At 48.9% G+C, this 141292-nt stretch overlaps 5 protein-coding genes across 14 annotated transcripts; 1 reads left to right on the plus strand and 4 right to left on the minus strand.

The window, feature by feature from the left end:
* Positions 1-12028: 12028 nt before the first annotated feature.
* Positions 12029-48570, minus strand: Ralgds (ral guanine nucleotide dissociation stimulator). 8 transcript variants are annotated; one of them, XR_004944685.1, is made up of 19 exons: positions 32119-32455; positions 24483-24593; positions 22843-23036; positions 22297-22395; positions 21415-21608; positions 20720-21162; positions 19926-20141; positions 19635-19738; positions 19232-19316; positions 18018-18086; positions 17599-17685; positions 17133-17165; positions 16736-16857; positions 16502-16597; positions 16017-16218; positions 15635-15877; positions 14544-14658; positions 12633-12877; positions 12029-12292 (listed from the first exon to the last, which is right to left on the minus strand). XR_004944685.1 is itself a non-coding variant. In XM_036183458.1 (18 exons), the coding sequence occupies exons 1-18, from the start codon at positions 48155-48157 to the stop codon at positions 12702-12704; spliced, it is 2607 nt and encodes an 868-aa protein (XP_036039351.1). In that variant the 5' UTR covers positions 48158-48570; the 3' UTR covers positions 12029-12701. The 8 variants fall into 8 exon arrangements, 7 of the variants coding, with proteins under 7 accessions (XP_036039351.1, XP_036039354.1, XP_036039353.1 ...); XM_036183458.1 differs by lacking the exon at positions 32119-32455 and adding an exon at positions 48140-48570 and having other exon boundaries at positions 12029-12877; XM_036183461.1 differs by lacking the exon at positions 32119-32455 and adding an exon at positions 45226-45381 and having other exon boundaries at positions 12029-12877.
* A 9761-nt stretch (positions 48571-58331) lies between these two features.
* On the minus strand, positions 58332-73484 carry Gbgt1 (globoside alpha-1,3-N-acetylgalactosaminyltransferase 1 (FORS blood group)). The gene is given in 8 exon segments (XM_036184987.1): positions 58332-58874; positions 58876-59092; positions 62489-62623; positions 63328-63363; positions 63443-63493; positions 71263-71328; positions 71862-72052; positions 73221-73484. Coding segments are annotated over 7 exon segments (1044 nt in total). The 5' UTR covers positions 71933-72052; positions 73221-73484; the 3' UTR covers positions 58332-58406.
* Positions 73485-91977: 18493 nt separating this feature from the next.
* Positions 91978-94030, minus strand: Mrps2 (mitochondrial ribosomal protein S2). The gene is made up of 4 exons (XM_036184900.1): positions 93957-94030; positions 93740-93856; positions 93275-93404; positions 91978-92756 (listed from the first exon to the last, which is right to left on the minus strand). Exons 1-4 carry the CDS (start codon positions 93997-93999, stop codon positions 92171-92173), a joined length of 876 nt encoding a protein of 291 aa, XP_036040793.1. The 5' UTR covers positions 94000-94030; the 3' UTR covers positions 91978-92170.
* Positions 94031-95504: 1474 nt separating this feature from the next.
* Positions 95505-99841, plus strand: C4H9orf116 (chromosome 4 C9orf116 homolog). Its single transcript, XM_036182996.1, has 3 exons — positions 95505-95663; positions 96523-96601; positions 99483-99841. Exons 1-3 carry the CDS (start codon positions 95521-95523, stop codon positions 99669-99671), a joined length of 411 nt encoding a protein of 136 aa, XP_036038889.1. The 5' UTR covers positions 95505-95520; the 3' UTR covers positions 99672-99841.
* A 4237-nt stretch (positions 99842-104078) lies between these two features.
* On the minus strand, positions 104079-113371 carry Ppp1r26 (protein phosphatase 1 regulatory subunit 26). Of its 3 annotated transcripts, none has more exons than XM_036185339.1 (3): positions 113094-113371; positions 112014-112132; positions 104079-109170 (listed from the first exon to the last, which is right to left on the minus strand). In XM_036185339.1, the coding sequence occupies exon 3, from the start codon at positions 109110-109112 to the stop codon at positions 105585-105587; it is 3528 nt and encodes a 1175-aa protein (XP_036041232.1). In that variant the 5' UTR covers positions 109113-109170; positions 112014-112132; positions 113094-113371; the 3' UTR covers positions 104079-105584. The 3 variants fall into 3 exon arrangements, with proteins under 3 accessions (XP_036041232.1, XP_036041231.1, XP_036041233.1); XM_036185338.1 differs by lacking the exon at positions 113094-113371 and adding an exon at positions 112692-113028; XM_036185340.1 differs by lacking the exon at positions 113094-113371 and adding an exon at positions 112681-113028.
* Between the last annotated feature and the right edge of the window lie 27921 nt (positions 113372-141292).

Consider the following 141292-nt stretch of genomic DNA (forward strand, 5'->3'; position numbering starts at 1 on the left):
CACTGATTTGACTAAGCTGCTCCCAAAGATACAGAGCCCAAGAGTACCAATTTAACCAAGAACACCTAGTGAACCAAGACTAACAATTAGAACAAAAGAGGCATCTTCAGACACAGACACTGCCTGCACCGAACAGAGGAAGAGATAAGTAGATGCCAGTGCAAAAATACAGGCAACAACATAAAGACCTATATGACAATATCAGAACCTAGTGATTCTACACCTGCAAGACCTGACCATACCAAGGCAGAAGAAACAGAAGAAATCGACCCTAAAAATGACTTTAAGAAGATGATATTCTGGGCATCGGCAGCAGCGGTGTTGGCACACGCCTTTAATCCCAGCACTTGGAAGGCAGAGCCAGGTGGATCTCTGTGAGTTTGAGACCAGCCTGGGCTACCTGGGCTACCAAGTGAGTTCCAGGAAAGGCTCAAAGCTACACAGAGAAACCCTGTCTCGAAAAACAAACGAACAAACAAACAAAAAAGATGATAGAGGCCAGTAAAGAAGAAATAAAAAATTCCCTTAAAGAGGAAATTTAAAAAAAAAAAAAAAACTCCATTAAAGAGGAAATGAAAAACTCCCTTAAAGAGGAAATAAAAAATTCCCTTAAAGAAATGGATGAAACCTTCTGATGCCAATGGGGATTGAGAGCCCAATATGGCCAGCTTTGGCAAGCATTAACATAAGCCTAGGAACTTCAGCCATGCGGTTGGATTCTCCAGAAGGTGACTGCTTTTTCAAGAATGTTTGAGAACATGTCACCCTGACACCTTGGAGATTAAGGATAACCCTGAAGATCACTGACCTCCATTTATTAACAGTAGCATGCCAGCTAAGCATTTTCATTTTCACAATCCTATTTAAGCTGGAGTAGTGCCTACTTCTCAGGAGTGGCTCTGTGCAACATTTATTGGCCTCCTGAAATTCATTTAGCCCCCTTTGAAGATACCTTAAAATTTGTGAGCCTGAATGTAGCCATTATGAGACCATTAGTTCTGCTCCTTGTGAGCTGCCTGTTTTTCTTTATGGTTCTTAGTTGTTCTTTTGCAGAACTGCCAGCTTAAGTCATGCTGGGATCAAGAATATTGGGCCTCGGTGATTCGTGTTCCTGGAGTTGTGTCCACGCCAATGGATACCCACATGCTCCAGAAGACAATTTGACATTGCTGCTGCCGTTGTTGCTGTTATAGCAGTTGCGGTCACTGCTGCTACTGTTTCTGGGATTGCCATTTCATAATTGGTTACTACAGCTGGCACAGTGGTGACCCTGGCAACAAAAGTAACTACCACAGTTAGTTAATCTTTCATTCTATTGGGCATGACAAATTTAATAGTTATATACATTTCGATTGGCTTTGAAAATTATAAATTTTTAAACTCAAGTTCCATTTGCTTTAGGGATACCATCTTACAAGGACTCCAATTTGCAGTAAGGCTCATTAAGGAAAGCATAGCCTACTGGTTATGGGTGAGTTAGGACTTCTGTTGGTCTTTTCTGTGTCAAACACACAGATTGCAAGCCCAGCGCCACTTAGAGAGCTTTGGCAGCAGTTAACTCTGCAGCTCTCACACAATTGAGCCTATATGATAATGAGTATTCAGTGATGGGTAATGCCTGGGGGGCGCTCACCAACCTAAGACAGAGTGCCTGTATGGCCTGGGCAGGTGTCTCCATGATGGGTAAGGTGACCTGCTGACATCCCATGCAACCTAAGTCAGAAGCTCATTTTTTTAGTAAAAGGGGGGACCTGTAGGGCCCTGGCCCCCGTTTTGGGTAACTGTTGTCTTGCTTGCTGACCTTGACCTTGATATCCTCTCTATGCTAACTCCTTTCGAGATTCTACCCTCCTGCATGCTTAAGGGAAGTTCCTTGTCTATGTATCCTGCATATGGGGCGTTAACAGCTTAGATGCAAGATTGTAAAACATCTGTAGTGAACTTGTACCCTCTGGGGTTCTCCCATTGTGCTGTAAACCTGTATTTAAGATCTCCTCCCTCCTTCAATAAACGACATTTGGCATTCAAAAATAAATAAATAAAATGCATGTCAGACAAAGGAAAAAAAGAAAAGAAAAGCCAAAACATCAACAGGAAAAAAAGAAAAAAGAAAAGAAAAGATGGGGCTGAGGGATGCATGGTATTTTGGAACAAGGAACCAGCTGTGAGCCAGCAGCAGCTAGCAACTCGGTTCAGATTCTCCATTCTGTTTTGTGATATTTGTACACAAATTTTACTGATAATAAATAGTTAAGTAATCTTTTGACTTCTATTTTCATCTGGCGCCCAATGTGGGGCCTTGCTAGACCATGTGATGGCCACTCTGTGGTCCAGTGGAGGCTGCTGCCTTCCCAGGGATGGACACCCCTAGTTTGAGGCATTCCTGCTTTCCAGGGCTCAGACTTGGCCCACTGCTGCTCTCCCAGATCCAATCTGTTCCAAGTGCACACAGGAACTGGTACAAGTTTTGGTCCCATCACCTTGCGCATTGCACTGTGTGCTGCTACCCTCTCAAGCCCAGAGCAGGCAAGCACTAGAGCAGAATCTAGTGCAGTGGCAGTGTACAGCTGCTCTCTTAAACCAATTTTGCTAAGTGTGGTCAAGTGCTGGAGCAGAGTCTGGTATGGCTCAAGCATGCTGAGCTTGAGCTGCCTTGGTGCCTCACCTGCTCCACCTGCTGGTCAAGCATCATCACTACATCTACAACAATTCTCTGAGGATGGAACTGTGTTAAGTCATTGGGAACTTTAAAAAAGTAAACTAGGATTTAAAAAAAGGTAAAAGAATAAGGGGAAAGGACAATCTTAAAACCTTTCCCAGGTCAATGCTTGGAAATATCACAATGCAGGAATTAGGACCCTACTAACTGCTACTATGGACAAGATGCTAGAAAAACTAACTGAGGAGATAAACTTAGCTGGGATCAATACAATGTTGGTCATACTTATTATCAGTATGGTAAGTTATATTTTATCCTTAAAAATGGTTTGATAACTGTGCCAAATATGAGAAATTGACTGATAAGATAAAAGCCTTAGAAAAGGGTATTAATGATAATATTCAAAACTTAGAAAAAACCTACCAATCAAAGGATACAAGCCTTAGAGAAGGCTACTAATAATACTATGCAAGCCTTACAAATAGTTACTAAAGAGAATAATACAGTTTTGACTGACAAGATAAAAAATTTAAAAATATTTACTGAAGAGAGTAAAAAGGTGACTGGTAATATGCAAACCTTAGAAAAGCCTACTATTGGGGCTGGGGATTTAGCTCAGTGGTAGAGCGCTTGCCTAGCAAGTGCAAGACCCTGGGTTTGGTCCTCAGCTCCAGGGGGAAAAATGCCTACTATTCAAAATACAAGCCTTAGAAAATGTCACTACTGATGATCACAATCCTTAGAAAAATTTATTGAAACAGATAATAAAAGCATTCATACACAGACAGAAGAATTCAGAGGAGAACCAACCTCACCATTACATTATGAAATTAGAGAGGAAAAGCCCAAGGTTATTAAAAAGCCACCCTTAATTTATCCAATTACCATTCAAGAAAGACCACCAGACAATAGCAATCCCCAAGGCTATGCAGAAGTTAAATGGGATCCTGTAGAAATGTTAGAGTTAAGGAGATTTAAGGAAGCAATAGTTTCCTATGGTATGCATTCATCTAATGTGAGGCAGATGTTGAATACATGGCCCACTCAGAACAAAATTACTTCACAAGACTGGAAAGATTTAGTTACAGCAGTATTGGAATATGGTCCTTAGTTACAGTGGTACAGTTGGTGGAGAGAATCTGAGGTCTTCTAACAGCAAGGTAGGGTTAGAGGTTATCAGGTTTCCCAAGATCAAATCCTTGATGAGGGCTGTTATACTGATGTAGATAGTCAGGCTACACTTGATGAACATACCTTATCCCTTTGCCGTACAACAGCCTTAAATGCTTGGGGAAAGATTCAAGAATCAGGAAAGAGGACTGAGCCATTTACTAAAATTATAGCCCCAAAGAAGCCTTCACTGAATTTTTAGCAAGATTGACTTTAGCTATAAACAGAATGATGTCAGATCCAGAAGTTAGACTAATATTAATTGAATCTTTGGCTTTTGAAAATGCTAATTCACACTGGGTGTTGGTGGTGCACACCTATAATCCCAGCTCTCGGGAGGCAAAGGCAGGTGTATCTCTGTGAGTTCGAGGCCAGCCTGATCTACAAAGTGAGTTCCAGGACAGCCACTGCAGGTACACAGATAAACCCTGTCTTGAGAAACAAATAAACAAACAAAATGCCAATTCACAATGCAAAAGGATAATTGGGCATTTAAAGATAAGATCAGCACCCATAGAGGAATGGATTCAACACACAGTCAATACTGTCAATATTGAATCTCATAACCATGACAATACTTGGATAGGAGAGGTGATTTCCAAAAGCTTGAGGAAAAAGAATCAAAATGTCAAACGTCTTAATTGTGGTAAACAAAGTCATCTAAAAAGGAATCATAGGCAAGGCATTCCCATAAGCAATGGTTTTTGTTTGTTTGTTTGCTTGTTTTTGTTTTTCGAGACAGGGTTTCTCTGTGTAGCTTTGCGCCTTTCCTGGAACTCACTTGGTAGCCCAGGCTGGCCTCAAACTCACAGAGATCCACCTGTCTCTGCCTCCAGAGTGCTGGGATTAAAGGCATGTGCTGCCGCCACTGCTGCCACCACCACCCAGCTAGCAATGTTTTTTTTATAGAGATAACCCGAACAGAAGTCCCCAACCTTCTGGAGTATGCAGAAGATGCAGCAAAGGTTGACAGTGGACCAATGAATGCAGATCAACAAGGGACAGGCAAGGCAAGCCTCTACCATCAGGAAACACCATGTCAAATTTTGTTCAGTCATTCTCTGTCACCATGGGCGAACTCCTCCATAAAGCAATTGAAGGACCTAATGCCTATTGTAAAAAAGCAAAAAACAAAAAACATACTGCTCTGAAAAACAGGACAACTTTAGAAGATAAAACAAAATTTTCAGGAGAAACCATAAATCAAATACTTTGGCAAAGTTCAATAAATGATCAAAGACCAAGTTTAACAATACGATAAATGGAATCAAAGTTGAGGGTCTTGTAGATATAGGGGCAGATGTAGCTATAACTGTTGTAAAATCTTGGCATCAAAATTGGCCACTTCAGGAGGTAAACATTCAGCTAGGTGAAACAAAGTCCAAGATGGGTCGAATGCATATGACCTAAAGGACAGAGAGGAAAATTAAAACCATATGTGGCCCAAATAGCTATGAACTTATGGGGATGTGATTTATTACAACAGAGGAAAACACAGATCAATATTCCTCCAATCTCAGAAGCCATAAAATACAGAATGCTCCAGGGAGAAATGTTAAAAGGTATTCTCCGGCCAGGCGTTGGTGGTGCACGCCTTTAATCCCAGCACTCGGGAGGCAGAGGCAGGTGGATCTCTGTGAGTTTGAGGCCAGCCTGGGCTACCAAGTGAGTTCCAGGAAAGGCGCAAAGCTACACAGAGAAACCCTGTCTCAAAAAAACAAACAAAAACAAAACAAACAAAACAAAACAACAACAACAAAAAAAGGGATTCTCTAGAGTGAACACAGACTGTTCAAGTTGTACATAAACAGGAGCCAATGGTTGGTGACTCTGGAAGGTACCAATAGCCCTACCTTTAAAATGGCTAACTGATAAACCTGTTTGGGTGGAACAATGGCTTTTGATATCAAGAAAATAACAGGCATTAGAAACAGCTGGTACAGGAGCAGCTAAATGCTCAACATATTGAAGAATTCAATAGAATCTCCTTGTTGTATTTTTTCAAGAACAATTTGTAATCCCCAGTAAGGCAATATTTTCTTTACTTCCTCAAATATTTCTTCTTAAGTATTTGCATTCAGATCAGCTAGTAAGATATCATCCATATAATGATAAATTATGGATCAATGAAATTGTTTATAGATTATTTCTAATGGCTGTTGTACAAAATATTGGCACAGGGTGGAGCTATTTAACATCCCTTGTGGGAGAACTTTCCACTGATACTTTTTAATGGGCTGTGAATTAATGTAAGGGTTTCTCTGTGTAGCTTTGTGCCTTTCCTAAAACTCACTCTGTAGCCCAGGCTGGCCTCAAACTCACAGAAATCCACCTGGCTCTGCCTCCCAAGTGCTGGGATTAAAGGCATGTACCACCACCACCTGGCTAATTTTATTTATTTATATTTTATGTATGAGTGCTCTGCATGTATACCTACACACCAGAAGAGGGCATCAGATCTTATTATAGATAGTTATGAGCCACCATGTGGGTTCTGGGAATTGAACTCAGGTCCTCTGGAAGAGCAGTCAGTGCTCTTAACCCCTGAGCCATCTCTCCAGCCCAGCAATTGCAGACTCTTAATCATTTTAAAAATTACTGGGAGACATTAACTGGCTATGGCCCACAATTGGATTAACAACTCAAGAACTAAGTAATTTTTTTCAAACCTTACAAGGTGACAAGGACATAAATAGTCCAAGAAAATTATCAGCTGAAGCTGAGAGAGAATTGACTATGTTAAAGAAGAAATTACAGGATGCCCATGTGGATCAGTTGGATCCAGAGCTCGATTGTATCCTGGTCATTCTACCTTCTACTCATTCTCCTACTGAAATTCTTGTGCAGAGATAAGATAACATTCTGGAATGGATATTTTTGCCACACAAACAGAACAAAAAATTAAAGACCTATGTAGAAAAGCTTTCTGAATTGATTCTAAAGGGAAAATTGAGACTTCATCAATTAACAGGAATGGACCCAACAGAAATTGTAGGACCTTCTACTAATGCTGAAATTTGGACAGAAAAAGAACATTGGCAAAGAGCTTGCAGTAATTTGTTGGGGGAGATTAACAACAAATATCCCCAAAACAAGAGATTTCAATTCATAAAAAGAAAAAATTGGGTCCTTCCTCACATTGTATGGGGAACACCAATATCTGGAGCCCCTAATTCTATATTGAGGCAAATAAATCAGGAAAAGCAGGTTAAAAATCAGGAAATTTAAGTAAAGTGGCTCAAAGCCCTTATGATTCTGTTCAAAAGTCAGAACTATATGCTATTATTATGGTATTATTAGATTTTTCAGAATCTTTTAATATAGTGACTGGCACTCAATATGCAGAAGAGTTGTTTTACATATTGAAACCACTGAACTTATTCCGGATGATTCATAAATTAACTTCATTATTTATGCAATTACAGGAAATAGTCAGGAATATGAATCATCATGTATATATCACACATATCAGATCCAATACAGGTCTACCTGGCCTTCTAGCACGAGGTAATGATGAAAATGATCACTTATTAGTAGGAAATGTGCTGGAAGCCTCAGAACTTCATAAGAAACACCATGTTAATAGCAAGGGTTTGGAAAAGGACTTTCTTATCACTTGGTACCAAGCCAAGGAAATTATAAGGAAATATTCTACTTGTTCTTTGTATAATCAAACTCCACTACCTGCAAGGATTAACCCAAAGGTTACTCAAAGAAATGAAATTTGGCAAATGGATGTTTTCATTTTGCAGAGTTTGGAAAATTAAAATATGTACACCATACCATAAATACATGTTCAGGATTTCAATGGGCAACTGCTTTGGGTTCTGAAAAGGCTGATTCTGTAATTACACATCTATTAGAAGTCATGGTCATCACGGGAATACCTGTATAAATTAAGACTGACAGTGCTCCAGCATATGTCTCTAGTAAAATAAAGCAGTTTTTTTTTGCATATTACAACATAAATCATATTACGGGTATACCACACAACCCTAAAGGACAAGCAGTTATAGAAAAATCTAATTGCACTTTACAAGTAATGCTTAATAAACAGAAAGGGGTAATAATGACCCCTAGAGATAGATCTCACAATGCTTTATTAACTTAAAAAATTTTAAAAGCTATTGAACAACAGCTGCGGAGAGACATTGGGTAATGTCTCTCAAAACAAACAAACAAACAAACAAACAAAAACACTGAGCTAAATCAGCCCATATTCTTTAAAGATGTGCTGACTTCAGAATGGAAACCAGGATATGCGTCATGTTGGGGAAGGGGTTTAGCTTCTGTTTCCACAGGAGAAGAAAAGCTATGGATACCATCAAAATTGATCAAGATTAGATTTGAACAGGAGGGACCTCTTGGTGAGGAGAGGTGGCAGAAGTGACAGTGCATCAGCCGAGGTGGCGATTCAACACGGCCAAAGGGAAAACTCACCAAGTCGGTGTTGGGGCAGGGTCCTGTTTTTGTCTTTCGAGGAAAATAAAACATCCAGCTGAGGAATATAAAGACCTTTGGACAAATAAAGCATCTAAACAAGAAGGGAGAACCATCTGGAAAAAATTACCAGGAAAGGGAGTAATCTGGCCTAAAGGTACAATAGACTTTGAACAGTGTAGAATTTCATAAACTTTTTGAAATGTGTTTTTGCTGGTCTCTACAGTCATGTTAAATAGGTTGTCTTTATGTAGTCCTGATTCAATTAAAAATGAAAGCTGGCTTTGGAGTTGGAGTGTGGCTTTCTCCTTCTCTAAACCCAAGAATGTTTGTTAAAAGAAAATTCAAAATCTGTTTCGTATCAGAAGAGCCACTGGTACGGGACAGAAGAAACTCAAAATCTAGGGACTATTATTGCCACTAATCTCATTCCCCTTGAATTTACCTTGACTCTTTGAAAAAAAAAATGTTAAGTATAAGTACTATTTCAAAGTGTAAACTTTCTGTTTTGATACTGATGATATTATAAGTACTAACTAATTCTTAGGCTCCATGTAGCTTCCTGTACGTGATTTCAGGATTGAGTCTAAACAGGTATTTAGGAATTAAGCCTGGATATCTTGGATGTATTTAATAGATCATGATCCTTTAACCTACCTGAGATTTACAGCATATGACATTTAATACATTTAAATTTTCTACAGTGAACAATAAACTTTTCTAACAGCAATCTCTGAAGTCTCCAAAAAGATGATGGGGCCCCACAACAATGACTCTACCTGGATTGTAATAATGTCATTAAGCCAATAAGCACCATCCAAAGATCGGCTTTGGACTACAAACTGCTCAGGACAGTTCCAAGGTGCGTAGCTGAGATCAAATAATGCAGCTAGTTCTCAGGAGACTTGACCACTGTTTTGGTTTTTTCAGGGTCCTCTAGAGAGGCCTTCCCCCTTCCCCCACCCAGACAGCAGGAAGTAATTTAAGACCATGACATCCACTTTCCCAAGAGGTGGGATGGATGGTTTTTGGTCTTTCTCAGGGTTATGGATATTTGTCATCTTATAAAGGAGTTGGTTACAAGTTGTTATAGGGTATGGAGCTGAACAAAAGAGATTAGATTCATGGATCTTGTTCAGAAAAGAAAAATGGAGGATAGATATGATAGGATAAAAATGTAGATTACTAAATCTACTTTCAAACTAAAAGAGCAACTATCAGTCTTTAATAATCTCCATTGGTATGGATTTCTGTATATTGATGCAAATTTAAGGTTATCTTTGTCATATTGCATATATGTTTCTATTACTGTTTAAGATATTTTTTTATATTGTTACAATTTTTTGTTTGTTTGTTTGTTTGGTTTTTTTTGAGACAGGGCTTTTCTGTGTAGTTTTGGTGCCTGTTCTGGATCTCACTCTGTAGACAAGAAGACTGGCCTCGAGCTCACAGAGATCCACCTTGCTCTACCTCCTGAATGTTGGGATTAAAGGTGTGTGCCACCACTGCATGACATATTGTTACAATTTTGAGGTTATTGTCCTTATACTATACATCTGTTTCTACTTTTGCTTAAGGTATGTATTACATGCCTTAATAAACAGCTTGTTTACTTATGCAATGTGAAGTTTTAGTCCTTAAAAGCTATATATGATAATAAAGAAATACAGGTAAATAGTCACCCATGTCTATCAAACTTACAGTCACGTTAGTTAGGCTTTCTAGGTATACAGAGAGATGTTTCAAATAGATAAGTAATATTCAAACACTTCAAAGTCCTACAGACTATGACATTTAAAATGTTTTAATAACTTGGACTTTTCTTGACATGAGATGCATCTGCTCCTGGTAGCACCAATCTATTTCTAAAGAGGATGATGGGCATTGAAGACACTCGATATGGAGTTTGCTTTCCTTGTGGCACAAGCTGGTCTTTAGGGCAAGAAACTGCCCTTACCTCGACTTCTGACAGTACGCTGTTCAAACTGGACAATCAGGACACAAAGAAAGAGGACTGCCAAACTTTTTCAAGACAGGGTAAGACAATCCTTCAAATTTTCCTGCTTCTGAAAAAACGTCTGTCAGATATTCTATGCCTATAGGCCAAAGATGGATGCCCCAATGTTGCAGAGGAACCTTGGGTGACTTGCTTGCACCTTCTGTTTACTCAGGTAATATCAGACTCAGGTGGGGTTGAAGACTAGACAGTTACAGTTAACAGTTTCCCCAAATTTTGACAAAAGACATATTAGGTACAAAACTTTGAACTCTTCAGGAGAGGACAGCCATTGGAATAATCTCTATAAATTTGTTGATTACTTATAGACTGGACATACAGAATGTCTAGTAAGGGGGAAATGGAGAAAAACGAAAGTTAAAAGGTTACTGCTTATTATCAGCAAAATTTGTGTTGCTGCTCTGCTCTGTTCCTCATTCCAAAAGCCCACTCATCCCTCAGCCCTGCCTTTCGGTCACATCCATTCCCAACGAAAACCCCACTTCTTAGACCAAAATGCTCCTTTCAATTGGCTAGCAGACCAGTGAGGGAATTCCTGTAACAGAGTGTGCACGTGGAGGCCCAAAGGTGATGTCAGTAATCATGTTGGACTTTCTTCTGTAGTTCCAGAACCTTTCCCTGTGATAGACAAGCTATGCCTCCAGAACCCGATCCTGGCTGTTTTTAAAGACTGATTAATCTTTTTGTATTTGAATTTTTTCCTACACGTGTTTGTGTGCCACATGCATGGCTAGGGGCCAGAAGAGGGTATCAGATTCCCTACAAGTTACAGGTGGTGATGAGAAAAAAAAATCTGCATCCCCTACAAGACCAACAAACAAGTGTGCTAACAACGGAACTCTCTCCAGACCTATTCATTAAAAATCGTATGTATTTATTCATTCATTTTGTGTTTGTGTGCTCATGGTGTTTGTGAAGACCAGAGAACAATTTACAGGACTCGGTCCTTTCCCACCATGTGGCTCCTGGGGAGCAGGCTTGGGTTGTCAGGCTGAGTAACAAGTGCTTTTACCTCCTGAGCCATCTTGCTGGCTCACAATCTGCTATTTCTCTTTTTGTATTTTTTTTTTTTTAAGATTTTTTTGTTTGTTTGTTTGTGTATAAGTGTGTTGCTGCATGTGTGTAATACATGTTCTGGTGTCTGAAGAGGCCAGAAAAGTGTGTCAGATCTTCTGGAGCTGGAATTATAGGTGGTTGTGAGTTGCCTGATATGGATGCTGGGAACTAGAGCAGGCCCTCTCCAAGAACAGAACTGCCTCTGGGCACTGCCCTCCACACACTTCCCAGACACCTCTCCAGGCCCGTGTGCTCTTCTCTGGTGAGCACAGACCCCCCCAGTCCCCCATCTCCATAGAGACTGCACCCTGGAGTTTCTGTTTTCAGACATCAACAATCCAGAGGCTGTGCCATGCTTCCTGAGAACACCCCCAGGTGCCTGTTTAGCCGTTTGAGAGGTAGGGGAGGGTTTCCTTTATCATGCCTGGGAAGGGCAGCTGGCTCTTCTGTGCCTGTGTGAAACCAACTGAGAATCCTCCAGGAAAGAATCAGAGGGCCCTTCTAGCAGCAAGGAAATCAAAAGAACAGAAACTACAGTGACCAGGCCGTAGTAGAAACTGGATTTTAATATAATATTCAAGTCTAGCATTTTCTATTTACAACAAATAAATATTGCCCCACCCCAATCAGTAAACATTTTTACCTTTTATACAAATATTCAGTCGCCCCCCCCCCCCCCGCAAACCTCCTCACCCCCGCCTCCCACTCCGTGTAGTCTTACAACCCAGGATGTAGCGGTGTCGAATGGCACTTTCAGTGGTATGGGATTCGATACCAACCGGGTGGTCCGTGAGAGGGCTTCTCTCTCTGATCCAGGGGAGGGCTGGGGCTCATGGTGGGCGAGACTCCCTCACTTCACAGGCCCTGAAGGTGGAATCTTTGGTGCAGCCCGAGAAAGGCTAGAGTGTGGGAGGAAATGCCGGGACTTTTTGAAGGTCCCCGGCCAGTGCCTGTGGGCACAAGGAGAGAGCGCAGTGGTCAGCCCTGCTGGATGTGGGTGCCCTGGAGCATCTGGGGGCATGGGTGGCAGTGATCTGCATCTGGGGAGGTGTCAGCAAAGTGTGGAGGGTAGTGTCCAGGGCAGGCAAGGTACCATGCCCAGTTGGCAGCACTCCTTGGCAAAAGTCAGCTAGTCCTCTGGTTCCAGAGAGCAGAAGGCACCTAAGGCGGCGAGGGTCCCCGGAGGCCAGGTCAGCCTGTCAGCGGCAGGTGTCAATCCCGGCAGCAGGAAAATGTAGGGTGAAATTGGAGTCTGGGGGGTGGCTTGGGCTGGCAGGTGGGCAGAGGTACCTGTGTGGCCTGGGCCACTCTAGTCTGTAAGTGCTTAGTCCCCAGCCAGCCAGAGCCCGAGAGACGTCCTTAGAAGATGCCTTTAGCAATCTTGAGTCCTTTCTGCTTCATACGAGGGAGCGTGGAGCTGGCTCCATGCTTGACCTTGACCCCCTTAGTGAAGGTCCGCTTCTTTAGGATAAAGTCATAGTTGGCAGTAGAGTTCATGGCATAGAACACGTTGGCGTTTTCTGGAATCTTCAGCTCTGGTGGGAGAGGGGCAGGGTGACAATCAGTGGTGCTCATGGCGTTGGGATAGCCCCACCACTTGAGCGCCTCCTCCAGGCCAGGCCACACTGAGGTCCCAAGAGCCTCCAATCCAGCTCCAACAACAAGGGCCTCTCCTGGGGCTCCCATCAGGGGCAGATGATGCTGAGAGCAGGAGAACTTACCGAGTCTAGCCAAGAGTCTCCCCATCCCGCCCACATGGCTGTCTCTGCTGGTTGGGACTTCCATCCAGAGCAGACTTCCTGGAAGTCAGACTGCCTTCCTTGATGCTCCCTAATACTCACAGAGGCTCTGAGGACCAGCAGAGGGCAGAACCTTGCTCTGGGTCCGATTCCCACCACTTTCTTCTGGCCTCTATCTGTCCACCATTCCCAAGCTGGAGTTGCTGCTCCTACTGCCCTTGTGCCTGACTCTAGTTCCTGAGCCCCAGTAGGCCTGCTTTCTGAAAGGCTGGGGGTCCCCTCACTCTGTCCACATCACGAAAATGGTAGAAGTTAAGAGAAGGTTTGCAATACACATCTAGATGTCACGGGAGTCACTGCTGACCGGGGCACATGGTGGCATGTGGGTGTTTGGCTCACATCAGCAGCGTGCAGACAACACACATGGGTGACCTCTGTGGTGACTCTCTCTGTAGCATTCCCCTGCTGGTCAGAGCCTCCTTATGGGGAAAACGACAAAGGCACACAGTGCCTGGAATTCTCCAAGGTCCTAGAGAACGGGCTGGTTCTTTTTGTTTGTTTTGAGACAGAGTTTCTCTGTGTGACAGCTCTGGCTGTCTAGGAATTCGCTTTGTAGACCAGGGATCTGCCAGCCAAGTGCTGGGATTAAAGACGTACCACCACTGCCTGGTGGGCTGGTTCTTTTATTTATCTTTTTAATTATGTGCATGTATCTATGGAGGCCCAAAGAAGGCATCAGATCCCCTAGAACTAGAGGTTGTCAGCCAGCTGGTAAGTGTGAAGGGAACTGAACTCAGGTACTCTGCAAGAGCAGCACCACACGTTTTTTTTAAGATTTAATTTTATGAATGAGGATTTGCCTGCATATATATGTGTGCAACACATGTGAGCCTGGTACCCAAGGAGATTCTAAGGGGGCACTGGACCCCTTGGAACTAGGATTACAGGTGGTTATGAGTCACCATGTGGGTGCTAGGAAATGAACCAGGGTCCTCTGGAGGAGCAGCAAGTGCTGCTAACCACTGAGCCATCTTTCCAGCACACAGTACATACTCTAAAACACTGAGCCGACTCTCCAGCCCAGGCTTGTTCTTGATTCCATCCTTCTCCTGGTTTCTAGAACACAGACTCAGTATGTGTGCTTATTGTGTTCATGTGTAGATTTTAACACGTGAAAATTCTTCCTGAAGCACCTGCTTTCTTATTTTAGCCAGACAATGCCCCCTCTGGCAGCCCCCAACGAGCCTCTCTCAACTCCTGCATCTTGGATGGGGAGGCCCAGCAGGTGCTGGGGCAATGAGGAGACCCTAGGTGTCCAGGGCTGCCCAAGACAGGTTGCTGTGGCTCCACATTTACCCGCTATGGTGCTTTCTAGGGCCTCAGGCCTTGGACCTGGGGCAGAGGATGGTGTTGACCTACCCTCTGCCCTTGGCCTCGAGTCCGGCTGTCTTGTCTGACTTACTGTGATCTTCTGAGATGATCTGTACCAGCTCATAGTCCTCTGGCTCGTCCTCATCCAGGTTGTGTTTGTCCATGGCTTTTCGGATGACGGTCGGGGCCTTATCCTGGCTGGTCACCTGAAATGGGGGACAGGCTATCAAGACAAGGGTCATTAAATGCTCCCACAGGGCACAGTGGCCAGAGACCCATCAGGGCCCCTCTCACCTGCTTCCTTAAAGTGGCCTCCATAGTATGAGGATGGCCCAGCCCTGATTGCCTACAACAGCCTGCCACCAACTCCCACACTGCCTTGGGGAGCCATGTGCCCCTGAAGGCAAGATCACAAGCCTGGGGATCCAATAATTTTGACCTCAACCCTAAGGAGGAACCAGCCAAAGCCCACTGGCCGCCTACATCTTACCCTGCCCTGAGGCTGTGACGGTAGGTAGCCCAGGCTAGCTAGCTCAGGGGACTCAGTCACGGGGTCACCCAGGGGAATGTGCGTAAGAGCCACTGCAGCTCCTGGCAGAGGGGCTGAGTGAGGCTGGGGTGGTGTCTGGGGTCATCTGCAGCTGGAGCCCTGACAGGTGAGAAAGTCCTCCCTGTGTGCCCACCCACAATCTGTGAGCAATCCCATTGGCTCCACGTTCAAATAACATCCATATTTTAACACTACTGACTCTCCCCATAGCCACCAGCCTGCTTCAGCCTCCCTCTGCCCCAGTGTGGACTGCAACAGCAGCCTCCTAAGCAGCCTGCCTCCACGTTGGTCCTCAGCCCATCCCTATGGACACACCACGTCAGCTCTGCTCTCTGTTTCAGCCTCCAAAGAAAGTCAAGGGCCTGACAGCGCCGACTACCACCTCTCCCTCAACCCCTGTTGCACTACCTCAGACCTGATGACCTGCACAGGTCAGTTCCCTGGGGGTGTGGGCATACCGCTCCTCTCCTGCCTCTCAGGCCCTGAGTGCTGAACAAGGTCCCCGGCCATTTCTATGTTGTCAAACCTAGAAAGTCAGTGCTCAGAGGTCAAAGAGAGCAGCACACAGGTGTCTGTGCATGTCTGCCACCTGGCCCCATGGACCCCATGGGGCGGCCCTGCTGCCGGCTCACCAGGATGCTCTTGTACATGTTTCCGTTGTCCACATCCAGGCTGACCCGAATGATGCAGCAGTCTCCCACCTGCTGGTTATAGAGTGGCAGTGAGGGGCTGTAGCTGCAGACCCCTGAGACGGAGCGCTTGTGGGTGCGTGTGGTAGACACGGGTGTGGTAGAGGCTGATGAAGAGGAGGTGCTGCTGGAGGCTGAGCTGATGCCAGAGGTCTCTGGGGATGACTGGGAGGCTGACTCCCAGAACTGTGGATGACAGCAATGTCAACAGCGGCCTGGATCATGAAGGCCCTGAAGGCTGGAGGTCAGCTCTAGGGACTTCTGGGCCCCGTGCTGGACATCGTGTGAGACACAAGAATAAGGGGGTGGGAGCATGGGTGCTCACCTTCTTTTCCTGGCCATCAGGAGACTCTGGGACAAAGCTCATGTTGATTTCTTCCACGTCAGAGCTAGAAGAACCAGCTGAGTGCACACTGAGGGCGTCAGTGATGTCCCCGCTGCCGAGGTAGGGGCCGCACCGGAGCTGGTCACAGGACTTGGAGTGGGCACTGCTACTGGTACTGAGCTCCGTGCTGGGAGCCTGGCGGCTGGTGAAAAGGTTGGCTTACTTTAGGGGTCTCCCCAGGGACACTGCCCTTGAATGTGCAGAGTCTTGGTCTACCAGTGCTGTTTCCCCTGGCTATCTGTGGGATCACCCCATTTCAGAGAGGTGGAAACTGAGTCCCACGGAGCTGATTCGACTCACTCTGTGACTGACAGAGCTGGTCAGTGTCAGGGTAAGACTGCAGCGCCAGCTTAGCTGGCTCTCCTAGCCCACAGCCCTGAGGCTTCTCGGGTGCCTGTGCGCCCCGCCGGGGCCCAGGCACTTACTCGCTCCAGCGCTTGACGATGGCTGTGCTTTTCTTGCTCCTGAGGGTGTTGCTGGCTGACTCGGACGGCGGTTCCAGCTCACACGAAAGGTTGTAACTAAGGCAGAGGTGGATATGAGGCTACCAGGAGCTAAACCGGAGCTCCCGACCAGGGCTAGCCCAGAAGTTGGAGCCTGGGTACACAGCCACCACCAGACAACAGTGTGACATGATAACCCAGGGCCTACAGCCTCACCTCTCAGCCTCACTGAGCCGTTCCATGGCTCGGAACCAGGCTCCAAAGTGCTCCTCGGGAGCAATGCTGTAATTGTTGCAGGCGGACTGCAGCAGCTTGATCTGGGCGATCACTTCGAATTCCTGGGTCAAGGGAAGACAGGGTGGTGATGGACCTATTAGGGTGGTCAGGGGCTAGCCGCTGGGTCTTTCTCTTCTCCCCCACTTATACCCCTCAGGCTCATTTCTGTTTTCACAGTCCCAACAGTCACTCCTAGATGCCATCTCCCAGCCCCCTTTCTGTGGGACAGCCCTTGAAGGGCATACCAAATGTCACCATAAATCAACACAAGAATGGAACACACGTTTTGCCCAGTCCATGTCCCCCTCCCCACTCCTGGAGAGTGGCAGTTCCTCACCTTCCTTCTCTTTTCGAAGTTGATGAGTCTTCCCTAGAAGAGACAGCCAACATCCATAAGAAAGCAGCCCCTCCACCATTAAAGTCCTGCCTACCTTGTTCTGCACTACTACAGGCATCCACTAGGGGGCAGGGAGCACCCGCACCTGGCCCTAGGCACCATGGCAGGGAAATCTGAGGGCAGGTTTGTAGACATTCCTGTTCAACCTATTCTGAGTTAAAAGGCCCTGCTTGGCCCACACGCTGTCTGACCTTGGAGTGTGGAGCTTTACTCTCTTGCCCACAGCCACCATCTGGGGGTCATGCATGTCTAGTCTGGCCCACCCACTCCTTAGCTCTGTTGTCAGAAAGCTCTGGAGGGGTCACCAGGGAAGAACCAGACCTCAGAGGTCAGTAGGGTCCCTGTTCTCCAAGGCCTCAGGACACCACCCTCACTCAGCCCCAGCCTCAGCCCCAGGTTCACTCACATACAGATAGTCCTTCATGGCAGTGTCTAGCATCACCAGGTCAGTGAGGAATGTGCCCAGGTAGGGGACAGTGCCCTGGATGACACCCTGGAGTATCAGGTGGGAAATAAGTAAGGCTTGGCGCTCGCTCCTCTCCCCTACTCACCTGACCGCAGCCCCACCAGGCCCTTCCATTTGGAGCAGTGGAAGAACCGGTGCCCCCTCTCTCCCAGGTCCCCCCACCCCGTACTCCCGCTCCCATCCCAGGCTGGCAATGGGCAGATCATCAACACATGGCCCCTGCTCATACCCTCCCCCGAAGAGCTGCCCGGCCCTGACTCTGACAAGCTTGTTCCTGTCCCCCAAGATGTAGCTGGTCATCTTGCATGGAAGATAAGGGCCAAGGGAACCCTGAATCTCCTAACTTCCAGGTCACTCACCATCTCCTTCTGCCGCCTCTGGGCTCTCCTAGGGTTCATTTCCAGTGTGGCAAACTTGGAGGTCCCCTCCTGCCAGGGTGAAGGCAGAGTGCATGAGATTTTCTCCCTCCTAATCCCAACCTGTGCTCTGACCGTGGGCCTGGAGGTCTCTGCACGGGCTGGCCAGCATGCCTGCTGCCATATTTGATGCTTCTACATCAGTCTCCTGTTCTAACTGGAGGAAGAGGGAGGGCTTCCTGCACCCAAGTCCTCACCTTCAAAGTTCAGAGGACCCTGTACCTGCCTCCTGGGGACAGAAGGGCCCAATGCTCGGCCCCCAGTGTCATCCTGACAGCCTCCTGTAACCTCAGTACCCTCCATTTGCCAGACAAGAAAACAGGCCTAGAGACTGGCAGCAATCTATGCAGAAGCCCCCAGAGTGCAGCCCGCTGACTGGGTCCTGTCCTCTGGCCCAGTGGAGTGTTTCAGGATCTCTAACTGAGCTCAATCATAATGGGAGAGGGACAAGGTATCTTAAGATCCTTGTTCCAGACCCACGTGGGGCCCAAGACCAAAGCTTCCCCAGGGCCCTCAGCAGAGGACACAGAGCCCAAGGGCTGTCAGCCTGATCAATACGACAGGGGCAGGGCCCACTGATAATGCCGCTTTTGGGCGGGGGGGGCGGGTAGAGAAGCTTCTGGGATGAGACAGAAAGGTATGTCTATCAGTCCCTGCTATGTCTAAGCTGCCTGGGCATCCTGTGGCTTCAAGGGACAGGGCAGCCTGCCAGCATGTTCCTCATGCTGGTCAGCAGCTTCTGCTTCAGGGCAGAGGAGAAAGTCACCTATGTAGGCATATCTGCACCCTGGGACTAGATGTTTGAAATGGAGGGTGGACCCCATCCGTAGGACAGGCCTGGCATCACAGAGACAGAGTGGGCTGGCCCAGGAAAGGAGGTAGTCATACCCCGTCCATTATCTGCCCATCAATCAGTCTGCCAGTGGCTAAATCCCAGCAGGAAGCTGGAGACCTGCTAATCCGGCTGGCTCATCCTCCTGTAGCAGCCTGGCTGGCTGTCCCCACTACATCAGATTACCAGGGGCCTCCTGTTCCTCCAAATGCCTGCCACCTGCCCGAGGGCCAAAGACATCCCTCCCCACTTTGTCCAGCTTTGACAGGACCAGAAGTTTGCCGTACCCTTGTCCCCACTGTCCCTATCACTGTGGCGTCCTCACCTTGATGAGTAGCTCTCTGCTCAGTGAGTAGTTGTTCTCATCAGAGAAAATCTCCGACAGCTTCTGGAACACTCGAAAACTGTCCCTGGAGGAGGCGCAGAGAGAAGGCAACGGTTGGGCAGTGTGCACCGGGGCGGGCACGATGGAGAACCCACTTCCTTCTAGAACAAAGATCCTAAGTGGCCAGAGAACGTTCTAAACATGGTTCCGCTGGGGACTATGGATGGGAGTGGCCAGCCAGTTATATGGCTGTGCACAAACATCAAACTCTCACCTGGCTTTAATCAGGGGTGCACACGGCACTGTGCCTACCGGTGGACCTGCCCCTTAGACTGTGCTGCTGGGGCTCACTGGAAGTACACTATCCTGGGGTAGAGTAGGGGCAGGGGACAGGGAGGCCTACCTGGAGACCTCTTCCCATGTCTTCTTTAGGCGGTGGATGGCATTGCTCTGTAGAGCAGAGAGGATGGCGTACAGGGAGGAAAAATTCTTGAGCACTCTGCACTCCTGGGGACAAGAAGTCTGTGAGTGGAGCCCCAGGCTGAGCCCCTCCTTAAGAATGCCAGGGTCCCGTGCTCACACAACAGCTCAGATGTACAGTGCCAGGAAGGAGTGTGTGCCTGGCAGCGGGGCCGTGTGGCCCTGAGGTTTGTGAGGAAAAAGAAGAGGTCCCCAGGCCCCTCCCACAGCCTACCCTGGCCACCTCGATCCAGTGTTCCACCACCCGGGCCCTGTCCGGGGCCTTCATGCTCTGGTCCCCAAGGCAGGTAGTAATGACACAGTTGGCCACGTTGTTGAACTGGGCGACGGTGGCACGGATGGTAGGTGCGAGGTGCTCCTTGCCCTTCTTGTCCCGCTGGGACCAGATGCAGCCCAGGCAGTGGTAGGGCACCACTTTCTTGAAGAGTTCCTAGGGAGGAGGAGAAGTGTCAGTGGACCCTTCACAGCCCACAGGCCCAAGCTGGAGCTCAGAGAGTAAGGATGTGGCTGAGCCCTGTGGGACTCTTACCTCCACCTGACCTCTGAGAGCACAGTGCATGGCAAGCCAGGAAAAATGGTGGTTGACAGGGAAAATACACATATCAGTGGCTCCTGCCTGCTCATCTCAGAAAGCATCTGCTGCCCCCTTCCTTGCGAGCACACCGGCTACGTAGTCCTGTCCTGTGTCTGGCAGTCTCCAGTACACAGTAAGCACTTCCTAAGTGCTGAGGCTAGATAGGCCTCCAGGGCAGAATGGAGGGAGGTTACCCAGGGGCCTAAGGGTACCTTGGTGAGCACAACTCCATCCAAGCACACATGGGCAAGCACACGTGTACACTCCGTCATCACCATCCAGGGGAAATCAATGCCTCGGGGTTAAGCAGTGTGCCCTAGTCACATGCTTGTTAACAGTGGAGCTGGGGGACACAGGCTCTGAGCCACAAAACAGGTCTAGACAGTGGAAAACAAAAGAAAGTCAGCCTTGGCCCACCCCCCTGGGCCACTCACAGCGTCCATCAGTGTAAACTGCTCAGCCACCAGGTCTGGAGGGAAGAGCAGGAGGTGAGGCTTCACATCCAGTCCATTCTCTGTGGCTCCAGGCAGTGGCCAGGAATGCTCTAGTGCAGGAGCTGGCTCGGGCGCGGGCTCAGGCTCGGGCGCGGGCTCAAGCTCTAGAGTCCGCAAGAGAGCCGGTTCCAGCTCTGGAGCCGGCGCTAGGGACGGCTCAGGCTCTCGAGGTGGCACTGCAGCTGGTTCCAGCTTGGGAGCTGGTGCCGCCACTGGGCTGGATGCCCGTGCTGGTGGTTCTGGGACTGGATCCGGCTCAGAGGCTGGTGCTGGCTCTGGCTCCCGCGCTGATGCCGCCACCGGGCTGGATGTCAGAAGCAGCGCTGGAGCTGGCTCTAGCTGTGAAACTGGTTTCAGAGACAGCACTGGAGCTGGAGACAGGGCTGCAGGAGGAAAGATGTCCAACATGGCTGCCCTGCCCAGCGCATTTCCAAAGACAGAGTACCACTGCCTGCCAGAGAAGCAAGCCTCTGTCCCCACAACAAGATGCTGACCGTCAGACCACAGTGCACTGCCTGCTGGGTTCCAGGCTCATTCTTGCTGCTGGCCCAGTGCCAGCCCAGGAGCCTCTTTGCAGTGGGAACTAGTACTGACCCCTCCTACCAGGTTCTGTGTAGCTTCCCCGGGCTCCTCACCCTCAGGCTCAGCCTCATTGGGCTCCAGGTCCTCCAGCTGGGCCAGAAGAAGGTGAGCACGGCGCTCGAGGTCTGAGCCAGGCATGTTGAGCTGCACATAAGCCACCAGCTGCTTGAGGCAGGGGAAGTCCGGAGGCTGACAGAAATCCTCCGAGTATTGGTCCAGCCAGGTGCCCAGGATGGAGGAGATGGCACTGGGGACAGGCCACAGAGTCAGAGGCATGGCTTCTCCTCCTACCCTCCCACAGCACCCCTGTGGTGTGCTTCCACCCAGAAGTCTCCTTTGGCTGTCCTGACTGGCAGGCCAGGTAACTAGACAGAGGCTACAGAGAATGCCTATAGCAGAGCGCAAAGGCTCATGGATGGAACGGCAGTTCTCCGGGCTCTTTAGGGGAACACCCCCTCCTGTCCAACCACTGGAATGCAAATGCAAGAAGGGCTTGTCCCCCTGCCTGGCATTCAAGGACCCTCAGTCAGTGGCTGGGACTACCTCAGTCTCTATTCTTTGTGAGTGAGCTGGGTGTGGGTTGTGTTTTCCTCAGGCACATGGTTTGTTCTTTGAACCCCTTGGGGACCAGCTAAATGACATTACCAAGGAGTGGGGCTGAGTGTCTATCGAGATAGGCTGTGCTAGGGAAGAGGTCTCATAGTGGCTGGATCTGAGTGACACCCCATATGCACGACACACACACACACACACACACCCCTATACCTCCTCTCTCTACTCCTTGAATGCTTAGTATCACCCTGAACTCTGTCTTCCTCTGGCTGCAGGAGGACCCTTAGACCTCAGCCCGCCAGCAGGAACCAGAAGTGTGGGACCTATGGTTTGCTCAGCCCTTGTTCCCCAAACCTCCCCTTCTTGACCCAAAGCCCACTTACTTTTTGAGTTGGTCCTGCGGTCCACCGTCCTCACTGGAGTACGGGAGGATGCAGCCATATCTAGAGGAGGCCGTGAGGGCGTCACATCTACCGTACCTGCTTATGATGTCTAGTGTTACTGGCCGACTCCCTGATGGGAATGGAGCCCAGGGAGGCAGGGACTCTGCTCTTGTCACAGGGAAGTGCCTGGCAACACGGCTGCACACAGCAGGTGTTTATACACTCAGACACCTCAGCAGACCTGGGCCTCTCAGTCAATTACTACAGGGCCTGTGTATATCTAGGTCAAGGCCCCCCTCCTTTCTAAGTGGGCTGTTTAACCCGAGACTCAAGTGACATGGCTTCTCCATGGAAGAAGGGACAGTCATATAAGACCCCACAGGCCTTGACAGCCCAGACAGGTGGCACTGCCAGGGCCCAGCTAATTTGGTCCTGACCACAGCCTCTAAGGATGCATATCATCAAAATGGGGCTCACAGAGATACATGGCATTCCTAAGACCCAGCCAAGGGGAAGGGTGTCCCTGGGTCTGGAGCTAGTGCTCACCTTTTGAAGAGCAGGTCTAGCACCTGCTGAGTGGTGGTGAAGGCTCTGTAGGTGCACAGGAAGATGGTGACATAGGAAAGGTCACTGCCCTGGAAGGCAGGCACCAGGTGCTCCACCAGCTTCTCCAGAGTGCCGGCCTTCACTGTGCGTACTTTGCAGGTTTCATAGAGGTTCAGGGCCGACTCATTCTCACACTGTGTGAACAAGGCAAAGGCACAGTCAGTGGAAGGGATGTAGTCTCAGGAAAGCTGAAGTTCAGACCATCTCCTACACACACTCGGCACAATGTGGCCAAAACTGGGAAAAGGAGGGTCTCTGGTAAAGGGGCTCTAATTTTCTTCTTCTTTCCTTTCCTTTCCTTTCCTTTCCTTTCCCCTTTCCTTTCCTTTCCTTTCCCCTTCCTTCCTTCCTTCCTTCCTTCCTTCCTTCCTTCCTTCCTTTTTTATTCCCCCCATACAGGGTTTCTTTGTATATCTTTGGCTCTCCTGGAACTATGTAGACCAGGCTAGCCTCGAACTCACACCTGCTCCTGCCTCCTGAGTGCTGGGATTAAAGGCATGAGCCACCACCACCACCCAGCAAGGGCCTCAAATTTTGCTTTAAAATTTGAGGTGTGGAACCCTTCAGGGTGGTTTCTGAGGTGAGTGACAAGAGTATCTAACACTGAGGGTTCCAAACCGAACAGCCAATGCTAGAAGTGGAAAGACAGGCTTACTCCAGAGTCAGGGAGTTGGCCAATCAGAACCTAGAACATTCGCTGGACAGCTCAATGACCACAGACAAGAATCATGTTGGGATCCAACAGTAACAAAGCTCAACAGCTGTGGCAAAAGGTTTCTCTTCTGAAATATTACAAGGCTGGATCAGGCCCAGCTTCTTAGCTCAAGGCGCCCAGGAGATATGCTCTGAGGAAGCAAGTTACAGAGAAGTGTATACATGCTTGCTAATTTTGTCAACTTGACACAGGCTAGAATCATCTTAGGAGGGAACCCCAATTGAGACAATGTTTCCCTAAGACTGCTGTAGACAAGCCTGTAGAGCATTTTCTTAACTAGTGATTGATGTGGGAAGGCCCAGCCCACTGTGGGTGGTGCCATCCCTGGGCTGGTGGTCTTGGGTTCTATAAGAAAGCACAGCGAGTAAGCCAGTAACCGGCACCCCTCTGTGGCCTCTGCATCAACTCCTGATGTGATGTTCCTACCCTGTTTGAGTTGCTGTCCTGACTTCCTTGAGTAACAGACTATGGATGTAGAAGTGTGAGCCAAATAAACCCTTTCCTCCCCAGCTTGCTTCTGGTCATGGTGTTTCTTCATAGCAATAGTAACCCTAACTAAGACTGTAGGCCTGAACTTCTATTCTCTGGGGATAAAGGGCAGCCCTACTATGTGAGAGGATTTGTAAGACTAGGAGGAAGGTGTAGGAGGACTGATATCTGGAGACAGGTCTTTAAACCCAGCAAAATATTCGAGTATGCATGGCCTTATGGGAAATGAAAAACAAAGTCAATGGTGTCTCCTCTCACTTGTAGGTAGGCAAGTCAACACGGCCTTTGTGCATGGGCTGGACTTTAAGCTGGGGGAAGGAGGGAGGAAGGAAAGAGTCTGGCAGGGTCACCCTCCAGGTCTCCTCTCTATACTCACCCCCAGCCAGCGCTGGCCCTTGGTGGCTCCCTGGTGTAGCTGAACCTTGCGCAGGGAGATGGAGTAGATGACCCCGTTGATCAGCTCCTCCCCAATCTCCTGCGTAGAGCTCTGGAAAGACAGGGCGCAGCAGCCGGGCCAGGATATCAGGGGTCTGATGCAGGGGGATGGCAGAGACAAGTGGCTCCCAGACCTCCGGTAAATGGAGAGCCTAGGACTCCCCTTACCCCCAGGCTCCTCATGACCGAAAGGCCAGCACCTCAGGAACCTGCTCCTGCCTAGTACTGGACCACCCCACACCATTCTCCCTAGAGCCATTTTGCAGAAGGGTAAGTGGAGGTTGAGGCAGGAGTAACTGACGCAAGTCAAACTGTCATATAAATGGCAGAGCCCCCATCTCGAAGTGCCAACACAATCACAGGTGGCACTGGCCCTCAGGAAAACCTAGTCCCCACAGCCCAAGGCCCAGGGTCACCCATGCCCTCATCCCTCTGTCCATGCTGCCTGAGGCTTCTGGCTGACCCAGCAGCATCAAGCAGGCAGTATCACGGGTCTAGGGCAGGTGCAGGCGCAGGCCACATCTGAGGCTACTTCCTTCCCCTTCTGCTCATTCATGCTTCTGAGACCTCTTGGGCAACACGGGATTTCCCAGCTGGCTGTTCTTCCTCACATGAGTGGGGAACAGCTGTAACGCTGGAGTTCCACAAAAGCCCAAATCATGAGGCCTAATTGACAAAGGAGGGGGTCATGTGGCTGCTTCTCAGAGCCCAAAGCAGAAGTCAATACGCTTCCCGATACCCCAGGATCTCTCCAACGCCCGCCATCTGGGGAAGGGCTAACCTAGGATGGAGGGTAAAGAAACCCCTCTCAGAGCTCAAAGAGGGGCCAGCAGGTGCGAGTCTAGCCCAGGACTATTGCTCCCATACCCTGGAGGAACCATAAGGATCACTGTGGGGCTCAGGGGACTCTGGTCAAAGTGCTTACCTACCTGGAGCCCCACTGCAGACCCTTGTCTGGAGGCCAGTGTGATGTGGGCTGTACCCAAGCTCTCATGTCTGCTATCTACCCTTACAGGGCTCTGGAAACAACTTTTGGAAGTCCACTTCCTTCCACTTTGGGCTTTGAACCAAGGATAAAGCTGTAGCCACCACACTGGGCTCACCACTGTCTGCCTTCTCTGGAGACAAGGCCAGGCCTGTTTCCTGAAAGTCAGTAAATAACAAGAAGGCTCACGCACCCTAAGCAATCCTGGCCCACAGCCTGGGGAACTTCCCTTCAGAGAGAGACCAGTGACACTGTCATCACCCCTGGCCTCAATCTAGAAAGTCTTTCAGAAGAGATAAAGGAGACCATGGCCCTGGACCACCCTCTGTGCCTCCTCAGAAGCTCTTGGAAGTCAAGGCTGGAAAAGCCTTCCTTTCCCAAGGAGTCTGACCACATCTGGAGTCAGTGTTGCAAATACCCACATGGTCAGCAGCAGGGAGTCAGAGTCTCATTCACGAACCTCCCTCTCCCACCACACAACACTGGATTTCAGCCCGAGGTGTCCAGTACAGTGCCAGTTTGCAACAGGTTTTTATTGGTGCTCAATGACAGACATGTGCCCTACCTGGCCAGGCAAACCCACAGGAGGAGCTGGATGCAAGCAGGGAGGCGGCCATTCCTGGGCAGGGCTCAAAAGCAAGCCCTTTCTCAGCCCTGGGCTTCGGCTGACAGCCCAGCAGCTGGCCTGGGCCCTGTGGGAATGCCATGTGATCCCTGCACCCTTCCCCCACCTGAGGGGGGCATTCTGCCAGCTTGTGTGGGGGGGGGTGCCAAAAGGCACTGAGAGCCATATATGCCTTACTCTGGGGAGTCGACACAAGGTCATACAGCACTCCATTTCCTTCAAGCAACCACAGCAGAAACGAACCAGACCACCCTACAATGCTGAGTGTGGGCACCTTTGCACCAGATACCCAGAGAAGACGGAGATGCTCCAGGACTGGTTAGAAAACAACAGAGAAGAGCCCCTCTCCCCAGCCTAAAGATCTGCCCTCAAGTCCCTCTGAGGCTGGAAGGGCAGGGACCATGTAACCTAAGTTCACCTTGGGCTACCTTTGTAGCCCATGTGGGCAAGACCATGCTCCCAGGAAAACTCAAGCAGAGCAGGGAGAAGAGGGGGTAAGCTGGCCTAGTGAACAGCTGAAACAGCAAAAGTGCCTGCCTGCCTGCCTGCCTGCCTGCCTGGGGCAAGCATCCAGGAAGCCTCCGAGCTCCAAGGGAAGAATGCCACATGGTTGGCTGTGTCCTTAGGGAGGATCATTCCTCCCTCCAGCATGTATGTGCAAGGCCTCCAGGACTCTGGGATGAAGTTGGCAGCTGTGGCTAACATACTTGGGTCAGTCACTTGGGGGTGACAGTATCCCTGGGGGTTCTGTGAGTAACTCCTTCCCCCATCTCTGTCTCTTGAACATAGCCCAGAGCTCCCAGAATGGGGACAGAAAACACGGCCTGGGTGGTATCACCTGATTAATGTTCTCAGGGTAGCAGGCCAGCAGGATGTGTGCTCCCAGCTAAAAGAGAGCTGCAGGCCAAGCCCACAATAATAAGTAGCAAGAGGCCCATGGGGACTCCAGGCCTGTCATCTCTGCCTGAAGAGCACTAAGTGGTGGTGGTGGTGGTGGTGGTGGAGGAGGAGGAGGAGGAGGAGGAGGAGGAGGAGGAGGAGGAGGAGGAGGAGTGGTGTCCAGTCAAACACTGGCTGCTGCTGCTTCAAGAGGCCTTGGCAGACACGACAGATTTCAAAGCACAGGATCACAGCTTTTCTCTATACATGCAGAGGCTCAGCCTACTCAGTGGTGCAGGGTGACTCTAAACCTTCAGGGTGATCTCTAAACCTGCCTGTACTACTGCCCGGGGCCACTGAGTCACCAGGTCACCCCAGGGCTCTAGCAGGCCCCTTGCAGGCACCCTACAGCTCTGGACACCCTGAGCCCACAGGACCAGACCCATGTACTATATCTTAGGAAGGGTCTCACGCCCCAGCTTGGCTCAGTGAGCTAGCCATGGGCTGGGGGAGCAGCAACAGCTGACAGGTGACAGGATGGGGGCTGCAGATGAGTAAGAGTAGGAGACAATACCTGGTACACCAGACGAGCTGGTGACGTATGAGAGCCACACTCGTCAGAGGCCCCACCTGGGACTACTGGACCCAGATGGCAACTCACTCAGAGTCCTGGACCTTGAATGGAGCTTCCAGAAGAGGGAGGGAGCAGTCTGCATACTAGCTGGCAATCTCAGGGTGTCCTCTCCATGGTGAAAGAGCACACTTCCCATTTTAGAGGTGGAAACCAGGGCCCAGGGGAGGAGCCAAATAGTGTCCAGGACTCAAGCCCAGGCCCTGGTTCAGCTCTGAGACCATAAGCCTCCCATCCCAGGTCCAGCACTGGGTGGACAGATGCTAAGTCCTCACAGCATCCCTAGGTAATCACCAAGCCTACAGCCTACAGAGGCAGCCTCAGCTGGGGACTACCCAAGGTGCCTGATTGCCGTAGCAGCAAGGGAGCACCAAGACCTCAGAAAGTCAAGTCTTGGGTTCAGCCTGTGCAGAGCTCTCACAGAGTCAGATTCAGGTCCTCAGACCCCCCCCCCCCACACACACCATCAGCCTGAGTCGATCTATTGGCTAAGTTAGCATTTCAGGAAGGAAAACTGAGCTCAAATGGGGGAGAGGAGACCCATTCCTTCATCCCAGTAAACCCAAAGCTCTGTCCCCCTGGTCCTGCTGTCCATTTGCAACTGGCTCTTAGCACAAAATGGCCACTGTTGGCCAGGCCTGGGAGGGAGCATGGCCTGGTCCTCACAAGGCATAAAGGTTCAGACCCACACCACTGACCATGACCATGCCACCCAGCTTACTCAGGCATTTCTTGTACCAGGTTCTTTGTGCACTTAGTGCATGTAGCTCTCCCAGTACACTGCCTGGCGGGTGAGGGAACAGCCAGACAGGGAGGGACAGGTAGAGGCCTACTCAGGTAGAGTCAGGAAACAGCGCCAGGGCAGGGTTCAGCCTTGGTCACACAGATGCAGGGGAGGGGCTGGAGACAGAAATGAACTCCTCAGGCTACACAGCAAGTGGGAAGAGAGCCGGGCCGGCGGTCTTACCCCTGCACCTCTGAGCCAAGGCTTCAGGGCATGTCCTGGGGAAAATGCCTGTGATGCCATGCTGAGGCCAGCTGCAAGTGCCAGGCCACATGTCCCAGGAGCCTGGACAGTCAGGAGGCTCGGGCTTTGTCACCAGGTCAGAAAAACTAGCTGTGGCCACTGCCGGGCTCTGTGGACTGCCCTTGTCAGGCTGTTGGTCTCCACTTGGTCCACTCCAGAACCCAAAGAGTAACTAGCATCATGCCCATTTTTACAGATGAAGAAAACTCTGGGGCTCAGAGGAGCCACGCTGGCATTCCAGCACAGCTGCCTTCCCCATGGAGCTCGGGCTCTGCACCCCTGGGTTCCAAAGGAACGAACACCTGCAGGGGTGACTGTAGGACACCAGCTGCAGGCAAAGGCACCCAAGGGAGGGGACAGTGCCAACAGAATATGCATGGCCCGGCAGTTCTGGTCCCTGTGCCCTGCTCAGTGAGCAGCCCTCAGGCCCGCCTTTCTCCAGAGAACTGAATTAGCCTGGGGCCTCAGTTCCTATATTAGAAAGCAACCACTCTCAATTTCTCACTCTCACTGGGCTGGGGAGGCTGGGTTCCTTGGGTGGATGCTTGATAACAGCACTTGTGAGTGCGTCAGAAGTCCAATCCCAGGGCAGGTGCCAAACTGAGACCGTTCAGAGTGCAGTCTTCTGGAACCCCCGCTACAAACCACAGGCCTGAAAACTGTCTGGCCACCTCACGGAGAGTCAGCCCCTGTTCTTGCCTGCAAGAAATCAAGTTTCTCCTGCTCCAGAGCCGCCAGGAAATAGGCCAGCAGCTCTCTCTCTCTCCGTGTCCCGGACTGGAGACAGAGGACTAGTACCAGCCTGGACTGGGCTTCTAAGTAAAGCAATAGAGAGAGGGACAAGGGAGTCCTGGGGGCCTATCAGTGATGGCCAGTCCCTTCACAAATATAACAGGCCCTAAAGTTCCTGGAGGCTGCCCTTTTAGAGTCAGCCAGGAAGTCCCTCTGAAAGATTATCTTGTGTGTACACACACACACACACACACACACACACACACACACACACACACCCCTATGTCTCTGGGTCTTCAGTGTCAAGGGAACAAAAGAGCCCTGGGGTAAGCTAAGAGCTGCACACCGTGTGATCAAGAGACCAGACAGTCCAGAGGGAGAAGTCCTTGCTTCACTGTGTCTAACCCACACAGCCTTCAGGCTTCACAGGCTAGCTGCCAAAGTGAGAAGCCGACCTGGCCTCTGCCTCTGCAGTTCACCAGCTTATTGACTCTGTGCAATCTAATTAGTTGTTTCATCTGTCAAATGGGCTATTAATAGCCCGCCCCCCCAAAAGGACAAAATACATGCAAATTATTTAGCACAGGCCCTTCCACCAGGCCCCAGGCTGCTAGTCATTATGCTAAGCTCCTGCTTCCACTGTCCCCAGGGTCTCCAAATGTGAGGTCCTTTCACCTTCCCTAGACTCTAGATAAGCCTTCCCATCTCTCACCTGACTAAGGCCAAGCTCCACCCCCAGCTTCTGCTGGCTTCTACCGTCCACTAGCTGTCTCTGCCTTGTCCAGCTTCCAGCTCTTACAGGCAGCAGGCACCCCGTCCACAAACCTCAGGCAACCCAGCTTGTGCTCAAGTCCTGTCTGTGACCCTTCCTGACAGCGTATTCATCTAGGTCAGGAACTTCACCTCTCTGCCCTCCAGCCTCTTAGCAGATAGCGCTGGCATCTAAACTGGAAGCCTGTGTAAGCCAGGAAGAACCTGGTACTGGTGCCTGCTGCCTGTAAACGCTACAGATCCACAGATCACTCTCGCCAGGTTAAAGCTGAAACCTGCCTGTCGGCAGAAGCACAGACCTCATGACCTCCAAAAAGCACAGACTGGGGTGGGTCAGGCTAGGTCAGTGGTGACTTGACTTAGAGTTGAGATGACAGGCAGATGAGGACATCTGGCAACCCCAGGGCTGGTGGAAACAATGATGGAAGAGGAAAGACAGAGGCTGGTGTTTTCCAGAGAACACAGGGACCTCAAACGGGTCAGCTTCACTTCTAGACCTGGGACTGCCACCAGGAAATCAGCCCCAGGATGGGGATGGGAGGGAATTATTGGCAAAACAGACAGGGACTTCCCTGCCCCCTCCCCCAGACAAATGCTAAATGGTCATTGTGTTCAGTTTCCGGCCACGGCCTCCTCTCCTGCCAGGACCCTGGTTTTCCTGCCCCAGCCAGAAGCTTCCCTTCTGACTTCTAAACAGTGCCGAGTCTGCAGGACAGACAGCACAGAGGCCTGGAGAGGAAGGGCCCAGGAGGCTGCTACAGCAGCAACCTGTGCAGGGCACAACCTTCCGCCCTGCCACTCCAAGTGCTTCTCAGGGGTGTAGACGGACAGATCCAGAGAGAAGCCTGAGCCCCCCTCCCCCGCCACGAGTCATCAGGCCAGACCCTTCCAGCACACAAAGCCGGAGGCTCTGCCAGACATAATGAAAGGCAGCTGAGTGCAGGACTGGTGGCAGACCGCCCACCGCCATGCTCCCTGGAGTCCCTCCCCAGCCGCCATGAGGATGAGACCACTGGGTGAATGAGACGCCTCGCTTGGACACCTGCCAAACTTGGGAGGCCTCCCAGGCCTGGGGGTTCCCTGACCAAAAGTTCCCAAGTTGGGCACAGAAAGTATGCTCTGTCCAGGCCTTCTCTAGGCAGAGCAGGATTAGGGACTACCTCAGGATTCCACTACCTCCGGGGCACGGTGGCAGGTGCACACGAAGGTGGGAGGCAGAGGCCCTGCCCAGGACACACTGAAACAAGCACCTACCCTCACCTATTACTCCCACCTCTGCCATACCTAAAGGCAAATGGGCTCCCTTCTCTGAATCTACCCAAACTCTTACAAAGTCAGGGTGTTGGCACATTTTCTAATCAGGCAGAAATGAATCACAGGTCACAGTGAAGCCCTGTCCTCTCACTGCCTGGACACCTGGTTCCACAAGTTGGAGATCAGTCTCCACCCCGACCCCTCTTCCTTCCATTGCCCCCTCTGAGCAGCCTTGATGTTCCTGGATCATCAGACCTATGTCTGACTCAGTGATGGCTATCCTGAGGCCCCGGAGGTCCCACTCACTTCTGGGGAGTCTAGGACTGTGCCAATCCAACCATTTGCTGGTCCCACTGTATTATGTGTCCTCCTGTGTCTGCAAGCCCCATTAACAGGGGTGTGAAAGGATGCCAGGCCCTAGTGATTAGAGCATTCACTCACCACAGATGTAAACAGTGACAGCACCGCAAGGCTTAAAGGTCTGCCTGATTGCAGAGATTGGGGCTGTCACACTTGGGATGGGAGAAAGCAGGCACTGGGATAAATTGAGGGGGGCACGGAAATCCAGCTCAGGGGTGTGCTGGAAGTTGTGATGCCCAACTTGCTGCCCTGGGGCTAGTGCAGCAGGAAGATTTCTGCGAAAGGAACCCCACCCCCAACTCTGCTCACCCACCTCCAGGCGCGGTAGATCCGGGTCTAGCTGAGTGAAGCTGTGCAACACCACCGGACAGCTGTCTGGGGAGCCCACCTCCAGGCGTACGGCATCCCACACGCTGCGGCTGCGCCGGGAGCCAGGAAACAACGGCTCGGCGCCCCCTACGGGCCCGGCCGCCTCGGCCCACATGCGCTGCACCATGGACGGCTCGCAGCGTCGTGGGCGGCCGGTGGGCTGCGAGACCCGGGGCGGCGCGGGCGCGGGGCCGGCCCAGCGCGGCTCGGCGCTGCCTGCCGCTTTGCACCCGCTGCCCGCTGCCCAGCCCTGCTGACGCCAGCTGGGGGCGGGGCCCGAGGAAGGGGCGTGGTCTCTGAGGGGCGTGTCATCACGAGCCTCCTCCAAGTTGTCGGCCTGCGGGGTGGATACCCCAGCAAGCACGTGCACTGTTGTGTGGGCGTGCCAGAACTGGAATTCCCAAGAATTTCAGTTACCACACCCCCTAGCTCTGTAGCCTCAGTTTCTTCAACTGGAAAGTATGGGTAATGAAAATGACTTCCTGCAAGAGTATGACAGAGAGGATGTCATGAGGTCACTGGCTATGTGCTCATATACCAGAGCACGGGGAAGAGTAACCCTGAGTATTGGGCCGAGTGTCCGGGAGGGGGCTGGCGTTCAGCACAAGCCCCACTGGGAGGGGAGACAGCTTTCAGCCTCAGCACCAACCACCACAGCCATGCACAAACTAGATGGGACTTACTGTATGAAAGAAATGCTACCTCTGGGTGAGGTTGTATGCGTTTTGTTTTGTTTTTCCAAGACAGGGTCTCTCTGTGTAGCTGGGCTGTCCTGGAACTCACAGAGATCCACCTGCTTCTAACTCTTGACTACTGGAAGTGAAGGCGTGGACCACCACACCGGCTGAGGCTGCATGCTTTTAAAAGGCTTGTTTATTTTATGTGTATGATCATTTTTTCATGCATGTGTGTGTACACTGCAGGAGTGCCTGGTGCATAAGTGGAACAAGAGAGGGCACTGTGAGCCATGTGGGTGCTGGTAACTGAACCCAGGTCCCCTGGAAGTACAGTAAATGCTCTTAACTCCTGAGCCATCTCTCCAGCCCCAAGGCTTAAATTTTCTCTGAATTTTCAAATTGTCCTAAAGTATTTTTATGAGCAGGCTCCAGTGATAAATATGGTTTACGAAAAAGATAGACAGGTTTGGCTTGGGGTGGAGATCCCCAAGGCTGCTCAGAAGCCTCAGGGGCCCTGCCTTGCCTCCAGGGAAGGCCAACTGTCCTGGTGTATCACAGGAGGGCAGTGGCTCCCATCCTTCCTGTGGGCTTCTCCCAAACCCCAATGCTGCCCAAGGACCCAGCACCAGTTCAGCTTTGTTACCTGTTCCTTCTCTCTTCTGTTTTCATCTCTCTCACACTGGTTTTTTTTTTGTTTTTGTTTTTGTTTTTTTGTTTTGTTTTTTTTGTTTTTGTTTGAGACAGGGCTTCTCTGTGTAGCCCTGGCTGGCCTCGAACTCAGAGATCCACCTGCCTCCTGAGTGCTAGCATTAAAGGCATGAGCCATCCACTGCCTGGCATATCTTTTTCTAAGGGCAGCTTCTCTCTGATACTTATTTCTGAGGCACCACCCCTCCAGCCTCGGCGGTTAATCCCACTGCAGCCTCCTGTGGCAGACGGACCTGCCTCCTGTCTCACTAATTACTCGGGATGGACCTTGCAGAGCAGTGGAGGGCCTTTCCGTCTGCTGAGCCCTTCTGCTTGGCACTCAGCTGTTTCACCAAGCTCCTTTCCTGTTTTGTGCTGCATCTTTCCTCTTGGGAAGCCTATTTATGGATACCACACATGTAGATGCAGATATACAGACATACACATGTATAGGCAGACACACAGAGACACAGCCACACAAACATACAGATGCACAGAACCCCCTAGGGCCCATGGTCCAACAGTTCAACCCCTTTCTTACTCTGACCCCCTTTCACCTATGTAAGTGCCCTCATGCCCTTTGTGAGGAGATGAAGGCTGGCAGACAGCGCACTCTGCCTGGTGCCCTAGACTCTGCAGGGCTCACACCCTTAGCATCCTCAGCACCAGCTGTGACTTTCTAGATGCTTCCCAGCAAGCACAGCCCTCCCCAAGGCCTCATAAGCTTTCCCTCATGATCAGCCCCAAGCTACAGGGTAGCTCCTCTACCAAGGGCAGGCCTAGAAGAGGGGATTAGGACAGCATGTGACGTGAGACTAGAGAACACAACACACAAAGTGAGCAACCCCTACCTACACCTAACCGTCATTTGGGGGGACAGGGGTCAGAAGGACACACTGGACAGACCACCAGCCTACAACCTATGGAAATACAGCCTGTAGGACAGGTAGACAGGTTTTTGTTTTTCCAGCAAATATGAGGGTTGGGGGGAATACACAAAAAGAAGAGAGACCAGCTTTGTGAACAAAGTGGCTGATAACTAAGGCTCCCCTCTTACTTGAGGGTGATGTATTCTAAGATGCCAGCAGGATCCTTAAATAAGGACAACAGAGAACTGTGTTTGAGACCACAAAGGTTGGTGCAGTGACCCGGGCAGCCAAGTGTCGGGCTGACAGAGTGTCTAGTGTGGCTACAGTGGGCAAAGGGGTGATTTCTCATTGGGGTTGGGGTGTGGAGATGAAAGGCTCAACTTCATTATGGTACTCAGAGCACCAAGAGACTTTATTTTATTTCTACAATTGTCCACTTAATATTTTCAGAGCAGGGTTGACCTCAGGTAGCTGAAGACTACTGGATATTGATGGCATTAGACATTGTTTCTTCTTTTCTTTTTCTTTTTCTTGGGGGGGGGGGGTTATGAGACAGCTCTGGCTGGCCTGCCTCTGCCTCCTGAGTGCTGGGATTAAAGGCATTTGCCAACACACCGGGCTGGACATGGACATCATTTCTTAGCTGCCACTATGCTATGGTGGGTTACCAAATGAGCTGTATGGATGGATCCATGTACCTGGGGTTTGTGGGTGAACTGATCTTGTTAAAGCTTTATGCCATTTTCTCTACCCCGGGTCTATCTGGGACTTTCCATAGGAAAGGTTGAAAGAACAAAAGGCTTGGGTGGAGAATCACCCTCTGATGCTCCTGGGGCTCCCAGCAGCCGCCGAGGGAAGGCCACAAGCTTTAGACCTGGTGATCAGTGACCCTGGGCTAGGTTTAAGCCATTTCCTGCATGCTTCACTCTGCCCAGTCACTCACACATCCTTACAGTAGAAGAGGACAGGATCCTGCTTTGGACCCAGGCAGTGGGCACCTGAGAAACTGAGTCCCGATGCCCACATGATCATGAGAAAGGCTGGGGGCAGCCCCAGTGACCTGGGTGAGTCTTAACACTTGGGGTATTAGAGAACACGGCCCGGTTGGGGATTTAGCTCAGTGGTAGAGCGCTTGCCTAGCAAGCGTAAGGCCCTGGGTTCGAGCCTTAGCTCAAAAACAAAAACAAAAACAAAAAACAATAGAGAACACTGCTCTCCTCTGCAAGTGAGGCTTATGTGGATGGAACTGGTATCTCTCCCCCTTCCTCATCCTGCTCCCAGTCTTCCTGGAAATGCATCTGCCCCCGCTGGGGCACAAAAAGCCCCTCAAGAACAATGCCGACCTTCCACTGTCGGATGTTCCTCAGAGAGAAAGGCTTTGAACTGACAGAGACTAGAAGCAAGCCAAGTGTGGCTCACATGTGTATTTTGTTTGGACTGCAAAGTGTTTTTAAATTTTTGAGCCAACAGTAAAAGGTCAGGTGATTTCACATAAAAATCCAAACTTCAGGCTTCTCCTGTAGCTCTGGGTGACCCACCCGCACCAGCTGTGATCAGAGGCTCAGCGGGAGCTGAGCAGCACCTGTGGCCTTAACGAGGCATGCACTCTGAGAGTGCCACAGACCCCTGGACACCATCCCTGGTTTACGAGAAAGGTGTGTCCAGCCAAATTGTTGTGGTCTTTTTTTCTCCCTGCCCCCACACCATCCCTGATTCCCTGACAAATGAGCCTCTTCAAGTCCCCATCTGCACACTGCCTCGGGTCCCCAGGGTCTGGGCTTCCCCCTCACTAGGAAAAACCTGAGTTCTCACCCAACTTTGGTGAGCACATCACTAGTGCCTTTCAGCACCTAGGCTGCCTCTGCACTGGTTCCTAGGGACGCAGGTCCATGATTGCTGAGCAGCAGACGGGCCAAAGCCAGACTGGACACTAGACAATGTCAGGACAACCACAGACATGCGCCAACACCTCTTCACACCTGGACTGGGCCACAGCCAGTGAGGACAGCAGCCAGGCTGGGCCCTGATAGAAATCCTTTTGTCTCTTGTCTAGGCACAGTGACACAGGCCTGTAATCCCAGCACTGGGGAGGCTGAGGCCAGAAAACTATGGCTTTGGGACCAGCCTAAGCTACAGAGCAAGAGCCTGCCTCAAAACAACAGAAAACTTCACCCCTGGCTAGCAGGTAAAAAACTGCCCGCCCATCTCTTGTTCTACATTAGAGTCCAGGGAGGAAGGACACAGCTAGGGTGTGGCCAGACCCAGGTCCTCTGTCATTTCCCGACTAGAGCATCATCATTCCTGGCCTGCCTGGGTTCTGGGGTGGCCCTGTGTGGGTGTGTGAGCACACACCTTGACGGGAGGTGACGCACCTGGGCCAGAGTGGGTGCAGCTAGCACAGGGGGACAGGCCTGCCTCCATCCTGTGCCCAGGTAGCCTCCAGGGGCCTCCCCTCACACTGAGGTTGGAACTTCAGTATCTACCTCCACAGGAGGTCACACTGGATGAAAGGATGTGACATCGTTCCTACACATCGCTGACCTCAGGCAGAGTCAAGGAAGACCGGAACAAGGCCAGCCTGATGTCCAGTGGGTGTAGGGCTTGCTGCCAGACAGTGCAAACATGATCATCTGAGTGTGACCCCTGGGATCCACTCAGAGTCTGAAGGAGAGAGCAACTCCAGCAAGCTGTCCCTCACCTCTACACATGCACTGTGGTATGCAGCACACGCACATCATACACACACACACACACACACACACACACACACACAATAATAATACGGGGGGACTGAAGAGATGGCTCAGTTGTTAAACTCTGGCAGAGGACCTGAGTTCAGTTCTCTGTATCCACAACCAGCTGAAACTCTGACTACGGGAATCGGATTCCTCTGATGTCAAATGAACATACCCACATGCTGACACATACATCTTTCTATAACTAAAAATAATTTTAAAAAAATTGTGCACACATGCACACACACACTCTAAACAAATGTTAAAAAAAAAAAAAAAAAGTTCACCAAACCTGGGGCAATGGAAATGGCCCACATAAGGACACATGAATTCTGAATCAGCCTCACTGGGTTTCACTGGGCCCTGGAAGTGGGTGCTCTAGACTGTGGCTCTCTGTCCCAACAATTCAGTTCCAATTTGGGAGCACTGAGAGGAGCAAAGAGCAGTCTGCTGGTACCATGAGGAGTATTATTTATGGAGCAAGAACCAAGGCCACCCCGATGACTGCTCCAGTCACAAATGCCCACTGCAGAACAACCCTGAGGAGTCATCAACAACACTAGCGCTGCATGTGCCACCTGAGGTAGATGGAGGCAGAGGAGAGAGCTAATGGGGGCATAAACACGCAGAAATGAAGTTGAGACTCAAAGCTGAGCCCCAAATGGAGAGCTGGAGAGAAGAACAGTCAGAGGGAAGACCAAGGGGTAAGCTGTTGGGCCCTCTGTGTGAGCTGCTTGGAGCAGCCAGGGGAGCCACTGAGCAGGTACGGCAGATGAAGGCTCCAACACTTCCATGTGTCCCATAGCCTCATCGATCCCCAAGCCTGGTAATCAGGAGACAGAGAAGTGCCCATCACAGTCCAGAGAGGCCCTGCCATCAGACACCCACTCTCTCCCCTTCCCTGGAGGGTGGTCAGCAGGCTGCCAGCCTGCCCTCCTTACACACTCAGCCAAGCGCCAAGTGGGAAGTGTCCTGAGGAATGGAACCGCTTTGAGCCCCGCTCCCTGCTCTACGTCTTGAGTCACCTCTGAGTCTCAGTTTTTCTCCCAGAAAATGGAGACACTAAGCAGTGGCACCGACAGGCCAGCCAGCGTTCAGAGTCCCAGGAGCACAGACGGTGAGACACCAAAGCCCATGTAATCCAAGAAGCATCATCCAATACAAGCTGCCGTGACAGGTCCCAGACATGCCGTCTGCTGTGGCCGGGGACAGGTGGCCAGCCGGAGCTCACCTCTGTGCTGACACTGGGTAAGGAGACAGGGCCTCCCTGTGCTTCTTACCAAACTCCTTCAACCAGTTCTGACAAGGAGAGTAGGGAGCCCTGAGGTGCCGTCTCCCACAGCCCGGCCCAGGCCTTGGCTGTGACCTGACAGCCTTTCCCAAACACTCACCTCAGTAGTGGGTGCCAGTAGGGGTGCCGGCCAAGGTGTCGGAGTGGGAGTGCGGAGAGTGGTGTGGCGGGCAAGAGCCCACCGCCTGGCAGTCACCACAGAGACACAGGCAAAGAACACCGAGCCCTTCCTCCCCCTGAGCACAGTCGACCTGGCATGGACCCGGTCTGCTTCCCGGGCCATGGCAGGTGGGAACCCAGTGGGGGAGTGGGCTCTGTGGCAGGCTTTCGGATAGTGTGCCTGTTGCCTGCCTGCCCCAGTGGAGTTGAGCACCAGGAGTGCCAAGGCCTGCTGTCACCTGCATGGCTGTCATACCTGCTGCTGTGACGGGCAGGGCCAGGAATTCCCGCTTGTACCAGGCCACAGGGCACAGCAAGGATGAGTGGCCAAGGCTCTGCTCTGGGCTGGCCCAGTAGCTCTAGCCTGAACCTACACCCCTTAGGTGGACCCAGATCACCCCTCCAGTCCCCCTCCCCCAAGACCTCATTCCTACTGATCTCCCTTGGGGACCTGGAAGTCTCCACACTGGGATCAAACCAGCCCTGTCAGGAGCAGAGTCACCAAGTAAGCACAAGCCAGGTCTATGGGAGGCAGCATGGAAGCCATGCTTACTCACGCAGAACTGAAGCCCACAGACAAGTGTGGTGCAGGTGTGTGCCTGAAAGCCCTGCAGGAGGCAGCACCAAGTAGAGGCAGGAACCAAGGCTTTACACACACACACACACACACACACACACACACACACACACACACACCAAGCAGGGGCAGGGGCAGGAACCAAGGCTTCACACACACACACACACACACACACACACACACACACACACACACATACAACACACAACACACACACACACACACACACACACACACACACACACACACACACACCAAGCAGGGGCAGGGGCAGGAACCAAGGCTTCACACACACACACACACACACACACACACACATACAACACACACACACCCTTCCTGACCACCAAACTCATAGCTCCTCTGTCCCCTTTTTTTTGGGGGGGGGGTAGGGGATAATGTCACATAGCCAGGCTGACCTCTAACTTACTATGAGACCAAGGATGACCTTGAACTCTTAATGCTGGGATTACAGGTGCTGCCACCACACTAGGCGCAGTACTTCATTTTAAACCAGGATTGACAGCTGCTCATGTCATCCAGTAGGGCAGTAAAACCAGGCACTGCCACTGCCAGCATTCCAGAAAGAGACCCCAGGAGAACGAGGTGGGCATCCCGTCAGGAAAGGGGCAGCAGCGAAGTTGGTGTATTAGCTTTGACAGTGCTCACCACCTTCCCCCTGGTTTTACCCCAAAGCAAACCCTGGGAGCCACTAAACAAGCTCCACCCACCCATCAACACACACACAAGAACTGGGGCCCAGGAAAGACACTTGCCCAAGGCCTCGCTGGTTCCTGTCTGCCAAGCCCACAGGCTGCTTCCATCTGCATCCACAGACCTGACCCAAGGCCCACTGATACCAGGATGAAGGCCAGGTGGAGGCCAGGCTGCATGCTCCTGGGACCCTGGTTGGGCACCCAGCACTTTCAGAGACAGGAAGTGAGGAGGGTGGTGGCCAGTGAGTCTACAGCTTCCCCAGAGGCACGTCTATCCCCAGTGGGGATGGCTGAGACCCAGCATCTAGGATGAGTCCCACAGACACCAGAGCTCTGCCCGTTGAGCAATTCACATCCTCTTCCAGTGGCGCTGCAGGGTGACTGACTGGCCGGAGGCTCAAGGACTTGGGGAGGGTTGTCAAGCCTCGGTCCCTGTCCCTACTTGCTGCTGCCTCCTGCAGGACTTGCAGCAGGCACACACCTGTTTCTGGGCTTCAGTTTCCTCATCTGTGATGGAAGAAGGCAAGACATATATACAGAGACTTTCAAACTTGAATCCAACCTCTTGCTGCCCCTCTCACCCCACCCCAGCCTCATGGCAAGATCTACACCCTAAACTCACCCAGAGGGCTCTGTGATGAAGAAAGGATTTCAGGGACCTCGGAGAGAGTAGGGGGCAGGCCAGACTGAGCAGGCATTTTCGAACCAAAGCCAGAGGGCGCAGGGGCCCTGCAGCTGACACGCCTGTGCCTCCTTTCCCTGTTCACATGTCTCCACTAAAATCCTTCTACTAGTTGGTTTCTGTCCCATCCAGAAGAGGCTCCCAAGTCCTCATCTGCCTGGGCATGCTCTGCGTGGGGCCTCAGCCACCTCCTCTCCCATGTCCTCAGCAGCCTACCACTCAGAGCAGGCTTCTTAGACCACTGTGACACACCACCAATCCCAGCTGCCTCCTCGCTGTGTGCCAGGCACACTTCCTGCTCCTTGTCACTGTCCCCTGGGAAGCCAGGGGTCAGCTCAGCCCTGACCTTTGAGAAACAGCAGTGCCCATAGGCTGTAAATCAGCCAGCTCAGGACTCTGGGACCCCGAGCATCTGGGGCCCCTTTTTCTCATCCGTAAAATGGGCCCATATCACAGGTACTGCAAACTTAATATGTGTTAGGCTCTCGGCAGCTCCTCACTCTCCCAGGATACCTGTGACATCTGCTTTGCCACACACACCAGCAGCCTTGGCAAATGCCACAAGAACTTGGTAGGGACCGGAGCATTAAGCACCCAGTGTAAGATGCACTAATTCTCCCGGGGATGCTGTGGCACTGGACATGAGAGAGCAGATGGCAGTGGACAATGCCTGGACAACCCTAGTACCACAGCTGGGCTCCATTCTGCAGAGGGAGCTCCAGATGAGAGTCTGGGGTCTGTCCAGCACACAGTATGGCCTTGTAACTGGGCCTCCAGCAATTACTCTGAAATTTTCACTTAAATAGGTGTCTCCAGGGAAATCTGTTCCCTGGGAGAGAGCAGCTGAGGGGGAAAGCCGGCTGACTCCCCCAGGCTCTGGTCCTCTTCTTCTGGAGTTCCCAGCATGGCTCTTGCTCCATGCCCCGCCCCTCCCCTTTGCTTGGTTGTCCTCCATGTTGGCCCCTCTCTCTCCTGTACTTCCTGCCCACCTAGCCACTGGCCCTGGCTGGTACAGGTTCACCAGTAAGACAGGCGTTTCCTATGATGTGAACCTGTTCAGGGTTCACAGAGGCCTGTGGAGGAAGTGGAAAGGGGACAGGAGAGCAAGGGTATTGTGCTGGTGCCTTTGATGGACAAGCATTTATATGGACTTCCTGACTACCAGGCCTTTGCAAGACACAACGCCTGCCTCTGATGCACACTTCCTATTGCCCAACACCTCCATCCCTCCCAGCATCCCAGGCCTAGTACCCCCATCTCCCATCCCTGTGGGAGCCTCTAACTTGAGCTGCAGGGCTTGATCCTGGGGCTATTCCTATTCTCGCAGGGCAGGGCTGCCTGGGGCAGCAGCTCTGAGCTAGCTGAGAGGGCTGGAGGGTCTGAGTCACAGCCAGGTCAAAGAACAGGACCAGAAGGACCAGCTGCCACTCCTGAAGCTGAGGTTCTAGGAGGAGGGACCGGAGGAGGGAGGGAGGAGCCAGTAGGCCTCCTGCCCCTCCTCCCACCCACATGCTCCCAGCCCCACCCTTCCACTGGCTGGCCTGGGAGAGCAGGCCCTTTGTTCCAGGCCCCTCAGGAACCACGTGACACTTCACTGTCACTGTCACTGCCTGGAACGAGGTTGGCCACAGGAGCTCCTGGAGCCACAGGCGTGAGGACTGTGAGGACGGGCAGTGGCCCCTGAGCCCCTGCCACAGGGACAGCGCACCACCCCTGCCTGCATGTGCAGGCAGCTCATGCCCACTCTCCAAGGACAAGTGTGTCACCTGCTTTGTTGTGCACACCAGTGGCCCTGGGACGAGGTACCCGGCCACTCACATAAGCCTGTGGTGTCGCTTTGCCCAAGCGCTAGCGTTTTCTGGGGATGCTACCATGGGGAGTGGGTGGGGGTGGGGTGGGGTGTCTTCCTACCCGTCACAGTTGGGGGCAGGCCCTGAAGGGTGACAGCCCATTGTTTATAAACAGATAGTGGCTGTCGCTAGGAACTGTGACTCAGCTGAGTGGTGACTCCTCCAGAAGCTGTTTACTCGGTACAACATCCTGTCCAGGAGGCTGACTGGGGCCCTGGCTCTGCTCCTCTTCTTTCCTACTGCCTATGGACCTGACACTCAGGGTCCTGTGGGGCAGGGTGGGGACAGCTCCTCCACCCCTCACAACCACCTCCATCACACACACCAGGAACTGGGCCCATCAACAAGTCACTCAACACATGTTCCTATGGCTCATGCTCCACTGGTTTTGCTGAGACCAGGGAGAGTGTAGGCCTTGGGTTGTACCTATACCCCTCAGCTCTGACCAAAAGGCCCTGAGACAGTGGCACTACCAACATCCACACCCTGCAGCCCAAACACAACGTTAACCCAAAGAGGTTTTGGAGATGGGGGTAGATCTGAAGCCCTGGTCCCCTGTCAGGCCCTGCCTTTAGCACTTCTCAGTGAACCCAAAACATTTCCTACCCAGCCTGGGCCAAACTTGAACCACAGTCATTATCTCCAGGGAAGCCCTAAGAGGGCAAACAAAGCATATCAGAGGTCACAAAGCATATCATCAGTACCACGTCCAAGGGGACGCTCAGACCTGTTCAGTTCCCAGGGCTGCCCACTTTCCTCTACTTTGAATCCAATTAAAGGTCACAAAATATTTCTGCCTGGTGGCCATGGCAGGACAGGTGTAAGGCTGCAGGTCCATGTCCCTGGGAGGGTGGACTGTCATGTGGACGAGGCCTGGGTTGGGATTCTAACTTCCATTAGCCCTCACCACTACCCCTAACCTGATGGGTGCCTAGTGCAGAGTCACAACTGTTAGGTCCAAAGGAGAAATCTTTTCCACTCCTGAAGCAGTTCAATTTGGTGATTTCAGGGTGCCCTCACACACAAAAACCACCAATGCAGACACCACCGAATCACCACAATGTGCCAGGCAGAAAGGCTCCCTCACAGCCACACATCAGAGAGAGTCATCCAACACTGGCGGCTGTAGCTCCCAGCCACTCCTTCCCACAATCCCCGCCTTCCTTAAAACGCCAAGGGTGCCTCTGTCCTTAAAGAGCCATCTGTGGGCAGGGTGAGCATCTCAGGGGCTCCTGCGTTGTTTGAAGGCCACAGAGCCTCCAAGAGACTTACAGGAAGTTTCATAGAGCCATGGGGTGTTGCCTTCTGCTCTGACTGGGAAGCTTCGGGTAACAACAGGCACAGGCCACACCTGCCCACACCAGCATAGAAAACCTGGGAAAAGCCTAGGGAGACTGGCTCACCGCAGGGCTCCCCTGCTCTGGCTGCCTGCCCACTGGCTGGCCCTTCTACCAGACCACTGAGTCATGTGGGTTGCCAAGAAGGGGAGGGCCTGAGAATTTGTGCCCTGCCCTGGCCACTCCCACTGGCTTTGGGCCCAGCAAGATTCAGTACTGCCAAGAGCTTGAAGCTCCTCCCCCATGGCAGATAGGGCTAGCTAGCTCTGCCTCCTGCCCCCATGATGTCTCCTGCAAGTAGCCTCTGTCCACCTGGAAAGATCCAGTGGCAGCTTCAGGCTGGGGTCAGGACAAAATTCCAAACCACCTGATGATAGCTGTTAGGTCTCTTTTCCTTATTGGTCTTGGCCCACAAAAAGAGCTAATCTCTGCTTCAAACACGCTGTATGTTCAAAAGGAATACTCAATGGAAACACTTAGGATAAGGCCTCACATGGGCCACTTGTTCAGAAAAATGGTGCCCCAAAGCTGCCCAGGGTTGGTCTTCCCTGGGAAGAACCAGGCATTTTTACTAATTCAGAGCCATGACACCTACATTGCAAAACGTGACCTGAACGTGGCTTTGCCAGTTTCTAAACCTCTTCAGTTTCTCTCCATAACTAGGAAGGCAGCAGGGTCTGTAGCGAGGTCTAGACATCTGAAATCACAGGGGCCCTGCGCCACACAGCAGCTTACCCACATTGGCCTCATGACAGTCTCCTGGCACCTACTGGGTGTCTGTTCAAGAGCTAGTGATAAGCCAGCATCCAAACAGACATAAACCCTGCTTAGGAGCTGAGGGACGTAGCTCAGTTGGTAGAGTGCTGCCTGGCATGCGCATGGCCCCAGATTCGATCCCCAGCAAAGCATAAACTGGATAGGGTGGTGTACACCTATCATCCTAGCACTTGGGAGTTGGGGAACAGGAGAATCAGGAATTCAAGGGCATCTCTGGCTACATATGGAGTTGGAGGCCAGCCTGGGCTATATGAGACCCTGTTTTAAAACAAAAACAAAATCACAGTTCTCCCCCAAATCCACCTCTGCCCCTGCAACCCTATGGCATTATGAGCAAAACACATATTTAAAAGAAAGAATGTTATAGGGAAACCAACCAGCCAACAACAACAACAACAGAACGAGGTAGGGACAGAGGAAGTCACTGAAATTCTGAAGCAGGCAGGGAGCCCTATGCTTCACGGGCACAGCAGCTACCAGGGTCCTATCTCTCATCTATACCCACAGCTAGAGTGTGCTTGAAGGTGGAGACTTCCCATAAGTGTAGGCAGGTAAAGGGATGCACACCTGCAGCCTTCCCTCCTCCCAGAACTGGAAGGGATGGGAGCTGGGGCTTTGTTCCCCGGCACGGTACCCAGCAAGGCTCCTGGCAGGGCTCCTGGCATCTACCGACATGGCACTGATGCATGAGTACCTGCATGAACAGGTGATCTGATGGCTCCTGGGCTTTCAAGTTCCTGGCTATTCAGAACTCCTCAGGATCAGGAAGGCTTCACAGAGGAGGGAGGGCACGCTGTCTGCCCACCTACTCCCATGGAGGTGTTATCTTGCCCCAGAGGACAGTGAGGCACAGCGCTAAGGCTGCCACGGGCCGTAGAGGAGGACTGGGCCGTGTTGCCTGCGGCGCATCGTGTTATGTGGTGCACAGCCAATTGTAATCTCAGCACTCAGAAGGAAAATCTCTGAGTTTGAGGCCAGCCTGGGGTCTCCGTAGTGAGTTTCAGGATAGCCATGGCTATATAGAGACCCTGTCTCAAAACCAACCAAACAAAACGCCTCACCAAAACCAAATAAATAAATAAATTAATTAATTAATTAAATATATGCATAACACACATACATGAAAATTAGAAAAAGAAAATTGTGTGTGTGTGTGTGTGTGTGTGTGTGTGTGTGTGTGTGTGTGTGTGTGGTGGGGGGTGGGGTGATGGGAGATAGGAAAGCAATGGCAGGTTTAGGTAGGAGCTTCCTGCTGCTCACAGCCACCCTGGATGCTGAGCCAACCAACCTCTATGTTCCCATATCCCTAGTCCTTGAAGCTCAAGAGACTTGGGGCCATGTGGGTCACCCTTGTGTTTTCCTGGGGTTGCCACTGTGCCTCACCCTTGTGTTTTCCTGGGGTTGCCACTGTGCCTCCCAGGGCCTCTCTAGTCCCTCTGTGAGCACAGCGGGGGCTCATTCTGGCATCAACTTGACTGTATACAGGGAAGATGACACCTGTAACACTTGGGGGTTGATGCCATCTGCGACTAAAGCACAGACTGAAGAGGTAGAAGAAGTATGGGTGGGGATGGGAAATGCCAAGGAATACAAACCCAAACAACAAGCCTGGTTCTGGGGCAGGGTTCTAAGGACAGGCTCATTTCCTAGTCTACACACTGGGTGGTTGGCTAGTAAGCAAAATAAGATAATGCCACTCTGGCATAAACCTCCCAGTGGCTTGCATGTTAGGTCCTTCTGCTCCACCTACATATCAGGTAGACCCTTAATCAACAAATACTGCAACTGCAAGATCACTACCAATATTCTCTTTAGAATGTGGCTTCTGTCTCTCTGGCTTTCTCTTTTGCTTCCTCCTGACCCTCCATCTTCCTTGACTGACTCCAAGAAGTGGATTCTGATCTTATGGCTGTCCTACGGAAAGGCAGGCCCACAGAAAGGCAGGCCCACATGGCAAAGAACCCACAGAGGGCTTCATGGCCAACATAGAACCGAGGCCCAAGGCCCTATGGCATCCTGCCAATCACATTAGAATGAGCTTAGAGGTGGCTTTTCCCAGCTGAACCAGCCTGGGTCCAGTAACCCAAAACCTGGAAGGATTACTACTACCAAGGTCTGGAGGCTGTTAGCTGTGAGTTAGGGGCAGGCTGTCACACTGTGGCGGATAAGCAGAACCTCTGCTTCTCTGCTTCTCCTCCTACTTACTTAGGAGTTCCCAGGGGGCAGGGCCTACACCCTGTCACTCTTAGAGCCACACCCAGGAGCAAGGCAAGCACTGGTCGGAGTTCAGGCATGCAAGGCACTAAGTGAAAAGACTAGGGGAAGCTGGAGCCTTTCCCCTCAGCTCACCCTGAGGACAGGGGTGCTAGTGATGGGAGGCCTGGAAGAGTGGAACAGACAACACCCACAGTATGACTGGGAACCCTGTCCCCAGGCTCCTGTCACTCCATTGAGGACACGGACACTGCTGCCGCCCGGTGGCCAGTACCAGCACTACAGCCCCAGGCAAGAAACCCAGAAAACAAAACACAACCTTTTGTTTGCATGTTGTCAAGGTAGCAGGTCTCCCAGGCCCCTGCTGGGCGAAGGAACAAGACCTGTAGGTTCCAGGAGTTACCACAAAGATCTCAGAAGCCTCACTTTGCCCCTCTTTCCCTCTGATGGCTCTGGCTCAGTCAGGAGGCCTCCTCTTTCAATCTAAGCAATAACTTGACCCTAATTTCAAATAAGGACCACATACTCCAACGAGGGTGGTCTTGTCCCTGGACCCTGGAGGAACGGTCTAGATTTTGGCCGCCCTCTGCATTACTCAGGCCTTTAAGTCACTCAAACCCTCAGGCTGCTTGATCTTTGCTCAGCAAGTCCACCAGGGGGAAGGCATTTTCCTAGAACCTTTATGGGTAATAGGTCACCGAAGGAAAGCCAAAGCCAACAGACAGACACTCCACAAGCCCGTGGGGGTCCTGGGGGAATCACAAAAACCAAGCACCCCGATCTGCAAAGGAGGAAACTGAGGTCTTCTCTGCAGTCCCCTCTACACCAAGGACCTCCGCCCTGCCCTACAGGCTGCTCTGAAGATGACCTCTGTCAAGCAGACCCTGGGGATCCTAGCATCGTTCTGTCCACCAGTGCCTCCCGTACAATGGGCACCCCCAATGTTGCTAGGAGACTGGACGCCTCAGCCCCAAGACAGAGCTGCCTCTTGCCTCTTCCTTCTTCCATCTCACCACCTCTTCACTGTCCCGCCCTCCTCTGAAACCTAGGAAGTCTGTAGGATCTTTCTAGAGTGAGTAGCAGTGTGCGCTCGTGCCTGGGTGGGCTCCAGATGGAGGGGGTGGCCAGTGTTCCCCAGGACCTCAGGAGACTCTCATTCCCAAAGCAAACCCCACGCTACGGTTGAGCCCTGACCCAAGAGACCGGAAGCCTTCCCTCCTCCGCTGGTCTCCGCCCACCTGGCGTGCCTCTTTCCAGACCTCAGTTTCCCGATTGTACTAAGACAGGTTGGACGCGGAACAGCGTAAATGCATGCTCTGCGTGGACGCGGCCCCGCTTTCTCCCCGGGTGTGCGTGGGCCTCGTTCCCACCTGCAGGGCCCCACGCCGACTCACCTGGCAATCTACCATCATCCTCAGCCTCGGCGGCTCATCGCCAGTCCCAGGGCGCGGCCCAGGGCTCGCAGAGGCCGCTCGCCTCGGCCCGCGCGCGGCGCAGCGGGGCGTCCGGCTGCAGAGCTCATGGCGCGGCCTCCGGTCCCCGCCAGGCCCGGGGCTCCGTGGCCCTCGCCAATGCTGCTCCCATTGTCTGCGCCGCGCCTCGCCTCGCCGCGCTCCCGGCAGTTGAGGCCTCGCTGCTCGGTTCCGCCGGAGCTCCCGGGGCTCGGGACGGGTAGGCGGGGACAGCGCGACCCCGCCTCGGCCCCGCCCAGCCCGCCCGCAGGTGCGAGGGGCGGGCCACGGCGCGCGAGCACGGGGACGCGCTCGGCCTGCCTTCCCGCGGGGCGCACGCGAATGGACCAGGGCTCAGGGAGGTCGGTCTGGCGCGCGCGCGGTGCCGGCCGGCGCGCGCACGTGACCCCGCCTCGCCGCGCGCACGCGCCGCGCACCGTGTGCTCTGCTGGACTGGTCTCTTGTGTCCCTCAGCCCAGTCGTCTACGCAGTACTCACATCCCGGCAGGGTTTAGAATCACCGTCATGGGTGCTGAGGCTGGGTGGACATGGAGAGCCAGGTATCCCTACGCCACCTGCAGGACTCAGCTTGGTGGAAGGCTGGTGTCAAATAAGACTCTGAGACTAGCCGGAAGATCAGGTTCCCTCCCGGACCTCCATCTTTCCTATCCCTTCCCTTCCATGTCACAAAGAGGTCCAGGTTGTCCCTCGCTTGTGCGAGGGTTAGGAGAGAGCCTAAAACGAGGTCCTTGTATCTGGAGGTGAGCAGATGTTGGGGTGTGGGGAGTCATTGCTACTAAGGAGCCCTTGGGCAGTCAGGATTAAGCCTCGTTTTAGAAGTTGAAGAGATAGTTCAGCTGGTAAGAACACTTGCTGCTCTTACCGGCCGGAGGTAAATGTGAAGTACCAGGAGAAGCTCAGCTGATGTCTTGGAGCTCACTGCCTAGCGGGACAGTGCTTGGGAAGGGGCATTAAAGCCTGCATGGTGACAATTTATGGGGAAGCAGAAAAGCTCCCACTCTGGAGAGTAGCAGAAATCAAGGCAGGATTCCAGGAATCCGAGTTCAGTTTCCAGGACCCATGCTGGGTCTCTAACACTCTTCTGGCCTCCATAGGCACCAGCATACACTCACACAGACACAGACACACATACAACTAAATAAGAAATCTTGCTGGGTGTGGGCGCGTATACCTTAAATTCCAGCTCCAGGAGGCAGAAGCAGGCAGGTCTCTCTGAGTTGGAGGCCTACATAGTCTACATAGAGAGTTTCATGCCAGCCAGGGCTACAGAGTGAGACCCTGTCTCAAAATAGAGAAATAAAACATTTAAACAAACAAGAAGCCTCGTTTATAACGAGCAGTATCACCAACATTCACAGCTAATCAGCCTTGGTGACCACATCCAACTGTGCCTGGGAGATTTAGAAGCATCATTCATCGCTCCATCCTGTGTTGGGTTCTCCCCAGCCAGGGTGTCTTCTGTGTGGGCCTTTGGAGGCCCTCCATTTCCCTGTTTTATTTTAAAACACACTTACTGGGGCAATCACTAATCCACTTTCTCTTTTAATTTGTTTTACTATTTTTTATGTGTATGATACATTTCCTGCTGTGCATGCAGTACTCAAGGAAGCCAGAAGAGGGTTCTGGTCCCCTATAACTAGAATTACAGGCAGTAGTGAGCGGCCATGTGGGTGCTGGGAATTGACCCTGGGTCCTCTGGAATGGCAGCCAGTGACCTCTGAGCCATCACTCCAGCCCACTAACTAACTTTCAATGAAAGAAAATGGCTTTCAGAAGTCACCCATGACCCTACGCAGCCCAGGGCTGAGAAGCCCTTTCAGAAGGACCTCCCGAGTTGCCCTGGCCTGAAGAGGGCTCAAGACTCCCGCTGGCTGCCGGAAGATGGCAGGGCTAGTGCCTACTGCCCTCTTTCCCACAGAACATTGCCAGCAAGGCACTTACCCAAGCCTGGGGGCTGGTGACCCTGCTTGGCCCTACCCCCGCCCCCACCTGCTGGCTCTTGGCCAACACTCAGACTTTGTTCCTGCATTGGTGCAGTTTTCCTGAAGACGAGACTCTCAGATGTTCTGCTTCCATTTGTTCATAGCTGGGAACCTAACAAGGGAACAGCAAAGGGCCAGGCATCCCCTCCTGCTGGGGCCTGCCAGGGCTGCCTGGGTCTCCACGCCCCCCTCTGGTAAAAGAATGACTAAGCATGCGGGGCATTTTCTAGCCCTGAAATGTGGGGCATCTGGGAATGATTATCAACATATAAACAGATCAGAAAGTTGACACTGGGGCAACGGAGGGCAAAGGCTCACACCCCCACCCCACAGCTGGGATGTGGCCAAGCATTCTAACTCCCCTCCTTCACCACCGGCCCTCGCGTACACCCCTGTCCCTTTACATACGTAAAGCCACCTGTAGTTCTGTCATGTCTGGGGACTACAATGACAAGGGTCTGTATTTACTCAAATGTTGTGGGCATCTGAAGGCAGGGAGATGTTCCTCAGCCACTCCCGTGCACACAGAGCACACACTGATCCACATCCCCCACAAGGCAGCCAAAGACACAGCTGCTCCATCTTGAAGGCCCAGGGGCCTGGAAGTACAGCCTCCTCCCCACAGGAGAGAGTGTGACCGGTGGTTCACTCCCTCAGCCCCCACCTCTGGCTTCTGTGCCCCAGCACCTGTTCTGGCAGGGCTGCTGGGAGCTCCAGTAGTGGTAGCAAGCACTCTGAGAAAGGATCTCCCGGCCCTGGCTGCTGGGAAGGACACACTCTCAGAATCCCAAAGATGTTGAGACTCTGAGTCTTAGCCCCTTCCCACTGGTCACAGGTTATAGTGAAGTCCAACTATGGTTTTGAACCAAGGTCGACAGGCCCTCAAAGCCATGCTGTATAGCAACCACAGAGATGTGATGGCGATTCTAAGGAGCTAGGGCTTGGAGTGCCTGGTGATTTCAGGCAAGCAGTTGAGGGTTACTGCAGTCTAGAGGTCCAGAGCCTTGTCCAGGAACCAGGAACCCTGCCCAGTCTCCTCTGAACTAAGGCATCCTGGAGAAGATGGCTGGAGGGGTTGAATGGGCACTGTTACCCCAGCAGGGATCACAAGCACCTGCCTCATTGCCCTCCAGTGGCTCATGGAGATATAAGCAGTTGAGCTTCCTCCAAAGTGCAGTCTCCTGCCTGGATGGCCCAGGGCCGGAGCAGTCAAAGTCCAAGAAGGACAGGAGCCGAAAGTCTCCTAGCCCTCACCCCATTTGATGGGGTTCTGAGAGGTGGGTGACATGCCCAACATTCCCTGGGTCCTAAAACAAACTCCTAAACTGGTTTTTACTCTGTTGCCTCTCATCTCACTCACTCAGACCATGGAGTGCTGGATGTGAGGTACCAGGAGAAGCTCAGCTGATGTCTTGGAGCTCACTGCCTAGCGGGACAGTGCTTGGGAAGGGGCATTAAAGCCTGCATGGTGACAATTTATGGGGAAGCAGAAAAGCTCCCACTCTGGAGAGTAGCAGAAATCAAGGCAGGATTCCAGGAAGATGTGCCATCAGGAATAATTACCAGGAAATTGCTCGTCTGTCCACTGGCAGGCCTGGCCTGGGAGCAGCATGAACAGCGTTGTGTGGCCGGGTCCTATAAGCTCAGCCATGATGATGGTTGCTGCTGGCCATGAAGGGGCAGAGTGTTTGAACCTGGAGCAGAGGCTCTGAGGTTGAACTTTGTAAGCATCTGCCATTTTGTCTGTTTGGGGAGGGTGAAGGGGAGTTCACAGGACAACCTCAGGTGTTGTTCCTCAGGCACTATCCACCTTCCCCCACCCCACTTTGGTTTTTCCAGAGAGCATTTCTCTGTGTAACAGCCCTGGCTGTTCTGGAACTCTCTCTGTAGACAAGGCTGGCTTTGAGCTCACAGAGATCTACCTGCCTCTACCTCTTGATTGCTGGGATTAAAGGTGTGTGCCACCATACCCAGCTACTATCCACCTTTTTAAAGATAGTTTCTTGTATTGGCCTGCAGCTTGCCAATTGGGCTAGGCTGAATGGCCAGTGGGCTCCAGAGTAGAGACCGTCTCCAGCTTCCCTATGCTAGGATTACAAATGTGTTCAACCACACCTGGCCTTTTAAATTTTGCTTTTTGGGAATTTCATATGAGCACTGTATTTACAACATTTTCTCCTTCCCTCTTCTTCCTCTCATCCTTCCCATGCCTGTCTCACCACGGCTTATTCTTTCGTTATAATTGTTACACACCCAGACCCACAGTTTATGAATAGTCTGCTGAGTTCATGGAATATTGCTCGAAGGTGTTTAGGGCTAATCTCTCAGACTGGCTACCTTATCAAGGAGTTTGTTCACGAAGAAGACTGGTTTGCCCTCCTCCAGCAGCTGTCAATCACCTGTAGTTCTCTTTCTAGGGGTGAAGCCTGTGAGAATTCCTCATCCCTGTTGGCATGCCAATAGGTGGTGGTATTTTTAGGTCTCGTCTAGACAGCATTGTTGAGATTTTTCAGGGTACTGCTTTCCTCTCAAACAGAAAAGACACCATCTCGAAACAGATATCCACCCCGACCCATGGGCTGTTCTGGTCTTCTGGCTCTCCAGGCTTTTCATGACCTCTTTTGTGATGCTCCCTGAGCCTTCGGTGGAGAGGCTCTGTTTAGATGTATCAACTGGGGCTGGGCACCCCATGATCAGTTCTCTGCATTTTAACCAGCTGTGGTTTTCTGTGGTGCTTTTCATCTGCTGCAGAAAGAAGCTGTCTTGGTGAGGGGTGAGAGTTACACTTATCTTTGGGTATGAGGCTAAGTATTGAGAATTCAGTCAGAAATGTTATTGGTTTAATGAAATGGCCTCACCAGTCACAGGTAATAGCCCAGCTTTTTCTTTTTCTTTTTCTTTTCTTTTTCTTTTTTTTTAAAAAATAAAACAAACAACAACAACAAACAAACAAAAAAAACCCAACAAAGTAAAACATGGTGTGCTAGTTTTATGCCAACTTGACACAATCACCTGAGAGGAAGGAACCTCAATTAAGAAGATGCCTCCATAAGATTTAGTTGTAGGCAACCTTATAAGGCATTTTCTTAATTAGTGATTAATGGGGGAGGGCTCAGGCCATTGTGAGCAGGGCCATTCCTGGGCTGGTGGTCCTGAGTTCTATAAGAAAGCAGAATAAGGGGGCTAGAGAGATGGCTCAGAGGTTAAGAGCACTGACTCTTCTTCCAAAGATCCTGAGTTTCCCAATAGACCTGAGTTCAATTCCCAGCAACCACATGGTGGCTCACAACCATCTGTAATGAGATCTGGCGACCTCTTCTGTATATGTAATAAATAAATAAATAAATAAATCTTTAAAAAAAAAAAAAAAGAAAGAAAGGAGGATGAGCAAGCCATGAGGAGAAGGCCAGTGTCTTGGTTAGGGTTTTTATTGCTGGGAAGACACACCATGACCACAGCAATTCTTTTTTTTTTTTTTTAATTAAACATTATTTATTAGGGCTGGAGAGATGGCTCAGCAGTTAAGAGCAAAGGCTGTTCTTTCAGTGGCCCTGAGTTCAATTCCCAGCAACCACATGGTGGCTCACAACCATCTGTAATGGGGTCTGGTGCCCTCTTCTGGCCTGCAGGGCTACATGCAGACAGAACACTGTATACATAATAATTTTTTAAAAGATTTATTATTATGTATACAGTGTTCTGTCTGCATGTATCCTTGCAGGCCAGAAGAAGAAGCCAGATCTCATTACAGATGGTTGCGAGCCACCATGTGGTTGCTGGGAAATGAACTCAGGGCCTCTGGAAGAACAGCCAGTGCTCTTAACTTCTGAGCCATCTCTCCAGCCCTGACACAGCAACTCTTATAGAATAAAAATGTTTAATCAGAGTGGCTTACATTTTCAGAGGTTTGGTCCATTATCATCATGGAGGGGAGCATGGCGACATCTATGCAGACATGGTGCTGGAGAAGGTGCTGCTACATGTTGATATGCAGGCAACAGGAAGTAGACTGTGTGTCACACTGAGCATGGCTTAAGCATATATGAGATCTCAAAGCCCACCCCCTCCAAGACCACATCTCCTAAGAGTGCCTTTGGGGGACATTTTATTTCAAACTATCACAGCCAGTAAGCAGCACCCCTCCATGGCCTCCGCATCAGCTCCTGCCTCCAGGTTTCTGCCCTGCTTGAGTCCTGTCCTGACTTCCTTCAGTGATGAGCAGTGATATAAAAGTGTAAGCCGAACAAACCCTTTTTCTACCCAACTTGCTTTGGCCATGGTGTTTCATCACAGCAATACTAACCCTGACTAGGACAAATGGGTTGTGGGTATTGAACTCAGGTCCTTGAGCTATCACCAAGCTGCTCACTTGTTCTTTCTTTCTTTTTGAGATAGAGTTTCTTTGTGTAGTCCTGGTTAGACCAGGCTGGCCTTGAACTCACAGAGATCTGCCTACTTCTGCCTCCTGAGTGCCGGGATTAAGGCATGTGCTGCCACCACCACCACCGGCCTGCTCACCTGTTTCTTGTGATTTTAAAGCTTCTGGGCCCACAGAACCTCAGTCTGTCCTGGAAATGTGATGCCTATCACTCTACAAACCTCAAATCTGATTCTTCTTTACAGAGGCTAAGGACTCCTTGTTGGAGCTCTCCCTGGACACCTTCAGAGAGTGGGCCAAGCTCTGTCTGGAGCAGCTCCCATCCCAGACCTTGGCCTCTTCCAGACAGCAACATGGATGGTGGTTTGCTCCTACAAGTTAGGTTTAGTCTCTTAGCTAGTGTGTGAGACTATGCCCTGAATAAGAACCGGATGAAGGTCTCAGCTGTCCCTGAGAGAGGCAGTACCACACTGGCTAGACATGGGCGCAAAGCTAGGCTGGGAGAGATAAAGGGTCAGTTCCAGCTCCTCTGTCTAGAAGCCCTAAGGGTTCTTCTGGACTCTAGACCTCTCTGCCAGGCTGTGCCCTTGCACCGGAGACTGCCTGCCCACTCTTATGACCACCCCTGCCTGGCAGATCAATAACAAGGTATAAAAAAACAGGCTCAAGTGGATGCCCACATGTTCCAGAAGAGAATTTGACATCGCTGCTGCCATTGTTGCTGTTATAACAGTCACGACCACTGCTACTACTGTTTCTGGGATTGCCATTTCATAGTTACTACAGCTAGTACAGTGGAGACCCTGGCAGCAAATGTAGCTACCACAGTTAGAGTCTCTAGCCCTGTGGGCTCAAGACAGATGCCCCAACTTTATAAAGGAACATTAGGTGACTGTCCAGGCTGCCAGCTGTCTCTGTCTACCCTACAAGACTCCCAAAAGTTGCTTGCATCCTTTTCCCATTTCTCAGGTAATATTATATCCTTCTGAGGTCTTTGATGTAGTTGAAGCTAGATAGTTAGTTTTCCTTAGTTATGATAAAAAAATAAGTTAAATATAAAACCTAAGACTCACAAACATAAAATAGATATCTTAATTTTGCCAAATAGACTAGTTATTATAAATAGACTAGATATTACAACTGTAATTCTTGCTTGATAATTGTTTGGTTATCTGTAATTTTACTATGTGAAAGTTAACTTTAATTTAAAAAAAAAAAAAAGGGGAAGAGCTGTGGATATCACTCTGTATAAATAAAATACTGACTGGCCAGTAGCCAGGCAGGAAGTATAAGTGGGACAAGTAGAGAAGAGAATTCTGGGAAGTAGAAGGCTGAGGCAGAGACACCTGCCAGCCACTGCCATGACAATCAAAATGTAAGGTACCAGTAAGCCACAAGCCACGTGGCAAAGTATAGATTAATAAAAATGGGTTAATTTAAAAGAAGTAGAAGAAGCCTGCCATGGCCATACAGTTTATAGGCAATATAAGTGTCTGAGTGATTATTTTATACATGGGTTATGGGACTGCGGGGGCTTGGTGGCACCTGGAGAGAAGCTTTCCAGCAACACATTCTATTGGGCATGACAAATTTAAATCAAGTTATATACATTTTGATTGGCTTTGAAAGTTATAAATTTACAAACTCAAGTTCCATTTGCTCTCGGGATACCATCTTACAAGGACTCCAATTTGCAGTAAGGCTCATTAAGGAAGGGAATGGCTCAGTTGCCTTTAGCCTACCAGCTATGGGTGGGTTAAGACTTTCGCTTGTCTTTTCTGTGTCTAACACGCAGATTGCAAGCCCAACACCACTTAGAGAGCTTTGGCAACACTTAACTCTGCAGCTCTCACACAATTGAGCCTATATGATAATAAGTATTCAGAGATGGGTAATGCCTGGGAGGCGCTCACTAACCTAAGACAGAGCGCCTGTGTGGCCTGGACAGGTGTCTCCATGATGGGTAAGGTGACCTGCTGACGTCCCAACAACCTAAGTCAGAAGCTCATTTTTTAGTAAAAGGGGGGACCTGTAGGGCCCTGGCCCCCGTTTTTTGGATAACTGTTGCCTTGCTTGCTGACCTTGACCTTGCTCCCTATGCTAATTCCCTGCGAGATTCCTCCCTCCTGAATGCTTAAGGGAAGCTCCTTGTCTGTGTATCCTGCATATGGGGCATTAACAGCTTAGATGCAAGCTTGTAAAACATCGAAGTGAGCCAGGCAGTGGTGGCTCATGTCTTTAATCCCAGCACTCGGGAGGCAGAGACAGGTGGATCTCTGTGAGTTCGAGGCCAGCCTGGGCTACAGAGTGAGTTCCAGGGAATCCCTGTCTCAGAAATAAAAACAAAAAACAAACAAACAAACAAAAAACATCGAAGTGAACTTCTGCTCTCCCGGGTTCTCCTATTGTGCTGTAAGCCTGTATTTAAGACCTCCTCCCTCCTTCAATAAACGGCATTTGGCATTCAAAAAAAAAAAAAAAGGAAAGAAATAAAGAAATTGAAGACAGCGATGTTCTAAAACAGGAAATGGTGATGCTGTCATGAGCCTATGAGGATGCTGGACTAACGTCTATAAAATTGTGCAAACAGGAAAATTGTGTACTATGTGAATTATCTGTCAATAAAGATCTCAAATATATAACATAAATATATATATATATAAAGACAGGCTGAGGTTGAGCCAGGGACGGGTGGGTTGTGGGGTGCCTGCATGACTACAGAGTGTACACTCAACCCACCATGTTGCTTCCTTCCATTGAAAAGATACTGCTGCCTAGGGAAGTGTGTATTAGGTAACCAAGCTCTCAACCATGTCCAATTCTGCCTGGCTTCCATGGTTCTAAGGTTCCTCTGGGCCAAGGCTGTTAGCATCTTGTGAACCTGGCCTGTCTATCTCACCACCCTGGAGCTCCATACCTGGTGGCTTCCCACAGGTATAGTAGCCATGGATACAGAGGGGACCAAGGGCACAATAAAGCTGATGAGCACTGCTGCCCTCTAGGTGTGGCACATCTGTCCACAGGACCCCACCTCACCCAGGTTCCCAGAACTGGAGTGAGCAAGGTCTGTGGGGGCAGCGAGCTTTGGCTCAGTCTCCCAGAATAACCATTAACCAACCCTCTCTCCACATGAACTGTTTGAAATCATCTGCTTGTGTCCCCCAGAACTATCCCGACTGGCAAAACAGTCCACTGTGCAGGTAAAACCCTGATCAGGACCTATACACACCATCTTTATTGAAAGCTTCCACAAACTGTGTCACAAAGAAGACATCTAGTCCCTGAGAGTGAGGCACATCATGGGATGCAGGTGACCAGAAGGAACCTAAGTCTGGTCTGCTTCGGAGCTAGCTCCAGGATCCTGCATGAAGAACACACGTGGCTGGGGGAACAACATGGTACTTGGGACGGGGATATTAAAGTGCAGATGAAAGGCAGTAGGCCAAGCTGAGGATGGCTTGGGGCAGAGCACTTCCCTTCAACGTTCATGGCCCCGGGTGTGATCCCCAACTACAGATCCAAACAAAACTAAAAAGCAGTGTGAAACAAGTGATGGCAGCAGGCCTCCGGGCACTGTGAGCAGGGCTGGATTCCAGGCCTCTCCTGGGAAGGCACATCCGTTCTTTGGGTGGGTGTGAGGAGGCCTGCCAGGCCCTGTCTCTTTTGAAGCTCCCTCTTGCCTGACCACTCATGCCGGAACGCACTATGACTGTGGGTGCAGAGCCCTCACAGTTTACACCTTCCCTCCACTCGTTCTCCTAGCTGGACTCCCCGGCAGACTGAGGTGAGCACGGCTGGGCTTGGCATGGGGTGGGTCTCAGCTCCACTGTCAGTTCCTCAGCCAGTTGGTGTCCTTGTCCACTGTGGAGAATCGGATCAGCTTCAGGCTTGGGGGCTGAGGTTTCCTGTCATCCCAGAGATACTCCGGGGACAACACCTTAGACGGCTTGTGCCAGATGAAGCGGCGGTTCAGGTGGCTCTCCTCCTGCCAAGCTGCCATGATGCCATTGGCTTTGTCCGCCAGGATGGCCATGTGGCAGCCTCTGGTAAACTCATATACCTTGGCCACTCGTCCCCCAAAGACTGCCCCACCATAATAGAAGTCCCCCTCACCATCTGCCACAAAGGCAGCAGAAACTTGCCTGCGTTCATAAGGGAATTGCCGGCGAGGTACAGCAAAATAGCCTGGGTGAATGGCAGCCACTAGATCCCCCAAGGTCTCGGGACCCCACGGGTTACGGAAGACCATATCCACATCGAGACAGAAGAGGTAATCCACCTCTTGGTGGGCCCTTTTCGGCAATGTGTTTGCTGATGGTCTCCATCCGGCGCATGGAGATCTCCTCCCAATGGGAGTGACCCTGGATGGGGATGATGCTGAGGAGCCGACCGGGGCCCAGCAGGACTCTGGGAACGGCTGAAGGGTCATGGGTAAAGAGGTAGTAGTGTACTTGGTACCCACGCATAAAGAACTCTTCAGCTGACTCCAGGAAGGACTGGATGAAGCAGGTGTACCTGCGGATGACAGTTCTGTCAACCACTGCTGTCCATCACTGTCCGAGTCCCCAGTATGTGCTGGAGTCTACATCCTACTTCCTCACCTCAAGAGGTCACTCAGGTCTTACCTTAGGGTCCTCATCTGCCAACCTCACCACAATCCTTGTCAAAGTTGAATACACCTCATCTGAAAGCTCTGCTTCAGAGTTTTGGATTAAGATTCCTAATTGCTAAAGTCTACACAAACTCTAAAATCTATACTGGAAGACACCTCTGGCCGAAGTGTTTCTAATCAGGGATACTCAGTGTGTGACAACCATGAGACAGATCCTTTATCGTCTGTGTGTCTGTCTGCACACATGTGTACCAGAGGTTGAACATCTTCCTCAGTTGCTTACCACCTTAATTTTTTTTTTTTTTTTGAGACAGGGTCTTAATGAATCTGGACCTTACCAATCTGGCAATGCTGGCCAGGCAGCAAGCCTCAGCTTCTATCTGCATCCCCAGGGTTGGGATTATAGGCATGGGCTATGGGGTTTGGCTTTTTTATGTGGGTGCTGGGTGTGGATCACAGGCCTTCCTGTTTGTAGGAGAGCACTTTACCAACTGAGCTGTCTTCCCCAGTGTCTAATGTGTAGTAGAAGATTATTTTAAGGTGTGTTACTTCTGTTTATGTTGCATTTATTTAACTGTGAAACTGAGTTACTGTGTCTGTCTAAAACACCTGATGGTCTAATAAAGAACTGGCCAATAGCAAGGCAAGAGAAAGGATAGGCGGGGCCAGCAGACAGAGTATATAGAGGGAGAAATCTGGGAAAGGAGAGAGGAAAAGGAATGGAAGAGTAAAGAGATTGAACAGCCAGAGAAGGAGGAGGACTCCAGGGGCCAGCCACTCAGCTACACAGCCAGGCATGGGTTAAGAAACAAAGTTGTTTAGGAATAGAAAAGGAAAAGCCCAGAGGCAAAAGGTAGTCAGGCTAAATTAAGAAAAGCTGGCTAGGGAGGCTGGAGATATGGCTCAGAGATTAAGAGCACTGGCTGCTCTTCCAGAGGTCCTGAGTTCAATTTCCAGCAATCACATGGTGATTCACAACCATCTATAATGTGTTCTGGATGCAGGCAGTACACTGTATACATAATAAATAAACCATAAAACAAACCAACAAAACAAACAAACAAAAAAAGCTGGCTAGAAACTAAGCCAAGCTAAGGCTGGGCATTCATAATTAAGAATAAGCCTCCATGTGTGATATATTTGGGAGCTGGGTGGTGGGCCCCCCAAAGAGCAAAAAAGAAAAAAAAAAGAGATAGAGAAACAACAACATTCTGGCACCCAATGTGGGACCTTATTTCCATGCAGGGCTTAAAAAAAGTATATGGCCAGGCAGATTCTGCTAGTCATTGAGCCCTTGAGCAGCTAGTACATTAAGTAGGAACAAAAAACTAAGTAAAAACGCCTGCCATAGTGCAAGCATAGGCATTCTAGAACTCAAGGTTGAATGCAGTTCCTAGTCAGACAAACCTCTGCCTGGTAGCAAGTTTTTATGCTTGTCTTTTACAACCCCAGAAGTGGGCAGAGCCAGCTGACAGCCACTCGCAAAGAGAATCCAGGTGTACCTTATCAGTTTAAAAGTTTAACTTGTGCAGTTAAAAAAGGCTAAAAGATATGCAAAAAGAGACCCAGACGGAAAAACCTCTAAACAGGTTCCAGTGTGTTTTACAATGTGTGTAGGCTTAAGAAGAAGGATATGGATAGCCACAGAAAGAAATAGTTTTTTGGTTTTTGTTTTTTCCAAGACAGGGTTTCTCTGTGTAGCTTTGCGCCTTTCCTGGAACTCACTTGGTAGCCCAGGCTGGCCTCGAACTCACAGAGATCCACCTGGCTCTGCCTCCTAGTGCTGGGATTAAAGGCGTGCGCCGCCACCACTACCCAGCTGAGAAATAGTTTAAAAATAATAAAGTCTTTAAAAACAGTAAAAGAAAAAAGCCACATAAGATGGGAAATACACAGGGAGTCTGGGTCCTGTATGATGTTGTGTTAATTTTGAATTTTTTGATTGTTGAAAAAAGCAGAGGATAGCTGTTAAGAGACCTGGAATAAGAGGGACTGTTGCAATAAATCAGTCTATGTACTTTAGGAATGCCTTAACTTCTAAGAAGTCAAAAAAGAATGTTGTTTGTTTGTTTGTTTTTGCTCTTTTTTTTTCTCTTTGGGGGACCTGCCACCCAGCTCCTAAATAAATCACACATGGAGGCTTATTCTTAATTATGAATGCCCAGCCTTAGGTTGACTTAGTTTCTAACCAGCTTTTCTTAACTTAGCCTGACTACCTTTTGCCTCTGGGCTTTTCCTTTTCTATTCCTAAACAACTTTGTTTCTTAACCCATGCCTGGCTGTGTAGCTGGATGGCTGGCCCCTGGAGTCCTCCTCCTCCTCTGGCTGCTGGATCTCTTCGCTCCTCCATCTCTTTTCTTCTCCCCCTTCCTAGATTTCTCCCTCTGTATATTCTCTCTGCCTGCCAGACCCACCTATCCTTTCTCCTGTCTTGCTATTGACCAGTTCTTTATTAGACTATCAGGTGTTTTAGACAGGCCCAGTAACACAGCTAAACAAATGCAACATAAACAAAAGTAGCACATCTTAAAATAATATTCTATAACACTAATGTGCTTCCTTAACATTAAAAAAACATTTATTTGTCTATTTATTTATTTATTTATTTATTTATTTATTATTTATTTATTTATTTATTTATTTATTGTTTATTTGTATGTGTGCATGCCACGGTGTGCCTGTGGAGGTCAGAGAACAACTTTTAGGAGTCAGCTCTCTCCTTCCACCATGAATGGGTTCTGGGGATCAAACTGAGGTCAACAGGCTTGGCAAGAGCATTTACTAATGCCAGACGGTGTTGTAGGTATCCTGTGATCTTTGATCTTACCATTAACGATCTGCTTAGAAAGGTGACCGTTTTATACGCACAAATACTGAATACCCGGAGGATGAAAGTCGCTGAGAAGCAAACTTGGGACAGAATCTAGGGAAGGTGGATGCTAGATGCTGGGGACATACAGCACAGTGGATGACATGACTCCATCCCTTAGACAAGGAGTCACCTGACCTCTGAGGTCCAGTTGTTATCTGGCCAGTACTTTAAGTCCTGGGGCCCAATCATGGTCCCAGGTGGGCTTAAAGAGAAGGTCAGGTAGGACCAAGGGAGACAGGGAGGACAAAGTCTCTCTCCATACTCCTCACCTAGGCTTCTCGTGCCTCTTTTCCGTGGCAGGTGAGGCCTTATATCAGAAAGCTCTCCCACAACACTGTACAGCACTTGGCCAGGCTGGCCTCTCCCTAGACCAGAAATCCCAGTGGCTCAAGGAGACCCAGCCCCACCCGTTTAATCCACTACTCACTTTCCCAAGGCGAACACAGTGACTCCAATGGTCAGGTTCAATGGCCGGTACATATTCTTCAGAAGCTCTGGGTCGAAGGTTCCCTCGGAGATGATAGGTGCCAACCAGGGGGTAAGTGTCAGCAGCTCTGTGGGGCTGGCATGAGGGAGGCTCAGGCCATGGGAGCCTCCCTGTTCAGAAGCCTGGGTAGCATCTTGGCCATGTTGCTGGGCCTCAGTTTCCCCATACAAAAGTGGGGATAATAATAGCTATCTACTGCCAGGGCTGGGAAGTCTAGGAGTTGGCATGGACACAGAGTCTAGAGCAGCAGTTCTCAACCTGTGGGTCTTGACCCCTTTGGGGTTGGGTGTTACATATCAGATATTTACATTATGATTCATAACAATAGCAAAATTACAGTTACGAAATAGCAATGAAATAATTTTATGGTTTGGGGTCACCACAACATGAGGAGCTGTAGTAAAGGGCTGTAGCATTAGGAAGGTTGAGAACCACTGCTCTAGAGGGTCCTAGCACTCCCACTGCAGACCAGGGGGTGCCCATACGGTGACAGAATATGCCACTGAAGACAGGCTTCTATCCAAGGCATGAACCACAGTATCACTGTCTACTATTCCAGCCTCCTACAAAGTAGGTAATATTATGATCTCCTCAAAAGGTAACGCTCAGAGCAGATGGCCACTGCCTACGGCCACACAGCTAGTAACAGGTGGAGCTCAGCTCCCTGACACTCTGGGGCCCAGGGCCCCTTTACTCTTGGTACCCCTGCCATCCTCTAGCCTCACCGGATCTCTCTGGTTCCCCTCCCTGCCGCTGCCAGGTCATTCCCTGACACCTACCTGTGTTTTAGAAGCTTAGGCTGAGGGTACTGCAACCTGTAATCAAGAAGGGCCAGTGTGAGGAAGACAGCCTCCATTCCTGGAGCCAGAATCTAGGGAGAAATGGTATACTTACTGTGTCACGGGCTGGAACAACTTCTCCTGCCTGAACCACAGTTTCGTGTTGCTGGTGACAAAGATGGGAGAGAGTGGGATCTGTTCAGGACATTTAGATTAAACATGAAGATTAAGAAAAAAGGCACTCGGGGAAAAAGTAAAACACACCAGAGATGATGCATGTGGGCTCAAGGGAAGGGTACCTTACCTTTTCTTTGAGACAGGGTCTCTTGCTGGCTTGGAACTTGCCTAATAGGTTAGACTGGCTAGCAGCAAGCCCTAGAGATCGACCTGTCTCTACCTCCTCGGCATGGGGATTATAAGGGAGTACATACCACCAAAGCCACTGTTTTTCAGTTTCTGGAGATCAAACTCGCAAGGAAAGCACTTGACTGATTGAGCCCTCTCACTGGCCCTGTCTTAATCATTTTTAAGTGCACAACCAGCACCGTTACCTGTGTCAAGAATGTTTTCCTACCCCTTGCTCAATCTGGATTTGGATCAATGAATTGTGACTCCAGAGACTTCTGCTGCCTATGGATCCAGATGTAGAACTTTCAGCTCCTCCAGCACCATGTCTGCCTGCATGCTGCCATGCTTCCCACCACGATAATGATGGACTAAACCTCTGAAGCTCACTCAGGGAAGGAGCAGTCTCTGTGGAACTCAGCCAGAACAAACCTGAACATTCTGCCAAAGGCCAACCCGGGGCCCAGCTGCCAATCCTGTGTAAGCTCAAAAGCTTGGAGCTATTGGTGAGATTGCCCTACTGATCAACCTGTTCAGCTGAGATCCATTCGGGAGAGGTTTCAGTAGCCTACAGCCTGCAGTCTGAGGAAACAAGATCAGCTGAGGAGTTGGCAAGCAAGCAAAACTCGACTTGAGAAAGCAAGAGAAGGAGCTGTCCAGCCATCAAACCAGGTCACCAGAGTCATAAGCCCATCCTACACCAACTGGGAACAGGTAAGGCCCCATCTCCAGACCGGCAGACCAGGTCTCTAGCCCCTACGACCTACCCATCAGAGTCCCAGCAACCAGGCAGCTACCTTTCCCTGCTCCCTCACCAAAAAGACCCGCCCCTGTGAACCCAACAACCACCGGAGTCATAAGCCCACCCTACACCAACTGGGAACAACCATTAGAGCCTCAGGGACCGGACAGTGGCCTCTTTCCCTGCCCCCTCACCAAGAAAACCATTCCATGCGACACCAACAACCACTGGAGCCATAGCCCACCCTGCACCGATTGAGAACAGCTGCTCCCTGAGACAGAACCCACTAACACTGATTTGACTAAGCTGCTCCCAGAGAAACAGAGCCCAACAGCACCAATTTAACAAAGAAATCCTAGTGAACCAAGACTAACAATTAGAACCTTCAGACACAGACACTACCTGCACCGAACAGAGGAAGAGATGAGTAGATGCCAGTGCAAAAACACAGGCAACAACATGAAGACCTATATGACAACATCAGAACCTAGTGACTCTACACCTGCAAGACCTGAACATACCAAAGCAGAAGAATCAGAAGAAATCAACCCTAAAAATGACTTTAAGAAGATGATAGAGGCCCTTAAAGAGGAAATGAAAAACTAACTCCCTTAAAGAGGAAATGAAAAACTCCATTAAAGAGGAAGTGAAGGGTTGGGGATTTAGCTCAGTGGTAGAGTGCTTGCCTAGCAAGTGCAAGGCCCTGGGTTCGATCCTCAGCTCAAAAAAAAAAAAACAAAAACAAAAACAAAAACAAAAACCCAACAACAACAAAAAGAGAGGAAGTGAAAAACTCCCTTAAAGAGGAAATGAAAAACTCCCTTAAAGAGGAAGTGAAAAACTCCCTTAAAGAGGAAGTGAAAAACTCCCTTAGAGAGGAAATAAAAAATTCCCTTAAAGAAATGGAAGAAAAAACAAACAAAAAATTGGAAGAAATCAAAGAAAGTCAAGAAAAAGTAATTAAACAGATGAAGGAAACAATCCAAGATCTGAAAAATGAAATTGAGACAATAAAGAAAACATAAACTGAGGGAATGCTGGAAACAGAAATCCTGACTAAACGAACAGGAACTACAGAAACAAGCTTAACCAACCGAATGCAAGAGATGGAAGAGAGAATCTCGGACAATGAAGACACAATAGAGAAAATAGATGTATCAGTCAAAGAAAACACTAAAGACAAAAAAGTTGTAACACAAAACATCCAAGAAATTTGGGACACCATGAAAAGACCAAACCTAAGAATAATAGGTATAGAAGAAGGAGAAGAATACCAACTTCAAAGGCACAGAAAAAATCATAGAAGAAAACTTTCCCAACCTAAAGAAAGAAATACCTATGAAGACACAAGAAGCTTACAGAACACCAAGAAAGCTGGATCCAAAAAAAAGTCCCCTCGCCACATAATAATCAAAACACTAAACATACAGAACAAAGAAAAAATATTAAGAGCCGCAAAGGAAAAAGACCAAGTCACATATAAAGGCAGACTAACACCAGACTTCTCAATAGAGACTATGAAAGCTAGAAGGTCCTGGACAAATGTTATGCAGACACTAAGAGACCACGGATGCCAACCAAGACTATTATACCCAGCAAAACTCTCAATCACCATAGACAGAGTAAACAAAATATTCCATGATAAAACCAGATTTAAACAATACCTGTCCACAAAGCCCTACAGAAAGCACTAGAAGGAAAAAATCCAACCTAAAGAAGCTAAACACACCCATGAAAACTCAGGCAATAGATAATCCCACACCAACAAACACCAAAGAAGGACAACACAACATGACCACAAAAATAACAGGAACTAACAATCACTGGTCATTAATATTCATCAATATCAATGGTCTCAACTCACCTATAAAAAGACACAGGCTAACAGAATGGGTGAGAAAACAGGATCCATCCTTCTGCTGTGTACAAGAAACACACCTTAACTTCAAAGACAGACACTACCTCAGAGTAAAGGGATGGGAAAAGGCTTTCCAAGCAAATGGATTTAAGAAACAAGCTGGTGTAGCTATCTTAATATCTAATAAAATAGACTTCAAACTAAAATCAATCGAAAGAGATCAGGATGGACATTACATAATTATCACAGGAAAAAATCCACCAAGATGAAGTCTCGATCATGAACATTTATGCCCCAAAATACAAAGGCACCCACATTCATAAAAGAAACATTACTAAAGCTTAAAATGCACACCAAACCCCACACATTAGTAGTGGGAGATTTCAATACACCACTCTCACCAAAAGACAGATCTACCAGACTGAAACTCAACAAAGAAATAAAGGACCTAACAGATGTTATGACTCAAATGGACTTAATAAATATCTACAGAAACTCCATCCTAACACAAAAGAATATACCTTCTTCTCAGCACTCCATGGAACCTTCTCAAAAATTGACCACATGCTTAGTCACAAAGCAAATCTCAACAGATACAAAAACATTAGAATAACCTCCTGTATCTTATCAGACCACCATGCCTTAAAGTTAGACTTCAACAACAACAACAAAAACTATAGAAAGCCTAAAATCTCATGGAAACTGAATAATGCCCACCAATGGGTCAAGGAAGAAATAAAGAAATTAAAGATTTCCTAGAATTCAGTGAAAATGAAAGTACAACATACCCAAACTTATGGGACACTATGAAAGCAGTGCTAAGAGGAAAATTCATGGCACTAAATACACACATAAAGAAGTTGGAGAAATCTCATACCACTGACTTAACAGCACACCTGAAAGCTCTAGAACAAAAAGAATGTTTTCTTTGTCACTCTAACTTGTATCCACCAAACAGTAGCTCCCCGGGGGCCTGCCCATGGAAGCCCAGCCATCACTCTGCTTCTGCCTCTATGAATTTGGTTCTCCTCTTGAAGTAGAAGAAGGTGGAAAAGACCAGTTATTAGATTCTGGTTTATAAATTTATTTAGCGATTTACTTAAAGCACTGCTTGTACCGTCTATCTGCCGGGCATGACTTCACTTGCTACCTAAAAGGCTACCTGAAACAGAATGACCTGGAGAAATAATCAGAACACTGGGCCATTGCCTTAACCACCTGCTGACTGCCACATACGCTTCTATAAAATCCTGCTTGCTTGCCTTGTGGTTTTGGAGTATACAATGAGAATGCAAAGTGGGTCTGGGACAGAAGCATTTCAGGGGCTGTCCTGGCTTCTGTCCCCTGGAGACATCTCCTCTCTTCCACTCTCATTGGTGTTGGAGTGCTTATTCCAGAAAGATCTTCACAACACTCTTGAGTGAACTTGTATAGTATCTGTTCCATCATGATTAGCCTCTACTCTTTAATTGCCACTCTTTAAACTCTGTTTGCTGGGTCCCTGCTCAGAAAATGAAGGGGTTCTGAGGAGGCGGTCAGAATCAAGAAGAGGACGGTGCACCAGAACCCAGCATACTGTGCAGCCTGACAGTGGTTTCATTTTTCCTACGAGTCCAGACATGCTCTAGCTACAGTGGGGAATGATACACAAGAATACAGACGCTAAGGCTGGGAGTGCAGTCCAGGGAAAGAGAGCCTGTCTACCTACCATACAGGCCGTTAGCCTAACACACATTTGTCAAAAAAGAACTTCCTATTTCTAAGCATCTGAAGGTAATAAAATGGAGGTCAAGATGAGCCTGGCATGGTGATACAAGTCTATGATCTCAGCACTCAGGAGTAAAGGCAAAAAATCAGGAGCTCAAAGTCATCCTCAGATGTACAGAGTTCAGGGCCAATGTGGTTAGTTTTTTGGTCATCTTAACACAATCCAGGTTGTCTTAGAACAGGGAACCTCAGCTGAGAGAATGCCTTGATCAGACTGGTCTATAGATAAGTCTATGGGGGCTTTTTCCTGATTAATGACTGATTAATCACTGGGCAGATGGCCCTGGATGGTATAAGAAAGCAGGCTGAACTATGGTGGCGCACACTTTTAGTCTCAGCACTTGGGAGGCAGAGGCAGGTGGATCTCTCTGAATTTGAGGCCAGCCTGGTCTACAGAGTGCCAGGACAGCCAGGACTACACAGCGAGACTCTGTCTTGAAAAAAGAAAGAAAAGCCCCTGGCAGTGGGACCAGGATTTATCCCAAGTGCATGAACTGGCTTTTTGGAGCCTATTCCCTATGGTGGGATACCTTGTTCAGCCTTGATGCAGAGGGGGTAGGGGCTTGGTCCTGCCTCAACTTGATATGCCAGACTTTGTTGACTCCCATGGGAGGCCATACCCTCTCTCAAAAGTGGAATGGGGGCGGGGGGAAGGGGATGGGGAGGAATGGAAGGAGGGTAGGGAGGGAGAACTGTGGTTGGTATGTAAGATGAAAAAAAAACTAATTTAAAAAAAAAGAGAGAGAGAGAGAAAGCAAGCAAGCAAACAAACAAGCAGGCTGAGCAAGCCATGAGCAACAAGCCAGTAGATAGTGTTCCTCCATGGCCTCTGTTTCAGCTCCTGACTCCAGATACCTGCCTACCCTTTCGTGATGGACGATGATGGGGCCGTGTAAGCCAATAAGCCCTTTCCTCCCCAAGTGGCTTTTTGTCATGATGGTTTCGTTTTGGTTTTTCAAGACAGGGTTTCTCCGTGTGACAGCCCTGGCTATCCTGGAACTTGCTTTGTAGACCAGGCTGGCCTTGAACTCACAGAGATCCTCCTGTCTCTGCCTCCTGAGTGCTGGGATTAAAGGTGTGCACCACCACCTCCTGGCTGGTTTTATGACAGGAATAGATAGAAACCCAAGTAAGACAGCGTGGTGGTTTGGATAAGAATGGCCCCTATCGGGTCATATAAGTGTGGCCTTGTTGGAGGAAGTGTGTCAGTGGGGGTGGGCTGTAAGGTTTCAACTCCCATGCTAGACCCAGCCTCCCTTCCTACAGATCAAGATGCAGGACTCTTAGCACGGTGACTACTTGCACTCTGCCCAGCTCCCCTGCACGATGATGATGAACCAACCTCTGAAGCTGTAAGCCAGCCCTCCAAGTACATGCTTTCTTTTGTTGCCTTGGTCACGGTGTCTCTGCACAGCAACAGAACAGTGACTGAGACGGACACTCTAGCTACATAAGACCCTGTATAGGAGCTGCAGGCATGGCTCAGTGGTTAAGAGAACCAGCTGCTCTTCCAGAGGACCTGGGTTCAATGTTGGTTCACAACCACCTGCAACTCCAGTTCCAGGGGATCTGACACCTTCTTCTGGCCTCTGGGGTGGGGGCACCAAGCACATGGTACACAGACATGCATGTAGGCAGAACACCCATACACATTAAAAAATAATAATAGCTGTACAGTAGTGGTGCACGCTTTTAATCCCAGCACTTGGGAGGCAGAGGTAAGTGGATCTCTGTGAGCTTGAGACCAGCCTGGTCTACAGAGTAAGTTCCAGGACAGCTAGGAATACAAAGAGAAACCCTGTCTCAAAAACAAAACAAAAATAAATAATTATAATTATAATAATAAAAGCCAGATTTGGTAGTACACATTTTTAATCCCAACATTTGGGTGGCTGGATTTCCGTAAATTCAAGGCCAGCCAGGTTGATTTAGAGAGTTCTAGGACAGGTAGGGATTAAGACAAAGAGACCAAAAAAATCTACACACATATATATATATATATACTCTGTCTCTCACCATACAATGCCTTAGGCTGTCCTGGGAGCTTGCCAGCAATCAAGTCAACAAATCCAACACATGCAGCTTCTTGACCTTGGGGCAGAACTGTGGTACCCTGTTATAAACATCTGAATAAGGACTAAAACACTACTATGTATATATATTTTTTTAATAAAATGTGTTATGCCAGGTGGTGGTGGCGGTGGTGGCGGCGGTGGTGGCGGTGGTGGTGGTGGTGGTGGTGGTGGTGGTTGCACACCTTTAATCCCAGCACTCAGGAGGCAGAGGCAGGTGGATCTTTGAGTTCAAGGCCAGTCTGGTCTACAGAGCAACTTCCAGTCTCAAAAAAAAACAATGAATACATAAATGAAATAAAACACACGTGTTACCAAATAGCCTATAGTCCAGATGCTTAATTTGTCTTTAGCTGCTACAAAACACAAGAGTTCACAAGGACACTAAGCTATCATATGCAGCAGTCAGGCCAGGCATCCCTAACATCCCATCTCACAGGCATAGCAAGCAATAAGCAAGACCCATCTCTGTGCAAGCATGTCTAAAGCCGGAGCATGCTGAGGGCAGCAGGAGGCTTGAAGGTTAAAATCTCAGGTTCATGAACGTCTGTAGCAGCTGTAGGCAGCCCTCAGACAATGTCATCCTAAAAGCTTTCCTGTCTCTCCAAATATGGTCAGCCCACACTGCCCCCTGTGGTGACATATCATGTACCCTAATAAACTTGCCTGAGGATCAGAGGACAGAGCCAGCCACTAGATTAGATATAGAGATCAGAAAGTGGTGGCACACACACTTTCTTTAATCCTAGCACTTGGGAGGCAGAGATCCGTCTGGATCTCTGTGAGTTCAAGGCCACATTGGGCTACATGAGATTGATCCAGTATAGGAGAGAAACAGAGCGAGGCAGTGGTGGCACACACCTTTAATCCCAGCACTTGAGATCTTATGCCTTTGCTTGGGAAGCACACACGCCTTTAATCCCAGGAAGCAATATGGCAGGGCAGAGAAAGGTATATAAGGCGTGAGGAAACAGAAACTCACTCTCTTTAAGCTGAGGATTTTGTAGAGGTAAGAATAGTGGCTGGCTGTTCTGCTTCTCTGATCTTTCAGCTTTCGCCCTGATATCTGGCCCTGGGTTTGTTTTTTTTTTTAATTAAAAGACAATCTAAGATTTGAAGAACAGCCCCAAATCCTCGAGCCCCATACTTACAAAATCTCTGGGCAGGGGAGGTAATAAGGCACGTAGGAGACCAGCAGCCAGTCCCTGACATATCCCCTAGAAAGAGAAAGTACTCGTTAATGCCACTCTGTCTTGGAGGCTGCCATGGTGCACCTTATCAGGAGCACAGACCTTCAGTGGTGCATTTGGGAGGAAGCTCTGTCACTCTAGGGCTGCTGACAGCCGGTATCTAGCACAGGGCCTCGTGTGTAGTTGTCTTTTTGTCCATGTGGGTATTCACTCATGGCACGGCTATGTCCTTGATGCCAGGCCCCATACACAAACAGTAAAGAGACATGCAGTGCCAGTAGCCCCCACAAGGCCATCAGGAGGGGTGACTTAGGAGCATGAACAGGGTTCCTTATCAACATGGTTTGAAGGACTGTCTAGGCAGAAAACATGGTAAGTTAAAGGTTAGAAAGCTAAATCAAGGCAAAACACAAAAGCCAAAACTAGTCTGGCAGGGGCTGGAGGATGCTGAGTCCCGAGAGGTTGATGGGACCTGTATGAGTATCAAGGTTTAGGGGTGACATACAGAGGCAGTGAGGAATGCTGTGAAGGGCAGGAAAAGACTCCAAAAGGCAACTCACCACAAGATCCAGAGACCTGTGCTAGCGAGCAGGCAGAATGCCAGACCCAGGGCCAGTCTCCGGTGGGCCATCACTGGGTGCTGAACAGAAGCTAGGCACCTTTAGCGACCCCTAGGACCTTGGCCAGTCAGACACTTCCCTCCCAGGTCGGTCAGGCTCCAAGCCTGCCTCTCTTGAGGTCTCAGAAACTCCTGCAAAGAAATTCTCCAATTATTTTCCTCCTTCAGTAGGGGCTCACTAAGGGACAATGCCTCAGTGCTCAGTGGCAGCTAGGATGTCTCCCTAGGCAGTGGTCTGTATGGAAGCTCTATCCCATCAGCAAAAGTGAGTAAAGGGCCACCTAGGGTCAGACTGGGACAGCATTCCTAGTGACCTTGTGTAGGCCTAGACTTGACTTTACAGTCTCCATCTTAGGGAAGGGCCACCATCTTAGACTACCTGCTGTACTCAGTTCCAGGAATAATCTCAGGAACGTGCTATGACAACTCAAACAGATATAGGGCAGTAAAGTTTAACAAGATCCAGATGCTCCTGCAGACATTTTGTCTGAGATTTATGGCTCTCGAAGATATCTAGAAAATCCTGATGAGCAGCCCAGATAATCCTGCTGATCTACCCACCAAAAGTTCAACCCAATAGTTTCAAATATGGTTTCACACTAAAAGCCTAGACCAATAGTTTAAAAAAAAATCACCTTGCCCCATATACCTTCTACCAATTCCCCAAAACACCAAGGCATGTAATTCCCGGCTTGTTGTTTTTTCCTTTAAAATCCCCCAATTGAGCCTGGGCTGCCACATCTTCCCTCCATCGGAAGCATCGGAGCTTAGGTCGACTGCCCAGGTTCCAACCTGACAATAAAGAGACCCTTGTGTGCTTGCATCAGAAACCGACTCCTAGGTGGTCTCTGGGGGTTTTCGAGAGGTGGGCACAACAACCTCAGTTCTTGGAATTTTTCCTGAAACAACTCCTAGCCACCTGTGGGAGGCAGGCCTGGGCTCTGTAGGATACAGCAGAAAGCACTCTGCCTCTTCATCTCAAAGTTCTCCACCGCCAAAGGGTTAGGGGAAGACATGATGAAGCTACGGGCCACAGAGAGTGTGGTGGACCCGACGTTGGAGACAGCTCCCAGGTCTGGGGTCCTAGGGGGTTAGGGCTCTGCGCACTCTGTTGTCCCTGCAAACCCGTTCCCACTCTCGCCCTCTGGGACCTCAGTTTCCCTAACCAGCTCTCCACTTCCCGCCTCACTAGCCTCGGGCTCAAGCTGGACAGAACTGCTTGGCAGACCTAAGTCTAGGTGCAAACCCTGCAAGGCCAAGAGGAGATTCAATTCCAGGAGTCTGGGGCTGAGACGCGCACCTGAACTTTGCCCTGTGCTGGCTCCAGGGCCTCCACCTCCTCCTCAGCGGCTGATGTGGGGTGTGGAGCGAGGACCGGGTGGGGCACAGCTGGTCTCAGCGAGACTGTCCTTGGAGGTACAGAATCACTCCCTTTGGGCTGACCGCCGTTAGGACGGAAGGAGGGACATATCCCAACCCGGAAAACAGGAACTGGGTGACTCCCCGGAGCTCGCTGCGTGCTTACACCGGGTGGAGCCCGGCAGAGCAAACACTGTTGGGCGCCGGGTCTCTGGGGCGGAGCAAAGCCTGAGACCTACCCATCTACGCCCCTCCCACCCCCTCCCTCTGCTTGGTGAGCTACACTCGAGCCCCGCCCACTGGCCTCAGCTCGGCACACCCTGTAAGGGGAGTGTTCATGGACCCCGGCAGTGTCTTCCCTAGCCTTCTAAATCCCGGCCGAGAATGCAGAGCGCCAGATCAGAGGCAGTGATCCCAGGTCCTGGAATACAGGGCGGCGTGTAGGCAGAGATGTGAGACACGATTTTGGAGGAAATTTTACATCTAGGTAGTCAAGGAGGGGAGAGCCAGGGGCTGTGAACCTGGCCGCGGCTCTCAGAATCTCCCCAAGGCCCTGTCTCTTCCTCAGACCCGTGCTCCCTTCTTCGGCCTATCGGTTCCAGGAAAGGCCGCCCTTGTCCACCCCAGGGTCCCAGGAAGGACCCCCTGACACGTCTGATCAAGTATCAGCCAAGCACGATAGACACAGAGGACTCTGCTAGGAGGGAGGACAGGAAGGGAGAAACGATGCAGGAAGAAAGGATTCCAAAGAGATGATGAATTTGCTCAGGGTCACAAAGCAGCTTCAAGCGTTGGCACCTGTGCCTCAGCCCTGAAGCTCAGAGCAGTTAATGAGCAGCCAAGTGAGAGACTAATAGTCCAATGGGTGAAGCTAGGAATGGTGGTCCTGAGTTTGACCCGGGAAGGACACACGACCAGGACCAGCATTCTCCAAAGAGACCAAGGCAGGGTGTTATTTAGTAGCTGATATGCGGAGATTAAGGTCTGATACAAGAGATGGAATGTCCATTGAGGATAGAGGTAGGATCAGTGTCGTCGAAGAAGGGAGACGTTAGAGGTAAGAACCTTTCGTGAATGTTGGACCACTTCTTCTACTGTGTCTATACCTAGGGGTTGAGAGAGTGGGATGTGTACCCTCTGTATTTTGATCGTGCCTGGTGGGCAGCTGTGATAAATGCTATAGTAAAGTTTACCAGTGACCCAGGTCTCCCATCTGGGGTGCCATCGGTCCTTAATTAGGATATAAAAGATCCCCCATTCTGCATAAAAGATGGACTGCCTTCCTGAATATGCAGCATATCTCTTACAGGACCAATAAGGGCAGCCTCCATAAGTCTCTGGCCATGTCTACAGGAATCTCTAGTTTGACCATAGAGAAAGCAAACACAGGGGACAGGTGTTTTAGAAGTCGGTGTAGGTGTTACAGAGACAAGTATCTCCTTTTGGCCACCTGCTGGTCTTCACACTCCACACAGGAATGGTCTGATTGAACCACTGAGTGAGGATAGGTTTCCTGAACCTTTGAAAACTTAATATAACAATAGCATAAAGGGGGAATATCTGAAACATTTTTTCATTACCTTCAATCACTTTCTTATACCTTCAGAACTTCCTTAAGCTTTCACATCCTCAGACCTTTATACACTTTTCCAGCCTCTCATTGCAAGTGGGCTGCATTTTCACCAATAACCTCTCCTGGGGTCTCTTGAGGAACTTCAGTCCTACCACTTGATGCCACGTCTCAGTTGCTCCCCCTGACCCTTCATGACCTTTTAAAACTGATAGCACCTAGGTGACTCTTTTTTGTTTGTTTTTTGAGACAGTGTTTCTCTGTGTAGTTTTGGTGCCTGTCCTGGATCTCACTCTGTAGACCAGGCTGGCCTCGAACTCACAGAGATCCACCTGCCTCTGCCTCCTGAGTGCTGGGATTAAAGGTTTGTGACACCGACGCGCACCTCCTAAGTGACTCCTTTATTCATTCATTCATTCATTCATTCATTTATTTAAATTTATTATGTATGACTGAAGGCCAGAAGAGGGCACCAGATCTTATTACAGATGGTTGTGAGCCACCATATGGTTGCTGGGAATTGAACTCAGGACCTCTGGAAGAGCAGTCAGTGCTCTTAACCTTTGAGCCATCTCTCCAGGCCCCTCCTAGGTGACTTTTATGTTACAAAGTTCGGCCATTAGCACAAGGTACATTCTTGTATATGAGTACATGGAGGTGCAGCTTTAATACCTTATTAAAGAAACATTGTTTTAAATCCTACCTTTAATAAATGCTGCTTTTATGATTTTTGTTTTCAGGACAGGAATTATCACAAAAATAGAGAAAACAGGCATGGGGGTAAGCCCAGATGAAGAAGTGATGAATAATGGAGCTATAGGGACCTGGATTAGCCTGTCTTAAAAAAATTATTTATTTTTATTTCATGTGCTTTGGTGTTTTGCCTGCATGTATGCTGAGGGTGTCAGACCCTGGAACTGGAGTTACAGTCTGTTAGCTGCCATATTGGTGCTGGGAGTTGAACCCAGGTCCCCTTCAGTGACCTTAAATGCTGAGCCATCTCTTTAGCCCCCTGGATCAGCCTTTGACAGCCTGCTGTAGAGTTATTTCCCATCCCCTGGTTAGAGGGGAGGATCTCTCTTGCATGATAAACATTCATATGTAAGTGCTACCCCAGACAGGTGTAGATAGGAAGAAATAGTTTGTGTGGTGGCAGAAGTTGCCACCATTGAAAACTGAGCAGGCCAATTTTGGCCATTGAACTGTACTGAGGCCAAGCTATTTATAGTAACGGTGAGGCTTTAATAAAAGCTGAGTCCGTGGAGGAAGAGCAGAGGGGTGGTAAAACGAACTCCACCAAAGGGAGTTTTATAAGCGCCAAGAGGTAGCTGAGAGGCAAGAGAGAAGCCCAGGAGGGCATAGAGAAGCTGTGAGACTTCCAGGACAGAGCTGAGAGACAGGAGGGGCAAGGTTGAAGAGGCCAGGAAGAGTTTAAGGAAGCTGCAGGAGGCAGCTCCTAGTGGGAGGAGGTCGGGAAACAGGGAAGGTTCCAATAGAGGGAGAGGAGCAAGTGTCTTAGTAACTGGAGAGTTAGCCATGTAGTGGGGGTCCTGGAGGGGTAGCAGGCTCCAGGAGCCAGAGAGAGGAGGACACTTACTTAGTAGGCAAGGAGAGGTGGATGGTTAGAGCAGGTGGAGAGAAGAAGCAGCTGAAGAGCAGAGGGACTCTAGAACTTGGAGCCAAATGTGATGGGTAGCAGAAAGAAACGATCCATACATTACTTAAGAAAGTCAAATCAGCAGCTTGAGTCAGTTTTAAATGTTGAGAATGGGGCTGGGAATTTAGCTCAGTGGTAGAGTGCTTGCCTAGCAAGCGCAAGGCCCTGGGTTTGATCCTCAGCTTAAAAAAAAATGTTGAGACTCAGGAGGTAGTAGCACATGGCTTTTGTCCCAGCACTTGGGAGGCAGAGGCAGGTAGGTCTCTGTGAGATCGAGGCCATCCTGGTCTACAGAATGAGTTCCAGGACAAGTACCAAAACTATACAGAGAAACCCTGTCTCAAACCCCCCCCCCCCACACACACACACACAAAAAACAAAAAAAAAAAAAAAAACAACAACAAAAAAAACCCAAAAAAACAAAACAAAACAAAAAAACCAAAAACAAAAACAAACAAAAAAGCAAAACAAACCCAGAAAACCGAAAGAAAGAAATGTTGAGACGTGGGCATAGGTAAGGGCAGTATACTCTACCAATGCTACCTGAAGGGAGAGAACTCGGGAAGGGAATAGTGTTTAGAGACTCTTGTATGTTAGGAGATAGGACAAGTGGAGAAAAGAGAAGACAGTAGTGGGTGACCTGAAGGTTAACCTTTTTTATTCCAGTAGAAGTTCAGCTGTGGGGCTGGAGACATGGCTCAGCCAGTGAAGAGCACTGACTGGTCTTCCAAAGATCTTGAGTTCAATTCCCAGTAACCACATGGTGGCTCACAACCATCTGTAATGAGATAGGGTGACCTCTTCTGGCCTGCAGGCATATATACAGACAGAACACTGTATACATAATAAATAAACCTTAAAAAAAAAAAAAAAGTTCAGCTGTGGGGCTGGAGAGATGGCTCAGCAGTTAAGAGCACTGGCTGCTCTGCCAGAGGACCTGGGTTCAATTCCCAGCACTCACATGGTGGCACAGGACTGTCTGTAGTAACTCCAGTTCCAGGGAATCTGGCATCATCACACAAGCATACATTCAGATAAAACACCAATGTACATAAAATAAAAATCAATAAATCTTTAAAAAAGAAGAAGTTCAGCTGTGGCCAGCACGTAGGCAAGGTGCCCATCCTTGGATAGTATGGTCTAATTTTTTTCTGTAAGTATGCAGTGGACCAAAGGAAGGTCCCAGTTGGTGACCCAGGGCCCCGAGGACATATCCCTTCTTTTCTGTAACATAGAGAAAGAAGGGACAAATTAAGTCTGGAAGATGACTCTCATAAGACCCATATAAGGTGTGGTCAAGAAGAGAGGAAGAAGGGATCCAAAAGCATAGAAGCCAGCCATCCCGAGGAAGGACAGAATTTGACCCTACAGCAACTGGATTAGATGTTTCCTATCTAAGGTTAAAAAAAACAAAACAAAACAAAAAAAACCAAAAAAAACCAAAAATACCTCCCTCCAGCCAAACATAATCCTCCAACCTTTACAAAACCCCTTTACTCCCATCCAGGGCAGAAGCATACATTACCTGCCCTCCTGGTCCTGGTTGGTTGGAAAGTTTCATCTGTGTAGATGAGTTTGTGTTTTCTGTTGTGTCCATAAGTCTTGGGGCAAATATGGGAGCTGAGACAGACATGGGTCAGGTTCAGTTGATGGTGGAGAATGATGGTGGCCAGCACATGTTTTGTTTCTGACTGGTCTCCTCTGAGCCTGTGAGCTTGTTGTGTTCTGTGTTTATTGGTTTTATTTTTGCTTTCTCTGCCATCAGCCACTACCACTAATGCAACTTGCCATGACTGCTTTGATGGGCAGGGCTCAGAATTCATCTCTGGGCTTTGTGGTCACCACATTCACTTTAGCAGAGATTCCATGTCTTTTGAGTGTGGCTAATGTGAAAGTTGTTTTAAACTTCTTCTTCTTCTTCTTCTTCTTCTTCTTCTTCTTCTTCTTCTTCTTCTTCTTCTTTGGTAAACTTCTTATGTAAACTTTAATATTTAAACTTCTTGTTTAGGTTTCTTCAACAACAGATCTAAAAGATTTCTAATCAGTTGCTATTACAGGATTACTAGCTGCTAGATAAAAAGCCAGAGGCCTGCAACTCCTGATTTTATCTTGATGGTGAAGATCAAGCTTGCTCTTAGAACTTTGATGCTCCCATTCAGCAAGAAGTTATCAAAGATAACATTGCCCCCTTCCTGGCCCCTGATTGTTTATCAGTAGTAAACCAGAAAGGGGGGGGGGAATGTCAGCCCCTTGAGGCACTGGAGGGGCCACGCCCTGCTCCTGAGGACCTCCAGCTGCTGGGCTCCGCCCACAGAACCCAGCCAAGCTCTGCCCAACACAGTAAAAAGCCCAAGCTTAAGACTTGAAAACTCACCCTGGAAATTGCTACCCTTGAAAACTCCACCCCCAAGAAATCTTATATAAAGCCTGCCTCTCCCTCAGTTCCTTTTTTTGTTTGTTTGTTTTTGTTTTTCTTTTGTTGTTGTTGTTGTGGGTGTTTTGTTTTGTTTTGTTTTGTTTCGAGATAGGGTTTCTCTGTGGTGTTTTGGTGCCTGTCTTGGATCTCGCTTTGTAGCCCAGGCTGGCCTCAAGCTCACAGAGATCCACCTGGCTCTGCCTCCCAAGTGCTGGGATAAAAGGCGTGCGCCACCACTGCCCAGCCTCTCCCTCACTTCTTGGCTGCTTTTCTCTTAAGCAGAAGCAGCCACCCTCTTATGGCTTTCCCAATAAATTTCTTGTGTGAGGTTTGCTGTGACTTTGTGGTATTCCTTGGCTCCTGACTACCAGGACGCCTTTCCCCTCAGAGCTCTAACACTTCCCCTCAGTGCTATACACTTACAGGCCTGGAGAGGCCTGAAGACAAACAAGGGAGAGGAAAGATAAAGGAGACTCCCATAACTTAAAAATATATCTACACTGACAGGGAAAAGTGCAAGTGCATTTAGGGAGTGGGAGGGAGAAAGTGCAGGTGCATTTAGGAAGTGGGAGGGAGAGAGTACAGGTGCATTTAGGAAGTGAGAGGGAGAGAGTGCAGGTGCATTTAGGAAGTGAGAGGGAGAGAGTGCAGGTGCATTTAGGAAGTGGGAGGGAGAGTGCAGGTGCATTTAGGAAGTGAGAGGGAGAGAGTGCAGGTGCATTTAGGAAGTGAGAGGGAGAGAGTGCAGGTGCATTTAGGAAGTGAGAGGGAGAGAGTGCAGGTGCATTTAGGAAGTGAGAGGGAGAGAGTGCAGGTGCATTTAGGAAGTGAGAGGGAGAGAGTGCAGGTGCATTAGGAAGTGAGAGGGAGAGAGTGCAGGTGCATTTAGGAAGTGAGAGGGAGAGAGTGCAGGTGCATTTAGGAAGTGAGAGGGAGAGAGTGCAGGTGCATTTAGGAAGTGAGAGGGAGAGAGTGCAGGTGCATTTAGGAAGTGAGAGGGAGAGAGTGCAGGTGCATTTAGGAAGTGAGAGGGAGAGAGTGCAGGTGCATTTAGGAAGTGAGAGGGAGAGAGTGCAGGTGCATTTAGGAAGTGAGAGGGAGAGAGTGCAGGGAACACATTTACCATGAGAAAGTGGATGTATTTACAATTCCTGCTCTGCTTCTCTTGGAACATAGAAATATACATATGAATATGTACCTTTTATATCTTAGTGTATGTATGTGTGTGTAGTGTGCATGTATATGTGTTTTACATGTATAGGTGTGTGTGTGTGTTGTGGGATGTTCTGTATGTCAAATGTGTTGCTCTGATTGGTTAAAATAAATAAAGTGCTGATTGGCCAGTGGCCTGGCAGGAAGTATAGGCAGGACAAGAGAGAAGAGAATTGTGGGAAGTGGAAGGCTGGGAGGGGAAAGACGCTGCCAGCCACCGCCATGACAAGAAAGACATAAGGTACTGGTAAGCCATGAGCCACGTGGCAAAGTATAGATTAATAGAAATGGGTTAATTTAAGATAAAAGAAGTAGATAACAAGAAGCCTTCCATGGTCATACAGTTTATAAGTAATATAAGCATCTGAATGATTATTTTATACATTGGTTATGGGACCACGGGGGCTTGATGGCACCTGGAGAGAAGATCTCTAAATACGTGTGTGTGTGTGTGTGTGTGTGTGTGTGTGTGTGTGTGTGTGTAAACCCAAGGTTAACATCTGGAGTCTTTCTCCATTGCACTCCATTTTATACTTTGAGGCATAGTCTCTTATATGATCACTGTTGCTTTGAAGAGTCATGAAGGTGGGTCTTCTTACTTTAATAAGAGGGGTTGATAAGCAAAACTGTATAAAGGAAACCTCAAGTGACCTTGCTACTGTTGACTTGGACATGTCCCTTTGGCTGTACCTAAGTGTATTAGCCAGCTATCTCTCTCTTTCAGACTTACAGACTGTGACCCAGCCAATCTGTCAGAAGTTTCTCCAGTCCCACCCAGCCCTGTGGTCCCAAAGCCGCTTATAAAATAATCACTTAGAGGCTTATATTAATTACAAACTGTATGTCCAATGGCTTAAGTTTCTTGCTAGCTAGCTCTATCATCTTAAATTAACCCTTTTCTATTAATCTATGTTTTGCTGCATGGCTGTGGCATTACCAGTGAGCTGGCATGCTGCTCCTTAGATGACAGGCTGGCACCTCTCTTGCTCCACTTTTCTTTTCTTTCCTATCTCTCTCTTTGGATTTCCTTCCTGGCTATAACCTGGCTCACTATAGGCCAGAGCAGCTTCTTTATTAACCAGTTGTAGCAACACATATTCACAGCATCCAGAAAGACATCCCATAGCATGTCCCCTTTTCTGTCTAGTCAAAAAGGAAGGTTTTAACTTTAACATAGTAAAATTACACATGATAGAACAGTTATCAAGCAAGATTACAATTACAATATCTAATTCATTTGTATTTGGCAAAATTAAGGAAAATATTCTATCATATATCCTATATTTGTGAGTCTAAAGTTTCATATCTAACTTATCTTTTATCATAACCAAGGAAAATTATTATTATAACTATCTAGTCTTCAACTACATCAAAGACTCCAGAAAAATATAATATTACCTAAGTAAACAGGAATAGCACTGCAAGCAACTTCCAAAAATCTAGAATGGCAGAGACATCTGTCTGCCTGGACAGTCACCCAAAGTTCCTCTGCAATGCTGGGGCATCTATCTTCAGCTCATAGGTCTAGAGTTTCTCAGTTGCTTCTCCCTGTGTCCTGCAGAATGTCTGGCAGTCTCCTCTGTGAAGCAGGAACCTGAAGGACCATCTCACCTTGTTTTGGCAAAATTTAGTGGTCAGTTCTCCATGGGTCCTGCATGTCCAGTCTATACAACACTTTGTCAATCAATCCAGGCAAGAACAGTTTCTTGCCCAAATGCCAGTTCTGCCAAGAAGAAGATAAACTCCATATGGAGTGTCTTCGATGCCCATCTTCCTCTTTGAAGTAAATCAATGCTGCCAGGAGCAGATGTGTCTCATTGTCCAGGAAAGTCTTAAAAAAATTTTTTTTTGCAAGACAGGGTTTCTCTGTATAGTTTTGGTGCCTGTCCTGGATCTTGCGCTGTAGACCAGGCTGGCCTTGAACTCACAGAGATCCACCTGGCTCTGCCTCCCGAGTGCTAGGATTAAAGGCATACACAATTGCTGCCCGGCCTAAGTTTTTAAAACATTTTAAATGTCATATTCTGTAGGTCTTTGAAGTGTTTGAAGATAATCTACCTAACTGAAATATATATATATATATATATATATATATATATATATATATATATGTGTGTGTGTGTGTGTGTGTGTTTGTATGTATAATTAGAAAACTTGACTAACATGACTATAAGTTTAATTATCATAGATGAGTGACTATTATCTGTATTTCTTAATTATACATTACAATTTTAAATGAGTAGCATAAACATAATACCTTAAACAAGAGTAGAAATATACATACAGTATAATAAAATTGACTTTAAATTTGTATCATAATTAAACCTAACATGATGTAACTATCCTCCATATAACTGCAAACACATTATAAATTTTAGAATAGCTGGTGGTGGTGGCACACCCCTTTAATCCCAGCACTTGTGAGGCAGAGGCAGGTGGATCTCTGTGAGTTTGAGGCAAGCCTGGTCTATAGTGTGAGTTCTAGGACAGGCTCCAAAGCTACACAGAGAGACCCTGTCTCAAAAAAGCAAACAAACAAACAAACAAACAAACAAAAAAAGGGAAAGAAAAACAAAACAACAACAAAAATTTAGAATAAGTAGCAATATACCTCGAGGAACATTCTATTGTATCTCAAAAACTAAATATAGTAACTTAATTGTTGCAGCTAGGATGAAAACTATTGGATTCTGGCAGTTGGGAACCAAGGAATACCACAAAGTCAATGTTAAGTGTAGTAACTTACAGCTCTGTTGGGGGTGGGGGCAGGGAGGTTTCTCCAATACAAGTGTAACAGCTCTGCTCCAGCAGGGGAGAGTTTCCCCAGTGAAGTTGTTACAGCTATGCTTTGCTCTGGAGAAGTGTTACAGCTGTTTCACTAGGGGAAGTTTGCAGAGTGGAAAGTGTTACAGCTCTGCTCAGGCTCCAGCTCTGGCAAAGTTGTTACAGTTGGGCTCTGCTCTGACAAAAGGGTCACATTGCACACCAACCCTTATTCAAGATTTTTTGGGAAGGAAAAATCCAGGAGGGTGGCCACCTTTAGGGTAAGAAGCAGCAGCAAACTGAACAGGGTACAGAGCTTTTGTAGTATTTCTGGGGGTAGGTGGCGGCGGTGTGTGTGTGTGTGTGTGTGTGTGTGTGTGTGTGTGTGTATGTAGAGCTTTTCCAGGGTGCCTTGGGATTAGTGGAGTTTTGTAGCCTTGATTCTAGGGCAAGCTCGGGGATTGGTGGGATCTCATGCTCAGGGATTTCAGGGATTGGTGTGATTCCACTTGGTGGGATTTTAAGCCCTGGCACTGGAGTCGAGTCAGGGACAGGGTGTTTTTTCTTGGCCCTTTTTACCCTACATTAACCACTGATATTTTCTTAACTGATGTTACATTACATGATTAATCATAGAAAGGAAACACAAATATCTGTACAAACACATTCTTAACAAACTACAACAGAAATACTCAATGTCAACTATATTCCTTGTTTCTGCAAGTGGTCACATGGTCTTATTTGGTATTTTTAACTACCTTCCTCTACTACTCATTCTGTATTCCTCCATCCTTGACGAGAACCTTAGCAGGTCTTGACTCTTTTCCTGGAGTGACCCGTACCTTCACTCCTGAGGGTTCTGTGCCCCGTTTGTCAGCCTGTGCCCCGTTTGTCAGCCTGCCTGGATTAGCTGTTCTCGTTTGAGTTTAACCATTGAATTTCATCACAGGACATAGAAGCACCAAGAGATGTCCTAAAGGATCTCCTGCATTCCAGGCATAATCCTTTTTACATCCATTGTGGAGAAGCAATTTAATACCCCCATGACAACATGGATCAATCATACCTCCTAACACTGTGAGGCCTTTCTTAAACTGTTGGCTTAAGGGTATCAGAAGCCCAAAGTGGCTAGGGGGATGTAGTGGGAATCTAGTAGAGTCATTGTATCTAGGCTAAACAGTAGAATGTAATGGTTGTTTCTCATTGTATCTAGGGTAACAATTGAATGTATTAGTGTTTGTTGAAAGTACCTAGACCTTGAAGAAATCATAGTAGAGAACAGTGATTGTTTTCTATGATTTAAAGAGTTGGTTTTCTGAAGGGGTTTTCTATCTGTGTATGACTTTGGTCACAAGACTATCCAGGGACACTTGGAGGTCTTGAATTATTGGTACTGCAAACAATACATACTAAGGACTAAAGGTTGCAGGGTGTGATGATTTCCTTCAGAGAACATATAGAATTGATCAAAGAGGCTTTGGTCTGGGGAACTTGTACTTCAAACACAACCTTTGTGTACAATCAATAAATATGTTTCTCTACAGAATGGGAAAAGACCTTCACCAACCCCACATCTGACAGACGACTGATCTCCAAAGTATATAAAGAACTCAAGAAACTAGACATCAAAATACTGAACAATCCAATTTAAAAATGGGCTAAAGAGCTAAACAAAGAATTCTCAAAAGAAGAATCACAAAAATTGCTGAAAGACATTTAAAGAAACGCTCAACATCCTTAATCATCAGAGAAATGCAAATCAAAATGACTCAGAGATACCACCTTACATCATAGTCAGAATGGCTATGATCAGAAACACTAATGACAGTCTGAGTTGGAGAGGATATGGAGCAAAGGGAACACTCCTTCACTGTTGGTGGGAATGCAAACTTGTACAACCACTGTGGAAATCAGTATGGTGGTTCCTCAGAAAATCAGAAATCGATCTCCCTCAAGACCCAGCCATACCACTCTTGGGCATATACCCAAGGAATGCTCAATCATACCACAAAGATACATGCTCAATTATATTCATAGCAGCATTATTTGTAATAGCCAGAACCTGGAAACAACCTAGATGCCCATCAACTGAAGAATGGATTAAGAAAATGTGGTACATATACACAATGGAGTACTACTCAGCAGAGAAAAACAATGACAGCATGAAATTTGCAGGCAAATGGATGGAACTAGAAAAAATTATCCTGAGTGAGGTAACCCAAACCCAGAAGGACAAACATGGTATGTACTCACTCATAAGTGGATTCTAGATATAAAGTAAAGAACAATCAGACTGCAACCCACAGATCCAGGGCGGCTATATAGCATGTGGGACCCTAGGATGACTGTTGCTTATAATAAGTTTTGGTTTTACTCAACTACTGAGCAAGCCTCAATGAAACAGTTAACTTTTAGGATAGAATTTGTACTGACCCGGGCAGTGGTGGCGCACGCCTATAATCCCAGCACTTGGGAGGCAGAGGCAGGTGGATCTCTGTGAGTTTGAGGCCAGCCTGGTCTACAAAGTGAGTTCCAGGACAGCCTCCAAAGCCAGAGAGAAACCGTGTCTCGAAAAACCACACACACACACACACAAAAAGAATTTGTACTGTATCAAGCTGATAATAGGAAAATAAATAAATAAATATGTTTCTGAATGGAAGTTCAAGGTTCAGTTCACAGTAACTGTTCCTCCCTGCTGCCAGAGAGCCTAACATTATATTCTGTGGTGACCCTCCTTTTTTGCAACACTGTGCAACACTGAACACCCAGCGGGGCATCTGAGCTTCTACTTCAATGGGATGTTTGTTGTGGCTCCTGGCAGGACACCACACCACTGCAACTAAACTTCTAGGCCAGCAGAAGTTAAGGTGGTGGGAACAGGAAGGGAAATTTTCCTGGCGGGTCACTAGAGGTGATGGTGGAACTATTCCCTTCTCCACTCCTTGGTTCCTGGACCCTGGATTCTTGCTATGGGAGAAACTGCACCATATTTTGGAATGTGATTCAAAGCATATACTGCCTTCTGCAGAACTCTGGCCCAGCCCTCCAGGCTGCTGCCACCTAATTGGTGCTGTAATTGTGTCTTCAAAAGGCCATTTCATCTTTTTACCAGGCCAGCTGCTTCAGAATGGTCGGGAACATGGTAAGACCAGTGGGTTCCATGATCATGGGTCCACTCTTGCACTTCTCTGACTGTGAAGTGAGTTCCTGGTCGGAAGCAATACTGTGTGTAACACCATGACAGTGGGTGAGACATTCTGTAAGTCCACAGATGGTGGTTTTGGCAGAAGCACTATGTACAGGAAAGGCAGATCCATAAGCAGAATAAGTATCTGCTCCAGTAAGGACAAAGCACTCTCCTTTCCACGGAGGAAGTGGTCCAGTATAGTTATCCTACAACCAGGTTGCTGGCTGGTCACCCCAGGAATGATGTCATATCTGTGGCTCAGTGTTGATCTCTGCTGTTGGCAGATCTGGATCTCAGCAGAAGCTGCAGTCAGGTCAGCCTTGGTGAGTGGAAATCTATGTTGTTGGAAGCCCATGCATAACCCCCATCTCTGCTACCATGGCCGCTTTGTTCATGGGCCCATTGGGCAATGACAGGGATGGCTGGGGAAAGAGGCTGACTGTCCACAGAATGGGTCATCCTATCTACTTGATTACTGAACTCCTCAGCTGATGTCACCTCTTAGTGAGCATTCACATGGGACAAAAGTATCTTCATATCCTTTGCCCATTTGGAGAGATCTGTCCTCATACTTCTTCCCTAGATGACTTTCTCACCAATTTTCCAATAATCACTCTTTCCAAATCCCTGGCCATCCAGCCAATCTATTGGCTACTGCCCATAAATCTGAACAGTTATACACCTGGACATTTCTCCTTTCTTTCTTTCTTTTTTTTTTTTTTTTTTTTTTTGGTTTTTTTGAGACAAGGTTTCTCTGTGTAGCTTTGCACCTTCCCTGGATCTTACTTGGTAGACCAGGCTGGCCTCGAACTCACAAAGATCTGCCTGGCTCTGCCTCCCGAGTGCTGGGATTAAAGGTGTGCACCACCACCGCCCGGCCCATTTCTCCTTTCAAACAGAATGAATGGCTATGTGTATTGCCCAAAGTTCTGACCATTGTGAATATTTCCCTTCACCAGTATATTTCAGGGTTGTCCCAGAAAGGGGTTATAATGCTGCAGTTGTCCACTTCTGGGTGGTGCCTGCATAATGTGCAGAATCATTAGTTAACTAGGCCCTAGTCATCTCTTCCTCAGTCAGCTGATCATAGGGAACAACACCCAGTGAGGCTATAGTTGCATGCTTGGCAGCAGACAGTATTGTAATGGAAGTAGAAACTATAGACATTTGGGCAACTTCGTGTAACTTGCTTGTTCCTTCAGGACCTGCTTGGGCCTTATCATATATATACCACTTCCATTTGATAATATATTGCTGCTATGCAATCCTACTTTATGACTTGGTGGGCTAGTACATAACACTCAGCCCATGATGGGCAGCTCAGGTCCCAAGGCGATTGGTGGCCTATTGTCAAAAGTTCAGTTTCCACTAAGGCCCAGTAGCAGACCAAGAGCTGTCTTTCAAAGGGATGTCTTACTTAGGGTTCTATTGCTGTGAAGAGACACCATGACTGTGGCAGCTCTTATAAAGGAAAACATTTAATTGGGGCTAGCTTACAGTTTCAGAGGTTTAATCCATGGTTGTCATGGTGGAAAGCATGGCAGTGTGAGAGTTATACATCTGGATCTGTAGGCAGCAGGCAGAGAATGTCCCACTAGGCCTGGCTTGAGCATTGAGATCTCAGAGCCCATCATCCCCTAGTGACCTACCTCCTCCACCAAAACCACACCTCCTCCAACAAGGCCTCACCTCCCAATAGTGCCAGTTTCTATGAGCTGTGGGCCTCTTTTCATTCAAACTACCACCTTCAGTTTCCACTAAGGCCCAGTAGCAGACCAAGAGCTGTCTTTCAAAGGGAGAATAGTTGTCTCCAGATGATAGTAGCCTTGCTTCAAAATGCCAATGTCTTCTGTGATTCACCTATAGGGGTCTGCCAAAGGCTCCAAACAGCATCCCTATTTCCACTGACATTTCGGGTACCATCAGGTCTGCTGGATCATATGGTCCAAGTGGTAGAGCAGCCTGCACAGCAGCCTGGACCTGCTGAAGAGCCTTCCCCTGTTCCAGGCCCCACACAAAGCTAGCAGCTTTCTGAGTCACTGAGTGTATTGGCTGGAGTAACACACCCAAGTGCAGAATGTGCTGTCTCCAGAATCCAAATAGTCCCATTAAATGTTGTGCTTCTTTCTGGGTGGTGGGTGGGGCCAGGTACAATGACTTATTCTTTATTTTAGAAGGGATATTTCTGAATGTGCCCCACCACTGGACTCCTAAGAATTTCACAGAGGTAGGCCCTTGAATTTTGGTTGGATTTGTTGCCCATCTTCTGGTGTGCACATGTGCTACCAATGAGTCCAGAGTGGTTGCTACCCCCAGCTTGCTTGCTTCAAGTCAGCATAATGTCATCACTTTAGTGCACCCATGTGATACTTTGTGGAAGAGACAAATGATCAAGTCCCCTTCTAACCAAGTTATGTCACAGGGCTGGAAAGTTAATATATCCTTGAGGTAAATGTAAAGGTATACTGCTGGCCTTGCTAACGGAAAGCAAACTGCTGGCATTTGCTGAGCCAACAGCTGCATACCAGGTACTGGGAGATATGTTCATCTGCTCAAGTAAGGACACTGCATCTGATACAGCAAATGAAATTAAGAGTTGTTGGATTGAGTTTTCCATAGTCAGCCGTCATTCTCCGTCATTCTCCATGACCCATCTGTCCTCTGCACTGGCTGGAGGGAGAGTTAAAGGGAGATGTGCTGGGAACCACCACCCCTGCATCTTTCAAGTCCTTGATAGTGGCACTAATTTCTGTGCTTCCTCCAGGGATGCGATACTGTTTTTGATTCACTATTTTCCTTGGCAGAGGCAACTCTAAAAGTTTCTATTTAGCCTTTCTAACCATAGCAGCCCTCACTGCACAGGTCAGGGAACCAATGTAAGAATTCTGCCAACTTCTAAGTGTATCTATCCCAGTTATACCATCTGGGACTGGGGGGAAAACCCACAGGATGAGTTTAGCGCCCAACTGGACCTACTGTGAGTTGGACTTTATTAAAAACTCCATTCACCTGTCCTTCATAAGCCCCTACTTTAACTGGAGGACCACAGTATTTCTTGGGATCTACTGGGGTCAGTGTCCATGATAGTCACAATTAATGAGGCAATTCCTCGTCATTACTGCCTACTGGGGCAGTGCTCCAGGGGTGAATGAGTATCTAACAGACCCTGGAAAGTCTGTTTCCTGCCCCCAGTGCAGTTACCCTTGTCAAAGGCTGGAGTACCCTCTCGGGGAAGGAAAAGAACTTGGCCATCCCTTCATTCTGGGTCTCCAAACTGGCTCAAGTCTGGAAATTGGTTCATGGGCTGAGAATCCCTTTTGCCATGATCCAATGTAGCCTTTCTTTCATTTGTTTGATAATTTTTGCTTATGCAGATCAAACAAAAATCCAGTAGGTTTTGGCTGGGCGGTGGTGGTGCACGCCTTTAATCCCAGCACCCGGGAGGCAGAGGCAGACAGGTCTTTATGAGTTCGAGGCCAGCCTGGTCTATAGAGCAAGACCCAGGACAGGCACCAAAACTACACAGAGAAACCCTGTCTCGAAAAACAAAAACAAAACAAAAAACAAACAAAACAACACAACAAAAATCCAGTATGTTTCCTATCTATTTAATGCTTGGAATCACCATGATTGATTAGCTAGTACCAAAGATCCATCCAAATCATGCCACCATAAAATTCACTGGGCCTGTGCTGACCATTCAGGTCAGGCCATTACAGTCAGACAATGTTTGTCTGTTCTGCCCATTAAGATAACTACGATCACCTTGCCTTTGGTGACTAAGTGCTGTCACTGGCCCATGCTACTTTGGGGCCCAATTAAACTTTTTTTTTCTTTTTTAAAGACAGGGTTTCTTTGTGTATCCCTGGCTGTCCTGAAACTTGCTCTGTAGAACAGGCTGGCCTTGAACTCAGAGATCTGTCTGTCTCTGCCTCCCACATCCTGGGATTAAAGGCAGACCACCCAGCAAACCTACTGCATTTAATTCATCCAACTGAGCAGCAGCATTTCCAACCCTAAGGTCTGGCACATGGAAAAGTGAGATAGCAAAGCTCTTCAAATGTGCTGGCGCCCTCTCACCATTCTGTCTTGTAGGATAGTGGAGGGCATGTCTTCTGGGCCTTCCCATTGTGGAGGATTAGATTTTACAAAGCATACCCACTCTAGCATTGCCATCTCCCTGAACCTGAAAATCCCTTCAACACTAAACCAAGGGATATCAGGCAACTCTAATTCCTTTTCAGTACACTGTGGGGGCCCCTGCAAGTGTCATCACCTGCAGAGAAACAAACATTAAAAGGCAGGAAGGGAACTCAGTTCAGCCTGACTTGGTTGGTGCTGGCTCAAACTTCTAGATAGTCTGACAGCAGGTGGTTTATTGTAGGCATATTTAAACAGGCCAGGCACAATGACTTATTCTTTATTTTAGAAGGGATATTTCTGAATGTGCCCCACCACTGGACTCCTAAGAATTTCACAGAGGTAGGCCCTTGAATTTTGGTTGGATTTGTTGCCCATCTTCTGGTGTGCACATGTGCTACCAATGAGTCCAGAGTGGTTGCTATCCCCAGCTTGCTTGCTCCAGTCAGCATGTCATCACTTCAGTGCACCCATGTGATACTTTGTGGAAGAGACAAATGATCAAGTCCCCTTCTAACTAAGTTATGTCACAGGGCTGGAAAGTTAATATATCCTTGAGGTAAAATGTAAAGGTATACTGCTGGCCTTGCTAACGGAAAGCAATGGTACGATGTTGGAAAAAGGCCTCCTGGTGTACTACAATCCCCAATGCCCTTGGAGTCATAATTACATCGCAACTTCAAAGTACATATGACTGTGAAGATGGCTTCTATAGCTTAATGGCCTAGATCCGGTGTGGCCTCTGACCCACACAGCACAGAGGTTGCCAGGCTATAAAGTTCCTAACATCTCCCCTAAGGATGAGTTCTGTTGACTGATAAACAAAGCTAACTGGGCAGTGGTGTCGTTCGCCTTTAATCCCAGCACTCTGGGAGGCAGAGGCAGGTGGATCTCTGAGTTTGAGGTAAGCCTGGTCTGCAGAGTGAGTTCCAGGACAGCCAAGGCTACACAGAGAAACCCTGTCTTGAAAAACCAGAAGAGAGAGAGAGAGAGAGAGAGAGAGAGAGAGAGAGAGAGAGAGAGAGAAAAGCTAAATATAAAGGTCTAGCGAGGGAGAGTCTGGGATAACGTTCTGAGGGATTTGGGTGAGGTCTGGCTCAGAAGCAAAGGTCACCAAGTCATTAAACAATATCCACTGCCAGCCTTCTTTCTGCATGGAAAACAGATATTCATGCCCTTCTTTGAGAAGATAACCCTGTGTGATTTAGACTTCTGGATTCCCCAGTGATCTGTGGGAACAAGGACCTTTGTGCTTCCAACAGTAGGCCATCTTTTGACAAATGCTTCAGCCAACCTTTCAAGCAAACTTGACACTTTCTTTAACTGTGTTAAGTTTCCATATAAACCTAGATCTTCTCCAGAGGGCCCATATCAATAAACTCAGCCCTTAAAATCCATCCCCACACATAGACTTCTGCTTGAATGATGTAGCAGTGAAACGCACCTCCTTAGGGACTATACTTACTCCTCCTCCTATACCACTTCATGGACCACACTCTCTATCTCCCCTCTAGGAGCCTGCTTAGCCTTTAAGTCTGGTTATAGATCTAGAGGCAACTATTGGGGGCCCCAAGGGACATCAGAATTGTCTTGCTTGGAATTTTCTTCAGAGAATGAAGTATTAATTTTAATTGAAAAGAGAGACCAAATGAAACCCACCTGATATAGACTTACTTCTAAGGTGGACACAAGCGCTTCCTATTGGCTTCCACTTGGCTACCTATATTCAAATCTTAATGGATGCCAGAGGCCACGTGGATATATACTTTACTTGCATTTGTTCCCAGAAAAGAGGCAGACAAGGTTTAATTCAGGACTCTGGGGTGGCCAAATCTTGGAAATATAGGACTCTGATGCTAAAGATGGGGAATGGGCCAGGGCTTGACAAGGAGCTTCCTGCTCAGAACAGGCTTGGCTATCTACTATGGGAGCAGGGGTTCCTGTCATGGGGAATGGCTCTTATCAGATACAGAAGACGTTCCACTGCCCTCAGACCCCCTGGAACTCTGCAGCCGGTGCAGTGCCTCCATCTGCCTCCTCTTCTCCTTAGCTCGGTTGATGGTTGTCCGGAAGAGCTTGCAGAAGAGGTGGATAGCTTGGGGTGAGTCATCGTTGCCAGGGACAGGGTAAGTGATGAGGCATGGGTTGCAGTTGGTGTCCACAATGCCCACTGTGGGGATGTTCATCTTGGCAGCATCCCTCACAGCCACATGGGGTTCAAAGACATTGTTGAGCGTGTGCAGGAAAATGATGAGGTCCGGCAGGCGGACTGAGGGCCCGAAGAGGAGGTGTGCATTAGTCAGCAAACCACCCTTGAAGTAGCGGGTGTGGGCATACTCCCCGCAGTCCTGGGCTGTCTTCTCAATCACGTGAGAGAACTGCCGGTTCCGGCTCACAAAAAGGATGATGCCCTTGCGGTAGGCCACATGGGCCGTGAAGTTCAAGGCCAGCTGTAGATTCGAGGCTGTCTGCTCCAAGTCGATGATGTCTTGGCCCAGGCGGTTGCCAAAGATGTATGGCTCCATAAACCTGCCAAAAAAACCCCAAGGCAAGTGGGACAGTGTTCAGAGAGCTACCGTTCTCCTTCCACAAACCCCCACCAGCAATCCAGGATCATCTATGAGGGCACTACAGGCTGGGAGGCCCTATTTACACTCAGCTGCTCCCCACTACACCTTGTCTAGTGACTGAGAGATGAGGACACAGTGTTGTGGAGTTGAGCAGCGAGCACCGGGTGTGTGGCTCAACCTGTCTCACCTTTCCCCTATGGTTTGAGGACCAAATACACATTAAACAGGACCTCAGGCAAGGCACTCTGTCTAGTATTACTCTCTATGGCCACTTAATTTCTATGGAGCAATACCTCTCCACTAGGGTGGCCAAAACTCAGGGGGCCCCAGCCTGTAATGACCCTCAATTTTCACCATGTCTACGAACAGCATCAATACTAGCACTGCACTTGGCGTTGCCGTCAATGCTCCCATCAGCCCTCACGTCCAACCTTGACCCGATCCCACCGCTATGCCCACATTGCCTGTGCCAGCTACCTATGACGGCAACCAGCTTTATGGCCCAGGTGTACTCGGGCGTCGAAGAGGCTCTTCACGGAAAACAGCTCCTTGACGTTGAAGAAGTCCGAATGCTGCAGTGGCATGTCTAGGATCCTGCTCTGGGGATCTGAAAAGGGAGGAAGGAGAGGCATTGTGGCACACCACCACCAACCAAAGACTCTGTGTGTGTCATCCCTCTTCCCTTAGTCTCCACAGATATAAGAGAAAGAGACGAGCCTCATTGAGGCACTTCTGGTGCCTCAAATGCCCCGCCAGGAGACCAGCAAGGTGGACAGATCCAAAACCAGTCTTCACTGTTCTCAGGAGCTACTAGGTCACAAGGGGGCCATTCGCCCTCCCACCCCACTTAGAGAGATTAGCACAGGGTTCCTTCGGGGATCCCCCAATGACACCTCCTCCACGATTCTGCACCCCCGCCCAGCTCCAGCCGCTGGCCTTTACCGTCGCCGTCCTGGGGCTCGCTGACCACGGGGGCTTGGGCTCCCGTCACCATTCTACCATTCAGCCCGGCCAGGCCCGGGGTCGCCTTCTGCAGGAAACCTGGCCGGCGCCACACACCTGCGGGGAGAGAGCCGGTGGGGCCACGCCCTGTTCATGTCCCTGTCCTCCTCTCTCGGACCCCAGGGCCCCTCCCGTCTCGGAGATCCTACGCGCTCACCTGCACACAGCAGCCGGGTCAGCACGGCCGGAGCAGGCGCCATGGCGGGCGCGTGGACAGAGAAGCCGCAGAGACTCTTCCTGCCGGACAGAGCGCCTCCTCCGCGGAGCGCGCGGGGCCGCAGCGCCGCCTGCAGGAGTGGAGGACCGCCGCGGGCTCCCGCTGCGCGTGACCTTGTAGAAGTCTGAGCTGATCCTGGCCATCAGTGCCGGGCTGGGAGGTGGGACTGAACCAGGACCAGTGGACACTCATCTACTGGTCGTTCCTCCCGGTAAAATTATAGCGTCCTCTCAAAACCGGTCAGGAGGAGGCGACTTTCTAGTTCAAAATGGTTTTTATTGTTTTTACGAGACAGTGTTTCTCTGTGAAGCCTTGGCTGCCCTGGAGCTCTGTAGACCAGGCTGGCCTTGAACTCCGCTTGCCTCTGCCTTTCGAGTGCTGGGATTAAAGGCTTGCGCCAGCACCTCCTGGCTTATTGTTTGGTTTTTAATTGCATTTTTTTTTCCTTTAAAATTTGCTTCAGATTTACTTATTCTGTGTATAAGTACTTTGCCTTACATGGATGTATGTGCACCCTGTGAGTGCCTGTTGCCCGTTGAGAACATAAGATGGTGTCTGATCCCCAGGAACTGAAGTTAAGGGTGTTTGTGAGTCACCTTGTAGGTGCTGAGAGTTGAACCCAGGTCTCCTGCAAGAGCAAATGCCCTTAACTGCTGAGCCATCTCTCCAGCCCCAAATTACTTTAAAGAATGACAGCAACCAAAGTCTCCCTGACTGGCCTGACACAGAGATCTGCCTGCCTCTGTCTCGAGTGCTGGGATTAATGGTGTGCACCGCCACACTATGATCCGAGTGACTTTTATTGTTTGTTTCAAAAGTCCTATTATTATTATTCAAGACAGGGTCTCATTATGTACCTTTGCTGGCTTAGAACTCTCTATGTAGATCAGTCTGGCCTTGAACTCAGAGATCCGCCTCTACTATGTCATAAATACATGCACCGCTCACAGGATCATTTTTTATATTTCAATAGTATTTGGCCTGGGAGAATCTCCTAAATTTAGCAACATTTCACGTCTAAATTTAGGCTGAGTTGTGGGGAGCATGGGGTGACAGAGGCCAAGAAGTCCTGGCAAGTACAGTAAACCACAGACCAGTAAGTCAGAGGTAGAGTTTGGAAGCACCTAATTCCTGCATATTTGCTAGTTAAGTCCCAGGTCCTAAGGTTTCATTTGCCCAGGATATGCTTCCTACTGCATTTTGAGATGATATCAGAATGTTCCCAACAGTCCCAGAAAACGGCCAGCGGAACTTCCAGAGGGGCTGCAGCATGAAGCTTGGGATTCCTTCACGCAACAGCTCAGCTTAGAACTCCTCACTGTCCCCTTTGTTATTAGCCCTCTATAAGATTCTAGATTTGCCTATAACTCCAGGGGCAAGCAGCCTACAAAGGACCGCCCCTCCTCCCGGTCAGGTGACATTGTTGCCTAGCAACAGGACGCTGCCGCCACAGCAGCAGCTTTGACTACTATACTAGTGGGGGCTACTTTCCTGTGGAGGTCAAATGTCTGAAGAAAACCCCCAAGAGTGCACGGAGCCGGTGGAGCCCAAGGCTAAGCCCGCCCCAGAGAAGACGAGCGACTACTACCGCGTGAGCGAGCAGCTCCCAGTCAGGTTCAACAACCCGGGGTGGTTTCGTGGCTACAGGTGAGGACTGAGGTTACCTCCTCCAGGCAGTAGGGGGCCGCAGGTGGCCATGCGTGTGAACTCCCAAGTGCCTGGCCGCTGAGGTCAAAAGAAGCCAGAGGTGGACCTTGTTTCTTGTGTCACCATTACTATGAGAGTCGTGGACCTGCTGTCTGAGCAACTGTAAGAGTGAATGTGTGTGGCTGCAAGGTTGTGTGTGGGTGTGGGGGGTGGGGGGTGGGGGGGATTGTCTCTTCGCTTTTGAGGCTCCTCTGAAAGTTGAACACCTCACAGCAGCGTGGTGCTCTTGCAAATGATGGAAGCCTTCTTGACTTCTGTGAAGCATGTGCAGGCACACTACCAACCCCTCCCCACAAGCAAGAGGACAGCTTGCAGAGGCCTCAGGACTGAGAAGTAGAGTGGTGTCCAGTTGGTGGCCTCTGTAGCACAGACCACAGCTTCACAAACCGGATTTCCTTCCTCCTCTCCACCTGACTGAAGCTTGGCCTCTGTAAAGGTTGGGGCGCAGAAGCAGAGGGACTGCTGGGTAACAGGGTCCGGAAGCTGAGACTCTGTTCCCCTGGTAGCTACACACCTGGCAGTGGCAGTCTGTACCAAGGTTCCACTGAAGCCTCTACCTCAGCATTTGCTGGCTGGCTGTTCTGTGGGGGTGTATTTTGGAAGGGTCAGGGGCCATGGCTGGGGGTGGGGGTCAGGTCTGCTGGGAGAGAGTGCCCACAGTGGGAGCCCTATTGGTATTGATATTGCCTCTGGGGATATCACCAAAAAAAAGCTCCATCAATCAAAGATTCTTCCAGGTTGTGACTTGCTGGCTTAGAATGAGTATGAGTGGGGAACAGAGTGTCTTTTTTTTCTACAGGACCAATGAGCTTGTCTCCATGTACAGGACCAGTAACCAAACCTATGGGAGCAGAGCGCCCACAGTGCATGAGATGCCGGTATGTGCAAGCCAGACATGCCAGGATGAGGTGCCATCTAGAAGAACAGAATTAGAAATGCGGGGCACCTCAAATCATGTTAGAACAGGGCAGGGCAGAGAGATGATAGAGTGCGTTTAGAAGCAAAGTTGTAGAAAGAGAGAAGTCCACGTGAACTTGCTTCTGCCCTGTCCTGCTCTAGTCACACCCTCAGACAGGCGTGCTCTTCTTCACATGGGCACCCAGTGGCAAATCAACGAAACCAAGTGTTCTCTGAGATTGTTTTGTGCTGTGAGGTGTGCTTTTTGCATTAGGGTGCAGGACTGGTCAGAGCTAAGTTTGCAAGATGATGCCACTGTGACCGAAGTCACTGAGATCCAGGGAACGCACTAAAGGAGTCAGTGAGCATCCCCACCCAGTTCACCAGGGCTCCCACTTGGAATGAGGATGTTGGCGGTCATTGTCCCATACAGTTGGTTTTGTTGTTGTTCTTGTTGTTTGTTTATTTGTTTGAAATAGAGTTTTACTGTGTAGCCCTGGCTGTGCTGGAACTCGCTCTGTAGACCAGGCTGGCCTCAAACTCACAGAGATCCACCTGCCTCTGCCTCCTGAGTGCTGGGATTAAAGGTGTGCACAACCACGTCTAGCTGCTTCTGCATTCTTAAATTGCATTCTACTTGTTTTTGTGTGTGATGCACCATGGCACATGTATGTAGGTCAGAGGACAACTTGTAGGAGTTGGTTCTTGTCTCCATGTGAGTGGGGATCCAATTCAAGTCATCAAGGCTGGCAACAAGTGTCTTTACCTTTTTTCTTTGAGACACGATCTCAAATTAGCCCCAGATAGTTTTGAATTCACCATGTAGCTGAAGGTAGCTTTGAACTCCTAAACTTCTTGCCTCCATCTCCCAAGTGCTGGGTTAAAGATGTGCTCTACCACACCCTGTTTTATGAAGGGCTGGGGCTTTGCTAATGTTAGACATAGTGTTCTATCAGCTGAGCCACACCCCCAGTTTCTGGTTCAACTTTTCTAAAAGGCCACTAAGAAAATGCTGCTCTGGTCAACAATGGCATTTTACACTCAGATTAGCAGGCAATGGACCACAAGCCAAGGGTATCAGGCAAGTTAGGAGGTGGCTGTTCCCTGCTTCATACAGTCCTGTTCTCTGGGGTTGGCTGTTCAGCTTCCTGACTGAGTACACTGCACGCTGTGAGGAGCTCTTAGTATAATTCTCTATGATACTGCAGTGGTGGGTTTGTGTCATTGTACACTTGTCAAAAGGTACTGAATGTGAAGGGCCAAGAGGGGGTGGGGGCTGAGTGCTTGGTGCTGTTAGTCAACAGTCAAGTAGCAAGCAGTATTGGCTCGGATGCAGGTACACCTGCAATACAGCCTGCTAACAGTGGGGGAGCTGTGGACATTGGGATGGGATCTGAACACCTCAGATTTTCCTGGAAATCTCAAACTTGCCTTTTGAAAAATGCTCTGAGCTGGGCGGTAGTGGTACATGCCTTTAATCCCAGCACTCGGGAGGCAGAGGCAGGTGGATCTCTGTGAGTTTGAGGCTAGCCTGGTCTACAGAGCTAGTTTCAGGACAGCCTGTGTGTCTCAAAACAACAAACAAAAACAAACAAACAAAAAAAGAAAGAAAGAAAAGAATAAAAAAGAAAGAGAAAAAGAAAGAAAAAAGTTCTGAAATAATTTCTCTTTACATGGTGGAGGTTAGTTTGCAAATGTCAGACATCTCCCTATCATCTAATAATTCTGTCTAGCTAGGCTGATTCTTTCCCCGTTCCTCTTTTCACAGTAGCCTCACTACACTCTCAGCGAGAGCTGAGTTCTTCAGGCCTCCAAAGGGCAGCCCCTTCCCTACACTGGGCCGGTAGTGCATCCTCTGGAGTCTCTAAAGCGCTTTACAGAGGGTTTCGGCTCACAGCCAGGACAGAAACCCACTGCTATGGCCTGGAGGATTGACCCCAAAGGTCTGTGTGTTAAAGGCAGGGTTACTAGTGTGTGCTCCTGGGATGTGGGACTTTATGGGAGTTTTCAGGGCATTGGAGGTACACCCTTGAGAGGGATCCTGGGATCTAGCCAGCCCTCTCTTCCATCATGGCTCCTGACTCAAGCAGTTTGCTTTGACCACTGTTAGCCAGCACCCCCAGCCAAGTGCCTTGGCCTTGGCCTCAGAATTGTCCTTCATGGGACTGGAACTCCAGGAGTGAGGCCCAGATATATATATATTCTCTCTCTCTCTCTCTCTCTCTCTCTCTCTCTCTCTCTCTCTCTCTCTCTCTCTTTCACTTTGAGACAAGGTTTCTCTATATAGTCATGACTGTCCTAAAACTTTCTATATAGACCAGGCTGGCCTGGAACTCACAGAGAGCTGCCTCTTGAATGCTGAGATTAAAGGTATGGGCTACCACACCCCCTAACTTTTTCTCTTCCCAAGTTAATTTTAAGTATTTCATTTGAATATTGCAATGTGACTATACTCATGGAAGAAAAAGCTGAAACTTACAGAGGCCATGTGACTTGCCCAGTGTAGCATGGCTGGCAGAGTAGACCTTGGTGTGTATGTGTGGGGTAAGGGGTGTCATTTTGGCCTGACCCCAGGTTAATGCTTGTTGCCACACCTAGGTGTGGAGGTGTTGCACACAGGTGACCCTGTAACTTCTTTTACTGTCCATGCAGTATGGACACAAGGCATTGCTACTTATAGTAGACATATTAAGCACAAATTGGGATGACTGGGGCAAAAGAGGCCATCTTGCCCACTCAGGTTTCTGTGCTTCCTAGTAACAGAGGCTGTATTCTCGCATATTACTCTTCTTCCAAAATACCAGTCTGGCTGCTTGAGTATTATCACACACCACTAATCCTCTTGTTTCTTTTCACTTCTAGACTGTATTTTATCCATCTTCAAATAAGTTTTCCAGAGAATGTTTAGCTTCTGGAATGTTCCTGAATAATACTTTTAATGTCGGCTTGGAGAAGAGCGTGGTGACAGGCCCTGACAATTACATCACCCACTATGACCGCCTTAACTTTCACCCTAGTTACAATGTCAACAGGCCATCCATCTGTGACTAAGGGAGCTGGCTGCCCGTCCGGGGTCGGGGGTGGGGGATGTCTCCTGACTCAGCGCTGCTGTAGGGAGGAACATTGCTGCCCCTGATCCTCGACAAGTGCCCGGTTCTAAAGGTACAGATCTCACTGCCTTCTCAGAAAACACTTTTCCTTCCAGGAAGGGAAAAATATGCAAATAGGGCCATAATGTCCTTCGTTCTGTATTTTACACAGGAAAGATACTGATGGCTGCATTTACTATTAAAAAAGTTGCCACAGCCTCAATTTCTGGCTTGTCTCATCTTTGCCCTGGAGCAGCAGGGAACTGCACATCTTGGAACCCAAATCTTGGTCTGAAATGCAGAGTGTGGCAGGGAGTGCCACAAAGTGTCTTTATTTGAGAGCTGTTGCCATGTGTGACCATACTAGGCTGAAGTCTGCACAGACCCTAGAAGGTCCCCAGAGAGTGTGGGGTGCCCCAGCTGGTAGTACAAATGTCAAGTGAGCGTTCTCCAGTCACAATGAGGATAAGGGGCGGGACATATGCACGCACCAAGGTTGGCAATGACTGATAGCCATTGTTGATAACTGTGGAGGTTGGAAGTCTCCCATCCAAGTACCATTCAGGTATGACCTCACTTAGCTTCCCAGATTGGAAAGGCCCTCTCTGATCATTTTATTGTTTTCTTTTAAGATTTTATTTTTAAATTGTGTGTGTGTGTGTGTGTGTGTGTGTGTGTGTGTGCACGCCTGGGTAGTCCAGAAGAGGCTGTCAGATTTTCTGGAGGTACAGGAGGTGTGAACTGTGCCCCATCTGGGTGCTGGGACCTGAACTTGGGCCTTGGGCCCTTCACATGAGTAGTAAGCACTCTTAGCCACTGAGCCATCTCCACAGTTCTCATTTTCATTTTCTGGTCAGGCTTGACAGCAAATACCTGCTGGCCATCTTGTTGATGCGGATTTTTTTAATGTGTGTGTGCTCCTGCACCTGAGTGTGCATATGTGTGGCTGGACTGTGCCATGTGTGCATATGTGGAGGCCAGAGGCCGACATCAGATGTCTTCCTTTTGCTCTCCACTATGTGCTTGGGACGGGGTTCCCTCACTGAACCTGGAGCTGATGTTTTGGTTAGATTGCCTGGTCAGTGAACCCTGGTGATCCGCTGGCATCTGTCCTTTAGTGCCAGAGTTAAAGGTGCATGTCCCTGTGCCTGGTTCCACACTCAGGTCCTCAGGTTTGGGTGACAAATACTTTATCCACTGAGCCATCTCTCTACTCCTGATTTTTTTTTTTTTAAACTTCATTCCCATGTATAAGGTATTCTTACTATAAGAAATTTGGAAGTGTTGAGATCAGAAAGAAGAAATCCTTACACACTGTCATTAATGCTTTATTCACAGAAGTTAAACACCCTGTTTTTTCCCTTCAGTATTATTAATGCATAAAGTAAACATTTGGCAATAGTCTAAATGTCTAATTTGGAATGGAAATGCTTTCTAGAAAAAAATCGATTCATTTAATTAAAAGGCTATGAGCCAAGACTAAAGCCAGAATCTACAGACTTCTCTTATGAGGTAGAAAACCAACAGGCTGCTGGGTGTCCAACTGAAAAGGAGTTTTTTTTTTTTTTTAAAAAAAAAACAAGGTTTCTCTGTGTAGCCTTGGCTGTCCTGGAACTCATTCTATAGACCAGGCTGACCTCGAAAACATGTAGATCCACCTGCCTCTGCCTCCTGAATGCTGGGACTAAAGGCGTGCACCACTACATCTGGCTTTTTTTTTTTTTTTTTTTAAAGATTTTATTATGTATACAGCATGTATGACTGCAGGCCAGAAGAGGGCACTAGATCTCATTACAGATGGTGTGAGCCACCATGTGGTTGCTGGGAATTGAACTCAGGACCTCTGGAAGAGCAGCCAGTGCTCTTAACCTCTGAGCCATCTCTCCAGCCCAATCTGGCATTTTTTTTATACGATTTATTTAGGGATATCAGCAGTAGTGGTACATGCTTTTAACCCCAGCACTAGGGAGGCTGAGGCAGAGGCAGGAGGATCTCTAGCCTGGTCTATGTAGCTAGTTCTAGGATAGTCAGGGTACATAGAGAGACTGTCTCCAAAAAGAAACTTTTTATTTAGGGTTTGGAGAGAGAGCTCAATGCTTTTTCAGAGGACCTGATTTAGTTCTCAGCACCTACACAGTGAATTACAATTGTAACTCCAGCTCTAGGGCCTCCGAGACCACCATTGTGGTACACAGACATTCATGCAGACAAAACACCTATACATATATGCATTGGTCAGGGTTCTCTAGAGTCACAGAACTTATGGAATGAATCTCTCTATAAGTAAAAAGGGATTTATTGGAATGACTTACAGGCTGCAGTCCAGCTAATCCAACAATGGCTAGCTGTGAAGGGAAAGTCCAAGAGTCTAGTAGCTGCTCAGCCCCATGAGGCTGGATGTCTCAGCTGGTCTTCTGTATATACTGGAGTCCTGAAGAAGTAGGTTCCAATGCCAGTGAAGGGATGGATGTACCTGCAAGGTGAGGGCAAGCGGGCCAAGAGCAAGAGCTTCCTTCTTCCATGTCCTTACATAGGCTTCCAGCAAAGGTGTGGCTCAGATCAAAGACCTAAAATAGTCTCTCCTAAGTGTGCCTACCATTTGTGGATTGTAGTTCACTTAAGTTGACAAGAATAGCCATTGCATCATAAATAAAAATTTTAAACTTCTTTGTGTACATGCACATGCCTTTCTGAGTTTGTGTGTGCCACACAAGTGCAGGTGCCTGAAGAGCACAGAAGAGGAGCCCCTGCAACTGGAGTTACAGGAGATTGTCAGCCATCCGATTTGGGTGTTGGGAACCGAACCTGGGTCCTCAGCAGGAACAGTATTGTTCTTAACTGCTGAGCCATCTCTCTAGCCCCTGAATTAATCATTCCGTGGCTTGTTGATACAGGGTCTCACTATGTAGCCCTGGCTGTCCTGGAACTCGCTATGTAAACCAGGCTGGCCCTGAACTCACAGAGATCCACCTGCCTCTGCCTCCCAAGTGCTGGGATTAAAGGTGTGTGCCACCCTGTCTTGCTGAAAACAGGTTAACAATCATTAAAAGTATTCTTTAAATGCCACTGGCCTTGCTGTATTTAGCCTCTCCCCTTTCCACATAGCAGAGGATGACCTTGAACTTCTGACTCTTTTTCCATCTCTTTAATGCTGGGATGATAGGTATGTGCCACCACACTTGGCTTATGTGATGTTGGGGATTAAACTCAGCCGAGCTACATCCTCAGCCCACCTCTATCTTCTGTTGAAAGAAAAAAAGCCCCACCGACCAGGTGCTGAAAAGAGGGAATGCCTTCACAGCAGCTGTCCTGAAGAGCAGGTGGACCCCAGAGTGACTGAGCTCCCGTCCTGCCGTGTGATGAGGAGGATTTGTCTCAGCAACCAGCACATCTCAAAAAACCTGTGTGCTGGACAGTCCCCACTTCCAAGCCCAGGGTAATGTGGGGCCTGGGCCAGAACTGTCAGCGGGCAAACAAAATGTGGGTTGGCACAGGGACTAAGCTTGCCCGTGGGCTATGTGGATTTCACTCTGGCACTGCGGCCGGGTACTGAATTGCTTTAATTGGCCATGTCCAGTAAAATGCTTTTTCTGGGAGAGCTGAGGAGAGAGTACAAAGGCAGACACCGCATGTTAAATAGAGGAAGTGTCTGGAAAGACAAAAAGCCCAAATACTTCTCATGGAAGCCACCTGACAGGCTTACTCCATTTTCTGTTGGTATAACAAATGATCTTAGACTTGTAATTTATAGAGAATGGAGGTTTATTTGTCTTAGGGTTCTAGAGCCTAGGAATTCCATATCAAGGCCCTGGTATCTTCTAGGCATCTGCAAGGCCCTCACTTTGGAGCAGAACATGCAGAGGCAACACAGACGAAGGCAGAGCAAGTCTTTCTCACAAAACCACTAGTGCCACGGATCCCTGCTTCCTGCCTGTGGATGTGTGACCAGCTCTTCTCAGCTAGCCGTTCCTGCTGTGATGGACTGTATCTTTGAACTGGTCCAGAATCAACCCTGAAGCTTTGCTTTTGTCAAGAGCATTTTATCATGTTGTTAAAGAGTATTTTGTCATGGGGACAGGACAAGAAACCAAGACACAAATGTACATGTGGGACTTGCTGGCCACAGCTGATGGATGGCCCAGCCCTCAGCCCGAGTGCCGTCCTTCCTAGAATTGGCAACAGCTTTGTTGCACACAGCACAGCAAACTTGGAAGGAAAGCATTACTGCTCCTGAGTTCAGGAGATTGGACCAGTGCCCTCCACAGGTAGGGAGCAGGGACAGGACTGAGAGATGCTATGTTGCGGGGTGAAGCTCCTTCCCTTAGGTGATGATGTCATTACCCCCCAAACAAGGACAAACTAATTTGTGGATAATACTTGGTTTATTCATTAGAAAAACAAAAACAAAAACCCAATGGGTCTTACATACAAAACAAGATGCTTTTTGTTTTCAAGGGTTAAAAGCACTCTTTAAAAATTTTAAGTGGGAATACGGATGACACAAAGCTGTTCTCCCAGAAACACATGAACAAATATAATATGCACATGGAATTTATTATACACAGATCAAGATCGTTCAGGGGCAAGAAAGGACCACAGAGCCCTGTGCACGTCACAGCTCCAACATGGCAGACACTGAGGACGGTGGGAGTATGTGTCTGCATCTGGGCACAGAAGTGAATTGGTGCATAAAACAGAAAACTCACTTCCACGTTAGGATACCAACAGAATTCAGCCACAAAGTAGAGCCACAGCAACCCAGTATACTGAGCTGCATGACTCAGGGGCGACAGGGAGATAATCACAACACAGATGTAATCCTCACATCTGGGGTCCAGCACATCTTCAGCCCTAAGTTGCCACTGGCACCTCAGCACCAAGGCAGTATCACTCTGGCTAACTTTCCAGGACCCAACGGGTTGCAGAAAGCCATGCAGGCTGCTGGTGTCATTGTTGGTCACATACAACTGGGCTTTGAGTCCCACAGGGCTGGTGTGGGGAGGGTTTGTCTCCACTGTTTCTAGGGCTGGGGTTCACCATTATAGGTGGCTAAGGTGTTCAGGGACCAAACCATCTCATGGCCTCACTCTCCCCCCATACACGCATCAAGAACAGGACAGTCAAAATGAACATTTGGAATCACCTTTTAGAGCCACAAATAAAAGCAAACCAGTAGCTCTCATATAAAGAGGTTTATAGGGATGCTAGAATGTCCCAGCAACTGGATACTGGACGATCTGGGCTCAGCTGAGCTGCAGAGCCAGCAGCCAGATTCCCACACTAGACAGGGGATGACCGGCTAGCTACCTGCTGGCTGTTGTGCTTTTGAAGTGTTTTCTAGTTACAGGCCACAAGTACAGGCTGCAGAGACAGCCTCTGGCCAGGGACTAGGTCTTCAGGAAGCATCCTTGTCCCAGTGGCATCCTGACACACCTCAGCCATATTAGCACTTCCGAGGTGGACAGCTGCTGCTGCGCTTGAAAAATTTGTACCAGCAAATGGCCCACAGATCCAGCCTGTCTCTGACCCTCACAGGGATGGTGAGAACCAAGTGTTTGCTCATCTACACACATGCATGGAGACCAGAGAGAACTGCAGCTAGGAACACCCTGCAAGATCGAGTGACATTTTCAAAAAGTATTTCTTACACTACTTGAAATAATTTACAAAAAACCCTACAAAAACCATATGTACCAGGACACATCCATTAAATAAAAATGTCATTTGAGATTAGTGTACATATTTATACAGGGGGGCTGTGCAGAAGAGACCCTTCTTTTTGCTCTTTAATGGTTAGTATCCTCTGCCCCCACCCCAGGCTGCCAACACGCACAGAACTTTCCCCAGATATGACAAGAGAGTCAGGACATGCCTGTCACAACTTGAGGCCTTTACTGCTCACTGCCATGCTGCCCCCGTCCTCCACAGAGGTGTCACTGAATTCGCTGGCATCACTGCCCAAGGCCTCCTGGTCCTGGTGTTCCCTGTCAACCCTGTGCCGATATCTCAGGTCTAGGACATTGTCCTCAGAGCCAGAATTCCTCCTGTCCTGCTGTCTCAGGGCCCCCTGAGCCTTCCGGCTTGGCCAGTGCCCACTGTCCTTCATAAGCAAGTGTGGGCTTCCAAACACAGGGCTGTGGCCAGGCTGGCTCTCCCTGAAGGCCGAGAAGGCTGGACCCTGCAGAGGCAGGCCTAGGTTGGGGCTGAAGAGGCCAGCCTGTTTGCTTCCCCAGGAGACACTCTTCCCGAAGTGGAAGAGCTGGGTGGAGAGGAAGGGCAAGCTCTTCCTGGGGGCTGAGGAGAGGCCGGATGGGCCCCCAGCCTCTGATGTGGCCCCCTTTTCCTTCTCAGCCCCGAAGACCCCTGTCCACAATGTGCCTGGTCCAGAATTTAGTGCCCATGGGCTGGACAGCCTGCTCTGGTGTGCAAAGTCACTCCAGGGGAGGGTGAGGTCAGCCTGCGGTCCAGGATTGGGGGTCAGCAAGTTCTGGCTGCCATAGTTCAGAGGGAAGGTCCCCCCAGCACTTCCAGCCTCAGCACCCACTTTGGCACAACTGGGCAGCTGACCGAAAACACTTTCTGCAATGGCAGTGTGGGTTCCCTGTGGGCTCTGGTCCTTGTGAACACTGGCACTTTTCCTGCTTGGTGGAGACACTTTGGCAGAATTGTTCCTACTGGTGTTCTTGGGCAGTGCTGCTGGCTCACTTCGGCCCAGGGCAGTGGGGAGGCGAGGGGCCTGCTCAGCACGAGGGGTGCCCTTCCCAGCCTGGCTTAAGAGGCCGGTTGCCTGTGTCCGAGCTCTCTCTGGGCCTCTCCTTCCTTCGGCCAGCTGAGGGGTTCCTCTGGCTTTTTGGCTCCGGGTGCACACTCCAGGCTGCAACCCTGGGGTTGGCTCTTTCCTGCAGGGCATCTCTGGCTTGGCAGGGCCCCCTTGAGGTTCTGAACTGCGTACAGACTCCTTGGCCTTTTCTGCCAAAAACCGCCTGATCTCCAGCTCGATGCTGTCATCACTGTCCACTGAGCTGTCCTCAGACAGAGGGCTGGAGGCAGAAGGAGGGCGGCCACTGGCTCCCATGTCCTTAGAGGGAGGAATCCCTTCTGGACCCTTTTTCCTGGGAAGCAAGGCTGGGGCTGCATCCTCACCCCCTGTGCCACCCAGCTTCACCCTCTCTGCCACGCTGCTGAAGATGCCCACTGGGCTTCTTCCCAGGCCATCTTTGTTGTCCCCTCTGCACTTGGACAGACAGCTCCGTAGTGCCTGCTGCCCGTGGTCCTTCCCGTCCCCAGGAAGGCTGCTCAGCCTCTCTCCACACCGAGTCTCTGTGGTGCTGAATCTGACCTTCTTCCACGCAGCCCGGGGGTCTCGGCACCTCTTCTTGAACTTCCGCTTCGATCTTAACAGGTCCTTGATGGCCGTGTCTAGGTCCTCATCGCTGTCCAGAGAACTGCTCTTGTCCTCGGAGCTCTCTTTCTTACCCACACTCTTCCCCTCGCCCGCTTTCCCGAGACCCCCGTGGCCTTGTGGCGGCAGTGAATCACTGAGCACAGCTATCCTGGAAGGGACAGGCTGGTCCCTGGCCTCAGCCTCTCCTCCTGGGGCCTCTGTGACTTTGCACTGGCTGGGAGGGTCCCAACCATCATGGCCAGGCTGCCCCTTCCCCTGGATGTGGTCACTGTCCTGGGCACTTTCTCTACCCTCCCTGATTTTCTTGGGCACTGTAGTGCTGCTGCCACCTCTCCGTTTCCGTTTGCAGCCCTGGGGAAGATCCGGTGTTTTAGGAAGAGATGCCTTGGGGATGCCAGTCTGGCCACTGGGGCCGGGTGGAGACGGTGGGCCCTGGGCAGGCTGCAGACTCCCTACTTGTGCCTTGAGGGCCAAAAATGTCCGGATCTCCTGCTCTATGCTGTCATCACTATCAATGTTGCTACTGTCACCTTCAGAGCAGGGAGGTACCTGTGGGGGACAGAAGAGTGGGTTCGCGGATGGAGGCCTGTCACTGCCTTCCACAGGGGCTGGCAGGATGGTCTTGGAAATGTCCAGGATGGCTTCTGCGCACATCAGCTCGGTGGATGTGTCTGCTAGGCACGATGAAGCCTGGTGCACAGCTTCACTCTTGGCAGCTGTGTGTCCTGGAGGTACGGAGGCTCTCGAGTCCTTTAGGAGCTTCGAGAGGGGGTCAGGGTGGAGCCCCCCCAGGGTGGTGTCTGTAACCTTTGGGGCTGCTAGCTTTTTCTTGCTTGGGGGCCTCCTGTGGGCTTCAGGCAAGGCACTTGACTGAGCACTGCCAGGGCTCTCCTCTTTCAGCTGGGTTCTCGGAGGTGGGTCCCCACCAGCCTCGTTCCTGGTTTTCTCTAGCTGGTACAGCTGGATGGCCTCCTCGATGCCATCGTCACTGCTGGAGTCAGATGCCTGGTGCACTGGGGCCAAGTTTCTGATGCGCTTGCTTCGCCTGGCAGGCATGCTCCTTTTCACTGCACCCCTGTTCTGTGCAGCCTCTGGTCTGTGGGCAGTCAGCTTTGTGCTCACCAGGGTCTCAGGCTCTGCGGTGACCTTTGGCCGGAAGTTTCTGGGCTGCGTGCTCATCCTTGTTAACCTGGGAGGTTTGCGGAAGATGAACTCCTTACAGGTTCCTATCAGAGCTGCCCTGGATGAGGTCTCTCGGTTCCCTCTAAGTCTTGCAGGGCTTTCGTTTGGATCTGATTTTTTATCCACAGACCCATCACACTTGGGGTTTTCATGCTGTCTTTTCTCATTAAGAAACTGTTCTATCTCAGCTTGGATGCTCTGTTCAAAGGAATCCTCGCTGCTCATGCTAGCTGGAGAGGTGGAGCCCTGGTCCTCACTGGCTCCCACAGAAACACTACCTGAGTTAGGAGTGAGTTGTGGGAGGCATGGGATGGGTAGGGTGCAGCTGTGGGAAGGCTCTGGTAAACAAGGGGCTGCTCGGGACATAGGCTCAGAAGCCACACCCTTTGCCTTCAGATACTCCTGGATGGCCTCCTCGATGTCCCGGTCCACGGAGTCATCACTGTCAGAATCCAGCTCCAAGGGACCCTGCTTCCCAGCTTCATCTTTCTCTAGGCCTTTACAGTCTGCAACAAGACCACAGGCAGGGAACCCTGGCTGCTCTTTGCACACAGCGGGTTTGGGGGTCAGTCTGGTGTCCCGGCACCTTTCTGCACGTTGGCCTCTCTGTGTGACACGCTCATGGCTCATGCCCAGGGCAGCCTCGTCTCTCTGCAGTGTGCTGATGAGCATCTGTACCCTGGCGCTCACTGAGGCCCTGGAGGCGTCCTCTTTAGACTCTGAGAAGCAGTCAGGAAAGCAGAAGCTCCTGGGCTGGCCAAAGGCCTCCCATCTGGACTGGAGCGCCACCACTGGAGGGGCGTTCATGAGGAACATCCTAGCAGGCAGGCTGGGTGCTGGGAGACAGGGCTTGTGGGTCAGCCCATTTCACATCCTGGAAGCAAAGAAAGCGTAATGAAGGCTATACCTAAGTGGTAACATCAGCAACCACCCACGCCACCACAAGAGATAACATACCCGAGGCTACAACCTAATGTCTCCTTGGCTGGGGAGGCTCATACACGCCTCTCAGACCTCAGTTTTGCCAGTAGTACTAGGAGTCACTTCCATCCTGGAGGGTGGAAGACTCAGGGGAAAAAAATGTCTTCAAATTCCAGCAGCCCTTCCCTTTCCCCTCTAGGTTTGCACCTTTTCTGTAAGAGGATAGAAGAGGTGTCTTTACCATCCAGTGTCACCAGAAGCCACAGCAGACTCTAAATGCTTCTGTGTGCTTTAAAAAGAACAACTATCCACATGCCTAGCTAAGTTGGACTTTCGTGGGTAGATTCTTTCTGGAAATGACCAATATGTTCTTTAACCAAAGTTGTACGTTGTGAAGGACTCAAACAGCACTTTCTCAAGCTTTTCTTCAGAGTTGCCTTCACTACACTGTTGGTATGAAAATGTCAAATATGTGACAGAGATTGTCATAGGCTGACATCAAGTTTTGCTAATTAGCATGAAAGTTGTCCCAACTTTTAGATGGTCACAACTAATTGGTGGTCACATCATGTGGGTGGGCCTGGGTCTAGGAGCAGCTGCATCTGTTTGGAGAAAAGACTGTGTGGCATGTAGACAGATCATGGGTTCATCAGCTTGGATGGAGAGGATGATGTGAGACAAAGTAACACAAGCCTGTGTGGTCAGAGCCAGGTCTCCACATGTCAGCTAGCCTGGTGTCAAAAACATTGAAGACCAGTTTACAGAATCCCTGCAAAGAGAAGGCTAATGCAGGAGGCACAGGGTCACTTGGAAAAATACCAGCTGCTCTGAATAGCTCTTTAAAAAAATAATAATAATTTATTTTTATTTTATGAGCATTGATTAGTGTTTTGCCTGTATTTATGTCTGTGTGAGGGTGTCAGATCCTCTGGAACTGGAGTTACAGACAATTGTCAGCTGCCATGTGGGTGCTAGGAATTGAACCTAGGTCCTCTGGAAGAACATCCAGTGTTCTGAACTGTGATGCCATCTTTCCAGCCTCAACTGATTTTCTTTCTTTCTTTTTATTTTTAAAGACTTATTTATTTATCATGTACACAGAAGAGGGCATCAGATCTCATTACAGATGGTTGTGAGCTATCATGTGGGTGCTGGGAATTGAACTCAGGACCTCTGGAAGAACAGTCGGTGCTCTTAACCTCTGAGCCATCTTTCCAGGCCCTGAATAGCTTGTAATTCTTCCAGGCTCCTTTTTTTTTTTTTTTTTTAAAGATTAATTTATTTATTATGTATATCGTGTTCTGCCTGCATGTACTCTAGCAGGCCAGAAGAGGGCACCACATTTCATTACAGATGGTTTTGAGCCACCATGTGGTTGCTGGGAATTGAACTCACCTCTGGAAGAGCAGCCTGCTCTTAACCTCTGAGCCAGCTCTCTAGCCTTTTCAGGCTCCTTTGATCCCCTTTCTGCCTCCCTGAGATTGGAGAGCACTTACAAGGCTGAAGGACAAAGAGACCCGAGCTCCCCTGAGAGAAGGCATGGAAGGCTGTCTCCACCCCCAGCCCAGGGTGGGATGGTAGGCCTGCGCTGTTGTTGGCCTTGCTTCATGTTCTGTCCTGTCCAGCAGCTGTTTCATCTGCACTTGCCTTTCTGACAGGCCAAGATGTGCTGTACACATACTGATTTCCCTGCCCAGAGAAGTGGGGCTGGGCATCCAGACCAAAATCTGCTCAGAGGGACAGGCAACTAATTAGAGGTCACTGCAAATGAAGCTGCAATTCATGGGCGATAAACAATGTGAGTTTCAAAGGTTCAACTAATATACAAAATCTACTGTAATTACTTGAAATTTTCAAGTGCAGGCTGATGTTCCACAGGGTTTCAGGGATGAGGTCTTCACTGATCCTCCTACATTTCAAAGTATCTCTCACCAGCTTTTAAAACCAGCTGTGAGGGCTGGGCATGTGATGCACATTTTTAATCCTAGCACTTACACGAGGCTGAGGCAAGCGGATCTCTGTGAGTTCCAGGCCAGCTTGGTCTACACATAGTGAGTTCCTGGCTAGCCAGGGCTATATACAGTAAGACCAACTGTCTAAATGAATGAATGAATGAATAAATAAATAAATCAGCTTTTACTGCTGGTATTATAGAGAATCGGTGGCATCTAGTTTAGATGGTGACAGCTTATAATTTTCTTTTCTGTCGTGATATGTTGTTAATGTAAAGAAAGGCTCAAAACATTCAGGAAAACTTGCGCTGACACCATTTACATTCACTGTAGCTAATTTAGCACTCTCCTGGGTGAGAGCCACACTGTCTATCTACCACAGTCCTCCTCTCCAGCAACACTGCCTTCCCGAGACACCCCACAGGCACAGGGCGGTGGGAACAAATGGGGAAAGTGGCTTCCTTCACTGACTACACTTTCCCCTGCTGAAGACGCGGTTCAGACTGCCAGAGCACTACTACGGAAATCACAAAACATTTGTGTAGCTTAACTGTGAAGGGTCTGAATCAAGCAGGGTGTGGTGGTGCATGCCTGTAATTCCAGGTGTTGGCTGGAGGACCAGAGTCCAAGGCTAGCATTGTTTCCTTATCTAGTTCAAAGACAGCATCTGGGCTATTGAGATCCTGTCTCAACAGACCAAAGCAAAGGAAAACAAAAGGTGCCTCAGGGTGGGGTGGGGTGTGTGTGTGTGGGGGGGTGATGAGTAACATTAATGTCTTAAAAAGAGGGCAACCACTACACCAGGTGCAGAGCTGGGGAGATAGATCAGTTTATCTCCACTCACCTGTTCACAGCTTATAACGATGGACCCAGAGCTGGGCTTCTCGGACAGTCTTAACGGTTGTTGGTGCAACTACCTGGTCTACATCGATCTTGGGAGCTGTCATTCTGGAGAACCATGAACTGTAGAGAGTTAGAAATATGAGCTGAAGCCAGGGTTGGAGCTTTAAACTGGCATCTCTGGGAATCAGGTTTCCAGGGTGACTATAGGTACAATCAGTCCCTGCACCCCAGCATGGCCTCAGCATTTAAGTTATGAAGCAGAGGGCCCTGTACTCCAACTTGAAGTGGGTGTAGGTAATATTTGGACCTTAGGAGCCAGAGGTGCTGACAAGATTCAGCCCCCAGTAAAACTGTTGTGTCTGCCATCCCCTGTGCGGAGTGGAGGCAAGCCGAGACAGACTCCCACGGCTGCCTGAGCACTGACTGCTCATCTCGCTGCCTGAGAGGCAGCTGGAGTAGCAGTCTGGTCTTGAGCAGGTTAATGCCAACCCTTCTCCAGGCAGAGGCAGGGCCTCCGACTGGTCTGTGCCCCCACCTATCCATCCCCGAAGTCATTTTCTGGGATCCTAGGCTTAGGGTATCCGGGGGCCTCGAAGCTTCGCGTGGCAGGGTGAGAAAGAATCCTTGAAGGCCAGGCAGGCCTCGGTGACCCGGAGCCCGCCCCTCACCTGAGCCTCACCTGGGCCCGACCTGCACCCGCTGGCTCTCGAGGAACGCAGGGCGCAACAAGCGCCAGGCACGCGCGGGAGGCGCCTCCCGGGGGCCGTGACCCTAGCCCATGGCAGCGACTAGCCCCAGCCACCGACCCGATCCGGAGCCCGCCCGCCGCGGCCTGCACGGCGAACCCGGCCCAGCTGCCCGCCTTGCGCCCCGCGTCCCTGGAGGCGCCCGGCCCGGAGCGCGGGGAAGCGCGGATACAGGCGCCCCGCCCTCCCTCGGTCTGGCGCCCGCAGCCACCGCGGAGTCCCGCGGGGACCCCGGGGCCCGGCACGCCGTGGGAAGCGCGGGAGGGGAGGGCGGGGCCGGCGCGGCAAGGGGCGGGGCGACCCCCTCCCCCAAGGCCGTCCCTCCCGCCACCTACCCGCGGCGGCGGCGGCGGCGGTGGTGGCCGCTCTCCGGAAGCCGTGCCCGGTGGCTGGGCATCATGGGAATGGCACGGCCGAGTTCCGGGGGAGGCGCGCGGCCCGGCCGGACCCCCGCCCGCGAGAGCGCGCCCACCTGCACCGCGAGTGCCTGCGTTCGGACACGCACGGCGCGCGGGAGGAGCGCACGGGCCAGCGCGGAAGCGGCCTCGGAGCCCACGGGAGTCCGAGCCTGCGCGGGGACCCTCCTGTCCTCCCACCCGGGCCTGGCGCAGCGCCCGGCGCCGAGAGCGCGCACAGCCCAGGGGTGCTGGAGGTCGCGCGCGTTGGCAAGTTGGCCACGGCGAGGGGCGTGGCCGTGAACAGCAGGAGGAGGGCCGCCGGACCCTTGCACATACCTCCTTAAGCTGCCTGTGCTGGTCCAGATCCAGTGGCCCCCGAGTGCATGGCATCTGCTCAGCCCTGCCCTCCCTATCCTCAAGCCAGCAGAGGTGTGCTTTCCTGCCTACTTTTTGCAGCCAGCTCGGGATTGCATTTAGCTCGCCTGCGCTGGACACTTAGGGCCCTGTGCCAGGGTTCTCCGTGTCGCCCATGCCTTCTGGAGTGCCCAAGTCCTCTAACTTTGCAGACTGCTTCTGTATGTTTGTGCACAATGTCCCCTACCCCAACTTTGGCGAGATCTCAGACCACACTAAGAGATAGGCACCCTGAGACTGAGGAGGTGAGAAACAAACACCGGGGTCATGCAGGGTGACCTGCCCCACATTCACATCCGTAGCCTGGTGGAACAGGTGGGGTAGGACTAGCTTCTACCAACACAGGATTATCAAGTGGAATTCCTTGGCTCCGTGGCACACTCTGACCACGTGACTCAGAAAGCTTCCTAGTTTTCTTTTGCTTTTCAGACAAGTCTGGAGATACTGTGTTTATGGCAATGTCAGGGAGGAAACGAGGCCCACCCTAAGGCCTGGGCACCCACCTATCTGATGGAGCAGATGAAATGATTAGTGAGTGCCAGGAACTTGTCTGGAGAAAACCCCAGAAACTTTGTTCCAGAGAAGGGCTCTTCCCCCTTCCCCCTCACCCCTCCCTTCACCTCCACTCTGGTGGTTTTTTTTTTTTTTTTTTTTTTTAATTTTTGAGATAAAAATAGCCTAGGCTGGTTTTAAACTCCTAATCCTCATGTCTCTACCTCCTGGGTACTGGGATTACAAGTAAGTGCTGTCATGCCTAGTGTACACCAAGGCAGGCAGACCTCAATGAGTTCAAGGCCAGCCTGGTCTACAGAGTGAGTTCCAGAACAGCCAGGATTTTTACACAGAGAAATCTTATCTCGGAAAAACATACAAACAAACAAAAATGTATTTCTAAGCTTGGGGAATTGGGATGGGGCTGGGGGTTCAAGAAACACAAAAGCATTCTAATGCTTCCATGACTGGGGTTTTTCCTTTTCTTTCTTTCGTTCATTTCTTTTAAAGATTCATTTATCTTCTTTTATATGTATGTGTGTTTTGCCTGCATGTATGTGTAAGCACACTACTTGCTTGCCTGGTATTCAAGGAGTACCAGAAGAAGGCATGGGATCCTCTGGAACTGGAGTTACAGATGGTTGTGAGCATGTGGTGCTGGGAATTGAGCCCAGTTCCTCTGTAAGAGCAACAAGTGCACTTAGCTGCTGAGCCATCTCTCTGGCCCCTCCCCCTTTCTTTCTTGGGTCTCACTGTGTGACACCTCTGCTGGGGAGGGCGGGGACGTGGGATTTGTTATAGAAACTAGGTTAGCCTCAAATGTACAGACATCCATTTGCCTGTTTTCAGAGTGTTGGCATGGAAGGCATGGGCCATCACTGTGGGGAGCTTGTCCAACAGCTGCCATACAGGCTTAGAGGCCCAGACACAGCTTCTGGCAGGCAACACCTGGACTCAGGAAGAGCCATAAGCTGACCCCACCCTGTGGGGCCTGCAACTAAGGGGAAATACCTGACGTTCCAAACATTCCCTGTACTCCATCCCAACCTCTGCTATGATAAGAACCCCACCCTGCCTGGGCTGGGGCTCTCTGCTCTTACCGCTGCATCGGACAGTCAGAGACCAAGCTCAGAGCTTGAAGATAATAAAGGCTCTTTGCTTTTATATTCGGAATTCAGTCTCCATGGTGGACCACAGCACTGACCAAGCACACAGCACTGCCCAGGACCACAGCACTGACCAAGGACACAGCTCTGACCAGGCACACAGCACTGCCCAGGACCACAGCACTGACCAAGTACACAGCACTGCCAAGGACCACAGCACTGCCCAGGACCACTGTACTGCCCAGACCACAGCTTCGAAGGCTGCTCTTTGTTTGTTAATGTAAATAACCCTAAGAGATGACTGATGGGAAGAAAGTGGAAAAACGTGGTATTCACTCTGGCTGCAGTGACTCTGTTCTAAAGAAGGAGGCTTGTCTTGGGCCCTGACAGGATGAGAGGCTCCAGGGTCACAGTCATGTGCAAACAGTGAGTGGCAGAAAAAGGGAGACATCCTCCTATGGCCTACGGAGCAAGGTGGGTGTGGGAGATCCATGCTGCCCAGTGGTGCAATCTGCTGTGAATGGCTGATGGGTTCTGGACAGTGTCCTGCAGTGGAGAGTGGGATGAGATCAGGGGCATGTTTGTGTTGTCTTTTATACTCTATGAACTCTTAAAACCATGGGCTGTAACCTCATATCTAATAGCTTAAAAGATGAAAATATTTAATGCAAATACATTTCCCCCCTGAGACAGGGTTCTCAGTTCCTGGCTGTCCTGGAACTCACTCTGTAGACTAGGCTGGCCTTGAATTCAGAGACACCCCCTGCCTCTGCCTCTCAAGTGCTGGGATCAAAGGTGTGCATCACCACCGCCCAGCAAAAAGTACATAAATATTCATGCATACAAGATGGACATGGAGGCTCATACTAGCATTTGAGAAACTAAGGAAGGATTGGGCAACATAGCAGGACCCTTTTCAAATAAAGAATATTTATACTCTCAATCCTTTTTTTCTTTCTTGCACAAATGTGTGTGATATGTATCTGTATGCATGTTCACATACACAGGCACATGTGTGTGTAGGTGTGTGGAGGATCTGGCATCTTCATGGATTGATCTCCACTTTGTTTACTGAAGTAGGGCCTCTCACTGAGCCCAGAACCCACCTATTCAGCTAGTTTAGGTAACAGGTTTGCCCCGGGTTCCTCTCCTGTTCCCAGGTGCTGAGATTACAGGAGGGCCTCCACACCCGCTGGCTTTTCCGTGCATGCTGGAGACTCGAATACCAGTCCTCATGCTCGTACACTAAGGACTTTTCCTTTGAGACACCTCTCCATCACCACACCCCGATTTGTGTGCGTGAATGTGCCATGACATGCAAGCAGGCGTCAGAGGACAACCTGCAGGGATCGGCTCTCTCCTTCACCGTGTGGGTTCAGAGACTGAGCTCAGGTGGTCAGGCCCAGCTGCCTGTGCTCTTACCTGTGGAGCCTTGCCCACCCACCCCTTTCTACCTGACAGTCATGCGGTGAATGACTGACTGTTCTGCCATGCTGTTCCTCAACGTGTTCTACCCCACCACAGACATGCAAACATGGATCCAAACCTCTGGAATGGAAATGGAAACAGTCTGTATGTGGGCTGTGATTTGAAAAGCACCTGGTGTTCTCTAGAGTTGGTGTGTTAAAACACAACAGAAAAAAAAAAGATCCAAACAACTATCTCAGTCATGAACACGTCTATAGCAGAGGCATTTAAGCTGCAATAGCAGCAAAGTCAAGAGTGATTGCTTTTTTGTCTATGTTTTGTAGTACTTTTGTGAACAGCATCACTTCCATAAACAGGAAAAATGCTTTATTTTCAATTTAAAAATGTTAAAGGAGCTGGGTATGGTGGTGCATGCCTTCAATCCCAGTGCTTGGCAGGTGGATCTCTATGAGTTTAAGGTCAGTTTAGTTGATCGACATGATGAATTCCAGGGCAGCCAGAGCAATATAGTGAGATCTTGTCTCAAAGAAAAAATAATTAAAGGTTTTCTGTTTATTTACATGTGCATGTGTATGAGTTTGTGCACATGTGTGCAGGTCCTGGTAGAGGCCATGAGAGGGTGTCAGACCTTCCAGACCCAGGTTACAGGCAGTTGCAAGTCACCTGATGGTGCTGGGAGCTGAACTCTAGTCTTCTTGACCATTGAGCCCTCTCTCCATCCCCTTTTAATTAAAAACAATTACATTTATGTATGTATTTATTATTTATCCAAAGGCAGGCAGGTCACTGAGTTCCAGTCCAGCTAGGGCTACATAATGAGATCCTGTCTCAAAAAAAAAAAAAAATCATGTTTTTTTTTTTAAAAAAATATGTTTATTTATTTATCTTGTGTGTGCTTCTATGGAGAGTCCATTTTCAAGAAATAGAAGAAGGGTGGGCATTGGTGGTGCACGCCTTTAATCCCAGCACTCAGGAGGCAGAGCTCAGGCAGATCTCTGTGAGTTCAAGGCCAGCCTGGTCTACAAAGTGAGTTCCAGGACAGCCAGGACTGCTACACTGAGAAAACTTGTCTCAAAAATAAAACAAACAAATGAAAAACCAAAAAAAAAGTTTTAGAGAAAAATCAACTGAATGTCCAATTTACATATTTCTTTATTTTTATCTCTTTATTCATTTGAATAGAGTGTCATCATATAGTCCTGGCCTGGAACTCACTATGTCAACCAGGCTGGTCTTGAACTTGCCATAACATTCGGGCTTTTGCCTCCAGGTGCTAGGATTACAGGTATGCACCATGATGCACAGCTTGTATACTTCTTTAGTCTTATAAAAGGTTTTGCAAAGAAATACTTTTCCTACCCATTTTTATTTTGTTCTTTCAAATACTTAGTAAACAATTTTATAACCATGAAAAAGAAAGAAAGGAAGGAAGGAAGAAAGAAAGAAAGAAAGAAAGAAAGAAAGAAAGAAAGGAATATCTATGCATACAGATGCATTCACCTATGAGGGAGAAGTTGGTAGGGGTGCCACTTGTTTTCTCTGATGCCACTGAAGGGATCAGCCTGTTTTCACCCAGGTTGGAGATGCTTCTCATCAACTGGATTAATTTTGAAAATTCTATTCTTCTTGTGGTGTGATGCGCGTGTTTCATCGAGCCCAGGTTAGCCCTTATGGCTGTTGTGTATTGCTTTTTAGCATTTTGGCTAAGATCAAGCATAGCATCAAACTTGCTATGTAGCCAAGGATGACCTTTCATTCCTGGTCCCCCTGCCCCCACTTCCCAAGCACTGGGGCTACAGGTGTGCACCACCACCCCTGGCTGGAAATTCTGTTCCTGCAAAGTAATTTTTAGTTATTTCAATTTGATTTATGCCTGTGTGTGCATGTATGTGTATTTGCATTAGCCAGAGGACAAACTCAGAAACATCCTCCACTCCTTTGGAGACAGGATCTCTCATTGGCTTAGAAGCTGACCAATTAGACCAGGCTGGCCAGGGAACCCTGGGGATCCTCCTGTCTCTACCTCCTCAGTACTTGGATTACAAGCATGTTCTATTGTGCCCTGCCATTAAAAAATAGATTGATTTTAATTAATTATTTTATATGTATGGATGTTTTGCCTGCATGTGTGTCTATGCACCATATGTGCACAGTGCCTGAGGCCAGAGAGACTGTTGGATCCTCTGGAACTGGAGTTACAGATAGTTCTGAGCCACCATATGAGTTATTAGAATCAAATTTACATGGAAAGCCTCTGGAAGAGCAGCCAGTGCTCCTAACTGCTGAGCTGTCTCCCCAGCCCAACACCCTGCTTTTTTACACGTGTCCTGGGACTGGAACTCAGGTCCTTGTGCTTGCAAGGTAAGCACTGTACCTACTGAGCTATCTCCCTAGAGTGTAAAACTTTTTTTTTTTTTTTAAGAACTTTTACTTTAGAAATGACTTCGAAGGTCCTTGTTCTGTTTTATTTCTTGAGTACTGGGATTTTGGAATTTTTTTTAGCCAGCATTTTACCCAAATTATTACTTTTAATTTTAGGAGACAACTTGACTTTCAGATGGTCTATTTATAAGTAGCATTTCAAGCTACTGAAGAAAGCAAGATTCTTTTTTTCTTTTTTCTTGTTTTTCAAGAGAGGGTTTCTCTGTGTAGCTTTGGTGCCTTTCCTGGATCTCGCTCTGTAGCCCAGGCTGGCCTTGAACTCACAGAGATCCGCCTCGCTCTGCCTCCCAAGCCCTAGGATTAAAAGCGTGCATCACCACCACCTGGCTCATTGACTCTTTGAAGAAAATAAATTGGATGAAGGCCCTGCTGCATCTTCTCCTTTAAAAAATATTTAAAACCTTTTATTTCTGTGTATACATGTGTGTTTGTATTTGCATGTGAGTGCAGATGCCCTCAGAGGCCTCTGGAGCTGGAACTCTGGCAGTAATGAGCTGCCTCGACATGGGTGCTGGGAACTGAACTAGGGTCCTCTGGAAGAGCAGCAAGCCCCTCTTAGCCACCGATCATCTCTCCAGCCTCACTCCCCCCCCCCCTTTTTTTTTGTTTTGTTTTTTTGAGACAGGGTTTCTTTGTGTAGTTTTGGTACCTGTCCTGGATCTCACTCTGTAGACCAGGCTAGCCTCGAACTCACGGAGATCTGCCTGCCTCTGCCTCCCAAGTGCTGGGATTAGAGGCATGTGTCACTATCTACTGGCTCAGCCTTGCTTCTTATTAACTGATATTTGTGAAGTGTGGTTCTTGCCCTCACAGTGAGGCTGTTGAGACCTGGGTGTGAGGTAACTCAGGGAGGGCCTAGAGGGGTCAGAATAGGGAGCAGTAGTCCCTCTTCAAAGGCATGAGAGCTTGTGCAGGATAAGACAACCTCTGGACAGGAGTCTATATAACAAGTCTGCACACGGGAAGGCTTCCACAGGAGGTCTCCACACAGGGCAGAGGGAAGTACGGAGGGACTGGATATGTGTACCCTCAGGCAAACGCAAGCAGGCATACAGCCCTGTAGTCATGCTGACACCATGGAGGCCTCCCCTGAAGATGCCTGGCACTCCAGAACTAATGGCAGCTCCCACTGAGGTTACCACACACAGTGACCCTTTTCCCAGGACTGTTGGAGTGGGGCAGTCTCAAGTGTGTGCTGGCACTGGTGACAGGCTGAGTTCTGACCACCTAGGACTGCCGAGCTGGTCTGTGTCCCCTACTGCCCTCTCAGCCTCATGAAGCAGACACCAGATCTTTGACTTCCGAGTTTCTGGCAGGAGCTGGCGTGCTCTCTATTTTAGGCAAAGATTTTGTTAATTCTGTAGAACTCTGAGGCACGTTGCTGAAACTCCATGCAGAGGAAGAGGCTGTGGAAAATGTGTCAGGCATTCTAAGACTGTATGACTTACGTATGAAAACCCAAAATAGGATTGTAACCGGCAGGATTATGCCGATGGCAGACGTGGTGAGGAAAAGTTCCCACAGGCACACTTCCCCACTCATGGAGAGTGAGCAGGGTGCAGAGGGGGGGGACGCAGAAAGTACACAGTCCCCCCACACCCTGCATGAAGATTATCCCATTTCCACGCTCCTTCAAGAGGAAGAAGATTGGGAAAGGCAACATCGGGCACTGTTTGTGTGTGTGAGAGAGAAATAAGACAGAAGTCTTACATCCTGAAACATGGGGTGGTAAAGTGACTTTGAAGTTTGCAGCAATGGGTTTGAGGTCAACGAAGGGAGGGTGGAGGCTGTACTCTCTTGACTCTTGCAGGGTTATTCCAGAACAAAAGGAGCTGAAGGTCACATGGCTCCTTTTCCATTATTATAACACAATGTCTGGTGTGGGGTAATAGAGAGAGAGAGGAAGCTTATTCAGCTCAAGGCTGGAAGCTGGAAGCCTGAGTGCATTCGCTGAGGGAGAAATTAATTTTAATTTTATGGATCATGGTACAGGGTACAGGGATCTCAGGGCGAGCAGTGTAAGGGGGCCAGCCTGGGTCTCCCTTCCTTCCATGTTTCTTTTCTTTTCTTACTTCCCTTTTCTTTCTAGTCTCTCTCTCCCGTGCGCGCACACACACACACACACACACACACACACACACACACACACACACACACGTTGTTTCTTGGGACAGAATTTCCTGTAGCCCAGGCTGGCCTCCATGTCGCTGAGGCAAGCCTTGAACTCCTCTTCCTGCCTTTACCTCCTGATTGCTGGGGATTGCAGGTGGTGCACCACCACACCCTGTTGCAGAGTATTATTTTAAGATGTGTTACATTTGTTTATGCTGTGGAACATTTGTTTACTGATGCAAAGATGTGTTGCATTCTTTTATGTTGCATTTGTTTAACTCTGTGAAGCTGTGTTACTTTGCCTGTCTAAAACACCTGATTGGTGAAATAACGAGCTCAACGGCCAATAGCTAGACAGGAGAAAGGATAGGTGAGGCTGGCAGGCAGAGGAAATAAAAGGAGGTGTGAGAGAAAAAGAAAGGAAGAAGATCCAGGAGCAGCCACCTAGCCACTCAGCCATCTAGCTACACAGCTACACAGCAAACCATGGAGGAAGAAGTAAAGAAAGGTATACAGAAATAGAGAACGATAAAAGCCCAGAGGTAAAAGATAGACAGGATAATTTAAGTTAAGAAAAACTGGCTAGAATTAAGCCAAGCTAAGGCTGAGCATTTATGAGAAAGAATAAGCTTCCAAGTATTTATTTGGGAGCTGGGGGGGGGGGCTCCCCAAAGAACAATGAAGAAAGAGTAAAAAACAACCAATAACAACACTCAGCTGTTTTTAGGTTTTGCTCCATGGTGTTTTGTGTCCCCTTCTAAGGGAGGACCAAGGTTTCTTAGACTGGGTGGTACTATATAGTTCTCCACATATCCAAGTTGCCAGGGGCACCCAGGTTGAGGGCAGAGGGCCATGGAGATGTTGGCAGGGCTTTGGGCTCAGAACTAAAGCTCACTGAGTGGGGACATCTTCTGATGTGGTGGCACCTGCTGCATTTCACAGCCGTGTTCTGAACCCAATGAAGAAGGTTCACCCAGTCACCACTGGAAAGCAAAATGAGGGTGACCAGCCAACCAGATGAGTGACCTAGTGGTCGTGGGGAAGCCAGGACCAGTAGAATACCCCGCCCCATCCATAGAGGTGTGACTTTCCTGAATTCTGCCCAATCCTCTAACCTTTAGCCTCCTGGTGCTGTGGGTTTTCCATATTCTCTAGCGTAGCGGAGACTCTCCGCTTATCTCAGCATCCATGGAAACAACCAAGGGCTCAGAGACAGATGCCTGGAGAGGGGGAAGAGGCCCCCACTGCTCAGACCCTCATGCATCCCCCTGGCACTGACAGTATTTGTAGTCTCAAGGACGCAATGGACAGGAATGTGGTGCAAAGTATCTCCAAACAAACAAACAAACAAACAAACAAACAAACAAACAAAAAACAACTTTTGTTCTTCAGACAGAGTGTCCTGGCCCAGTCTGAGGCCTAAGGCCAGGGAGTGCTGGAGTGTTTCTGTGCCTGTTTTCATCCACCCCTCATGCTTGCCTTAGCTACCCTCTACTCCTGGCCTGTTGGAGAAGCAGCTGCTCCATCTGTAATTGCAAAGCAGAAAGCTGGGCCTTTGAAAGTGACACCAAAGAGAGAAGCCGGATTCATATCTGATGCTTGTTTTGGGATCCCCTGATCCCTGGCCTAGCTGGAGGCAGCAAAGCTTTGTTCAAACTCCTCTAACAGGTTTTCTACGCTCAACCCCCACCCTCCAGCCCCCATAATAGGTTCCTCCACTGATACAGTCAGCCAGATCAAGCCGAATTGAAAAGGTATAACAACAGGTTTATTTGAGCAAAGCAACTCCCAGGTGGGTTCTCTAGTCCTAGAGACGGAGGCCAGAGAAAGCTGTACCCCTGAACTAAAGCAGGAGACTTTATAGGTTGTAGGTGAGGGGTGATGACGGTGTCTGCTATGAGCTGGGTTTGTGCCCAAGTATGGTCCAAACTGAGCGCTTTATGTGGGGACTTGGGCGGAGGCAACTTCAGGGGAGGAAGCTGCCAAGAATGCCAAAATGGGCTTTTTGGTGCCTTTCCTTTGTTTGGAGACTGAGTGGGCGGGGTTTGGAGAGAGACAGAAATGGGGCGAGCTGGAGGTTCCAACCAAACATCCTTTATTTAGGAGCCAGAGAAAAAAGAGCTCTTCATGCTGTGAGTCGGCCAGGTCTCCTCCTCCCCCCCACCTCCCTCTCTTGCTTTCCCTCTCTCCTCTTTCCTCCTTCTCTTTTCATTCTCCTTACTCTTCTTCATTTTGAGACTGGCCACACACCTAGGATGGCCTGGTAGTCCCAACCTCCTTTACCTCCCAAGGGCTGAGTCTAAGAGTGTTTATCACTAGGCTGGGTGAGGTGGCACACACTTTTAATCCCAGCACTTGGGAGGCAGAGGCAGGAGGATCTCAAGGCAAATCAGGTCTACAGAGTGAGGTCCAGGACAGCCAGGGCTGCACAGAGAAACCCTGTCTCAGGAAGAAAGAGAGAGAGAGAGAGAGAGAGAGAGAGAGAGAGAGAGAGAGAGAGAGAGAAGTGCACACCGCTGCACTTGGCTCTGCTGGACCTTCTTAGCTGGAAGCTGGTCTGGCTTTTGAGCTCCAGGTTGACAGAGACTTGAGGGACGAATCTCTAGGACAGACAGAGGAGAGGAGGGAATGCTTAGAGAATGTCTTGAAGAGTCCAGACCCCACAGAGTCAAAGGCCTTGGTCTTTGAGGCTCAGTGAAGGAGGGAGCAGACATTTGCAACAGAGTCAAGGCTGTGGCCCAAAGTCAAGGGCACACAGCGAGTCCTCACTGCACAGGCTCAGTACTCCTACGGACTCTTGCAGCTGGTCCTTCTGAAGGGTGAGGGCAGCAGCTGGGACCCCAAAGGCCCTCCCTTGGTTGTGGGTCCCATGTTCCTGGGAGGATGCTGAAAAAATGATGAAGAGCTGAGGCTTTAGTGTGGAGTTGAGGTGTCTTCCCAGGGAATGTGTAATGCCAGACTGAAGCAGGGGTTCCTCCGCCAGGGGCAGAGACCCTGAGTTGCCTGTGTGTGCTGGTGACAGAGAGAGGGTATTCTAGACGCCCACTCTGAGCCCAAGACTATTCTGCTTCCATAAAAATTGTAAAAATGTTGACAGTTCGCTACAGTGTCTACCCATTCTGTTTCCTAACCCACAGAAATGAAGACTTGAAGGTCAGAATACTATGGGGCTCAAAGATCCTAATTACAGGAGTGGGGAGGTCTTTTGTTTTTTGTTTTTTTTTAAACAAGGTCTCTTTGCAGCCCTAGTTATCCTGGGACTGCAAGTCCTGGGATCAAAGGCCTGCGCCACCCCACGGGCTAAGGAGGTGGGGCCTGTTTAAAGTGGCAGAGTCCCTCCGATCTGGAGTTGGTTCTCCCACCCTGCAGCCCGCCAAGAAGGAGGGCTCACCTCTGTTAGGTCCAAAGGAAACTCCAGTTCTAAAAACTCCAAAGGCAACCCAAATATCCAGAAATAGGGTCCACCTGGACTACAGGAGCATTTCTGGCAGTTAGATAAAAGCCAAGCTGGATGGTGGTGGGGGTGGCGGTGGCAGCAGCGGCGGTGCACGCCTTTAATCCCAGCACTAGGGAGGCAGAGCCAGGCGGATCTCTGGGAGTTCGAGGCCAGCCTGGGCTGCAGAGCAAGATCCAGGACAGGCACCAAAACTACTCAGAGAAACCCTGTCTCGAAAAAACAAAAACAAAAAACAAAACAAACAAAACAAACAAACAAACAAAAAAAGCCAGCATTCTCAGAACTGGTGAAGCCGCTTCCCTCTACCCAAGGAGGTCATCCCCCTATCGCTGGCAGAAAGGACAAATGGTTATCTAGGGTGCCTATTAGCATACCAAAGCTCCTGCTGGCCTCAGGCTTCCTCAGTGTCACAAGTACTTACACCTTTCAGAGTCCATGCTGGTATGGCGGCTCTTTTCCGCTCTTCTCACCAGCCTCCCCTCTAAACTACCCCAGCTCGGGAGCCTCCCTTCCCCCAGCTAGTCATCCCCTAGACTAGAACCTCCTCTCTCTGACTTCATCTCTTGTCACCCCCACCCCCACCCCGCATGACCTGGTCCAGTCTGCTGGCTGTGTTCAGTCTGCTCTCTCTCTCTGCTCTGGATGCCTCTGGCTTCCCTTTTCCTCATGTCTACAATAAAAACCTTCCCCTCCACCGCACCATGGAGCAGCCATGTTGTTAGTTTGTACTTCTGGTGCCAAAACCCTTCGTTTATATATCTGGGGTTGAAAACCTCCAGGTAGAACATAAATGGACCCCTTTCCGAGGGACTTGGCCTCTCCTAACTCAGGCAAGCTGCCGGTCTGACTTTCCTAAGGTGTGTGTGGACCATTTGTTTCTGCTGGCTTCTGCCACCCACCATATTCAACTCCAGAGTTCAGCATTGGCCTCCTCAGCTGCTGCTTCCCTCCACCTGCTGTGCTTCTCCACTGTGATTCCGGGTATCTAACTCTTGGGTCTCTCTGGTGCCTGGAGCCTGCTATACCCCGCTGGGCACAAGGAAGCGGGCTCTGTCTCTCCCTGCACCTGCTCATCCCAGAGGGGCCTGCTTTGTCTCCTGGAGCCGACTACAGAGTCACACCGGTGACTGGGAAGGAGCTGGGAAGCTCCTCAGTACTTGGGAAGGGACACCTCTCCTCTGTGACCTGGGACATTTCTATCTGACAAGTCTCTCAGTTTGGGTCTGCGCTAGAAATTCTTGTTACCAGGACACTTTCCCTTCTCTCTCTCTCTCTCTCACCCCTTTATCCCTCCCCACATGTCCTCATTCAGCTCCCTCCTAAAGCTTGCTCTATCTCTAGTGCCCATCCCTTCACTCTGCCCCATACAGCTCCATCTCCCTCCTGGAGCCCCTCCCCCTCCCTCCTCCTCCCCCTCCCTCCCCCTCCCTCCCTCCCCCTCCCGCCTCCTCCCCCCTGCCCCCCAACTGCCTGCTCCGTTTCTGTCCTCCTAGCCTTGCTGAGCCTGCAGTTTTAGTCCCCCAGGTACATATTGCAGCTTCCCTAGGCCCCAGGCCTCTACGTGGAATCCTCCCTCTGGTGAGCTCCTGTTAGAGACCCATTGCCTCCTTCTCTAATCTCTTCTCCTCCTCAGAGATAACGTTGAGCCTGGATGTTTTCCTGCAAGAGCCTGGATGTTTTCCTGCAAACCGCTCCGGCCTCACACAGCTCAATGACCACAAAATAGCACACTTGATTTCCAAATTCTTGCAGATTGTAACCACTTCTGCCACGGAAATAAGCAAATGATCCCAAGTCTCTTAGCTCTAAACCTTCTTTCTCTACTTTCCAAGTCTCTTATCTCTCTACACTCTTTGCTCTCTGCTCTCAAAAAAGGTGTGCCGCCACTTGCCCTCAAAAAAACCTTTTAAGATCATTGGTTAAACTCTACCTCAGGATTTTACTTACTGGGTGTGGTTAAAAATCTGTAACATCTGTAACAAAAGTTAGTTTAAAACTTGGAAAGAAGCAGGCAGTGGTGGCTCACACATGACTTTAACCCCAGCACTCAGGAGACAGACGCAGGTGGATCTCTGTGAGTTTGAGGCCCGCCTAGTCTACAAAGTGAGTTCCAGGACAGCTAAGGCTGTTACATAGAGAAACCCTGTCTCGGAAAACAAAACAAAACAAAACAGAATAAACAAGACTCCTTGTAACAACAAAAAAAGGGCTAGTAAAAGAAAATCTTCACATAGGTATTGTTGTTGTTGTTATTATTATTATTATTATTATTATTATTATTATTATTATTATTGGTTTGAGACAGGTTTCTCTGTGTAGCCCTGGCTGTCCTGGAACTTTCTTTGTAGACCAGGCTGGCCTCTAACTGAGAGATCTCCCTGCCTCTGCCTCCTGAGTGATGGGATTAAAGGCGTGTGTTGACACCACCCGGCTTCATAGGTAATCTTAATTTGCTACTGTATGCTTGTATGTAACTTGAATTCAACTCTTGTTTATAAAAATAGATCTATTACAGCATACTGTATATATAACTTGGATTCGGCTCTTGCTGGACAGATGTCCTCACAGGTGGACTTAGGTGCTATTCTTCTGTGTGGTCATAGGTAAACACACATGCATGAGACTCCTCCCTCATGTCCCTCTTGCTTTATTTATGGTTTGTCTGTCTGTCTGTCTGTCTGTCTGTCTGTTTCAGTGCTGGAGCTGGAACCAGGGCCTTGTGCATACCGCGGGTGTCACTGTCATTTGTTATTTATTTATTGCTGTTATTGCTGAGGGTTGACACAAATGATTCCATTTTGACTGACAAATTTCAGATTCTTGTGATCAAACAAATGATTTCTGGGCCTCTTCCACACACCACACGAGTGTGGCTGACAGTGTTGAGACTCACTTGAATTTTGCAGTGGAATAGATTCTGATTGTCTAACTGTGCTTGCAACATATACATGCACACTTGCCTTCTCATGCACACATACATGTGTACACATATGCCTGTGCATGTACCTGCACCACTTGTATTCTTACATACAAGTATACATATATGCTTACACATATGCATTCACATACACCCTCACACACATGCACACGCTCACAAGCATCACACACACACATGCTCAAATGTGTATAAATGCACATACATGTACAATCACACGTGCATACCCACAGTGGTGGGTACATTAGTTACTGGATTGTGGTAATTGTTTCACAGAGGATATGGAGACCAAATCACCATATTGCACACTCCTCCACAGCCCCCAGTGATGCTAGAGGAAGTAAGTACCTCTTGGGAGTTATTGAGCTGAGCTAAGGACAAGTTTTCTCAAAAAGGAAAAAGGGATGGACACTGCTCCTCCTCACCTGCCACCTGTGTCCTGCTGTTTGTCCAGCAGCCATGAGAGGAAAGTGTCCTTTTTGGTTTTTGATCGTTCAAGGACTGGGAAGTATGGAGGTAACCCATTCCCACCCAGGGTCTGGGCCCCGCCTCAGGTGCTGTCTACATTGGTGAAGGGAGCGTGCGGGGAAATCCCACTGTGGCCAAGTGGGAGGCTGAGAGACCACGAGGGACAGAATCTCACAGAGAGGAGCAGAGATGGGGCTGAGCCAGATCCAAGCCGAGTGTCAGAGGGGACCTGCTTGCCTGTGGCCTCCAGGGCCGGCTCCTTTTGAAGCAATTACACTCGACCTCTTTTCGCAGCGGCTCCCTCTGATAGCAGCGATCCGTTCCTGTTATAGTCGAGATGAAAGGCTCGGGGTTAAAATTCGCCTCACAGGAAATTCATTCATATCGTGGTTAGTGGAAGAGGCTGCTGACTATGTGTGGGGAATACAAACTCAGCCCAAAGCAACAACCTGAACTGATGCCGCTGATGCTCCAGGAGCGAGGCAGGACTTCCAAGGGACCCAGAGGGAGTCCACAAGAACCAGTCATTGGGGGCAGAGAATTTCTGTGAGTTCCAGGCTTGGGCTGCATAGTGGGACCCTGCCTCAAACAAACAAAATAAAGGGCTGTGGCCATGGCTCAGTTGGCAGAGTGCTTGCTTAGCATGCCGGAAGCCCTGGGTTTTATTTCTAGTGCCACAAAAGCTAGTTGTGGTGGCCCAGTAGAGGCTAAAGGCGTCTTCAGATCACACAGGCTAGCTTGGGTTACAGGAGACCCTGTCTCAACAAGGCAAACAACAGCAAGAAAGAGAGACATGTACAGAGAGAGAGAGAGAGAGAGAGAGAGAGAGAGAGAGAGAGAGAGAGAAGAAAGGAAGGAAGGAAGGAAGGAAGGAAGGAAGGAAGAAAGAAAGAAAGAAAGAAAGAAAGAAAGAAAGAAAGAAAGAAAGAAAGAAAGAAAATGAATTTGTTATTGGAAAATCCATGAAAAGATGTTTTACCCCAGAAGCTGAATGTGGTGGTGCATACTCATAATCTCAGCTCTGGAGGTGGAGGCTAGCTAGCCTGGGCTACATGAAACCCTGCCTAAAAGAGCCCCCCCCCCCCCAAGCAAACAACAACAAAATCAAACAGAATGTCTCCTTACCCTGTATATTTGCAGTTCTTCCCCAGGGGTGGGGGTGGGAGGGTGTGAGCTGTTGGCATCTAGATATGGCCTGGGATATGGCTTAAGGTCCCAAGGTGGCCAAGATGGTCCCCAAGACCAGCAATTTATCCAATACCAAGGCCAGACATGCAGTGCCAGAAACCTCTACCTTAAATGGGCCTTTCAGGAAAGAGGGATGAGTCTGGCTTTTGGCAGAAAAGAATGCAGGCACATTTTATATTTGTGTGGAAAATACATCGTTTCTTATAAAGAGAAAAGTGCTTCCCCCCACCCCAACTCGGGGAAATGGCTGTCTCTCTCAGCGCACCCTGTGACTCAGACACACATCTATCACTGCTTTTTCATTGTGATTGATTTAAGGCAGCCAGAGAATTAATTGGTTTAAATGTTCCAACCTGAAGGCAAGTTCCCTTGATGGATGCGCATGCCTGGTGCAGAGAGGGCAATCAATAGACATTTGCAGAGTACACGGAGCAGTGAAGGGCTACTGGGGCAGGGAAGAAGGGGGGCTCCCTTTCTGCTGTAAGAGTTTGCTTCCAGGTGACAGTATGAGGTCAGAGGCCCAGGGCATTCAGGAAGGACCACACGGGTTCAGCAGGTGGAGAGTGAGCTTGGTCAACACAGAGGACACAGCAACTAGAGTCAGAAAAAACCTCCTCCATTTCCCAGCCGCTCAGGATGCTTCCCAGCCTCAGAGGGATCATTAAAGATGCTCTTTGGAGAAGCAATTTTAGCTCTTGTTGCAAACACTTCTTTCTATTCGGTGTCTTCGTTAAAAGCTTCTGTCTGCCGTCTTCTCAGAAAATGCTTGAGAAAGAGATAATGAGGCTGGCAGAGCTGAAGCTCTGTGGTCTGCTCACCTAGCTTGCAGGAAGCCCTGGGCTCCATCATCTGCACTTGGAGAAGTCAATCCATCAATCAGTCATCAATCAACCAACCAATCAAAATAAGAGCAAAACAATAAAAACAAACAGATCAGTGGTGTGGGCTGTAAAACTTCCCCATGGGCAACTGGGAGCCAGGGCCAAGGTGTGGGAGGGTAGGAGAGGGCTTGCACCTGGAATTAGCATAGGGAGGTCACACAGATTTGTGTGTGTGTGTGTGTGTGTGTGTGTGTGTGTGTGTGTGTGAGAGAGAGAGAGAGAGAGAGAGAGAGAGAGAGAGAGAGAGAGAGAGAGAGAATGGAGTATTTGCATTGTAGTCTTGATGTCTCTGGAGGGTGGCGGTCTTGACCCTAGGGCTGTAGGGCTTCAGGAGTTTTAGGGACAAAGGCCTCCATGTTGTGGGATATTTATACACTGTATGAAGATATATTGCTGTGATTGGTGTAATAAAAAGCTGAATGGCCAATAACTAGGCAGGAGATATAGGTGAGACTTCTGGACAGAGAGAACTCTGGGAAGAAGAAAGGTAGAGTCACCAGCCAGACTTGGAGGAAGCAGGATATACAGCAGGAGAGGTATCAGCCAAGAGCCACATGGCAGAATGTAGATTTATATAAATGGGTTAATTTTAAGTTGTAAGAGCTAGTTAGAAACAAGCCTAAGCTATATGGCTGAGCTTTCATAACTAATATGTAGTCTCCATGTCATTATTTGGGAGCTGGCTGGACAGAGAAAGACTCATTACATCTCCATTTATTTCTTAGATGTGATGCAAAGCCAGGTGAAGCATCAGAGTTCTGGGAGGCTGTGATGAACTCCTGAGGCTGCATCTGTCTTTACTTGGGTGGCTTGTGACATCATCAGATGATGCCTCCAGAGTGTCCCTGACCCCACAGCTCCCAGTAAGTAGAAGGGCTGTGCCTCCATCAGTCAGGTGCCTCCATCATCAGGGGGCTAGGTTGAGGTATGGCTGCATGCTAATATCTTTTTGTGTATGTGTGTGTATATGTACATATGCAGCAGAGGTCAACTTTGGTTATCATCCTCAATCCCTTTCCAAGTATATTTATTTAGTTTGAGTCAGGGTCTCACTAGCCTGCAACTCTTTATACAGACCTTGCTGGTCTCGAACTATAGAGATATGACTGTCTCTGTCTGTCCTGCGTGTTGGGATTAAAGGCAAATGCCATTATGCCAGGTTCTACCTTATTAAATTTTTATTTTTAGATTTATTTTATTTTATTTTTTGTGTGTGAGTGTTTGCCTGCATGTATGTATATGCAGTACATGCATGTCTGGTGCTTGTGGAGACCAGAAGAGGGCGTCAGGTCCTCTAGAACCGGTGTTACAGATAGTTGTGAGCCACCATGTGGGTACTGGGAACTGACCCTGGGGCTTCTGTAAGAGCAAATGCTTCTAACTGCTGAGCCATTTCTTTAATTTTTTTTTTTTTGAAATGGTCTTTCACCTACCTTAGAACTCAGCTGATTGACCAGGCTAGCCATCGGGCTCCAGGGATCCTCCTTCTCTCTGCTCCCCCCAGCTCTGGGATACAGATATGTGCCACCACATCTGCTTTTTTAATCCAATGCCAAACTCCTGTCCTCCTGCCATCAAGACAAACACTTCACTGACTGAGCTGTCTTCCCAGGCCCTATATTCATATCTTTAGGGAAGAAGCACCCTGCTGTGGGCATTGCAGGGCCAAAAGGGGTCCTTCTGAATGAACACCTCAAATTTCATGACGGACTCCTGATGCCTATAGAATGTTCTGCAAGGATGCAAGAGTTGGGGATAAAGGACTGAAAACAAACTAGAAACCCCTGTTAACTAAACCTTGACACATGCTGCCTGATCCCAGTGACTTAGGATGTCTGACATGAACGTTTGGAGTCCAGCCCTTACTACCCACAGGGCCTGTATTAGTGATTTTTCTGTTGCTGTGATAAAATTCCATAACTGTGCTGCACATCTGTAATCCCAGCACTTGGGAGGCAGAGGCAGGAGGATTTCTGTGAGTTTGAGGCCAGCCTGGTCTACAGAGTGAGTTCTAGGACAGCTGGGGCTCCACAGAGAAACCCTATCTTGGAAAAAAATTACCATGATCAAAGGCAACTTTTTTTCCCCCCCCGAGACAGGGTTTCTCTGTGTAGCTTTGCGCCTTTCCTGGAACTCACTGAGATCCACCTGCCTCTGCCTCCCAAGTGCTGGGATTATAGGCATGCGCCACCACCGCCCAGCAATCAAAGGCAACTTAAGGAAGGCTTTGTTTTGCTTTCAGTTCCAGAAGGCTAGGTGTCTGTGATGGTGGGAAAAGCATGGTGGCAGCAGGGAGCTGAGAAATGATATCTCAAAAGCACACAGGAAGCAGAGAGTGAATAGGAAGTGGGGTGAGGCTAGAAACTCTCAAAGCCTGTCCCTCAGTGACATACTTCTTCCTGCAAGGCTCCGCACCCTAAAGGTTCCATAACTTTCCCAAATGTCTCCACCAACCATGGACCAAGCGTTCAAATACATGAGCCTATGGGGGACATTTCTCATCCAAATCATCACAGAGCCTTAACCCAAATGGCCAGTCTCAGAAAGACAATGCACACTGAGAAATTTACAACTTAATGAGATGGTGAAATACTGGACTGTCCATGCACAAATGGCCCAGGAGACAAAAGCGTATAACATCTCTCCTCACTGTTAAAAAACAACCTCACCTCTTCTTCGAGTTCCCTTTCTGTGAACTCCCTGCTATGTGCCCTTAAAATGTGTTTTCATAAATTCTCTTTGTCTTTTAATGACCTTTGGTAAATTCTTTTACTCTCTGTGTCATTGGCTGTCACACGTAGTAGAAAGTGCTTTTAAAAATCAAGGTGAAAGCTCACATAACAGGAGGTTGGAGAGACAGCTCAGTGGTGGTTAAGAGCACAACTGCTTCTTCAGAAGACCCAAGTTTGATTCTCACATCACCACTGTGGAGCTCACAAGTGCCTGCAGCTCCAGCTCCAGTGGATCCTATGGCTCTGGTTTCCTTGGGGCACCTGCACTCACGTGCACATACACATACATACCCCATAATAAGCAAACAAACAGCCGAGTGATGGTGGTGCGTACACCTTTACTCCTAGCACTTGGGAGGCAGAGGCAGGTGGATCTCTATGAATTTGAGGCCAGCCTGGGCTACAGAGCAAGTTCCAGGACAGCCAGGGCCACAGGGAGAAACCCTGTCTTGAAAAACTAAAACCAACCAACCAAACGCATAATATAAAATTAACCATCTCTTTAAAGAAACAGATTTGGAAAATTACATTTCTTTACTTGTGTGTGTGTGTGTGTGTGTGTGTGTGTGAGAGAGAGAGAGAGAGAGAGAGAGAGAGAGAGAGAGAGAGAGAGAGAGAGAACGAGAGAGCCCGTGGTTGCTTGTGAAAGTGTTTGTTGCAGCATGCGTGTAGGAGTCAGAGGACAACTTACTTTTTATAGAGACAGGTAGCCCTGGCTGTCCTGGAACTCACTCTGTAGACCAGGCTGGCCTTGAACTCAGAGATCCACCTGCTTCGACTCCCAGTGGTGGGATAAAACGGGTGCTCCACCACTACCCAGCTGAGGACAACTTCAAGGGCTGGTTCTCTCTTTTCATTGGGTGCTTAACTGGCGAGACATCACTCAGCCCCCTCTGGCTACTTTTTATCTTTATTCTGTCTCTGTGGACATTTCTTTTATTCTTCTAGCATGTGTTTGTGTGTGTGTGTGTGGGGGGGGCTTGACTGTACCAAGGTAAGTGTGTGGAGGTCAAAGGAAGACTATGGGAAACTGAGGGTCAGCCTTCAGGGACCTGTTCTCTCCTTCCACTATGTGGGTCCTGGGGAGCAAACTCAGGTCCTTGGGCTTATCCCAAGGCTGGTGGAGGATTAGGCAAGGCTCGAGGCTGTGTCTAATTTGCATGGACATGATTAATTGGGGGGAGAGGGAGCTAGGGTCTCAAGTAGCTCGGGCTGACCTTGAACTCCTGATCTTCCTGCCTCTACTTTCCAAATGCAGGCATTATAGGAGTGTACCACCTCACCCATTTATGTAGTGCCGGGACAGACCCCAGGGCTTTCTGTATTTCATGCATGCTTGGCAAGTACTCTTCCAACTTAGCTACATATCCAGCCTGGCTTCTTCCTTTTCAGCACTGGGGCTGAACTCGGGGCTTTGCTCATAATATGGAATCTACCACTGAGCTGGGGTCATTTTTTTTTTTTAATCTTAAAAAAAAAAAAAAACAAAACCAAAAACCAAACAGATTTATTTATTTTATGTGCATTGGTGTTTTGCCTACATGTGTGTCTACATGTATATCTGCATGAGGGTGCCAGACCCTCTGGAACTGGATTTACAGACAGTTTTGAGCCACCACATGGGTACTAGGAATTGAACCTGGGTCCTCTGGAGGATCAGCCAGTGCTCTTAACCCCTGAACCATCTCTCCAGCCCCTTAGTTTTTACTACTGGCCTTTACCTCCCTCTATAGTCCAAGCAGGACCTGAGTTGTGATCCTTCTGCCCCACCTTCTGAGTGTCTGGGATTATAGGCCAGCACCACCAGGCCCCTCGAGAGCCTGCCTTTTAAAATAGGCATTGCCTATTTATTATCTTGATGACTCTCTGGCCTCCTTTTCACCTGTCCTGTGCTCAAGATCATTGTCTCACCTCACTGTAGTCCTTGTCCTATTTCTGGCATTTTTGGTAAAACTGGTCTGTAGCCGGAAGTTTTCCTGTGTCCTGCAGCTGCTTGGTCCCAAGTAAACACACAGAAGCTTATATTAATTACAAACTGTTTAGCCTATGGTTAAGGTTTATCATTAGCTTGCACTTACAACTTAATTCAACCCATTTCTACTAATCTATGTTTTGCCACATGGCTTTGTGGCATTACCTGTGTTCCATTACATCTTGTTCCCTCCAGCAGCATGCAGCGTCTCCTCACTCCACCTTCCTGCTGTCTGTATCTTTTTTGGATTTCCTGCCTGGCTCTATTCTGCCTTGCCATAGGCCATAGCAACTTCTTTATTAACTAATGAGAGCAACACATATTCACAGCATATAGAAAGACTGTCCCACAGCACTTCTCCTTTTCTGTCCAATCAAAAGGGAGGGTATTTATTTATTTATTCATTTATTTATTCATTTATTTATTCATTTATTTATTTATTCATTCATCCATTTATTTATTTATTTATTTATTTATTTATTTATTTATTTATTTATTTATTTATTTATTTATTGGAGCTGAGGACCAGGGCATTGCACTTGCTAGGCAAGTGCTCTACCACTGAGCTAAATCTCAAATCCCAGAGGGTTTTTTTATTTTAATATAGTAAAATTGCATATAACAAAAGAGTTATTAAGCAAGAATTACAGCTGGGGGGTGGTGGTGCACACCTTTAATCCCAGCACTCAGGAGGCAGAGCCAGGCGGATTTCTGTGAGTTTGAGGCTAACCTGGGCTACCAAATGAATTCCAGGAAAGGCACAAAGCTACACAGAGAAACCCTGTCTCGAAACCCCCCCCCCCAAAAAAAAAAAGAATTACAGTTACAGTATTTAATCTATCTGTACTTGGCAAAATTAAAGACAATACTCTATCATCTATTCTATCTTTGTGAGTCTAAAGTTTCATATCTAATTTATCTTTTATCATAACTAAGGAAAACTATAATTATAACTATCTAATCTTCAACTCCATCAAAGACCCCAGAAGGATACAATATTATCTGAGTAAACAGGAAGTACATTGTAAGCAACTTCCTAAACTCTAGAAATTACAGAGACAGCTGGCTGCCTGGACAGTCACCCAAAGTTCCTCTGTAATGTTGGGGTATCCATCTTCAGCCTACAAGCCTAGAGTCTCTGGCAGACTTTTCAGTGAAGCGGGAAATTGGAAGGACCATTTCACCTATTTTGGCAAAATTAGTCAGTTGCTTTCCTCTGTGTCCTACAGAATATCTGGCAGTTTCTTCTGTGAAGCAAGAACCTGAAGGACCATCTTGCCTTGTTTTGGCAAACTTCAGTGGTCATTTCCCCATGGGTCCTGCATGTCCAGTTTATACAACATACTGTCAAACAGTCCAGGCAAGAACAGTTTCTTGTTCAATTGGCCAGCCATTTCTATATTGTAAGCAAACTCCATAATGAGTTTCTTTGATGACCATCATCTCCTTTGAAGTAATTGGTGCTGCCAGGAGCAGAACTCACTGTCCAGAAAGGTCTAAGTTCTTAAAACATTTTAAATACCATATGCTGTAGGTCTTTAAAGTGTTTGAAGATTACCTACCTAATTAAAATATATCTTTGTATACCTAGAAAACTTAACTAACATGACTATAAGTTTGATTATCATAGATGACTAATTATTAATCTGTATTTCTTAATTATATGTTACAATTTTAAATGAGTTGCATAAACATAATACCTTGTTTGTTTATTTGTTTGTTTTGAGACAGGGTTTCTCTGTGTAGTTTTGATGCCTGTCCTGGATCTCGCTCTGTAGACCAGGCTGGCCTTGAACTCAGAGATCCACCTGACTCTGCCTCCCGAGTGCTGGGATTAAAGGCTTGTGCCACTACTGCCCAGCTGCATAAGCATAATACCTTTAATAAGAGTAGAAATATACACACAGTGTAACAAAATTGACCTTAAATTTGTATCAATAAACCTAATCCATATCAATGTAAAGTATTTTGAGATTGACAGTTGTTTTTGGATCAAAATACATTCAATAATCTGTCCCTTTTTAAAAATCGTTTTCTACATCATATCCCCCTTTCTTCTTTTAGAAAGAGATTGACTATGACCAATAGCAACTTGTAACCAACTCCCCTAAACAAAGACAAACATCCATAATTAATTTTTTTTGGGGAATGTAGGCATAGTTTTCTAGGCTACTTCCTGCTGAAATAATGGGCATTGGTAATCTTTGGGGGAACCTGAGAAAATTAAGGATTATGGTCAAGTCCTGACTGGAGTAGTCTGTGAGTCTGGATCATCTCAGCAGCAGCCTTGAAGCTGTTCTGGATGCAGAACTCAGAGGAAACTGCGACAGAGGTGCTATGAAACACCACATCATCTGGGCTATCTCTTCCCATTGGAGGTTTTTCAGGGAGTCTTGTTTGATCAAACCATATTAATCTGGAAGCAATCCACAGCTTCTCATCTTCTGTGGAAACAAAAGCAGAACCTATTTTCCAAAGCAACGTATCCATAGACCCCCATTTTTAAGTCAAAATACTTTAAAATATGTATGTTGGTTTAACTTAGCATCCTTTCTGCAGTTAGCTCATTAACAGTCAAAAAATTCAAAGAAAACACAATTATATACATAACCCAGACTCTCTGTGTATTTTCCATCTTTACATGGCTTCTTTTATATTACTTTTACTGTCTCTTTAAAGACTTTATTTCTTTAAAACTATTTATTTCTTTATATAACTGCCTAAACTCCCTTCTCTCTCTTTTTCCAAGCTTACATACATTTTTACATATTCTGTAAACCATTTACAGGTTTTTTTCCCCATCTGAATCTGTCCTGTTGTGTATCTGTAATCCTTTTCTGACCAGGAGCATGCAGCCCAGAAACACTATAGCAAAGGCTAAATCTGCCATGCAGCATGCTACATGGCTTTCTGGGAAGTAGAAGGCTGGAGAGAAACCACCAGCCGCCGCCATGAAAAGCAACATGTAAAGACACTGGTAAGCCACAAGCCATGTGGCAAAGTATAGACTAACAGAAATGGGTTAATTTAAGATAGAAGAAGTAGATAACAAGAAGCCTGCCACAGCCATACAGTTTCTAAACAATGTAAGTTTTTGTGTGCTTTCTTGGTTGGGTCTGAGCGACTGTGGGACTGGCGGGTAAGAGAGATTTGTCTTGACTGGGCCAGGTAGGAAAACTCTAGCTACAGTCTACCGTGTTGAGAATCAGCCACGAGAGACAGGAAACTGCTCTTAGCTCTGTTTCAGAATCTTTTTTTCAGCTCTTTTAGGTTTTAGGTGGAAATTCTTGCCACCACATTTGGGTGCCAATTTTTGATGGAAGTTTCTGTCCCACTCAGTCCCACAGCCATTCAGTCCCAAATAAACACACAGAAGTTTATATTAATTATAAATGTTTGGCTTATTGCTCAGGCTTATAACTAACTAGCTCTTATGCTTAGATTAACCCATAATTCTTTTTTTTTTTTTTTTAAAGATTTATTAGGCCAGGTGGTGGTGGCATACACCTTCAATCCCAGCACTGGGGAGGCAGAGCCAGGCAGATCTCTGTGAATTTGAGGCCAGCCTGGGCTACAGAGTGAGTTCCAGAAAAAGGAGCAAAGCTACACAGAGAAACCCTGTCTTGAAAAACCAAAAAAAAAAAAAAAAAAAAAAAAAGATTTATTTATTATATATACAGTGTTCTGTTCTGTCTGCATGTATGCCTGCAGGCCAGAAGAGGGCACCAGACTTCATTACAGATGGTTGGGAGCCACCATGTGATTGCTGGGAATTGAACTCAGGACCTTTGGAAGAGCAAGCAGTGCTCTTAACCTCTGAGCCATCTCTCCAGCCCTAACCCATAATTCTTGTCTATGTTTAGCCGCGTGGCTTGGTATCTTTTCTCAGTCCTGTTTTCTCATCTTACTTCCTCTGCATCTGGCTCATGACTCCATTTCTGCCTTTCCTCTTCCCAGCCTTCTCCTAGTCTGCTCACCCTACCTATACTTCCTGTTTGGCTCCTGACCAATCAACATTTTATTAAACCAATAGGAATGACAATTCTTTACAGTGTACAAGAGCATATCCCACAGCACTGGTCCCAGTGGATCCAGGAACAAACCCTTTCAGAAATGCCAGTTTGCCACTGGATACAGGGAGAAGAGTGACCAGTAGGTGGCAGCAGCATGCTTCCTTCCTGATGCTCTCTGCTCGGATCCTGCTTCTCCTTAAGAGCCTGCTTCCACTGAGGTTCCCTAGCGTCCATCACCCAGCTCAGGCTTAGGAAGGGAGGTGTCTGGTTTCAGTTGTAGCCATTGGTCATACATCGCCCCAGAATGTGGGAAGTGGGGCTGGTTGGAATGAGGATGGTTGTTCAGGATAAAGTCTGTGCTTAGTTCTGAGCAGTTAGAAGGAAAAAGCAACTACAAAACAAATAAACAAATAAAAATAAAAATAAAAATCATAGTGAGTTTCCTGTTGGTCATGGGGGTAGCAGTGCTTTGGATGGTAGCAGGACACAGGTTATCAGGATGAGTTTTCTGAGTTCGCTTTGTCTTCTGAAGCATGCTGGATCCAGTACTACGGGACAGTTGTACCAGAGTACCGGGTTTGCAAAGCCCATTCCTGTCTGCTGTGCACAGTGGGTTGTCTGGGCTCTCCAAGGACAGCTCGGCACACCTATGGTGGTTGTTATGGGTGCTTCTGGGGCTCAGTTGGCTTGGGGAAACACCTTGTTTTCCTGACCCTCAATTCTGCCGTCTACCCCATGGCTTGCTTGTGAGCAGCTCTTGGTGCTGTGGTGAGGGAAAGGAGGTCTCAACACCATCCTGATGACCAGAGGCAGAACTGGCTCCCAGAACTCTGCCCCTGAGGTGGGAGTCTTGTTTCAGGGGGGAGAGGAGGTCACTGCAAGGGTTACCTGTCTACTGAGGCTGCTGGCCACAGCCAGTCTGTGATCACTCACTGAGTTCTGCTTTAGCCAGGCAACAGGCTTGAGGTTTGCAAGATGACAAGACTCCTCCATTCTGCCCTGGATAGGGTCCCTGTACGGCTGAAGCCCAACTGAGGAACAGGTTGGGGCAGTCTCAATAAGTGGGTCATATAGGTACCCAGAGTGGGAGAGTGGGAGTGGGAGTGGGCCAAGTGAGGATGAGTAGGGCTGTATGGTGTGGGTCAGGGGGTGGGGCTTCTAGATAGAAGGCTAAGCCTGGCTGAGGTATACTGCAGAGAGCACAGAGTGAAGCTCTAGCCAGTTCCGGGGAGGTAGTGGTGAGTGTGTAACAAGGCTGGAGAGATTATTTTAGCCTAAAGCTCTTGTGCTCCTGGAATGTGCAGCGTTCAGCTCAGCACTCACTGTCTTGCCTTCTTAGTCCTCGGCTTGTTCATCTTGGTGGCTAGTGGCAGCAGAGACTGCAGGGACCCTTCACCCTACCAGAGAGAAGTAAAGTTCCAGGGACCTCCTCTCATAGAGCTGGGCCCATGCTGGAGCTCTTGCAGTGAGGAGGGAGGCTTGTGGGAGAGTAGCTGGATACAAGGCCTTGCATGGAGGCACATGAATGATGTATTTAGCTGCTGAGTCCCAGTGGCAAGGATAGGCGTTACTTCCTCCCAGTGGACAAGGGAGACTAGAGTCTAAGGTCCCTTCTAAGGACCCTCTTCAGCTTGTAGATGGTCCTCTTCTTTGCGGCTCGCTGTGATCCCTCCTTGGCCTCCGCGGAGCAGCTGCTCCCGGAAGTTATCAGAAAGATGAGCTGTGGCACCTGCTTTGCCACACAGGGCTTCCTGAGCAGGTCCCCACCCACAGCCACATGGGTTCCCCAGAGAGCATGTGTTCACATGGGGCCTGGCCCAAGTTTCTTGAGTACATTCTCACCTGTCCCATGTTTCTCATCAGCAAACACTGGCCCAGGAAGGGGGAGGGGGCAGAGGCAGAGTCCTCATCCTGGAGAGAAACTGAGGCAGGTCAGGTGCTGATGGAGATGACAGGCCCTCTCTGCTAAGTGACATCCGGGTCTCTCTTTTGTGGACCTTACACCAGGACTCCATCTTATTCCTCACCCCGTCATTGCCTGCCCCATACCCTTTCTGCTCCCTCCTTTGGACTGAGATCTCCCAAGGTTATACCTGCACCCTGGCAGGGCACACCTGTGCCTTCCTGTGGCCTTGTGAACTGGTGGCTACAGTGGCCACATGGTTCTGACTAGCTCTGCAGGGTGTTGGCCATTACCCCCTCACAGCTTGGAGAGATTAGACCCCTGGCTCCTCCTGGATCCTGCCTCTGGAGCTCCCACCCTGGCTCTTGTAGTCTTGCCCCAACCTGCCAAGGTGCAGGGATGCCTTGAGTTCTGCCCCCTTTCTCCTCCACTCCCATCCCAAGAATAGCCTACCCGAGTCAGCCCAGCTCATCAATCTGGCTACTGTGATCTCTTCTCAGGGCTCAAGCTCTGGGGTCCAGTTTCAGGCCCTGCTGACCTAGCTTGCTTAGCTCTCTGTCTTTGTCCGCTCCTACCCTCTGCAGCCCACCCAT

This window comes from Onychomys torridus, chromosome 4, assembly GCF_903995425.1.
Source record: "Onychomys torridus chromosome 4, mOncTor1.1, whole genome shotgun sequence".
Lineage (NCBI taxonomy): Eukaryota > Metazoa > Chordata > Mammalia > Rodentia > Cricetidae > Onychomys > Onychomys torridus.

Bases quoted from the DNA above. Each gene is read 5' to 3' on its own strand.
- C4H9orf116 (XM_036182996.1), top strand. From the start codon at position 95,521: ATGTCTGAAGAAAACCCCCAAGAGTGCACGGAGCCGGTGGAGCCCAAG. The intron at 95,664-96,522 runs GTGAGGACTGAG...TTTTTTCTACAG, and splicing joins GGGTGGTTTCGTGGCTACAG to GACCAATGAGCTTGTCTCCA. The intron at 96,602-99,482 runs GTATGTGCAAGC...TTTCACTTCTAG, and splicing joins CCACAGTGCATGAGATGCCG to ACTGTATTTTATCCATCTTC.
- Ralgds (XM_036183455.1), bottom strand. From the start codon at position 32,301: ATGGTGCAGCGCATGTGGGCCGAGGCGGCCGGGCCCGTAGGGGGCGCC. The intron at 22,396-22,842 runs GTGAGCACTAGC...AGACATCATAAG, and splicing joins CTAGACCTGCTCTTCAAAAG to CAGGTACGGTAGATGTGACG. The intron at 16,858-17,132 runs GTGAGGAACTGC...CCCTTGACCCAG, and splicing joins ACTTCGAAAAGAGAAGGAAG to GAATTCGAAGTGATCGCCCA.
- Mrps2 (XM_036184900.1), bottom strand. From the start codon at position 93,999: ATGGCGCCTGCTCCGGCCGTGCTGACCCGGCTGCTGTGTGCAG. The intron at 93,857-93,956 runs GTGAGCGCGTAG...CTCTCCCCGCAG, and splicing joins GACCCGGCTGCTGTGTGCAG to GTGTGTGGCGCCGGCCAGGT. The intron at 92,757-93,274 runs GTAGCTGGCACA...TTTTTTTGGCAG, and splicing joins AAAGCTGGTTGCCGTCATAG to GTTTATGGAGCCATACATCT.
- Ppp1r26 (XM_036185339.1), bottom strand. From the start codon at position 109,112: ATGTTCCTCATGAACGCCCCTCCAGTGGTGGCGCTCCAGTCCAGATGG.